At 40.8% G+C, this 144,179-nt stretch overlaps 3 protein-coding genes across 6 annotated transcripts; 1 reads left to right on the top strand and 2 right to left on the bottom strand.

Annotated features, from left to right (window-relative positions):
* Positions 1-8,031: 8,031 nt before the first annotated feature.
* mafaa (MAF bZIP transcription factor Aa) lies at positions 8,032-11,966 on the bottom strand. Its single transcript, XM_005468270.3, is given in 2 exon segments — positions 8,032-10,605; positions 10,608-11,966. Coding segments are annotated over 2 exon segments (933 nt in total). The 5' UTR covers positions 10,948-11,966; the 3' UTR covers positions 8,032-10,012.
* A 13,053-nt stretch (positions 11,967-25,019) lies between these two features.
* zc3h3 (zinc finger CCCH-type containing 3) lies at positions 25,020-95,678 on the bottom strand. 4 transcript variants are annotated; one of them, XM_025899487.1, is made up of 14 exons: positions 95,577-95,678; positions 92,949-93,171; positions 91,803-92,918; positions 90,862-91,031; positions 58,377-58,527; positions 50,238-50,401; positions 46,846-46,924; positions 46,308-46,463; positions 45,695-45,764; positions 43,612-43,743; positions 38,993-39,040; positions 34,347-34,510; positions 34,088-34,245; positions 25,020-25,266 (listed from the first exon to the last, which is right to left on the bottom strand). In XM_025899487.1, exons 1-14 carry the CDS (start codon positions 95,620-95,622, stop codon positions 25,235-25,237), a joined length of 2,709 nt encoding a protein of 902 aa, XP_025755272.1. In that variant the 5' UTR covers positions 95,623-95,678; the 3' UTR covers positions 25,020-25,234. The 4 variants fall into 4 exon arrangements, with proteins under 4 accessions (XP_025755272.1, XP_025755270.1, XP_025755271.1 ...); XM_025899485.1 differs by having other exon boundaries at positions 91,803-93,171; XM_025899486.1 differs by having other exon boundaries at positions 46,849-46,924; positions 91,803-93,171.
* Positions 95,679-98,107: 2,429 nt separating this feature from the next.
* cyldl (cylindromatosis (turban tumor syndrome), like) lies at positions 98,108-111,854 on the top strand. Its single transcript, XM_003454002.5, has 15 exons — positions 98,108-98,460; positions 98,736-99,210; positions 100,355-100,612; positions 104,779-104,857; positions 104,962-105,137; positions 105,254-105,416; positions 106,259-106,397; positions 107,069-107,179; positions 107,259-107,350; positions 107,441-107,504; positions 107,611-107,743; positions 108,114-108,222; positions 108,299-108,417; positions 110,604-110,817; positions 110,894-111,854. The coding sequence occupies exons 2-15, from the start codon at positions 98,770-98,772 to the stop codon at positions 111,076-111,078; spliced, it is 2,283 nt and encodes a 760-aa protein (XP_003454050.2). The 5' UTR covers positions 98,108-98,460; positions 98,736-98,769; the 3' UTR covers positions 111,079-111,854.
* Positions 111,855-144,179: the final 32,325 nt, after the last annotated feature.

Here is a 144,179-nt window from a genome sequence, read left to right as displayed (position 1 = left end):
TTTTTCAAGCAAAGCAAAGCTGCAAAGCATCAGTTTGCTAAAAGAAAAAAAACCTTGTTATTTTAATTGCGTACTAAATGAGGTAATGACATTACGTTGACAAGTAGGTAATGTCATTTAAATGACTGACCAGCAGTTTCAAAGGCAGGATCTCCACTGCTCTGGGTTTACCAAATGTACCCATAACTAAGAATTGACTGCAGGGACTGAATCTGAGAGGTTTTTAATGTAAATTAGGATACGTCTTTATTAACTATTAGCCAAGTTCATATAAACTGAACATGTGTATTCTTCAGTCACTACAGGTAACAAGTCATGTTACATCATAATGCAGAAATGTGTGGGTTAAATTTGAACTGAAGACCAAAGGAATGTAAGTACATTGTCTGTGTGTGTGTGTGTGTGCATGTGTGTGTGTGTGTGTGTGTGTGTGTGTGTGTGTGTGTGTGTGTGTGCGTGCGCATGCATGCACACTTTCAGTGTAGGAAGTGAATCTGTGGTGTGGCAGCAGTCCAGTCTGAGTGGAATAATTGATTGCCGATTGACCCTCCACTGCCACTGAGGACAGTCCTCTCCACTGCATTACTGCACAGACTCATCTGGTCAACAGCATGTGTGCATCTTTACAGTATTGTGTGTGTGTGTATGCATATGGCACAGCATGCGTGTAATCCCTCTGGCCGCAAACCGCAGTACAAACCAGCGGCTACTATCAAAGCTACAAAAGGCCTGAGTGACCTGTGACATACGAAAAATGAAGTCTGAGAGAGAGAGAGAAAAATGCTGAATCACACACCCACACAGACACACACAGAGGTGAGGAAGTGAGGCATGAAGGGAAGTGATAGTGGTGGTTTGAGGGATTCAGCAGGAACTCGACCCCTCGTTAAAAGGTTGACTCAGTAAATCGCCTCGTGACCAGCGTCAACAGGAAATAAAATAGCGTGAAGGAAATTCTCCTTAAGTAAATTCCTGGCATCAAATTGTGAGCTGCTGGCCATAAATGCATGAAATAAAAGGCACAGAAACAATACATAAACATAGAATTCGAGCTTATTTGTGATACTGCAAATGACTTTGATAACAGTTATTCTGTGAGAGTATCTGGAGGTAATTTTGCCTTTGTGGCACATTTTAAAGTCTGTATTTTCCACTTTCAGGTAAAAAAGCAGCTTATTTTCTGCTACTGACACGCTACCCCCACCACTACCCTGTTAGACATCAGCACATCATCGCAGCCCTCTCATTTATTTGTTTGTTTGTTTGCCAGTTAGTTTATTACTGTATTTTCAAAGCCTAGGACAAGGTTAGATTTGCTGTTTGGGCATATTTTCTCCTGTGATAGCATGTTTGAATTTGTCTACTCAGCATGCAGCATGTCAGTGTGTGTGTGTGTGCGTGTCTCAGTGTGTGTGTTTGTGTGACAGCGTGGAGCCGGTGGAGGCAGGGCACACGCTCAGTCAGGGGTCGCAGCAGAAGCACAGCGCCAACAGTGCCAAATTGCTTTTCCTGGCTGTGTTGGGTGGAGACCACTACCACCACCTCCACCCCTCATTCACCCATGCTCTGTAGACGCTCCTGGCCCCAGGTCACTAACTCCATCACCAGATCAGGAGTAATAATTATTAATACCCCATGAGTGTTAACAGTGTGCAGGTGATTTATCAAAAATGTCGATTACATTTTGTGCAGGGTGACAACTTTTTAAAGCTGAACACCTCCCTGGGGAGCACGTCCAAGTGGAGCGTGAGCTTGATGGAGGTCGTTTCTGCTAAATGAAAAGAAAGACACACAGGCAGAGATTTTTAATACAAGAGAACTTATTTTTAGACTGTTTTAATTTGTCACTAGTTTAGATGTTATTGTTATACAGACAAGAACATATCAGCAGTCATGGTTTGGTTAAAGTTACTGATCTCTGCACCCAAAAAATGCTGTTAGGACCACGCAAAAAACAACAAAGAGTTCATGTAGACGTAAGGTTGGCACAATCAGCATTTGTTAAACATGTAAGAGCTGTAAATAACACCACATTTATCCAAAGGAATGATGTTTTACCTGTTAGGTGTTATCTGTTGGTTTTTACATGTTTGGAAACACTTAATTGACTTGGCCTAATTAAATTGACTTTGTAAAATGTGAATAAAATGATAGTAAAAGTTTCTCTTGCTTAATGTAGTATTTAAGCAGTTTGTTTTACCAGTTTCAAGTTTCCGTAAGACAGTTTGCCAGTTTAAAACCCAGACTCTCACTAGACATCCATGTTTGGCACTGTTTAAAACAGTCTGAAATAAATTAAAATGACCTTGAAGAAGAGTTTGTTTGGATGACCTGTGTATTTTTTTTTAATTAGTCTTTTATTTATCCAGGTAAAAAATCTCATTGAGATTAAAAATCTCATTTCCAAGAGAGACTTTGCAAGGTCAGGTATAGTCAGAGATGTTATATAAGGAGGAGATCTGGCACAATGACTGAAAAGCAAAGACTCAGTTAACAGTAGAAACAGAAAAGTGTTGTCCAGTCATGGTATTGTGTTGATGCATGTACTCAGTAAAGATGCCCATTTGTGAAACTGGTAGTTCTAGCAGTACTTTCAGAAGGAATCAGCTTTTTGAACCTTATTTTGATGTAAAATCACTGGGACTGTATACGTGCAGTTTTCATGTCCTGTGAACATTGAAAGCTGTGACTCTGTTCAGTTAGATAAGGGCTTCGAAATTGTTAAGTTTTGGGAATTGATACTAGATATCTTTCAGCATTAATGGGGCCTCCACAAATATGAAGGGTTAATGATTTGTAATGACCTTGTAACACTTTTTGTACTCCTACAAACTCAAAGGACTACGGGCTACGAGCCACATTTTAACCATACATTGCGCTCTTCTATAGGTTATTGCCCCACATTTACAACTAATTTAGAATCAGAAGTTAAGCTAACATGTCTTTAGACTGTGGGAGAAAGCTGAAGTAACTGGAAGAAAGCCACACAGGGAGAACCTGGAAACTCTACACAAAAGAGTCCCAGCTGGGTTTTGAACCAGGAACCTACTTGCTGTGAGATGATAGAAAATGCAGAGAGGCAGCATTTGGTTTATTCTGCTTTCTTTATTTCTTTGCAGGGTGAAGTTTTAATTTGCGGTTGTGGACACAGAGACAACCCGTATTCACTGACTGTGGTTTTTCAGAAAAGCCCTGCGACAGACTGGCAACCTGTCCAGGGTTTTTCCTCCACCCCTTACCCAGTGACAACTGAGACAGAGGCAGGGGGCGGGGTACTCGTGTCTGAATCGGATAAATGATTCATCAAACGGATAGATAGTTTTCACTACAGGATGCTAAACAGTGTTTCCTGAGAACCACTGTCTTTGTGTAAAGAGGTTTTTTTGTTTGTTTTGCTTTAATGAAACACACAAATTCTACTCTTAAATCACTGAACTGTACACACACGCGCACACAGAGTCTCTTACAGAGTGGCAGGCTTCACAGTGGTGACTCGATGGTCTGGTGGTAGCACTGTTGTCGTACATCAAGGTCTTTACATGCCTTCCCCATGTCTGTGTGGGTATTCTAGCTGCATGCCTGCTGGGGTAGGCTCTCGCCCCCCCCACAATTGCCTAAGTGGAAGAAAATGAATGGGTGGAATACTCAGCCTCTTTGGGATGTTCCCGTTTGTTGCTCTAATGCTACTGACCTGTTACCAAATAATCTTATTAGCCACAGCACACTCCACACGGTGTTTTACACAACATCCTTTTGCTGACCCTTTTTCAACTTCTTTGAAACATGCTCCTGGCATCATATTTGCAATTATATGTTTCTAATAATGCTTCAGTTTCTCAGTTTCAACATTTGGCAAGTTGTCTTTGGACTGCCTGGCTCTATAACTGGAGAATTATTCCAGTCTCTTTTCTATTTATGCTTTACACAGCATCTCTTACATTGTGAATTCAGTGATATCTCTGAAGATTCAACAACCAAAATTAGAATCTGGTATATCCTCATCCTTTCATTCTCAATGAAAAATCCACAAACTGTGGACTTGTTTTTGTCCCCTAACTGCCAGCAAGTACAGTGGAAACAGCAGAAGCCAGCTTCATTATGTGTATTCCATGCTTTAGCCCAACCTGGCTGCAGGTTTCTGTGTGTCAGTTATCAAATCTGTGAGCCATCAGTTTGTACAGTGTGATCAAAGTCTGTCTTAAAACAATGATAAAGTGCTCCTGTAAACAATATGGGACAAATTCTGCAGCTCCAAAGAACATTAATCTCAGTCTCTCCTCATGCCTGGAAAGTGAAGGCAAAACTTTGAAGACTTCAACGAAGAAACTCTAAGAACCTTTCTTGAGCAGAAGAAATGCACATTTAAATTTTTATTACATAGTCTGGTAATTTGACAAATAACTAAATGGCTTTGAGGGTTTCTCCAAACTCTTTAATTAGGACAACAAAAACAAGAGAAATAAATCCTACAAATTCTAACATTTTAAGACTGTTCAAATTGAGGAAGAAGAGACACTAAATCCCTGAGTTATAAAAATCTAACCTGGAGTTTTCATGGACGTCAAGCAGCGATGCTCCAAACATGCAGCCTTTCGCTGTAAAATTCCCTCCCTGTGTTTCCACTTTGAGCAGCAGTGCAAGAAAAAGAGAAAGAGTTTTTATACCAATAAAGTCTTTAAATATAGAAGAGGTCCATCTGATTTGTATGACAAAGACTGAGGTTACCTCCAACAAAACCACATAAGGAAAAACATCTCAGGCTATGTTCACATTACCACCTCAATGATCACTTACGATTTTTGTGTATTGGTGGTTCACATTCATGTTTTGTGACACGTATCTGGCTTCACAGAAGCTCTAATTTGTAAAATCTGAGCATCATGCATGCAGCAACAACAACAGCGATGTGATTTGTGCATCCTGCATATCCAGGATTTAGCTTGTTCCACTTCAGCTGGAGTAGGAATTCAGATCTGTTTTGTTTTGTTTACTTGATTTGTTTTTGTGGCAACAGCATGAATCACACAGAATCAGATCTTTTTCAGCTATAATTTGTGATATTTACGTCACTTACCTGGCCTGAGTGTCTCGCCTTAAGAGTGTTAAAATGAGATGCCAACAAATGTAGTTAAAATCCACCTGTTTAAGTGGAGCTTTACAAACACTCCCGTCTTCAGCTACAATAAAAGCTGTCATTCAGGCACTGATTCTGTGTAGATTCATCTTCTTTGTCATCTGCTTATAAATTCCCTGACTTAAACAACCTATGGAAGAAAGTGGCTATGCAGACTTCAATTTTTTTGTAATTGTGTGACAAGCCAACCAAACAAAAAGCAAGACATAAACTAAACTCAAACTGAGCATGAAAGTGTTGCGGTATGCACACAGCCAAGTGGCTTCGATCTTTTTTCAGACTTCTTTGAAAAAAAAAATCAGATTTAGGCCACTTTGAGTGTGTAATAAGAAGGCAGACTTAATGTCCATTAAGAACAGCAGGAATGCCTGTCTACGATGATGCTCTGAGGTCCAAGGTCTCTTCCAGGTTTAATAAAAGAATGAAAGTGAGAGTGTCACAGGCCACAACACCATGGTAAAGCTAGTGGAGGCTGCAGCTTTCAGTGTGTTGTCTGGACTTTCTGTTTATGGTGTGTGTGTGTGTGTGTGTGTGTGTGTGTGTGTGTGTGTGTGTGTGTGTAGGTGGGTATACTGTAGGTAAGCTGAGCCGAAGAGACGCTGACTGTGTTGAATCTCGGCAGCAGAGCAGCTCCAGACGCCAGAGACACACTGCACCTCTCTCTCCCTCTCTCTCTCAATTCACTCGCTTTGTTTCTCAGATGCAGCTCAGATGGACTCTGCCTTGATTTATGGAAAGAAAAGCCCACTGAGTAGTCATGGTGATATCTCTCTCTTCCTCATACACACACACACAGAAAGCACGCCTTCATTCCTCTGCACACCCCCACAATCCCACTAAGTGTGTGTGCGTGTGCGTGTTATAAGCACAAATACACTCTGACTCTCGGTGAGGTGACGGCTGTCACGCTGCTCCCTGTTTTCCCTGACTCAGCAAAAACAGGAAGGAGGAGGAGAGTGATGGAGAGGCTGAAAGGTGGCAGAGGATAGGGAGCGAAAAAGGAAAGATGTTAAGAGAAACGCTGGGTTTGAACTGAGGTGAGAGTTGAGAAAAGACCGTAAATGAATTCGTTTCTGAATTGGGGAGGCGGAGAAATGATAGACTCTGACATGAGGAACACACTATATGACAGAGAGAGCATATATGAGAGCACGTGTTCAGGTGGAATTTGCAGAAATGACTGTTAAGAATAATTAACTGACAAGTTAGTGTATGAGCGTGCGACAAAATGAGAGCAAGAAGGTTAAATGCTCGTAATTCTATTCATGACGCAAGGTTAAAGTCCTGCGCTGCAAAGAACGGAACAAGTGAAAATAGATTTTAAGCAGTGAAACTCTTAAGAAAGAAAAACAATGGAAAAATTAGAAGCGCTCCATGTCTCTGTTGAGTCGTTTTACTCACGTGCAAAAACAAGGACTGGGTAACGACTGCTTTCAGGTGTCGTTCTGAGCTACAGTGAGATGTGTAGCTATTAGATTTTTACTGTTTTAGGTGTTTGAAATCCAAAAATGGCAAAGTGTCACACCTTAAGGTGGATGTGGTCTTGACAGTGCAGTAAAAAAAAAAAAAAAAAAACCACTTTAAAATTCAATAAATCATAAAGTGTGCGTCCATGCGAACAGGTACAACCGAATGTTTAAAGATGAAGCTGCAGATTCAGATGGGAGATTTTTTATGCCTCCAACAATCTACAGGTCTTTACTGTGTGGACCCCCCACAACCACAACCACACACACACACACACACACACGAGAGAGAGAGAGAGAGAGTTATGATATGTGTTTGAAGTGAGCCGATAACCAGCGGGCCTGACGGCCGTGTCGCATCAGCACCAACGCGGGCTGGCATGTGTCTAAACCCACGCTGATTCCACCCTGAGAGGAGAAAAGACCACTTAATGCTGCTTAGTGCGCGCGCAAACGTACGCACGCGCAGGCACACACACGTACATCCCGGGTATCTGGGAAAGCTGCCCCGTGGACGCGCACAAAACACCATGAGTGAGAAAAAGTCGTTGGCGAGGATCAGAGACCCCGGCTTCATCCATCCGTCACCGGCTGAGCAGGAGCGCGGAGGCCCGCTGACAGGCGACCAGAGCCGGTGCAGCAGAGCGGTGGAAAGGAAGAGGGTGGCCTCTCTCAGCCAGCCACTCTCTCTCTCTCTCTCTCTCTCGCTCTCTCTCTCTCTCTCCCTCTCACACACACACACACACACACACAAATCTGGAAATCTGGACCCTGATGCAGGAGATAAGAGCAGCTTTCTGCGTCCACCAGGCTCTGCGTGATCGGACAAACCAGAGCCGAGCGGCGCTCCTGAAAAACACCGAAGTGCAATTATGGAACGATGCATAAAAGTTACATGACTCAAATTGTGTAAAACGTTTGCGACTTTACCCTTTAAAATATAAGTAGGTAATAATAATAATAATAATAGTAATAATAATAATAATAATAATAATAGTTCCAGCACGAATATAGAGCCAACTTTGCTTTAATATTATGAGTTTTTCTCTTTATTTCATTTTTTTGATTTTTTAAAAATATTTTCATTTATTGTATTTATTTTTCTTTCTTAATTTCCATTTAATTTTTTAATATTTAATTGTTCAATATTTAATTATCTAACATTTTTCTATTATAGTTTAAGCGGCTATAAATATTTCGACATTGCTATTAAATCGTTCAGCTTTTTTGCTGCTCTTTCGCTAATTAGTTCGGTCACATTTAATAACCTGCAATCGAACATTATTATTTTACAAACACGAAAAAGTGTGACCTGAGAAAAATAAAAACTTGCTAGACTTCTGACCGTTTTATAAATAATTCATAAATCTCTTTTTTCTTATAGGAAATAAAAGCTGTTGTTAGAGAATGATGGCAGCGGCAGTCACTGGCACGGATTTGGGACAGAACTTTTTATTAAACATTATGAAAACAAGATTCTCAACAACGTTCCACTTTGTATGGTTTTCACTTGTTGACAGTCAGGACACGTTCATTGAATAAATATAGAAATCATATGTACAGATATAAATTTACAGCACTGTGCAGAAGTTGGTTTGCATTTATTCCCCGCGCTCTTTAACTTCACATTTTTTTGAAGCTCTTGTTGCTTTCGGTAAATATGAGAAAATTTGAGATTTACACAAAAGACAAAAAAAATCTAATTAAATAAGAAAGACAGGTGAATAGAATCTGATGTTTGTCTACATAATGGAAATGCTTAATTTGTTAATAATTCGCAAGAATCGACTTGTATTTTATATCTCCCCCATTTTTGGTTCCCATAAAAAGATAAAAATTGGAGGAATCACATTGTTCTCAGTTTTCTCTTCAGCTTGTTGTTTTCCTCTGACATCCTGATCAAACACTTCCAGCCTCTCTCCCTGCACGGTTCGCCCTCCAACAGGTAGTCTGTGCATCGGGCACTTCTGCACAATATTGCACATATATCTATGCAGCAGAAAACACACGAACCAGGGGTTTCTTGTTGACAGAATAATGCATGGAGTTACTCCAAGAACAGGAAGCTCTACCATCAGACGTTTCTATTAGCGCTCATTAAGACTGCAGTTTAAACCCACAGCCCCTGCAAGACGTTTGACTACAAATATTAAACGTAAAAAAGGAAAGAAAAGAAACAAAAAAGAAACTCTAAGTCTTTTTTAATCGTCGGGTTGGTGCATAGAATTTTAGCAGCGAATGCAGTCCAGGTAATAACTGAGGGCTTCCCCCTCATAGAATTTCCATCCAGGTTTTTTTTTTTAACAGATCAAAAGGTCCTATGAGTAGAAAACAAAATGTCCAGTTTGATCTCTTCTTAGTGCAGTTTAACATTACACATGTTCAGTAGAAGGAGGAGGAGGATATCATAGACGATTTGCATGCTGTTACATACAAACATTTGTATTTAAGACATTTCGAAGAATCCAAGCAACAAAAAGCAAGTTGTTGTTTTAAAAAGAGAGAGAGAGAGAGAGAGAGAGAGAGTAAAATAACACAGGTTACTGCTTTTCTCTACACAGTATGTACAGGTGGAAATAAATACAGTCTAAAATCTGGCTCAGTTAATCTCTTTTTGTCATGTTTTTTTTTCCTTTTTCTTTTTTAAAACAATAGAAAAATTGATTGAAAATAGCAGTTAAAGACGCATCCAGTTTTTACGCACTACAGCAGATTGTTCTCCATTTTTTTCTCTCCTTGTACCTCTCGGGGTGTAAGATGGAAGAGGGGGTCATTTTTGTGGCTTTTATTTTTCCGCATACCCAGGCCTTACTGATGGCAGAGAAAAAGGAGGAAGAGGAGATGCGAACCGTGGGCCATGCTTTCCATACACGTGGAAGATTCGGGGAGAGGTTACCATACATGTCCTGCATGCAGGGTTGCAAATAGGGATGAGGGGAGTTGGGATGGGGGGGGTTATTAGACTTGCATTATTGAAAAGTCTCTGCATTACAGGCTCATAAACAGTCTTTCTTCGCGGGTGGTGCATTGCTTCTTCTTTTCAGTTCATTCAGACTTTTTCCCCTTTAAACAGAACATATTTGCCTCGTTTTTAAGACCAACCCCGCTGCTCTCTCTGAGTTAAGACAGTCACGTGTCATATTAGTTCAGTAAGACTCGTGATTAGCTTCTGTTGCACCGGAGGAAACACAAATAAAAGTCTACAGGCTAACAGTGATCCCAAGTGCCCACCTGACAGGCTGCGGCATTCTTACAGAAATTTCGCCTAAACATGTTTAAGACTGAAAATCGCGTCCGTGCACGGCTACTGCTTAAGTCTTGTGAGTGAAGGAAAAAAGTGTAAACAAAATAGAAACGAAAAAACAAACGTGAATGAATGTCTGCGTGAGGCGCTACAGGTCAGCAGTCCCTCTCACATGAAGAACTCGGCGTTAGCTTGTTTCCCGGACGGATCTCTCGTGTTCGCGGGTCCGCCGGCATTGTAGGTCCGGCTGGCCAGCTTCTCGTACTTCTCCTTGTATAGATCCCTCTCCTTGACCAGGCGCGCCACGTCCTGCTTCAGCTGTTCCACCTGGTTCTGCAGGGTGCACTTTTCGGTCTCCAGCATGTGCCTCTGCTGCACGCGCTTGAAGCGGCAGGACTGCGCGTAACCGCGGTTCTTGAGCGTGCGCCTCTTCTGCTTCAGACGGATCACCTCCTCCTTGCTGAAGCCTCGGAGCTGCCGGTTCAACTCCCGCACCGTCATGCTGACCAGCTGCTCGTCCGAAAAGCGATCTTCGAGGCGGGCGTGGTGGCCGTGGTGATGGTGGTGGTGGTGGTGATGCGCTTGGTGATGGTGGGCCGCCGAGGCCGCGGAGAGGTCCTCGCCAACGTACTGCTGCCCGCGGAAGCCCTCGTAGGCCTGGTGGTGGTGGTGGTGGTGGTGCGCGTTGCCGATGAGGGCCTCCACCGCGTCCTCCGGCGTCAGGTTGAGCGCCTCCGGATTGATGTGGTGCTGGTAGCTGGGATCCAGTACAGGTCCTCCAGCTGGGGCTTCCCCCCGGTGCTGTGATTGTTGTTGCCGCCGCTGTTGTTGCTGCTGCCGTTGCTGCTGACGCCGCTGGCGAGGCCCTGGTTCGGCTGCGCGCCCGGGCTCGGGGCGCAGAAGCTGGGCGAAGAAGGCACGGAGGAACAGGGGGTGCTAATCGGGGTGGAGGAGAGTGAGCCCGACGGGAGGCGGTGGCAGTAGCGGTCGGCCTCCGGCGGCTCCTTCTTGACCTCGAACTTCATCAGGTCAAAGTCGTTGACATACTCGATGGCCAGAGGGCTGTTGGGCAGCTCTGCGCTCATGGCGAGGTCGGTGGCCATGTCAGTCCATGCGACGACTCCTGCCCTCACAGCCAAACCGACGGTGGGCAGTCCTCTCGGATACAGATTGTGGAGAGGGATAAAAGCTTGTGTATATATAGACACACGCACACGCCCGGTGCGTGGGGCTACTGCAGGGCCAGCAAGCGGGTAGAAAACTTATTAAGGTTGTTTGTCCCTAAGATAACTTCTATATATAGTGGCGTGAATATACCTCTGCATGTAAATGAACTTGTACACCTGCCAGTTCGCCTCCGTTCCCTGCTCTTGTTGACAACTTATCCCAGGTCAAATGCACGCTTTAATACCAGGAGCCCCCCCAGGGTGCTTGAAACTCGAGCCCAGTGAATTTGGAACCACCAACCTGTCCTGTCCTCGCTTTACCTCTGCAGCCCACTTGCCTCCCTGTGATTTACAGTCCTCGGTTCTGCTCGATCGAGTGACACGAACAGATCTCTTCTCCTCCGCTCTCCGGCCGTGTTAGAAATATTTTCCAAGCATCCCTCCGTGCCTCCCGCTGTTTACAAGTTGATCGCGAGCTCCTATAGGCTGCTGGCTCGAGTCACTGCAGCATGGCCCGGACTGAAAGTTTTTTCTTATACAGTCACATCGAGCAGCGTGGCGCTGGAGCTGCTCGGGGTTGCGTGTAAAACAAAAGAAAAAGAAAAAAATAAAGATTTACCAAAAGGTCCCAGGAATCCACAAACCGGTATGGCACGCGTGCGGATGGTTACAGAGCCCGTGGGCTTCAGATGAAGTTGCAAACAGTTCTCTTACTTGCAGGGACAGGAGGAGGCTTGTCCCTGGTTCTTGTGGTCAGTCCATTTATGAATTCAAGCAGCCTACTTACAGGCTCGGTCCCCTCGGTGCTGCCCCCCCTCCTCTCTCTCTCTCGCCGGGTCGCACTGTTGACCTTTCGTGTGGAATTTTATACAAGAGGTGATAAATTCCAGCTGTTTTGTGTCTGACGGCCCTCACAGAGCTCCTCACAGCAACAACGCAGTGTAACTAAGGCGCTGGAAGGCACTCTGCACTTATAAAGACAGCGTGGCCCCCACGACCCTCCCACACGGAGGTGCGACGGGCCAATGAGGAGGAGCTAGCAGCCGCGCATTTGCATTCTCCTATAGGGGGAGAGCCTCCCAATTGTCTAGCAGCGGCCGGCCGAGGAGTGCCGAAAGCAGCCGAAGGGCGGTGGGTGGGGTGGGGGGGGGGGGGACACGAAGGGGAGAACAGGTGCAGCAGATCCCCCCCTCTAGTGACCGAGCAAACGCTACTGCACGGAAAAGCGCACGGAGTAAGAGGAGAACTACGGGAGTTTCTCGGAGGGAAAAATGTTTACTCAGAACGGAGAAAGACTTGTGAGCGAAGCGGTCTGTGATGTAAAGAGGCTGCTGAGAATCCCGGCAAGGAGAACGACCTCCACCTCTTTCATTCCTGTTATCAACATCCTGCAAACATGCAGCAACTTTATGGAGGTCTGTTTCACCCCTTTATAGGCGGGGAGCTCATGTAATGATACCCGTTTTACACTTTTTACATTTGAGCTTCATGAATGTAAGAAGGTGTGTGTGTTACTGTTTCCCCGGAATCACTGCATCATCTTTTATAGAATTTGACAGCCAGTACTTTTACAGAGTTCATAAATCCAGTACGAATCGATTACAATTCGTGACTATTTCACGAACTGCCTTAAGACCGTGAACATACCCGGTAAAAATTAAAAAAATTAAAAAAAATATGGGCCACTTGGAACAACATAGTTCTTAAAAAGGTAGTAAAAGAAAAGACAGGCAGGAGAAATCCAGCTAAGTATGGATTAAGTAGTAATACAAATAAAAATAAAAAAAGCAAAGAGAGAATTTCAAACTGCTGCTGGAAAAATTTAAAAAAAAGTCCAGGTTTAAGTGTGGGAGCGCACATCAAACGCATAAAACAATGGGAAGAATGTATCAGACCCACTGTCCATTTCCAGACCCCGGACACACACCACACACACCCAAATCTATCAATCACCGATCGATTTAAGGCCGCGCGCCCCTTTGCCAAAAAGAGAAATCAATCCGCGTTTCCGCAGGTCCACGAGGAGGCCACGGAGTATCTGCGCGCGGGGTTAAGTATGATTGGACAGGCTCTGTTTTCATTCGCAATTAAGCACAAATTGCATCATCTCAGCTCATCTCCGCAGATCCACGGATAATTAAACCCTGCGCGCGTCTCCATCTGGGACGCATAAGTCTTTTTTGTATTATTAATTCGGCGGGGGTATAACAGCGCAAGGCTGAGCAGGATGGGATGTCGATAAGCATCATGGGAATAGGACTTAAACTGGGCATCGCTGCACCTGACCCGCTTAGCCTCCTCAGCAGTGGCCGCATCCCGGAGGACCATCTCACCGACACTTGAGTGATACATGTGCGGGAGAAAGTGCCGATCTGCGGGAAAAACAGGTGGCAGTAAGTTTAACTTGGTCAGATGTGAAAAGCAAAACCTTGCACAGCTGCTGAGCTTAACTTCCAGTCCGAAGCGGCCATGAAATACGCGCCCCCTCTGCCTCAAATCTGCTGGCAACGATGAAAAGAAGAGTGTGAGATGAAGGGACGGAAATCATATCAAGGTATTTCAAGTTTAGGTGGGCTAAGTCATTATTAGGGGTTTTTAAAAAAAAATCTAATAAGCAGGAGCTGGCCCTCAAACGCCAAGCTAAGCAGTCTGCATAGAAATAGCGCATTTAAGAAGATCTGCTGTGTCCATTCATTGTCAGGGGAAGGGGAGTGTCTGCGGCCGAGGGCTTGAGACATAAATTTTTGAAGTCAGGGTTTTCATTGTGTCTTTGCATACTGGGACTTCGCTGCAAGTGCAGTTCTACCGATTTAAGCAAAACGGACATCAGCAAGGTGGAGGATCTACGAGGATCACTTTGAGCCAAGGTAGCCAGCATCCAGACCAGCTCCGGGAGGTGGCTGAGGGTTATCTGAGGCCTTTGGGGGTTTTGTCACTAATGCCGCTGCAGAGGAATCAGATTTAATTGTGCAAGGAAAGGATGTGACACACACACACGCATGCTTGAGCATTAAGAGTGAAGTTGATAGGGGGGCTTACTTTAGACAGCAAGTTTTGCCACATTTCCGAGGCCTGACATGTATAGAAATCAGGTTTGTTCCCCATGGCGATGAAAAGGTCTCAAAGAAGCAGAACATGTGACATCACCAAACAACAATTAGTAACACACGTCTGTTTTGCTCTGAATTTCAGCTCAGTGCGAGACTTGACACGGTGGCATCACTGAGTCCAGAGACACTCGTAGAAAGACCAAACCGCACAGCACAACTGTTCCCACCAGCATGCACATTCTTATGGCTGCTGTCAGAACAAGTGACTGAACGCAGCACACTAAGAAATCCATAGGCGATGATCACTGAAACTTTGAGATTCGAGAAACTCTAGTTTTCCTGTGGAAAAAATTCAGAAACATTCAGCTTGCTAAATGTATTGTGTGAAAAATGGAAAGACACCAAGGAAAGGAAAGCTAAATTAGGATGAGGTGCTGGATGGAGAGATGAAGGTGACAGAGTGTCAACTTCAGAGGGAGCTCAGTGCCAGCAAACTGCATTTACTTAAGTATTTTTTTAATCAGTTTGGCTTTTTGTTGTTAAAGTTTAATTATTATACCTAAGAAAATGTAAAAGTATTTGAGAGTTAAAGGGGTAAAAGGAGTGGAAATTTACTTTATATATTTATACTTTATATAGTTTTCTTATATTGAGTTATATTTACTTTTGTCTAAACACAGTAAAATTCTGCTCTTGCTTCATTTATAATTTCTACTTTAATATTTAAAGTGAAAAAACCCCCAAACATTTCTCCTGTGGCAAATCCAAACACTCATTAGAGTGTGTGACAGAGAACAAGCGTACCATATCTTGTCTGGTTTTCTTTTGTTTTGATGAGTCAACTTCTTAAATTCTATAGTGATGTTTTTTTGGGGGCGGACACAGGTGACTGTAAAAACCTTCAGCAAAAATAACTTGAAGTAGTTTTTTTCTGTTTGACTTTATGAGTCTCTCACATCAGTGTGCAGGAATTTTGAAGTGTTTTTGCGGATGTGCTGTGCTATGGTTTGATTTTTGCCAAACCTCTAACGAGGTACTGTGTATTATGGTCAAACATCTCCACTTTGGTCTGCATTTTGTTCAGGTGCAACTTTGCAATGTAAAGCTGTGCTGCCATGACCTTTTTATCCTGGCAACTTTTCCAAACAAGAGCTCCTCGGAAGAGTGGACATCCCAGCATCCCAGCAAATGATTGTAGCAAGATGTTGACTGCATGCAATTCAATTAAGTTTTATTTATATAGCCCCAAATCACAACAACAGCTGCCTCAACGTGCTTTATTGTAAGGTAAAAACCCTACAATAATACAGAGAAAATCCCAACAATCAGATGATGCCCTATGAGCAAGCGCTTGGCAACAGTGGGAAGGAAAAACTGCCTTTTAACAGGAAGAAACCTCTAGCAGAACCATGTTAATGGTTGTGCCATGTTCATGCATGCTCAATAATCCTCTGTCTAATCTGACTGCAGGTTTCCCCAAACGAATAAGCAGTACAGATGCATAACGATAAATGACAATGATAAATCTCGCTAACTTTGATGTAAAGAAATGGAAGCTTTGTTACAAAAGATACAAAAACATTTTTGGACTCTATACATAGTTACTCCCTTCATAAAAAATGTACAGCAGGTGATTTGGGATTTGCAATAGGGGCAAAGATACTTTGATTGACAGGCGTGCCAGTTGCTCTCTGCTAGTCACTCCATCTGCCAGTTTGAGGATGAAGTTTGCTACTATTAGCTAGTAATTAGAGCTCCACCCCTTATCTAAATATGGTTAATTCTGTCTCCAAGAAAACAAACACAGCAGAGGCCAAAAAATAGTTTGATGTCACAATGATTACATCCATCTTTTATACAGTTTATGGCATTGAAACAAGCAACATCTCTGCTCATCCCACCAGAGCTAACACCATTCTAATTCCTGTTATGGATATAGCAAATGGACTGATTCTTATATAGCGCTTTTGTAAACCCAACAAATGACAAACAAGTACATTTACTTTTGCTTACCACACAGTTGTCATATCAGTATGTGTATGTGACATTTCACTTTTAATGTCCAGTTTGACTGGATCAGGCACGCCTTTAGCGTACTGTTAGCGTACTGTTCAGGCTGCAGTGCATGTGTTACTGTAGCTCAGGATTCCATGTCTGTCTAAACTCATGTATACAACTGCAATATATTTTAATCCATATATTTGTCCATGTCTCATGATCTATCTGGCTTGTTCCTGTAATTGTACAAGAACAGCCACGCAGCTTTCCTTTTTGACAGCTCAACCTATCGGTCCATCCAGTGATGATGTTGTTATAGTCAGGGGTGCACATAAGTGGTCCGCAGGTGCGCATTCGCTGTCAAAATAAAAGACGCGCACCAGATAAGAAGTTGCAACGCGCGTTTGCGTACATATAAAAGGGACTGTTTTTGTCCGCTAGAGTGGGATTTTCACGGCATATTCTGCACGACATCTGTGTGTTCATCATTTGTTTGAAGCCAGCTCACCTCCTGCAACCACTTTTCTGAGAATACGCGCTTCTTTTGCGGTTCGGACTCCTGACATTTCTTTGGAGGTGGAGGAACACCAAAGTCTTATGTACAGAAAATCTTATGTATGCAAACGCGCGTTGCAACTTCTTATCTGGTGCGCGTCTTTTATTTTGACAGCGAATGCGCACCTGCGGACCACTTATGTGCACCCCTGGTTATAGTAACAGGGCATACAAACTTAAACTAAACAGCAAAACCCCAGAAGAAAAATAAATAGGATTTTTAGAACCCTTGAACACTTTCTCACAAGCCAGTTCTGTCAAATCTCCAACACACACGCTCACACAAACACACACCCGATGAAGGATCACAGTTGACCTTTCTTTTTGTCTCTTCGAGTCTCCGTGGACAGATGATTTCTCTCCCTGTCTTCTCTCCATCTCGTGCGCTTTTACTAAAAATTGAAATATTGATCTTAATTAGAGTTTGCCGAGCTCAGCAGCTCATGTTGAGGGTTTTAGACAAGAAGCAGCAGACATCTGTCTAAGGCACTTACATCTTCAGCGTAAGAGAGCAGCGTGGGTGAGGAGGGGGAGGAAGTGGGGGGGGGGGGGGGGGGATGTGTGGTGAGAAGAGAAGAGTGATGGCTCCCTCTCTTCTGCTTTTTCTGAGAAACATGTTAAGCTCTCCATCTCCTCTCGCTGCTGTCAATACCACTGAGAGAGAAGTCAAGTGAAAAGTGACATGCACACACACAACTCAAATACCTATCCTGGCAAAATGTATTCATCACAGTGTGACTGGCAGTTTGTGGCAATCTGTACATGAGCTAAAGTTTTTAACTTGGTCACATTCATCATCTGAAGGATCTCAACTCCTAGTACGTCCTTGATGAAACAAACTGTCCTAAAGAATGCAGTTCTCTTGTCTATTTGAATAGAAATACTTTTAACCAGTGTTGGGTCAAGTTACTTGAAAAAAGTAATCAGTAACTAATTACTGATTACTTGCCCAAAGAAGTAATCCCGTTACTTTACTGATTACTTATTTTCAAAAGTAATTAATTACTTAGTTACTTTTTAAAAACACGATTTACAACCTGAATAGGTGATAAAGCGATAGATCTTTCAGCCCAACTCTACTTTTTCTGCCTAATCCATCATATAAAATGTAATCAAATGGAAAAGTCTCTTTTTAAAACTTGTTTTATTAGTTTTAATCTTTTAACTTTATGCATCAAGCAAAAATTAAACTATATGCAACATTCTCTGACTGGAAGAAATTTGTTTAACATTTAAACCTATTTTCTGCACATTCCAGCACATAAAATAAAATATGTTTTTGTGTTTACACTCACTGTTTCAAATAGATGGAAGTGAAACCCAGCAGAAAATAAATAAAATCAAAGACTCAGCGGTCCTGTTGCTCTATTTTCACCTGTATAGCAGGCGGATGTTTGCCCTGGTGCAGGTGTGCCGCAGCGGTCAGTGGAAGATTCCGCGAGTTTGTCTGTGAATTTCCCGTTCCGTGGTAGCGTACTCGGTGCTTGCTCGGAAGTTGAGGGTTTTTTTCGCTGTAAAAAGAAGTTTTCTTCCCACGCAGTGAACAGCAGACGCTAGTGTTTTTGTCACTTTTTACGGAATCAAACTCAAAGTAAGGTCAGTACTTCCACGCTTTAAACGCTGCACGCTCATACTCTCTCCGCACTCGATATATTATCCATTGTTGATCTGTACACAGCTGTTGCCACGAACATCGCACTCACTTACGTCACTGTCATGAGACACTCTCGCAAAAAAATCACGGTTTTAGTAACGCAGTAACGCACCGTGCTTACGGGAAAGTAACAGTAATCTAATTACCGTTTTTGCAATAGTAATCCCTTTACTAGTTACTTGAAAAAAGTAATCGGATTACTAACGCGTTACTGCCCATCTCTGCTTTTAACTGGGCTCAACATCCACTCTCAGTGTCCACTAGTGCTGTAAATTTGAAAGTGAGGACCTTTCCAGAGTAGTAAACAACAGACTCGCGTTATCATGTGGATCAAAATAAGTGGTTCTTAAACTGATGGGCTTAGAGACACTGCAGGCGAGGTAAGTTGGATGGCAAGTAGCAAAATGCATAAAATGAAAACAACTGGAATAAAAATGTTGTATTTTAAAATTTGCAGTTTCACTACTGACCACTTGAGGCTGGCTCTGAAAGGGAGTTGATCTCTGTGGATTTTCATGATGGATGAAACGAATGTTTCAAATGTGTTTCTACAACTAATTTCCCCCCTTCATAACAACTTTATGGGGATGAATTCACTGGTTTGGGAGTTGTTAAAGTTAAGTTGTAAGTTAAAGGGGCATGGACACTTTGATTGATAGATGCACCTTTTAATGCATTTAGTGGTCCGTTGCTTCGCAATAATTAACAGGTATTTGTGTTTGTGTGATACCCTCGTATAATAGATACTGCTTGGTAGCTTTACTACATTTAGCAAACAGTTCACCCTCTTAAACGAATATGGTAATTTTTGGTCCCAGATAACAAGCACAGCTGCAGCAAAAACACTACAGCTAACATCGAGGCTTCAAAATACAGAGTGCAGAAACCAGCGGTCGTCTTCATGGGGGATACATCCATCATTTATATACAGTCAATCACAGTTGGGACTGTGAAGTCATTCAAAGTGATTGGAGTCAGTCTGGCAACATGCTCATGAGGACAGTTGTAACTTGCTAATGATAAGCAGGTGTTACATTTAAGATTGCCATCTGCACTGCAATCTGAACACAACCTGATGGTCCAATTTTATCGTGAAGAATTATATGGAGGAATAAAAAACAACCCCCCCCCCCCCAAAAAAAAAAAAACCCAACCAATTAAATCAAGAAAACCAAACTAGAGCTGTTGGCTGCTGCCATTGGTGGGAAGAGGATTTTAGCACTGTCTACTTTCTATAGTGTAATCTCTGGTTATGCAGCATGAAGTACGAAGAGAGAATGTATACAGTGTATAGTGAACACCAAATTACATAGTCTACCTTGACTGGGTAAGATAGTATTGACTTAATACTGTTGTGGATTCTTTAAAAAATTCATTAAAAAAACAAAAAAACATTGTTACAGTTTTTTTCACCTATTTTTGTACGATTAAAAATAGTTATTGTAAGGTACTGACATTATTAAGTGATGGGGACGAAGCAAAACTAGCTTTGATGCACAGATTTTTCCAATAGCCTGTTTTGTCCAACACATCTCACAATATCAGATTTTTAATACAGGAGTTACTGAGTGATTCTTTTATTTTTTTTATAAAAGATATAGATATCAAAGTCTATAGAAAATGTGAAATAATGGTATCAATAAAAAGTTTTTTTTAACTAGTATAAACAACTGCCAACAATATGTGCTGTACTTAAATTGCACATAAAAATGATGACAGTACAGCAGAGCACCAAACTGTAGAGCCACCTGTGAGTCAAGGTGGAGGGAAGAGCTTGACTCAAGCCAGCAACCTGGCTGCAAACCTGTGAGTGACTTGTTGTGGGAAGTGAGAGAAGTTGCCACAGCAACAGAAACATACAATAAGGCTATAGGAAAGTATAGTAACTAAAAGATATTCAAGCTAAACTGGAAGTTGTCCATAACCCTAACTACACATAAGCATATTTTAATGAATTATTAATTTTTCAGATTGAATTAGTATCAGTATATTGTCACACCCTATGATACAATATAGCCTACTAATTTCCAAAGTTGTTGTCACATCACAAAACTATCAGTGAGTTGAACATATACACAGGTGTGTTTATGGAGCCCACAGAACTCCAGTCCTCCACTCAAAAACTCAGAAATGAGCCACACTGTCACACTTAGGTGATATGTTCCCTCGCTGCCATCAACACAGCCACAGGGGCTTAATCCCTTATTAGTTTGTCAAATTAGCAAAGCAGTGTAAACATAGACGTGCGTCATCAAGCCCAGTGGCATTCTGTCATGTAGATACTCTCCCAGGATAGAAATCCAGTTAGAGGCTTGTTTCATAATAAACTCCATTGTGTTCATCATAACCGGGGAGAGCAGTGAGTACCTGCGCAGTAAACACTTGTTAAAAGGAAAAGCTGACTTTCAGAGGAGCTGCTGTTGAGAATAAAAAAGTTAAAAGTAACACAGTTATAATAGGATCATGTGAAAAGACACCTAGTCTGTATTTGTGCTGATCAATGCAACTCAATCTGAAAAAAGAAGTGCTCAGACATACAATAAAACACTCTTCAGTGCCTCCATGTGATTCGTTTCATGTGCTGGATGGAGGCTGTTAGGGCACAAGACATGTATAAACATATGTTTGTGATTGTATAGTCACTATCTAGCTGTGTATCAAAGTTGTATTAAGTGTCAAACTACTTTTTTTGTTGCCATCACACCTGCAAGGTTAAATAGCATGTTTATGTTGTAAAGAACACACACACACACACAGTCAACCAGAGTGTAATAGTATGGTAGGCAGTAAAGTAAAAGTCCACAACTCACAATATGTTTTTTTAAAATATGAGATATTTCTGCACTTTATGTTAGAGAATTTGAACTGGCTCAAGAGGTACATGGTCTTCAAAAGTTTTGATTCAATTACAGTAGGACTTTAAATGGGATTGTCAGAATTATAATACTGTTGGCTCAAAAATGATATGCTTTCATATTTAGAGTCGTGGTGAGAAGTTTACATACAGTCATCATTGGCATGAATATCATGGTAATTTGGGGCTTATAATGATTCCTTTAAACCTTTTCCATAGCCAAATGAGCTTTAATGACCTTAAAAACAAGTATTGGGTGCACAAGTTTCAACTATCATTTTAAAAGGCTTTAAAATATACATACTACCCCTTAAATTTTTTAATAAGTGGTGTTAAAGGTTTTATAATTAATTTTAAGTTGAAAAGGCCAAGGCCCGATAACTTGTCATTAGTGATCAGGACTGACCAATATTTAAAACAATAGGGAAGTCCAAAGAACTCCATGAAGATTTAAAAGGGTAGATTTACACGAGCTGGAATGGTCTCTGTTAGAGCCATTTCTAATTAACTGCTGATTCCAAGATCATCAGTTCAAACAATTCCAGATTAAGTACGTTAAGTAAGTTATTATAATGTGTCACCACTTTGACAAGGTCTGTAAGAAGACCCAAACTCTCACCCTGAGATGAGAGGAAATGTTCAGGAACAACCCAGGAACCACCAATGCTGAAGCCTGCCAAGGAGCCAACCAAGAAAGAAGGCCCTGTTCCAAAACTGACAAATTAATGCTGGACTTAAATTTCAATTCAGTTTTATTTATATAGCGCCAAATCACAACAACAGTTGCCTCAAGGTGCCTTATATTGTAAGGTAAAGACCCTAGAGTAATTCACAGAAATGGGGAACTATGTAGAAAAATGGCTGTAATTCCTAAACAGTTAAGCAGGTGGATGCCCCTCCCTGAGCCTGGTTCTGCCAGAGGTTTCTTCCTGTTAAAAGGAAGTTTTTCTTTCCCACTGTCGCCAAGCGCTTGCTCATAGAGGGGTCACCTGTTGGGGTTTTGTTACAATCTAAAGCACATTGAGGCAGCTATCGTTGTCAATTACTCTAGCACTATATATATAAAATTGTATGTAATTGTTATTAGATTTATTCATGATTCACAATTTAAAACAATCCTTACTTACTGTACTCATCCTCTGAAAGAAGTTGCTTCAGCTCATATCTCTGTAAGTCAGCTTTCTTCTGATTGGTTGTATTTCATAAACAAAAGGTCTGAACAACATGTAGGTAGGTGTGGCTACTGCGCTTACAGAGTTGTGTACCTGGGATAAACATAATAGGGTATCTGGTCTTAGTGACCTCATAATAGCTACTTTGACTCAGGTGTTCCAAATAAAGATGGAAATGCAGACTCTTGTTATTTTTCCTTAGTAGTGGGTGTCCAGCAAAGATCACCCAGGAGCTCAGAGTGAAATCTGGACAGAGATAAAAAAAAGAACCCAGAAAAACACCAGCAGAAATCTCTGTAACTTTCTAAAATCTGGTTAGAAAAAATAAATAAATCTATTAAATTAAATCTACAAAAAAGACTAAAGCATGTTTGCTTTGCCCGTTTTGAAACACCGATGGGAAGTGTTTTGTATTAGGGATACTACAGAAATCCTCCCCAGTCCTGTGCAAGTCTCATAAGCAGCTGCAAGCAATGTCTGATGGAGCTTGTTGCTGCTATGCTTACTAGTTACTGAAAATTCAAAAAATAAATTTAGAAATAGTGTTTGTAATTAGTGCAGAACCGGTCCGTGGCCCGGGGCTTGGGGACTGCTGAAGTAGTACATGTGTCACACTGATTGTTGCCATCACAATGCTTTGGTTAAATTGCAGGTTTGCCTCATAAACCAGAGGATAAGGTGCCACACTTGTCACACTCACACACAAAAAATGTGTGTATTACAGATTCAATGCAACTGAGTTTTATTACAAAAATGGAGAAGGCTGGAAGGTAAATGCTGAAGGTTGTTTCAGTGTCAGAGGAAACTATTAACACTTAAACATGAAAACATACGTGGACCTTGAGTTAATAATTTTTTGCCATATTTAGTAAACTTGACAAAATAGGTGTGGTCAGGTTTAATATAATTATTATATTTATATAATTATACTTTAGAGTGTGCCTAACTGTGTGTTAGGCGGCATCCTATACTACATGAGAGCAGTGCTTGTGTTACACAATGTCAGTGCTGAGGCTTCAGACTGTAGGTGGGGTGATTTCAACATTACAGGAATATTCTGAGTACAGTTAACATGGATATTAACCATGTTACCTTTTTAAGAAAACTGAGGTGATGGTGTACCTTTAAAAACCAAATAAATACATACATAAAATAAAAATGATTGCAACAGCTCTTTGGCACAGAGTGCACAATCACTGTAACAAAGAGGAACATATGTGTAACAAAACACAAGTGCAAGATAAGATACTGGACAAGTGGAATATCTTAGCTCTGTACAGTGTGTGAGAGATTGTGTGTTGTACGGAGGGTAAGCTAGAAGTTTGGCCCATATTGACATGATAGCATTACACAGTTACTGCAGATTTGTTGGCTGCACATCTACGATGCTGACATAGTCCTGAGTCTTTAATCCAGTGTTTTAACATTTGTATCCTACGTTTATTTTATTTTTTTTTAAATCTTTAGTTCTGGTTCCTTTTATATTCTGGCTGCTGTTTAAATTTTAAGTATTCATTTGTATTTACTTCTTTAATTGTTTGAGTTTAATCTATCTTCTCTTCTGTTCCATTGTATTTTCTTTTATACATCTTTGCATTTCCTTTTTAGTTGCTTACTGTTTTATTTTGAAAGTCATGCGTCTTTGGGGCTTTGTAATTAGTTTTACTTCTTGTGTATATATTGTCCAAGTCTGCCCTTGGACAACGCAAAGTTGTCCACATTGCTGTGTGTCCCCCTTGCTCTGCTTTCCCCGAGTTTCCAATGCATTTTCTGGATGTTTGGATTCCTTGATGTGGTACCCGGTTATCATCTGGATTTTCTGGACCAAGAAGCATTAAAGCTTGTTTGAAGGGTATTCCTCTCTCAAGAGTCCTGCATTAGGGTCCATAAAGCTTTTCCTCCACACAGTGTTTCATGACAGATGTGAAGCGGTAATACCGCAACAAAATGTTTTACTTTCTTCCCCTTTCTGATGCTTCATTCGAACTTAAACAGGTCCATTCCTACAAGCCTAAATGCACTGAGTCACAGCCATGTGATTGGCTGATTAGAGATGAGGTCGAACAGGTTTACCTAACAAAGTGGTCTATAAGAGTGTGCATGTATACTTCAGTCAAGACCACTGTAGTCAAAAGATCATTTGAAATGGAAATATTATATATTTGGCAGCTCAGCGCATACACTGAATTTAAATGTAGGAAAAGGAGCAGCGTGACCAGCACAGAACAGAGGAGCTGTCAGTGACATCAGATATGACATAAGTCAGGCACGGCATGAAAGGAGGAGCTGGGGTGGAGATGAGCTGCAAAGTGGCTTGCAGATGTGCAGCCACTGTAGGAGCTGAGCATGACTTTATTGACTGTGTGTATGGACACTTTCTCAAAGAGGCTGAGCGTCCATGCTCAGCCTCTTTGAGAAAGTGTCTCTTCTGCTTTATGTGTTAAAGCTATAGTGGCTAGGAGCCAAACACAGGCGCACACAATGTGGCGAAGGTGTGCTTATGTTTCTCATCTCCAGGCTTTAAACCGTTTTTGTTGCCACCACCTGCCAAGCTCCCACAAACCCTCTAGGGTCATTTCACAACACCACAAGTCCAAATCAATTCAGTTTTATTTCTGTCTTGTCAATTCACAACAACAGTCATCCCAAAGTGCTTTAGATTGTAAGGCAAAGATCTAGATTCAGATTAAAAAAAAACTAATCAAAAAACCAACTGACAACACACATTCAGAGTTAATACTTTATTTCTTTCCAAAACTGGCATTGTAAACATCTAACTGATATGTAAAACATGTTCATAGACAAAAAGCATAAAACTTTCAGGCCCTGAGTGAACTCATTCAGAGGGATACATGTGCCAGGACGAACCTGAGCTCAGAACTCATATAACACTAAACCTGATAAAATCCTTTCGTGTCCAGTCCCACTGGTTTCTGTGATCTTACAGACGAGGCTTGATCTGCAGTTTTTTCTCTGTGAAAGAACAAAAAAACCAAAAAAACACCTTGAAGATTAGGAGGAAAAAAAAGAGAGTATTTGCAAAAATTAAATGACAAAGAGGTCCAGTTAGAAAATGACAAATTGTGTGTTTGCTCATGTGCAACTGACTCTGTTGAATCCTGCTCAAACATTGAGTGATGACATCTCAGTTGATGAGCAAATGAGGAAGAGGATAGGAACAGTACAACAGCAATGAATGAAGGTAGGTGGGGATATGTGTGTGTGTCTGTGTGTGTGTGTGTAGCCTGGCAGTGATACATTGCATCTGAGCTAATTTATGCAAAGTGAAGAGGAACTTGTTTGGCTCAGTTCCACCTTTAATGAGGCTCTGGGCGGTGCAGTGTGTTAGTGAGAGACCAGTGTGTCATTAGTATTACTTAAAAGCACAAACCAACTGGACAGCGGGGGTGGACGGATGAGCCAGTGATGGTGTGTGTGTGTGTGTGTTTTCCTGGCACCCACAGGACAAAGCTCTAGTCTAAAATGTTCTTCACAGCGCAAAACAAAACAGCACCTTCTTTGATTTCTAGTTTCCAGGTGTTTCTGAGGCGTTTCTTACGATGTAAGGGAACTCTGTAAGGAGAAACTTCCAGCTGATAACACTATCTTCCATACTCACCAAAGTCCTTCGAAAATCATGTCTTGACAGCCATCTTAAAACATCTTACACCATCATTTTGAAGATTCACCTAAACTACCTTTATTGTAATTAATCACCGGGAAATATAAAACGCTTGTATATAAAGGCAGTAATCAAAAAGTTTTTAAAGGCCCCTTTAAAAACAAAACCTTTACATAACTTGTAAATCTTCAGTTCATACTCAACTTGCCTGTGCACTTTGTCGTTGTGACTTCTTTAGTTATTTTGAGATCTCAAAATTGCAGCCGTGCTGAAACCTGTCAGTGACTATTGCAAGATTATTATTCAAAACTATTTGGACTGGGACTATGTATTAATGGATAGAGTGAGAGGTCAAGATGACTCAGGTCAGCCAAAGGTGCTGCTTGATTCCAAGTAAGATGAGGCTGGGGCCTTTCTGTGTGGCAACTCTATGTTATTTGAGGGGCTGTCACAGGGCAAGACGCAGGGTACACCTTGGACAGGTGATTCACACTCAAATCTGGGGTAAAACTAGAACTGCCAGGTAACCTAAGATGCATGTCTGTGGACTGTGGGAGAAAGTCAGAGTACACAGACACGTTAGTGTACTCTGACTTTGTTAGTCCAAGGTATACACCCTACGTCTTGCCCTATGACATCCCCCTCCCCTCTGTAATCCTATATTATTTTAAAAAATGGATGGATGGTTATGAGAAACAGACTCTCTCAGGTGAAAAACACCAGCTTTATGAATATGCAGCAGGAATAGGACCAAACTGCTGTGCAAGTTAATGACATAAGTTGACATATCATTAGAATCCCAAAAAGCAGGATTCTTCTCCTTTTATCGGCCCTTTAGTCAATGAAATGATGAACAGCTAATCAAAACTGGCAGCAAAAGCAGTCTGAGACGGCGTACCTGTGCCAAGGCTTAAAATGGCCTCCACATTATGCATGAACTGGGTTGCTTGATTAGATTTGATTAAAGGAGTATGCAGTACCTTTCTTAGGCTTTCTTAAACGCCTTACTGACGGAAACATCATTTTGTAGTAGTAGTAATTAAAAAAATCAAGACATAAATTTCTAAACATACTGGACTAAGTAAAGTCTATATGTGGCAGACTACATATTTTTTCCACAAACACTTTGCTTAGCTAACTTTTTTCAGTTTTTTCACACTGTGAAAGTGACAAAGTTTTTCATGCCTTCAGTCAGAATAGCTGAGTTAGAATCGCAGTGAGTGACATTAAAATTATATATACCGTAAATCCCGGACTACAGAGCGCACCTGATTAAAAGCCGCATGCTCTAATTGTAGAAAGAAAATCAATTTTGTACTTGTACAGGCCGCACCGGATTTTAAGCCGTATGTGTTTCACTTGTAATATGAGATATTTACACAGAAATATTACGTGTGAGGGTTTTTAACGTTTAATTTAATCCATAAGGTAACATAAACATGGTAATATAAACATTATGGTAACATACAAAAATACATACTGCAAATGCTTTTTTTCCCCGAACAGCGCCTGTAACACGGCTACCTTTAAGTATACGTACGTATCGGTAACACACAAATTACGTTGCTTATGGTTTTTTTACGGAACAGTGCACAAACAACATTACAACGTCTCTTAACAACCGGTAAAAATATATACCGTATATATACTACTTATCAATTTTATTGGTCTACTGTTACCAGGCAAAATGTTTTTGGCCGCGTGAAAAAAAATATGCATTAGCCGCACGTCAGTATAAGCCGCAGTGTTCACAGTGTGGGGAAAAAGTAGCGGCTTATGACCCGAAAACTACGGTAGTAGAAAACCACCATTTTAAGGCAGTTTTCTACTGTTTAGTAGATATTCAGTGTCTTGACTGGTCCTGTATGACTTGAACTACTCTTTAGCATAATGACTGTATCAAGGAGAAAATGTTATTTTTAAATGGATACTTAGAGCAAGGGGACTATCTAACTGTCCAGTTTTGCTGTCACTCTTATTGATCCATTGCCTTTTACTTGTTTGAATCATCAGATAAAATTAGTGAAATCATAACACAAACTGTGTGAAAAGATAGAATGTGTGGAATGTGTGGTCAAACAGGTTGAACACAGATGTCAGATGCAAACAAATGCTGCACTGGAAGTGACAACCAGTTGGTGAGTATGTGTATGTTTAGCAGGCAGGGGCAGGTGGATGGGTGAAGCCTGGTGAAAGCAAGGGAGGGGGATGGGATGGCCTCTGTCCTAATCCTCTATCTTTCAAGTCTGTCAACAGAGAGCTCAGCTGTGCCATCCAGCCATAAACTGAAATATTATTACCTCTGTCCTCTGAGCATTATTACTCCTCCACTGAGCGTCACCAGACACACTCTAAAGCTCACCTCCTGATCATTATTATCTGTCTACAGCTCAGACAGACCACCACTCCCCAATCCCACGAATTAAGCAATGATGTATTCATGACAAAAAAGAACCTCCTAGAAAGCATCTGTGGACAATACACCTCTGTGTCAGCACTTTTACACCAAATGAATCCCAGTTAGTCATCTTAAGGAATATTCTATGACAGCTTACCTTTTGTCATGACTGTTAATAATTTAAACATTCTACCACATTTGGAGATATGAAGTAAGTAACAAGGACTCTCAGAATCTATGGTTGTAAAAAGGTTGTAAAAAAATCTAGAAGTACCAGAATATCTTGCAAAAAGGAAAAAAGTTGATCCCCACAACATTGAATGAAACATTATTGTGTGCACATCACTGTAGCAGAACATGACTGGACAACTATTAATTAAAGACAATTCAGGACACCAGTGTGTAGAAGCTTTGAGTTCAGATAGTTCACAAAGATGGGTTCAGAAGTATTTGGACGATGGCACATTTTGCAGTTTTGCCTCTGTACACCACCTGGCTTTTTAAACGAAATGTGACTGAACTTTGTTCACCTGTGGAACTCCAGAAGCAACTAATAGGTACTGGCAGCATAAGGGGGCTGCTGCTCTGGAAGTACCTTAAACAAAAACTTGGGTGTGGGAGGAGTTCAGCAAGACTTTCAATGGAACAAGGATTTCGATTGATTCTGATTCTGGCAAACTGTCAGACGAGTCAGGAGTGAAAAGCAGCACTCTAATCACACTGTATACAGTGGGGTTGGGATGCTGCTGACTTCAACTGAAGGTATATGAGATTCACCCTCAATTCCCTAAGACTCTGGATGTTGTGAGGCTGACTTGTATGACACGTCTCTGCAACATTGCATACAAATCTAGAGTGGTGCCTCTGGATTAGCAGATTTGAATGGTGGCTTCCTTGTTCAAGAGGACAGTCCATTCTTTAGTTGAACCTCAGATATAGGAGGAACAATGAGGTTTTTTTTGGTCCTGGTCACAGAACATTGGACCAGCTCTTTATCCTTGTGAGGAGACTTTGCACAGCCTACATATGTCTTACTGACTTGGACATCGCAGTGTCCGGTGGAGGCACTTCGACAGTATGGTGTATCTGGCTTGTTATAAAGCACCATTTGGCCCCTGTACAACCGCAGTGACAGTTTGGTCCGTGTTGCTGGCATCAAGTCGGACTCCTTTCCAGTGGGTTTTGGACTCCATTAAGGCTGCCCCTTTTCATTGAATCTGTTCATAATTTTTAACTGGCAGAATGTCTAGGCATAGCAGGGCTCTAGTGCAACCAAAGTTTTCAATGGTGCGACTAAAAAAAATCCGAGGTCACACCGGTACGACCAACAGCTGTTCGAGTCTCCGTGTGGTCAACAACATACACACATTATGCCCCTATCTTGGTCTAAACCAATGAGAGTCTGGGGCGGGACCTCTATGATTGGCCGTGGTCCAAATATTTCTGTAGTCCTTCGTGTGTACGTTCGAAAGTGCAGGTGGATAGAGAGAGGTGAGTAGCTTGAATAAAGCGATATCGATTCATTAAATCCTGAATCGACTTTTAAATATAAATGTATTTTCCCAGAAACGCCAGAATCTCAGGTTAAAGATCACAAAACTATTTCAACAACTACCAAACAGTAAATCACAGCAGGTAAACGGATTCCACACAAAGACGTAAACACAGAGTGGACCCGACACATCAGAATCAGCTTTCTTTTTCTTGGCTTTCTCACCCAACGGCACGTGCACGGACAGCTCACTGATTCTGATGCGTCGGCGGGTCCGCGCTTTTACGTCTTTTTTGCGCTGCAGGTTTTGTCTCTCTCCAACCAAAATTCACTGAACCAGCAGCAAAAGAAGATCTAAACTACGCTTCACATTTGATAAATGTCGTCATTAATTCCCTCTGACTTCTGCTGTTTTGCTTCCACCACGAAGCAAAACAGAATTATTCATTCGCTTATTACACACCAGTCTACTGTTGTTTACAGCACTGTCGGCCGCTGTCTATATATATATATTTTTTTTATAACTCAAATAACCTCGGACAAGAGAGCCTAATTTCTGCTGTTCAATACTGAAGAAATTTATACTTTTTAAAATTATGCAAAATTGCTGAATATTTTTAAGGTTATCTGCTATAAAAAGCCAGGCCAGGAAAATCTCCTTCATGTTTTTCTTTTTTATCCTCAGTTACTTTGACACAAAGGCATCTGCTGTGATGCTCACACCTCTGATGAAGTCTCACAGTGTCAGTACTGATAGATGATCAGAATTATAATGTTTCTCACTGTCTGAGGCAAAATTGAATCGAATCAGCAAACAGGTCGTCAGAGTAGGCCGATGTGATGATTAACCTCCTAGGACCTGCCGTCCACATATGTGGACATCACATTTTGGGTTATTTAGACCAAAATACTCAATTTTGCTCTACATGGGCCTGATATCCACTTACGAGGACATTATACTGCTACTGTTCCATCAAAATTTTAAACGAATATCCTCATATGTGGCTCTTATATTTCTTAAAAACAAAAATAAGGTAAAAAAACATATCTGGTAATTCTTTGTTTTTACATTCATTGGGCCCCAATGTGACCAAATATAAAAGAGAAATTAAAAATGCATGTCGTGGAAGAGTTCGGGTCTTAGGAGGTTAAGTTTAACATTGTCTACAATATTGCCAGAGTGCCAAAGCACTTTAAGCACAAGCACTTTTTCAGTAACTTATCTTTCTTGTAGAACTGTGCTCCAAATAAAGAACTTTGTCTTGACAAGATTGTTAGTTAATCATTTACAAATCAATATTGTCTGTACGGACAACAATTTCCCCCCCAAAAAGTGCACATATAAAACTGTGGCGTTAAGCGATGCGGTTGAAAAATTTGGGTGCGCCTAACTTTTGTGCTGGTGCAACCGTGGCAAAAAGTTAGTCTAGAGCCCTGCATAGCCAGGTGGTAGACTTTACCTCTGATGGCCTTTGCTTTTTATAGTTGATATGGTTCTTTGTAACCCAAATAATTTCCTTAGGGATTAATAAAGTATACTGATTCTGATTAGCTTCATGAGGTGGTGACCTATAGCTTGCACTGCAGCAGTTTACAGCTGAGTGGCGGGAATGAGAATAAGCACCTCCAAGACCAAGACCATGGTTCTTAGTCAGAAAAGGCTTGAGTGCCCTCTTTAAATCCAGCACAGGTTTTTACCGTAAGTGGAGGAGCTTATGTATCTTCGGGTCTTTTTCATGAGTGAGGGAGAGTGAAGCAGGAGATTAAAAGATCAGGGTTTTCTTAATTATAGGAATATACAGTGATAATCTACTTTATTTGTCTCCAATTCTTATTCAGGCCACATTTCCAAGGGTCAGTACATTACTTGTTTTTATGATTGTACCGTATTGTTGATTTAGCCACTCCCAAAGTTTGGCTCTCTCTCTCTTTGATATGGTTATTTTGGTTTTCCAGTGTAGTGAACTGCCTCCCTCACATCTAAATACCTATGTACTTGATAGTGAAAGCTCCAGTGAAAAGTGACCAAAACAAATGCAACACTTGGAATAAATTCCAGATATTTAATCTGCTCAGTTTGCCACGAAATAATGACAGAATAGGACTCCATGAAACTGTTTGTCCATCAGTTATTCAGTTACAATTGAACCTCTGAAAATAGGGACTGCAATTCAACTGCATCTTAATTATTTGACGAAAAACAATCAAGGTGGTATACAGAGACAAAATTCCAAAAATTGTGTCCAACTGTCCAAAAAAAACTTACCTTAAGTGCTTACTTAGACCTTTGCACCTTTACTCATCACTGTATAGTGCAAAATCTTTGCTACTGTATAAAGCAAAAAAGCAAAAATAATGCAGCAATGACTGCATTATTAGAGCCAGAAGGTTATTCTTGTCCCTTCTGGCTCCTCAGTAATCATCAGTCAGATTGTATGTGTTTCTATATCAAACCTCTTAATGTTTGAATTCAGGTGTTCATTGAATTGAGTCCCATTGCCACAGGTGTATAACCAGGGGTGCACATAAGTGGTCCGCAGGTGCGCATTCGCTGTCTAAATAAAAGACGCGCACCAGATAAGTTGCAACACGCGTTTGCGTACATAAGATTTTCTGGAGGAGGACAGACATTTGTTTAGAACTCTTAAAGATGTCGAAGAAGCAAGCTCCTTTAAGCAATTACTTTGGTGTTCCTCCACCTCCAAAGAAATGTCAGAAGGAGTCCAAACCGCAAAAGAAGCGCGTATTCTCGGAAAAGTGGTTGCAGGAGGTGAGCTGGCTTCAAACAAATGATGAACGCACAGAGATGTGGTGCAGAATATGCCGTGAAAATCCCACTCTAGTGGACAAATACAGTGCCTTTTATATGTACGCAAACGCGCGTTGCAACTTCTTATCTGGTGCGCGTCTTTTATTTTGACAGCGAATGCGCACCTCCGGACCACTTATGTGCACCCCTGTGTATATCTCCAAAAGTTGAATCTGTTCATCTGGATGTAGCGTTTTGTGGGATAAACGTTTCGTCACTCATCCAAGTGACTTCTTCAGTCTCAGCTGACTGCAGGTTTCCCCAAACCTTATAAACAGTACATTTGCATAATGACTGAAACCAGCCCACTGAAGGAACAATGGGCTGTGAGGTTAGTTCCTTAATCATAATTATGCAAATTCCCATGACCATTGATCAACAATCACTGACCAAAACCCACTGATCAAAGAACACTGATCAATGTCCATGAGTACCATTCACAGAGAGTTGGGGAATGGCTGCAATCACAGCATTGTAAGATGGCGAAAGATGTACCCTTAGGCCCCCTCCTCGATTCAGAGATGGTCTTTCCCTCTTCACGTAAATGGCCTCCTTGACTCCGCGCTCAAACCAGCGTTCTTCCCTGTCCAGGATGTGTATATCCTCATCGTTGAAAGAGTGTCCACTGGCCTGTAGGTGTAAATAAACTGCAGAGGGTACATCTTTCGCCATCTTACAATGCTGTGATTGCAGCCATTCCCCAACTCTCTGTGAATGGTACTCATGGCCATTGATCAGTGTTCTTTGATTAGTGGGTTTTGGTCAGTGATTGTTGATCAATGGTCATGGGAATTTGCATAATTATGATTAAGGAACTGACCTCACAGCCCATTGTTCCTTCAGTGGGCTGGTTTCAGTCATTATGCAAATGTACTGTTTATAAGATTGGGGAAACCTGCAGTCAGCTGAGACTGAAGAAGTCACTTGGATGAGTGACGAAACGTTTCTCCCACAAAACGCTACGTCCAGATGAACAGAATCAACTTTTGGAGATTTACTTTCCTGGATGATTGAGAATGCATCAAGACACCCCTGTGTATAAAATCAAGCACCTGGCCACGCAGCCTGCCCTTACAAACATTTGTGAAAGAACAGTGTTCTGTTCTGATACTGTAATAGGATGCCACCATTGCAACAAGTCAGGTCATGACATGTCTTCTCTCCAAGATATCTCACAATCAGCTGTAAGTAGTTTAATAGTGAAGTGTTAATGAACCACAGGAAGTCTAACACTACGTAAAGTTACAGAGCAGGGTTTCAGAGTGCTGAGTTGTAAAGGTCACTGACTCTCTGATGATTTAATAACTACAAATGACAAAAACTGAACTGAGAGATTCATGACATGGGTTTCTTTGGCTGAGCAGCTCCTGTAGTTGTAATATGAAGGTGACCCGGTATTTTTTGTCCATACAGTGCACTATGTTAACTTATGTGACCATTGCTCTCTCTGGGTTTTGTTGTTGATGCTTATACCTTTGATTTGCACTGCATCAGTAGGAAGCATGTCTGGTGCATCTGCCTCCTCTGGAGAGCTGGAGAGGGAGATAAATGAGGGCAGCACCAACGAACCTGTGGAGGGCATCCCCAGTGATGCTTGAGAATCCTGTGGCATCACAACAGACAGATGGGGTCTGACAGAAGGGGGGAAAAAGGGGAAAAATAAAAAAATAAATAATTAGTCACATGACCAAAGTTTTACAAGTCATGATAAAGGTTCATTTAAATTTTAGACCTCTTCAGAGGCTCCTTGGAGCGTGCTTTCTTAGCTGGAGGGGTCACAGTGTTGCTGGCGCGGCGTTTGACTCGTTGGCGGTGCTGCAACTTACAGCGTGAGCCATGTGGGCAGGAGCCCGTCTTAGAGAAGTCTGGACACACTAGAGTGTGTTTCTTCTTACACTGGTGATAATAAAACACACACACAATCAGTTTTGTAGTTTCACTGCAGACATGAAGAAAGTGACAACTTGTGTGATCACAAATATGGACAATATGAGTGGATTAATGTCTAAAATCTATAAAACATGTGACCTAGTGTACCTTTATTTGTTCAAGTCTGTCTGTCCACATAAGAGACATGTTAAATATGATTATTACACTGACTACTGTCATGTTTGTCACTACAGTCATCAAGCTTGAGATTGCACTGCATAATGCAACCACTTATTTAAGGGGGTGGTTTTGTTTTGAGTTTGTCTGGGATGGTCCACATGTTCTAGCTCCTCAGGTTCAAGTCTCTTAGAGAAACACTCGACACCCCAAACATCTCAAATCCAGGAACCACACACACCACCCAGTCCTCCCAAAGATCTGCTCCTATGTTACTGGTGCCAGAAACCACAGGACCCCTCCCAGATTTCAGGCGTCAATTCCCAACAAGTCAGTTTGCTTTCTGGCAGCATGAGAGGGACTTGCACAATATCAGGCAGGTGGCATAAATAAAGAGGCAGACTGGTACAGTTTAAGTATCAAAGACTTTCACTTATTGGGGGATGGTAATGAATTTCTGACCATAGTTTATTTTTCTTCCTGATGTGATTCAAAATTTTACTAATCTAGAACACTATGAAACATGGTTTTGGCTGTGATTGTACAGGGAGTGCAGAATTATTAGGCAAGTTGTATTTTTGAGGAATAATTTTATTATTGAACAACAACCATGTTCTCAATGAACCCAAAAAACTCATTAATATCAAAGCTGAATGTTTTTGGAAGTAGTTTTTAGTTTGTTTTTAGTTTTAGCTATTTTAGGGGGATATCTGTGTGTGCAGGTGACTATTACTGTGCATAATTATTAGGCAACTTAACAAAAAACAAATATATACCCATTTCAATTATTTATTTTTACCAGTGAAACCAATATAACATCTCCACATTCACAAATATACATTTCTGACATTCAAAAACAAAACAAAAACAAATCAGCGACCAATATAGCCACCTTTCTTTGCAAGGACACTCAAAAGCCTGCCATCCATGGATTCTGTCAGTGTTTTGATCTGTTCACCATCAACATTGCGTGCAGCAGCAACCACAGCCTCCCAGACACTGTTCAGAGAGGTGTACTGTTTTCCCTCCTTGTAAATCTCACATTTGATGATGGACCACAGGTTCTCAATGGGGTTCAGATCAGGTGAACAAGGAGGCCATGTCATTAGTTTTTCTTCTTTTATACCCTTTCTTGCCAGCCACGCTGTGGAGTACTTGGACACGTGTGATAGAGCATTGTCCTGCATGAAAATCATGTTTTTCTTGAAGGATGCAGACTTCTTCCTGTACCACTGCTTGAAGAAGGTGTCTTCCAGAAACTGGCAGTAGGACTGGGAGTTGAGCTTGACTCCATCCTCAACCCGAAAAGGCCCCACAAGCTCATCTTTGATGATACCAGCCCAAACCAGTACTCCACCTCCACCTTGCTGGCGTCTGAGTCGGACTGGAGCTCTCTGCCCTTTACCAATCCAGCCACGGGCCCATCCATCTGGCCCATCAAGACTCACTCTCATTTCATCAGTCCATAAAACCTTAGAAAAATCAGTCTTGAGATATTTCTTGGCCCAGTCTTGACGTTTCAGCTTGTGTGTCTTGTTCAGTGGTGGTCGTCTTTCAGCCTTTCTTACCTTGGCCATGTCTCTGAGTATTGCACACCTTGTGCTTTTGGGCACTCCAGTGATGTTGCAGCTCTGAAATATGGCCAAACTGGTGGCAAGTGGCATCTTGGCAGCTGCACGCTTGACTTTTCTCAGTTCATGGGCAGTTCTTTTGCGCCTTGGTTTTTCCACACGCTTCTTGCGACCCTGTTGACTATTAACGCTTGATTGTTCAATGATCACGCTTCAGAAGCTTTGCGATTTTAAGACTGCTGCATCCCTCTGCAAGATATCTCACTATTTTTTACTTTTCTGAGCCTGTCAAGTCCTTCTTTTGACCCATTTTGCCAAAGGAAAGGAAGTTGCCTAATAATTATGCACACCTGATATAGGGTGTTGATGTCATTAGACCACACCCCTTCTCATTACAGAGATGCACATCACCTAATATGCTTAATTGGTAGTAGGCTTTCGAGCCTATACAGCTTGGAGTAAGACAACATGCATGAAGAGGATGATGTGGACAAAATACTCATTTGCCTAATAATTCTGCACTCCCTGTACAGCTTGGAATGTTAAACAACACTGTTCTGTATTTGTAGTAGTATTGAAGTTACTATCAGCACCAGTATAAAAACACAGTAAGAGATGACACTTTACTTGAGATGTAATAAAGGACTGCTTCATGAAGACCTGTACAGCATTTTAGTCATTTTAATGGCTCAATCTTAAGATCTGAGAGGAAACCATAAAAGACAGAAATCCATTTCTGAGTAGTCAGCTGATTTCACATATACTGAATAGGCTTATGACAGGATTTTAAGTGGTAAAAGTAAGGCCCACCTCCTGATTAGGTGCTTTATATGACCCTCCTTTGTAAGTTACTTCTTTTAAAGAGACTATGTCTGTGCCACCCGTCTCTTTTTACATGCAAGCTGAGAAAGTGGGTCAGAGTCATTCTGGGGAGTAGTGTGCATGAGAGAGCGATGCATGTTTGCAAGTGAGTGTGTATGACAGTGTAATACGGGTGTAAATTGGTAGCTTCATTCTCCACGAGATCCGATCCCTCCCACCTGTCAGAAAAGCTAATTATATTCACTCTAGGGTACAGGCTGCAGGGAGCGCGTGCATGTGTATGTGCGCGTCTGTGGAGGGGTGACGAGTGCAGGATTGGGAAGCACACTGGTCCAGAAATAGCGTGTACCAAGGTTTGTGTGTGTCTGTGTGTGTGTAGGGGTGAGGGATCTTGGGATCGATTTTCCAAGAACACTGTGGACTCTTGGTCAACTCTCTCTGGAGGCCAGTGGCCCTGACTTGCTGCCATCAGAGCTCCTCTCACCATCCTCACACTCATGTTCCTGCACCCCTTGGTGCCAGGACGGCCCAGGATCAGCTTGCTGTCAAATGTTTCCCTGGATCATCTTATAGGGCTGTGGTTTTGTCACATTTCTCTAAACAAATGAGGTCCTCTACTGGTGCCCATAATGACGATTCCCATTTGGTGCATGACGTCACCATGAAACCTAACAGGTCTCCTGTTATGATGTACCACAAGGCATCATTTTAATAGATTCAGCTCATTTTCACTGGTACTAAAACAATTCTGCAATCATAAAGAGACTGAAGTAATACTACTATAAAATACAAATCACTAGATTTTCAGACTTTGACAGATTTTGTTTTGCATTTTCACTTGACATAAATTACCAAAATGGACAGAAACAACTCAGGAAACCTTGGCAAGTCTTCACAAGCCTTGCAAAACCACAATTTTCTCTTACACTTCCACAGTTAGTTTGCATTGATGCTTTGCATTAAGCTGAGTATTCACTGAGCAGATAAACTGCCTGACTAATCACAGACTTGCTTTAATGCTCTCCAAATTTAACAAGTTTCTGCTTTATAAAAACGTAAAACAGATGGTAGCTGGAAAAAGCACATTGTTATGCATTTTTTTTTAAGCACACTATTTGTATTTTTAAAAGACTTCTTTAGTCCCAAAACAAATATATTTGTCACCATTTGGCAAACAGTTGGTTTATAAGAGACTAAAGTTACCTAACACATATAAACGTCATGTTTTCAGTTCAACATTGTCTGATGTAACATTGGGTGGCATCAAATTTGAGCAAATATTTTAGCTATAATAAGAGTTTCCAAATTTTTCATAAAGTTTGGTAGCGGATAAAGTGCTCAGTGCTGTTTCTGTACTAACACTGTTTAAAACATAAAAAACCCCAAAATGAAATGATTTGCATTTACAGAAAGAACAAATCTAATGCCAAAACTATAAATTGTATTTTTTTTTTTTAAATCAATGCGCTCCATTTGTTTTAGATGCCAAAAGGGGTTTGAAAAAATAGTTGAGACATGGAGCTATTTACTACTGCGCTGCATCTCCGCTTTTATAGACTACAGCGGCTCAACATTTCAGAGCTCACTTCATGATGTTTTTAATCTGGCGAGTTACTAAATGTTTTCAGTGGGTAACAGTTCAAAGCTTTGAACTGTCACCCACTAACCTGAATTAGCTTTGATATTTTCCTTTTAATAATTACACAGGGTGGCACCGTGGTTAGCACTGTTGCCTAACAAACAGAGGGTCCTGGGCAGGACAAGGGTCTCCCTGTGCCAGCGTGGGTTCTCTCCAAGTACTCCGGTTTCCTCCCATAGTCTGAAGACATGCATGTTAGGTTGAATGGTGATTCTAAATTGGCTGTAGGTGTGAGTGTGAATGCTTGTCTGTCTCAATACTCTAGCCCTGCCACAGACTAGTGACCTCTCAAGGATGTACCCTGCTTCTTGCCCTGTGACAGCTGGGATGGCTCCAGCACCACTGCGACTGCAGGGAATAAGAGGGAGAAAAATGGATGGATGGACAGATAATAATTATACAACAACCAGTTTTGCAAAGGGACAACCAATCTTTTGTTTTCCCTTTGCTCGCATGTTTTTTTTTAAAAGTGTGTTGCTGGTCTCATATTTGAAATATATTATATTTTTCAAAAATAATTCAATTTTTGATCAAATTGATGTATTGTTTTTTTCATCAGTTAAAATTAATGATGAATGATAAACTTTAATGATTTCTGGATTATAGCATTGTATTGTCATTTACATTTTACACTGCCTTCTAACTTTCTTTCATATTGCTTATATAAAACAATTTGGAAGAAAGCTAGGATCAGTCCTGACAACTGACAGACAGCTATGCAGAGACAGGGAACTCTGCACATCTAAACACACAATGTATGTGATAAAAGGATCATGTCTCTTGTCACATACATCAACTTCTCCCAGCATGTGCTCGCAAGCCTATTATCAAAATTCTTAAAACTGCCACATATCTATCAATTAGAAAGAGGACGGAGTCCTCAGGACTAGACTGTGTTAAAACTGAAGAGTTAAAACAGGGAGGTAGTTGTATTGAAACAAAGTGTCAGAGAAATGGACTGTAAAAGCTCACTCGTCTTTCCTGAAGCTCCATACATCCTCATTTTCATAAAAAGACAGAAAGAGCGAGAAAGAAAGAGAGAGAGAGTAAGAGACGAAATGGGAGAAAAGAGCTAAAGTGGACAGAACATCTTTATCCCACACCAAGTTAACAATTTTCCACTTGATTTAAGGAATGCTGGGATGTCTCTGGGGCCTATTAGAGAGCTCTCTGCTGGGCCAAAACCAGGAAGAGTCAGCACATTTACCAAGAGACTGAAAGAAGGCGCAAAAGAAGCAAGAAAGAGAACAAGGGAGGGAGGGTGGGAGATGGAAAAGACAGTAAAATGAAAAAAGAGGATATCATATGCATTTACAACTCAGGCATCAAGCCAACAATCGTTGAGAGCAACTTACAGTGAATGGAAGAGAACAATAATTGAGCAGAGGTTGACATATTACTAAGATTACAAACTGAAAAAGGGAGAAAAAGGAGGAATTTACCATGTCGCTACACTTTAGGCTGTGATCAGATCGACATTATTATCCTCCTAATTTATTTCAATAAGACGAGTGTTAATGCAGTGCGAGCGCCAATGCAGAAGGCTTAGGCCAAAGAAAGAGCAGAGCCCTCCTGTTGCATCGAATTGTAGCAATAAAAAGGGAATCTGGCTTCTCTTGTTGGGCAGAGTTCGTTTTGCCTGTGATTAGTTTATCTTTTACGTACAGCAAACATTCTTGATGCTAACTAATTTACAAATGATCATTTAGATAGGATGAAATAAAAGCTGCTCCGACATCTTTAGGAATATCTGGCCACTTGCTGTCAGGATTTGGCAAGGATGTGAAATTAAAGCGAGTTTCCAAGACCAGAACTTATCTCCGTATAAACTATATAAGCAGCACAATTGCATCAAGAAAAACATTCAGGATATCATAATAATCCTTTAATCCTTTAATAATCCTTCATTTGAATAGAATAATCCTTTAATTGTCCCACAAGGGGAAATTTGGTTACAGTACAAAAAAGGAGTGGGTTGTTAAAGCTTGGAGTGTGGCCCAACTTCAAAGACCAACACAACATCACCACTAGAAGCCCAAGACAGACAACGCACAGTGAGAGAGGCTGTGCTCGCTGAAGCAGCTGCATAGGACCCAAATACACACACTAAACCAACTTTCTCTCAGGCTGTGCATCAAGGAGCTCAAACCAAAGTGTTGACCCTGGATATGCTTACCTCTGTAAGATGGACTTGGTTCTGTGCAGCAGATTAGTAAGAAAGCACATGAAATCTTCCAGCAAACAACAAAAAAAACCTGAATCTCAAGCAGTTTTTGAGCAAAGTCTGTGTTGCAATAGCCAAATAACGATAGAGATTAGTGTTTTCACTGGGCTCTGTCCTGGCCCATACCCAGGTGTGCTGACACACAGCACACTTCAAAATGTTTTATCATTGAACAGAGGAACTCTGTATCAACAATCTCCCCCTGAACGATGAATTCAGTGAGGACAGACAGAACATGATCCTGAATGGTAACTGAAGTCAAATCAGTTACGTTCTTTCATCTTTATGGGCTTTTTCCCTCAACTCTGTCATAATTTTCTACATTTCATGTGATCGTCCATCTTACATTTTATCTTCACTTGAACGGGAAAGGGAAAGGGAAGACTGAAGCTGAGAGCACACCAATAGCACACATGCAGTTTTTCCCCTGCTGGTAGGACATGCCTTTAAGTAGTGATGTGCATAAGCAACTACAAGGCTACATACTAAACTGTGAATTTCTTTGAAGCGTCTTCATAATGTTTCTGAAAATCTTTTGCTTTGCACTATTTAATTTTTTAATTTCCCACAAACAAAAATATTTTTTTTTAAATTCTTTCTTTTTGTTAGTGGGAGCAAATGAGAGGCCGTCGTGAAGTATTGGAAGAAGGTGCATATAAAAATGCTCAATTCACTTTCCTTATCATGAGGCCAAACAGCAGCTCAGACAGCTCTCTGCTGCACACTGGCTCAGATGCTGTTTCAACCAGCTGAAGCGGAGAAGAGCCTATGAAAGCCAACTATTCAACTAATCTTCCAAAAACTACGGATGACTGGCCACGGCCATGCAACAATCACAGGTGACTGTGAGTTTCATGTGTTAAGAAACCTGGAAGAAGATAGACCTCATGAAGGAGCTACAGCCAACTAAAAATTAAATCCAGGGAGTAAGATGCAGTGGAGAAATTTAGGAAAGCAGAGAAAGAGCTGCAAGGGGGGTGCACATGAGACAACACTGGGATGATACAGGATGGTAGTGGGTCTACGAGGAGAAGGATGAGGAAGGGGGAGGAGGATGGAGGATGGAGGACAGGAGCAGACTTAACCCATGAAATGCTGAAGTGTCTGCCTGCCTGGCCCATAGTGCCATCCTCAGCAGTTTTCCCATCTATAATTACTGCCTGCTATCCATCATAGAGCCGCCAGAGCATCGCAGCGCACCGCTCTATAAACACACACACACGCACTCAGGCACAAACACACACAGGGGAAAATCACAGACCTAAGCACTTCAGCTAATAGAATAAATATTAATATCCCTTTTGTTTTCTATATCCTCATTTCCCCATGCACTATTTAAATGAGGTCTGACAGTGTGAAAAAGCATCTGTTTCACACTCAAAAATAAGCACAACGAAGAGAACGGAGCCAGAGATGGATGCAAAAACACAAGGGTGGGGTGGGGACAGGAGTGGAGGGTGTGTTTGAGGTTGACACGAGGGCAGCGAGTGCGTGTGGTGACTTAAGGATCGTGAGTTCTGTGGAAGTGGTTTTCTTACCCATCAGACCCTCAATGTGTCACTCAGACACTACAGTTATGCCATTATGGACGACCACCCCCTGCAGCTGTTCCTGCCTGTGTGTCACTGTGTACATGTGCGTTTGTGTGTGTGTGTGTGTGTGTTCGGGGGGTGGAACCACTTGTTTACCTAAGCCTTAAGTTCAGGGAAACTTTATACATGTTATACAATCCGTATGCTCAAAATGAGGAGCACAGCTTAAAGAAAGAACTCTGAAATCAGATAACAGCATCAGTGCAGGACTGAAACCAAATTTAGAGCCAAACAACATCAAGTTCAAATAAAACCAAGAACATATACTTGCCATCTATTGTTTCCATCATTTCATTTAGACTTACCCTGTGATCCACGTTAAACCTGTGAGTTTCAACTGATCATTGCACATGTCTCTAATTTCACCTGCACTGATGTCCGGCCAAAAGGTGTCCCTACAACATCCAGCTGACTCAATGAAGAGAGAGAAAGTACAAAAGTGACAGGCAATAACCCCCCAAGCACCGGACATTCATGGATGTTGTTTTCTTAGCTAAATCTGGTCAGGCAGTCATGGCTTTAAAACAGACGTCACCTTCACATCTAAATTTGAGAAGTTAACTCAGCATGAATCCATGTTTACCCACTGAGCAAATTCTGTCAGTGTAGTCTAAATGCAGAAAGCAGTATGATGGCAGTAATGTCAAATTCAGACTCAATTCTGATTAATTACTTCAAAAATTGGCTTAAACAGAAAAAGGAAACAGCAAAGTTCATCATGAAGAGGGGGACACATGAACAAAAAAACATCAGAGATCCAAAAAAAGCATAGATGGTGGCTGCAGTGGGGAGTTTTTAAACACTCATTTTTACTCCGGCAGAAAGAAGCTTTGTCTATTGTGACTTCTGTCTTCTCAGCAACAGCACAAGTGCAAATTACGCTGTTTCACACATTTGTGACGCTGCTCCATGTGCAGTGTGCAGCAGATACCTACACCATGTGGACATGGGTTTACAAAGCTCTGTGTAAAACCTATAGATTACCAACACACCACCATGATAGAACCTGCTGCGATCATAAGCAAACTGTGGCATAGAGTCTGTATCTAATCGAATGCCCTCACAGATTCAAAATGTTTTTGTGCATTTCTTTGAGTTTTTACCTTCTCTCCCTCAGGACAGTAACCTTTTACAAAGTCTTGGCACACTTCAGCTTTGCGGGACACGTAGACATGACTGTAGGGACAGTCACTGTTGTTACAGATGCCCTTCAGGAAGTAAGAACACACCGGCATCTGGGAAGAGACAGACATGTGCGTGTAAACCATGTGAACCTGACAAATGTTCACAGTGCTTAGTACATACAAGCAGAAAGTAAAGTGTGGAGATGGTTTATGAATTAGAGAACCCAATGACAATACATAATTTCACAGCAGTGTTTTATGTAAAACCATCATCACAGAGGAAGATTGCAGGGGTGATGAGGTGACACGAGATTATACAACTTTATAAACAGACATGCAGTTCTAAAAACCACCACCAGACGTGTCCCGTGTGCCAAGTGATCTGTCACACCGAGCAGCTAAATGACCTTAATTGCAGTTGACAGCAGCGGCGCAAGAGTGAATGTGTGTCTTGACAGCATGTGTGCGCGTGTGCAGAGAGATCGACTGATTTGGGTGCAGGGGTGAGCCTGGTGGTGACCGGTCTAAATATACCTCTGAGGGGGATTTGGTGAAGAAAGATGAGGGAGGAGGCGGATTGTGAGAGGGACTCCACCTCGTTGAGACAGGATCAGTTCTACCTAATTAACTGCTACAGAAATATTTATCCAGGCTGAAGCTCGTCCAGCTCTCATGATGTGTTTATGTGAACTGGATGTGTGCTCAGACTGAGCCAAGGGTGGAGAGCAAGTGGTAAGCGAGATGGTTGTTGGGGGGCTATGCCAGGGGGAGTTGGTTCAGGGGTATTTGGTTTCGAAGTATTTGTGGTAATGGGGAGACTGGACGGTGGGGTGCAGGGATTGGGATTCTACACTAGTGCCTGGATCAAGTTTGGAGGGGTGCTAGCTGCATAAGCCTGCACCCCCTTTCTGTCCACATACAATCCTGCTTAAGGAAACTGCATGAAATTGGAGCGGGTGTATCCCATGAAGGGAGGGGCCAACGGTTTGGGGTGGAGGTGTGGGTGTGGGGGAAGCTGGCATTACAAACAGACAGCTGGGCTCTCGGCACTTACAGGCAGCGGTGTGACAACACACACAGGCGCAGAGCATTGTGTGTGTGAAGGGTGAGGCAGCAGAGCACCTGTTGGAGGGCTACCTCTCTCAAAGAGAGAGAGAGAAAAAAAAGCTTTCCCTTTTTTAGTTTCAACACTTTCCCTGTTTGGTGTTGGTGAACAAATAAAATTATCTATTTTTCTTTTAAACTGGCTACAAGAACATTCATATACTGCACATCTTGGCCATGGTGACAATATCCTCCAAACGACAGATGAATTGTGTTTGTGGATCCAGATTGGTGTGTAATATTTTCAAGAGAAAATCAAGATAATGTCTCCATTTTTTTTCCCGCAATTTTAGATGTACTTTTATCTGTTCACAGTAGTTAGTAGATAAAATTGCTGTTTTTCCTTCTAAAAGATCCAGATAAGACAAAAAAAAAGCACCAAATTTGGCCAAACTCAACCTGTGGAAAAAAAATATTTCAAATGCATTTATCACTTTAATCAGTCTAGCTAATACCCCGCAAACCACTCACATAACCCCAATGGCAGGGTAGTTATGTTTTTCTCTGCAAAAACCTGGAGATATGAGGCGTTCAGGTTCCATGTTGCTGTTACAAACTGCAATTCACTCTCACATTAGAGAAAACCAATAATCCAACTAAAGCCATGACAGCCCCTCACAGATTTCCAAGATAGGAGCTGGTTTGCAGATGGAACAGTTGAACAGGTTGTACGTCTAACATTTAAGCTGCTGTTTAGTCATAACCCCGCACCCCCACCCCTACTCCGCCCCATAATCAGGTCAGGTTTTCCTCACTCCTGTCAGTGCCATGGAAACAGGAGGCATGCCAAGAGTGTAAATACGATCCATGATGACTGTAACCAATAGTGTGTCATCGTATAGTTTCACACTGTACCCAACCCTTAGCAGTGAAATCCTATAAATTATGTTGTCCAGTATGAGTCAGAGTGTGTGTGTGTGTGTGTTGGTGTGTGCATGTGTCTGTGTGCGTGCGTTACCTTCTCCTTTGCCACCTTGTGGGAGAACGGACAGGTACCATCTGCCTGCTTGCATGTCCCTCTCAGAAACCTGCAGATAATGCAAAAACAATGTTGTTTGAAATTATTGGTGAATTGGTGAACAAGCTTGTTTTTATTGTTGACTACAGTTTTGATCAGAACAAATTTATTTCTACCATGAGATCCCTGGTTGCTTTTGTCCCACTGCTGACAGTCGAGTTAACCAGTAATAACAAAGGAAATAATTTGTTAGGGAATAATTTGATGGACCTCTCAGAATCCAACCAAAAGTCTCTTATTTCTACTGCAATGTCCATGTAAAAGATGCAGATATGAGCACATACGAGCAAACAGCATCATCTCTATGTGAGATGATGCAGTGTCTCTACAGAGTATATTTAGTAAACTTGTCCAGTGAAATGCTCAGAAGATGGTGCAGAGAGAAAGATACTCTATGTACACAGCTAAAAGCTGAAAAATAGATGCCAATTACAGTAGGGACTCATTCATTTTTAAAAAAAGACACATGATCCACAGTATACGTGATTGCAAAACAATAAACTCTACAAGCTTTCATTTCCATAGCCTAGATGTCAGTGTGTGTTTAAGTCACCTGGTGCAGACCGCCACTTTGTCTGGGTCGTGTATGAAGGGGCAACTTGTTCCACGGTTACATTTGCCGAAGCGGTTGTAGTACATGCAGTACTGCTTTTGCCGCTGCTTCTGACGAGCGTGGCGAATGATGGCAAGACTCCGCTGGACTGCACGGCTGAATTTATGAAACACACACAAACCACAGTAAGTAATTAGCAGCTGATAGTAACTAAATAACAAACTAGGTTAGGATTAAACTTGCAGCTAACACTCTGCGAGGATTTCTGGGTAAAGGTACTTATATACCAATTTTAATATTACAAGATTACTTCTGGCTTTCCATTTCTTAGTTGACAGTCATGAAAAGCAATTAATATTAGTGCAGAGAGTGCAGAGGCTCAAATGCAACAGCCCTAGCTGGATAAGATTTCGAGTAAACAGGATGGTCTACATTCAATTTGGAGGACTTCTTACTTTGTTTGGTCATTTTTGCATACATGCCCTTGGACATTTCTGTATATGTGTGTCTGATGATTAGAGATAGGAGCTGTCAGCACTACCTGGCTAAGTGACGAGTGCTGGAGGGTTTGGCCATGACGGGAACCATGTGGGAGACCTGGAAGCTTGAGGACCTTCCTAGATGTGGAGGAAAGAGACGAATGAGTGATTTAAAGAAAGCCTACAGCGCTGTGAAAAAGCATTTGCCCCACCCTGATTTCTTACTTATTTGCATGTTTGTCACACTTTAATTTTTAACATTAGACAAACAAAAAACATGAAATGACAAAATGCAGTTTTTAAATGATGATTTATGATTTATTTATTAAGAGGATAAAAGCTACCTGGACCAATGTGAAAAAGTAACTGTTAGAGAAAGCCAGAGTGCCTGGAGAGAACTCACGTGGGGACAGGCAGAACATGCAAACTACACACACAAAATCAGTGGATTCAAACACAGGACCTTCTTGCAATGAGGTGATAATTCAATTAACCAATTCTTCACTGGTTTTATTATATTTGTCAGATGCAGGAATTGCTTATATATGAATAATATATAAATCCCTGCCATTATTTGAATCTAAAAATGTATAGATTCAACCACACTTACCCACCTAAAATAACTGAATTCAGCATCAAAACATTTTCATAAAAATATAATGTAAAATCCAAAAATATCAGTCTAGTTTTACAAAATGCTTTTACACAAACTGATTTGAAGCTGAAAAAAGGGGTAAACATCACTTTTATCGAAAAGAAATCTATTGTCATCATTATCTTCTTTCAACTGCTCCCTTTAGGGGTCACCGCAGTGAATCATCTCACCCCATCCCTAGCATTCTATTTGGTCACACCAACACCTTCCACCTGCTCCCTAATCTCACTACAGACCACAGTGTCATCTGTAATTATCATAGTCCACAGAGACTCCTGCCTGATCGCAGTGGTTGACCTGTCCATCACCCCAACAATCAAGAAGGGACTCGGAACATGATATAATCAAACCCCACTTTGAACCCATCTGTCACTCCTAATCACTGTCTCACTGTCCTCATACATGTCCTGCATTAGCCTCACATACATCGCTGCTACTCCCAACTTCTTCATCCAGTACGACAGTTCCTGTCTGGGTACCCTATCATATCTCGAGAGCCACAAAGACATAATGCAACCGCCCTTGTTGTTGAAAAGCCATCCTCCTCGCTTTCATTTTAGTCATGCATCAGCTCCTCAAAGCATTCCTTCCATCTTCTCAATAACCTCTCTTCGCTTGTTAACACATTTCCATCTCTTTCTATCTGGTAAGACTTCCCTACTATCCAGAGTCAGTTTCAACTCCTTCCTGAACCTTTATGTCCAATAAAGTCTGCTCCAATCACCAGTCACCCCCACTTCATCCAACTTACTCTAGGATTCCTTTCTCTCTTCTGACTGACATCTAATCTGTGGGGCCAAAGCACTGGCAACATTCAACATTACCCTTTCAAACTCATGATCCTGTCTGACATGCTTCACCTCCACAACAATATTCACATATTCGTCCTTCAAGATTCTCCCTAATCCATTTCTCTTCATGTCTACCATCTACAAGCAATTAGTCTTCCTAGTAATAAATACATCAGCACATATATAAATGAAGAGATAAGGGTAGCTTTTGGTTTTTGTTTACCACAATTCTATAAAATGCTTTGTTCTGATGTTAAGTCTTGCATTAAATATAACAATTTTAAAGTAATTTTAAAGTATTCAAAGTATCTACATTAGATATGACAAAAAGGAAGCTATCTGTATGTGCTCTTGCATAGCCAGAAGCAATAAAAACTAAATATGTGACTGGTTATTTATACTGGGGTGGTTTGACGCATTAGTGCCAAATCCAAATGCGTCATCCAGCTCTGTCTGAGAATATTACAAACACTATGTACCCAATGCACGCCACAAACAGTGTAGGAAAATGAGGAATGAATAAGACGACAAGGAGATGGGGAGGGTGTGGTTACAAACGGCAGTTAATCTTACTCAGACCTCTAAATTTGGCACTTTTCTGGCTGTTAAGTCTCTTGTCAAGCGTGTGTTCTGGATTACAGTCCAGTGGCACAAGAACAAATATGAAGCTTGCTACAAAGATGTGAAATCACAACTCCTACTCGGAAGACACCCGAGACGTCTCTAGATGCAGGAATTTGTGTTGTGATGCTGGTCACGAGCTGAACTGATTGGAGCTTCTCAATTTCACCTGCAGCTTTAGTCACAGCAGAATGTGTAAAAGAGAGGTAGAGAAGTATGAAGGAAGTGGAGGCAGATCCAGGCTTTAATCTCCCCCATTCACTTCTCCAGGCCCTCCCCCTCACCTCTCTGACAGATGACAACTTTATTATTTCAGATGGCAAATCCAGCCAGTTCCCCTAAGTCTATTAGAGGATATGTGAACAGAGCTACAGCCACAAATGTGAATATACACTCTTGTGTGTACACTTACTGCCCTGTTCTTGGACCAAATGTCTTAAATACTGCTGGGTATCTAGTCTGTATAATTTTATGTCAACTGAAATATGTCCAAATAGCAGTGAGAGGTGTTGGACTTTTAGAACTGAATTTTCTGCTGCTAGAAAAAAAAAGAAGAGGAGAGGAGAGTTGAGTGTGGAAACACAGCTGTCTATTTACCAGCCAATCTACGTTCCTACCCTCACCTATGGCCACATCTTTGGGCAGGGACTGAAAGAATGAGATAGGCAGACAAAATGAGCATCCCCAGACACTGAAGGGTGTCTGGTTTCTGTCATAGAAATCAGGTGAAGAGCTTGGTTCTTTGGGAGGGACTCCTACACTGAAAGAAGCTAGATGAGGTGGATCGGGCAGCTCATGAGGATGCCTCCTAGACTCCCCCTACGTGAAGCATTTTGGGATGTCCAACTGGGAGAAGACCCGAGGAAAGACACAGAATATGCTGAGGAGATTATATCTCTTGGGTGGGTGGGAGTGCCTCCATGTCTCTCTAGGAGAAGTGGCTGAGGAGAGGACCACTCTCTCAGACAACAGCAGCTTTACCCACCTCCTGTTATAACCTTATAACCTTCTTGCAAGTGGCAGCCAATCAAAAAAAAACAAGGAAACAGTGTCATTCAGTATAGGATGAACTGAGGGGCAAATGTAAACATAGAGCCTAATACTGCCCCAGCCATTTTTTGGTCATTTAACTGCAATGTGAAGCAAGCGGTCACTTTTGTGTGCTTGTTATTATCGGATTAGAATGGTGGAAATTAAGTTTCTTTTAAATATATCTTAATTAGGAAAATGTATTTTACATCCGTTTGTGAGAGGAAACACTGAGGCAGGCTCATTCAGGCACATTTTAAATTTCCACAGTGGTTGTGTGAATTGTTAGTCCTCTTTGAACTTCACCTTTAAGTCTGCCAACGATCAGAAGTTATTGAACACACAACACATATACCTGTTCGATTGATGGACATGTTCGCTGCTACGGTGCGGGACAGCTTATTGGCTGACACACGGTATAAGGAGCCACGAATCCAGCACATGCTGCTTCCTCTCCACTGCTGGGTGGATGATGGGTGTCTGTCGTGGGGAGCTCGAAGACGGCTCTGAAGGAAACTCCTTAGAGAAAGAGGGATTCAAATAAAAGAAGAATAGATGGTATAAGGAAACATCTGAGGAAATCAAATTACTTCCAATTCTGGTTTATTGCTACTTGGAATTATCCACTCAGCCCAGTTAATACACTGTAAAATTTTCATTCATGCATTGCTTTGAGAGAATACCATCTGCTAGAAGACTTTCCGCTCACCCTCTTTCTTTTACCCATCCTTTTCCCTCAGCTCTCTCACCATAACCCCTCTCTTCACTTTATGTTTCCCATCCTGTAGTCCCCCCTCTCTTGCTCTCTCTCTCTCATGTCACAGCACTCTGTTAAATTGCTCCTCTAATGGAAAGGACGGTAGTGTGGAAATGGAGAGAATTGAAAAGAGGAGAGGAGGAAATCAATGAGATAATAGGCAGGGCAGGGGGCCAGAGCAGCACGGTTGGCCCCTACACTTGAGTGTAGAGACCACACACACACATATACACACACAGAATTACAACACATTCCTACTATGGTATGTACAGTACACAAAATCACAGGCCTCTGCACACAGGTTCAAGATTCAGGAGTCCCTCAGTTGGCCTGTGTATGTGTGCGGCATCTGTACGTGCGAGTCCACAGTGTGTGTGGAGCTTCTGGGTGGTGGTGGGGCGGTGCAGGGGTTATGGCGATAAATTGCGCTGTCCTGTCACTTCTATTTGGGGCGGATTGGGCTAGTGTGCAGGGCGCCGCTGGAGGTAATTTGCTGCCGTATTTCAGATGGGCTGGAAATGGGTTTAGAGCGAGAGTTCATGCCTCCCATTACAGAAAAGAGAGAGAGGGTTACCCCAAACGCATGGCGCACACAAAACAACTGACATGGATGCTTAACACGTGCAGAGCTGCTGCACTGCTGCAAATAATATCAGCCATCAGCTGTGTTCACATGCACGCTCTATCAGACTGTGTGCCATAACTCAGCAGCACAGACACTCAGTTTCACTGATACAAGATCAGTGGACGCCCTACACAGGGCAACTGCAGCCAGGGGAGCTGTAATGGAGGCTAATGTTGGAGCACTGACTGCCACCCAGGGAGGCTTAAACAAGGACTGGGTGGCCTAGGGAGCCACAATGGAGGTTAATGGGGATATGACATGAACAGTTAACACAGACAGCAGTTAACCCTGACACAGGGCTGCAGTCAAGGGGTGACGTTAGGATGTTTTCTCACTGGGTTCATATGTTCATACAAGTCTAAGTGTCAGAGCAATCGTCCCAGTGATTTCACATGTCTGTGCATGATTGCTTTAATGTGTGCCATCCCCATCACAGAGCAGTTGTTCCCTTTGTCACCAAAATTATAACTATTTGATGTACACACCTCCAATTTTGCAAACTAAGATCTGTTCAAGCTTTGTTCAATCCTCATGTTCATCATAATAACAGTCATGTCTATAAATTTTAAAGGGCCTACAGTAATAAAGAGAGAACCCCAACAATCAATCAGAACCAGACTCCCACTGAGCACCACTTGTGGACAGTGGGAAGGAAAAACTCCTTTTTAACAGTAAGAGACCTATGGCAGAACTCAGCCAGGCTCAGGTAGTGGTGGCCATTTGCCGTCACCAACTGGGGGTGAGAGGAGGGAGATGGATGCAACTCTGCAAAGCTAAGCCGTGTTTCCATGTTGTCTTTAGAAAGAAGAGGTTGTGTTTGAGAAACACTTCCAAACAAGCCATACGTATTCAGTCTTGTTCTAATTGTTATGAACAGTTGTGAACTTTAACTCTTAACGTGCTAACTGAGTCAGAGATTTAGATATTGGGTTTTTCTGCAATTTATTTGAGCACTGCATGGTCTGAACTTGGGGTGAAGACACTGGGATGCCCACTCCAGGGAATATTGTGTCATTGTGTTAACACACACCTGAATATTCCATATAAGAAAACTACAAAAACTCTTTCCTTTTTAGATAAAGGTGGCCATATTTACTGATACTTGACACACATGCCGCCTTTGATAACACAGCATAGGGCTGCTATTTACCCTCTTTTTCTTTTTTTTTTTTGCTTTTTACCTTGTTAATTCGCATGAAAGCAGTAAGGCTATGCATATAGGATAGTTGCTACTGTAATAAAGTGTTTTTTGAATTTGAATAGTTTTTTCACAGGAGTCCATTTAAAAAGATTCAATTTATCTACAACATCGGATGAGGAAAATGTTGCTGGTGCTGAAGGTCTGAAAAGCAACACACTTTTCTTGTGATGAAAATGTTAACCAATGAATTACATTTTTCGGTAGGCAGCACTGTGATGTAACAGATTCATTTTTGATGAGCGTAATCTTGTGTGGGTTTGATAAACTATTGTTAAAGGGCCCTCATTCATCTTTAAGGACACTTAACTTGGGGGTAATGTAGTCCATTCTCAAAGCTGAAGGCTGGACTGGTAAACCATCTGGCAACACCACGACAAAACATCTCGAAAGAATGTCTTTTCTTAGACAAAATGAGTGCGCCTCTGAACTGCATGCACACACGGAGGTGTACATAATGAGTCACACTGGTTCACACATGGCTTGTTTATAACAAATAACATAACAGTAAGCTCCAGAGAACACAAAAAATGAAGCCAGCATTTAAATGCAGTTCTTTAAATGGGCACTTGAGGCTCTCAAGGCTTTGTCACAGGGCTGTCACTGGGAATGTTGCCAGTCCAGCACAGGGCTTGCTAGGTCTCACCTCTGGTAATCTGTGTTTGTGCTGTTGGTGCTTCTTGGAACATTTTAATGAAATGATCTGACAAATAATATGACTTGCTATAGTAAGGCGATAAAAATAAGTTATGCTTCAGTTTTGGTGAGTGAAATTGTTTCTATTGGTCCATCCTTTATAATAATTAGCAGGTATCTCCATCTGTACAATGCACTTATACAGCCAATTGATGCAGCTCACAGATCTGATGACAGCTTACAAGGTGGCTCAGATACTGTGACAATGAAATAATCCATGCCCGTCTGTGTTCACTTCACCATGTGTCAGCAGCAGCGCCCCTTTGTTAGTGGGAGAGCTTAGATAGAGGAAGGAGGAAGTTAAAAAAAAACTGTAGTTTGCAATTTTTTCCTGCCTGCAACACCAACAGATTTTTTTTGTGATTAAGTAAAAATGATTTCAAACTGTGGTTTGAGTTTACATTTCTTTTTCATCTCTCTCTCTACACAGAACTGCTAAAATCTCAAAATATCATTTTCCTGGGTGCGTAAAAATGCAATTATCAATTTCTCAAACCAAGTGAAAATAAAATTTTCTTTAAATATCTTATAACTAGCAGAACAATACCAGTCAAAACCACAAACAAATTAAAATTAATTTATATTAATGTCTACTTAGATTAATTAGATTAATTTATAGGAAAATTAAATTTACTTTTAGATTAAAGTTCTACAAATTAACAAAGTTGTTTAGCCCTGAAGCACAGTTTATGTAATCTTCACACTTTTAAGTGTGCTAGAAAGTATAAAATAAAGACTGGAGGTCACAGACAGTAAAAGATCTTAAACTCATCAAAAAACAACTGTAAAAAATATGGTGTGGAAAAACGAGAGAACTAGAGGACAGAGCAAGGCTACAAAGAAACTCTCTTGAGACCATCCTGTATGTCTGACTCTGTATGTGTGTATGCAGGTGTGTGTATGTGCAGTGCTCTGACCATGCAATGCACAGATAAAGGAGAGCGCGATTCAGCACTACCGGTGCCGTTGATGAATGATCCGACTTTTGTTTTAGTGACAAGGAAGAATTTGGAGGGTCGCGCAACTGCTCAGAATAATGCTGCCCTTGTCTTATTTGTCTGCAACCCCAGCATTAGTAAGCTCATATTGGGAAACAGTTACCCTTGAAACAGAGCACAGCAAAAACAGTTGTCTGGCTAATTCTAACTGAGAGCATTGCTGCTCTTCTTCACACTTTTAAAGGAAACCAAAGCAGCCGAGTTACGCATCAGGATCCTTTCAAATCCAACGTAAGGGGAACTGACTGTAGTGTAGGAAGTAACAATAAAACATATTTATTGAGAACTCAGCATTAAAAAGCAGCAGAAGAGAATCTTAACACACAACTGTATGGTGGGAGGTGGATGACTAATGTGATAAGTAATGAGCAAAGGAATGAATTGCAGTATAAAGTGGAATGAATGGGGTGGTGAATGCAGGAAAAGAAGAGAGAAGTGAAGAAGAGGGAGCGCTGCTTCACTTTATTGCCCAGTCTCTTACATCCTGTACTGATCAATACTGAAGCACTAAAGGAGATGAGCGCCTGGACCAAGTGTGTGTGTACATATTAAATATATACACAAAAGTATGTATGTATATGCATGAGGGCCTTAACATTTATGCCAGAAATAAAGCAGAGAAAGATGGAGGCATTTGCAAGACTGACATGAAATTTTATCAAACAGAAAGACATAAAACACAAGAAAGAACAGCAACAGAGCAAACATGGGGGACAGAAAATTAAAGAGTGGTTCGCCGGGAGAAAAATAGCAAGGGAGATGAAAGGAGGGTTGGGCTGTAATTTATCCTCCAGAGTGCATGCTTTACGGCTTTCTTAATTCAACTCCTGATACTATTAATGGAGTTAATGTTGAGATTATATCTATTTTCTGGTGGTGGGGCCTGAAATACTGCAGCCGATTCCCCCGCCCCTTCAAACTGTCACCCAGCGCTAAATCACACACCATGCCTGTTATGGCTAAAACTAGGGGAGAGAACGGTATGTTGGGCAGAGGCAACCTCACTTCCTGTGGGCCTGGGAGCAAGACATCTGTGCAACTAAATGGATGAAAAGGATAAGTTAAAAAAACACAAAAATCAGTTTTACCAGTCACATATTTACAGATAAACTGTTGCGTTTTAAAACCAAAAAACTAAGTAAAACTAGGGTTGCACCTATTTTAAAAACTGGTCCTTTTGATTAAACTTCTTAAGCACACACAAAAAAACCCCCCAACCTTCTCAATAGAGGCACCATCATCAGCCTCAAAAAATCCTTAGGGGATGCAAGATGCCCATAAAGCAGAATATTCTCAGTGTTGCAGGTGCATGTTTCAGTTTTACCATTCTTAGTACCCATTCTAAAATGTGTCACCAAGAACAATTTTCAAAGGTTTAAACTGACATACCCAAAAAGCAAGTCAATGCTGTCAAGTAGGATGGGTGATTGGAACAATATATTGGCAATCAGTGATTGGCCAAGTATGTATCTGGTTGGTTTTATTTTTTTCAGTTAGTGGACTGACTCCACTAGATTTTAATGAAATAGTTAACACGTAAAGTACAACTGTTTCCTCTCATCCTTTCATCCTTTTGGTTGTGGTAAGATTTCCAAGTCAGATTAATTTGAGAGTTAAAAATCTATCCCAGAGCCTCTTCCAGGTATGCTAGCTGTGTGAAAATAGCCAAAATCTATCTGTAGTCACCAGCTGTTTGTGCAACCCTACTATCCACAGCACAGAGTGAAGTAATTAAAACTAGCTGTAACAAAGGCCAATAGGAACAATAATATTATCCAGGACATCCCCGTGCTTCTAATTAAGGCAACCAAAACATTGCTCAGAAAACTCGGCCTGGACCTCAGTGACACTTTGACTTTGTATGATACACAAAGCTCAACTATTTTGTTTTCTGGACAGCAGCAGAACTACAAGATAACAAGAAATAATGTTTCTCAATGAGTTTTACCAACCCACAGATAAACATGCCTACAGAGTGCATGCTATTTAGGCAAACTTTATGTTCAGTCTTTGAAATCATATTTGTTGAATGCAATCAGAACTTTAGGGGAAAATGTGTTTTGATTTTTTTGTTTTTTCTTTAAAAACAAACCAAAAACATAAAATGTTTGATATATGCATATCCTTGAATAAATTCTTAACAGGAAAGTCAAAAATGAATTCAATGGTACCACACCACTTCTAAATATCTAATCAATGGCTTTTCTCTACAGGTTATCTGAACACATTGGGATCCTCTGGACTACTGAGCGGCCAGGTACATGTATGGTTTTCTAAGATGCGGTTGTGGCAGGCAGAGATAAGAGTTGAGAACATATGAAGCGAGACCAGCGGGTCTGATAGGCCAAAGATGAAGAGGAGTACTCAGTAGTTAAGAGCAGAGAATATGAGCTCATGCTCCACTCAATAGCTTCAAATTGATAAAAGTGGTGGTGGTCTTTGGAATTAAACAGATAGATAAAGCATAAAAAAGGAGCAGGTATGAGGGTGGGGTGGGGGTACGAGTCTCCCTGGGGACCCAATGTGTCCCCCTCCCTCCCTATCTCTTTACTCACTTCTACACATGTGGTGATATTTCACAGGATGTCAGGGGGCTCAAATTGAAAATCCCTTGATGAATCAATATTTACTGCAGCAGCTAAATGAATAGTAATAAGTCACCAGACGCTGAGTCCAGCCACAGTCCAGGGTCTTCTGTCTCACCAAATCTGGATTGCACAAATTAACTCTGCTCATCATCAACACACAAAACAAATACACAAAAGTATTTCATTACAAGTGGCTACGCTAACAACTTACAAGATCACACAATCTAAATGACAAAGACAGCACTGTTGAACTTACCAACAGTGACAGCTGTAGACAGCTGGAACTCCTTTCTAGCACTTCATAGCAGCATGAAATCTGTTCACTAACGTCTGTGACACACTATGTAATTCGGAGGCATAAAGTTGAACTTGATTCTTTCTAAACTTTGTTATGTTAAACTGAAACTTTTTGCATGGGCCAAATGTTTATTCTTTCCATGTGTACAAAACAAGTTAATCTCATATACTGCAACAAAGAAATGAAGCAGACATGTCATCTCGCTTTCAAAACACCCATAATCTAACTCTTAGGCAACCAGAGAATTGAATTATGGTTTATATTTAAACTGTTCTTCCAAGTCTTGGCAAACAAGAAACATAGAACATAATCTTACACACACACACAAAAAATTCACATTCTTTCCAAAAAGACAGTTTTGCTTCTCTTCAAAAAACAGGTTTAGATCTCAGTGTTAGGCGTCTTAAACATGCATTCTTTAAACTGACCAGCAGGGGGGGAATCCACTATTTTTAAAACAAGGTCTGACTGTGAAGAAGTCTATGAGAAAATGTTTCTTGATTTTTTTTTCTTAACTGCTAGTTTCACTTGTTCTTTAACATAATATGTTAATTTTGTAAATCACAGCCGAATTTAGAATAAAATACACAACCTCACCCAACCACCATCGCCCTGGGAACCAAGGCAGCAACATAACTGTAACAAAAAGACACAAAATAACCTCCATTCTCTATGTTACAGGGCTTACAATATGGGTGCTGCAATGACTAGCTGATTACCTGACATAGCTTTCTGGCTCCAACTTTTCAAATGTGGTATACAATGAATTTATTTGAATTAAGGAGAATTTCCCCAAACAAAACAACCAACCAAACAAACACACACAAAAAAACACCAATAAAGAGATCTCTTTGTGACTCTGGAAATGAAACAGTTTGGATTTTTAATGACATTTTTGATGGACAAAAAAAGATGAATAATAAAACCAGTGAGTCCAATTAACATGCATTCACTGTGAACTCAGAAGTACTGAGACAAAGATGAAAGATTGATGGATGAAGATAAAGAAAAAGTGAGAGATGAGGGCTGCAATGACATTAAAAAAATAAATAAATAAATAAATAAAAACACCCAACCACCCAGCTCCCTCTCTCTCTCTCTGTATCCCGGATTTGATGTGTTCCCTGCTGGTATAAATTAATGTGAGGAGCACACTATTGTAAATGGTTTATTCTCTGGGTTATCTACTCTGTAAAAATGAACACCATAAATTTTCGACCTCTTCCATTCATGCTACACATGACTGTAACATAAAAGACAGGAATTTGCTCTGCACTGAAAGACTGAATCACATTAAAGCCAGACCTAAGGAAGTATCTGTTAACGTGGATTACCTGGCAGACTGGATCCTCTTGGCACGCCAGGAGAGGGCTGGGTTGTAAGGGAGGGTCTGCATGGCACTGGAGCCCAGATGGGTCACCATCTTGTAGCGTGTCCTGAACACCCTTTGGGAAGCGGGGTTACGATGGGAGGAAGAGCTGGCATCTATGGGCAGGGATGATTAAGAAACAGAAGCCAGAGTTAAACATTCAGGCAGTGAGTGTGAACAAATGCACATTTACATCATTCTGAATGCATAATGTGTGCATACACACACATAAGTTTGTCTGAGAACTATGGCAGGTGTGCTCTTTAATAAGCTTCACATATAAAAATGAGAGGGAATAACAAAGGCAGAATTTTTATGAGTCTAATAAATCATATGCTCTGTCTCCTTCCTCGCTGCCATCATTCCTCCTACCCAGCCTCCCTCCTTCCTTCTCACTTTAAGTCTCATTCGTTATATCATTTTACAAATCCATCAGAGAAGAGCAGTGAGATCGGAAAGGGGGGTAGGGGGGGCCTCTAGTGTTGTTATTTATTTATTTATTTATTTTGACTGTTTATCCATCAAGTTATTTTATGATGGCCTAAGCTGGCTGACGCACAGAGAACAGAATTTGCATTGAGGATCGCTGGAGTCCCTGTTCATATCAACATCAGCCACTACAAAGGCCTGTGCACTGAAGTTAAATTGTAATGACATTGTGAATACCTCTAAAAGTTTTACTTTTTTTTTTGTTGGTCACACTTCTGTATTCTGTAGTTACTGGTAGTCATCACTAATATTTCAGATAAAATGTGTTTTTCTGAAAAACTACCTACTTTTTACTTTCCTTTCATTATGATAACCTAATAATTAATAATAACACCAGGGAATAGTGTCGAAAATGCAGTAGTGTACTCTTATTCATGGTTGTGCTGTAGTTGGTTCTTCATTTTAGCCTCTTCCACTGAGAAGAGAGAAAATACTACATAAAGAACGTCTTTGCAGAAACCTGAAGCTGTGTTAAAACTAATGCCATCTGCAGACTGCAAGCACTGTCCGGGTTACTCATCTGTACATTATGAGTGAGTCTTTGACGTAGTCAACATGCTGGTCTTTACGTTCCTTTTCAAGCCAACTTTTCAACCAGTCAGCATTGTCAGTGGTCTCATCACAGTCTGCAGCATAGTCTAACCCTAACCCTACACTTTTATTTTATGACCACATCCACTGGATATGCTGGTAAAACTCAGTTACCTACACCCATTTTCTTTACGTTTGAATCACTGAGTGCAGCCATGACTGCCTGTAGAAAATGAGGATTTTCTAACTTTAACGTTTTTTCATCTGTTTCTTCTTCACAAATTATGTCAAGTAATGTGACAGCAGGCATGGATTTAATGGTATTAATGTTAAAGATATTTGAAGAAAAAGCAAAAATCTCCCACTACTACAGACAAGAAAAAAAGAAAAGATTTAATGCAATGTGAATCAGTTGCTCAGTGTATTCACTCAAACTATTAAAGAAAAAAAGAAGTCATTATCTGCACTCTCTTCTCCCTTCTACCAATCATTCAATGCAGTGGTCAGCGACAGCACTCAGTCTTCCTAATGAGTAAAGAAAAGAGTGAAGAGAGGTGTTAGAGGGGGGAATTAGGAATGAGTTTATGCACTCAGTGCAGAACTCATTTCCCATCACCTCTTTTACAAGTCTTTAACTGCCAGTTGTTAGGATTGTTGCGGTTTTAATTAGCGCCCAATAACAAACCGTGACCGTCACAAGGTCTGTGGTGAAGAATAATGAAATGATTCCATTTCCACTTCTACTCATTCAACCTTCCCTCTCTCCCTCACGCCACACCTCCCCCCCATTCGTCGTCCTGTTCAGAGATGCTGGTTTCATTTGTCAGCCATGATGCAGCTCTGGATCAGCTGGAGAATTTATCTCAGACACACATTTACTGTTCAACAAATCACAGGAAGGGGGGAGGCAGGGGGCTGAAATACTGACAACAGGTTTACAACACGATCATAGACACAAGCACACACCCTACATTAGCACCCACGCAGTTTAAGTTTGTTTTTTCTTTGTTTGTTTTTTTAAGGTAGCATTTTTTCACCATCCTTTTTCTTGCTAGAAGGTTCAACAGGACAGGACTGGTGTGTTAAAAGGAAAAAAGAAAAGAAAAAGCTTTCACACTGTATCAACAATTAAATTATATCAATAATCCATGTAAAGAACTCGAAAAAAGCTGATTCTGTTCAACTGGATGCAGGGTTTTCAGTGGGAAAAATATTTCATTACTCTGTGTCAGCTGACTGCAGATTTCCCCAATCTCATATAGAGTACCGTTGCGTAATACAAGCAAACAGTTCTTACCACTGATCAAAAGCTATGAGTACTGTGAACAGAGAGTTGGGGAATGGAGCTCGATTTTACTTTTAAGCTCAGACTTAAATGTTTCCTTTTTGGTAATGCTTATGGGTTAGTTACGGATGGCTGCTGCCTAGGGATGGGTACCGATATCGGTTCTGACATAAACGGTAGTAACCAGACCGAAAAGCAGCGCACATTTCGGTGCTTTTTTTTTTCTTGAGATGTCATACATTTTGGATTCTAGCCAATCATTTTACCTTTCCAAGGATAGTAGGTGGGCCCAGGTACGTACGTTCTTTTAGAGCAGAGCTACAGATTAAAAATGCCCAAGGCGAAGCGGTCAAAAGTCTGGCTGTACTTCACAGCAAAAGATGCAAACTCAGCAGCCTGCAACAAGTGCTTTAAGGTGATACTGTGCAAAGGAGGCAACTCCTCGAATCTGATGAAACACCTGGCGACACATAGCGTTTTTTTTTAAAGCCGAGAAATGCACCGTATTTGATAGCTTGCTGCCAGACCTCACACCGAGCACATCTACTGCGGGTGTGGTGCCTGTTATCGGACCCGGAGTTAGCAACATCCCCCAAAAACCCGAAGAGTAGAGTCCTGGCCCCTAGCCCTGCCAGTGTAGCAGAAATGATGACGGATGATGATGGCAGCAGCAGCCGTTCTTCTCTGGGTTTAGTAGCTTAATGTTGTTCGTGTGTAATTTACGTTGAGTACGCTAACCACATTATTAAATTAATGCACGTAAGGTGAACTAGCAAACACCGTCGTAGTTACATGCGGCTGTCTTCTTGTTTGATAGCGTGATACCATATATGCCCTATAGCTGCAGAAAAGGCTAACACTGTTATCTTTTTACAAAAAAAAAACAGCTAAACATGAGAGGTTTAAGGACAAAGTTTGTGTTTTCCATTGTTTAAGCACCGATTCCAACCAAGGGAGGTATGTTGTATCAACAGAAAAGGCTAACTTGGTTATCATTTTGCAGAAAAAAAGAGACTGCTAAAAATGAAAACATAAAAAAACAACCAAAAAAAAAGCTAAATATGAGAGGTTTTTGGACAAAGTTTGTGTTCTCCATTCTTTAAGCACCGGTTCGAGCACCGTTTAAGCACCGGCACCGTTTCAAGAGTACCAGTTTGGCACCGGTATCGGATAAAACCTAAACGATACCCATCCCCACTGCTGGGGGCTTCCCCTGATGCACTGGGTGTGATTTTTTTGTCTTAAACCAGTATCATTAATTATTAAACTCTGTGTCTCTACTACAGTGTGTATTTTACTCATCTCCTTTTGCTCTCTCGCCTCTTTTCCTTTTTCACTCCCTATCAGTTGCAGCAGATGGCTGCCACAGCTCTCTTGGGGCTTTCTTCATGTTAACAGGGAGTTTGTCCTTCCCACCATCACCAAGTGGTTGCTCATAGGCTTTTTTCCTCTCCAATACTGTAGGGTCTTTACCTTTCAATATAAAGGGTCTTGACTGTTGTGAATTGGCTTTATATAAAACAATTAACTGAATTGAGTAGTTTCTGAAAAGGGGTTTAAAGTCATTAAATTATGGGTATTATTGTACTGTTAGCAATGCAATAAAAACATTCTTTTAACAGGTTTTCAACCATAATACATATAATTTTTTATTAAATAATTCAAGACGTTCAATAATAAAACAACACAGACCGATCATCCATGTGTGTATAGTTTGTGTGTAGTGTGTATAATTTCTCAGAGACCCATTCTGATTAGTGAATGCCATGTTGTTAATTAAATTTACTTCAGTTTTGTCATGTCACAAGTCATGACAAAACTGAAATAAATTAAGTCAGTTTGAAATAATATTGGCCTAACAGTATTTGGGATTTTGTTGTGACATGTAGCATTTTATAAATAGAAAGATATACACTGCGGTAACAATTTTAACTGTACTTTTGTTCTCTGAGAGAAATGGTATGTGTGTGTGTGTGTGTGTGTGTGTGTGTGTGTGTGTGTGTGTGTGTGTGTGTGAGAGAGTGTGTGAGAGAGAGAAAGACCTAGCTTAAAAATAAGAGTACAAAAGGTGGCCTTAGAGGGAGAATATGGGTGGGGGTAGTCATTTGTACAGGATTAGTTGCCTGGCTTCTAGTCACTTTTTCTCCCACAATCCATCTGTACTCCAGTCTGAGCTATTTGGGCATCCTGGGAGATGACAAATAGGGCTTGTCAAAGGTGCTGCCACGATTCCCACCCTGCAACCTCATACACCCGCTTTCACCTACGTTCCCTCCCAACTAACACCTCAATGTGTCTCTAGGCACTCATTGCAAACATCATGACATCAACTGTGTCCAAGATGCTGTCGCACAGCTGCTCCACTCCTGCCGTTGTTTAATGACATCTATACTGAGTTGTGCTGTTGGTGTTTTCGTTTGTGTGCGTGTCAGCAGGGATGGATGGATGGTGTTGCTCTGATTGTAAACCACTGCAGGTTGTGTTGGTTGAGTGGCTCTTGGAGCAATGGGGTTTCAATCTTCCACTACAGGACCATGACCAATGAGCATGTGAACACATACACGCACACACAAACACACACTTACTCACATACATACACCTGGGGTCTCCATCTTCCCTTAATAGACCTCTGACAGTGGCCTGCCTTGCAAGTGGCGCCCTACACTGTGAAGCCACCATTTGCAGACACACGCAGCTCGTATCCGTTCATCCATCTCTTACTGACTCGCTGCTGTGAATCTACAGATAATCTACTCTCGTCGCCTCACGCTGCACTCATCGCTCCTTTTGCAAGTGGTCTGCCTTTCTGTCACAGAGCCACATTTAACTACATGGCTTCAACATAGTTTTCCACTGACCCCTTAAGATACTCTTGTTTAGTGCTTCTGGCCCAGTACAGAGGTGAAAGGAATTTTGTTTAATGTCTACCTGGTATAATAAAAAAAAATGCTACTATATGTGCAAAATGCTATCCCTATTAAGTAGACCGATGACATGACCAATTACTGTATTATTTTTTTTCTGTCAATCAGTTAAAGCAACCAAACAAACTGTATCACAATTACAGTTTTAGTTTTAGCTGAGTTTTAGCTGAAATCTATTTGTGAGAGTAATTGGTACATGAGACTAGAGTATGGTGTTGAAGTCTGTGGTTTTCAAGCAGTTTTAGTTGTGGTTTTTAGTCTATTACATTGAATTTGTCCTCAAATATGTTAATAAGTTTAAATGTGGTTTTGTGCATTTCAGACATTAAGGTCTTTTACAACCCTTTGACAACCCTGATAACTGATTAAGACATGTCTCAAAACAGATAATTGAAATGCTCGTAGTTGATTTATAAACCATATTGAAAAAACTAAGAGTAAAGGCAGCCATCTTAGAGGAGGGCCAGTATTCAATATTAGATTAACACTGAAACCTTGCAAAACAGACCGACTTTTAATTTTAAAAGCTCTTGCTTAGGTTTTTTGTGTTTCTTGCTCCTTTGCCATTTGGCTATTTTTTGCAAGCCGGTCATAAGAGAAATGGGGTATATCTCAAATAGACCCATAACAATTTGCATATCTACAGCATTAAAAATGTAATTTGAGTGAACCAACACCTGAAAACAAAAATCGAGGGGTTTTTTTCCCATCCCTCTACGATTATAACAGACCAGCAGACAAATTCACTTTTTTCATTTTAGGTCCCGCTTCATCAACATGAAGAGACAGATCACTTAAGTGGATCTGAAAGTGTTGAGCTCAAGTTCTATCCCTAAGATGACTGAGCCCCATATCATAGACTAGACTTCAAGAAAACTTGTCTTCCATGCTCTCTACCCTAAGCTCAGGATCCCGACAGGGCACCACTCTGAACCTCCAATCCTGCATCCTCTTAGGGATCACCCAGCAGTCTGCCTCTCCATACCTGACGGTTAATTCCAGAGAACAGCAGTCTCCTTCTGCCCCCTCCCTGGAACAAACCGATGGATAATAAATCTTATTATTGACAGTGCCTGTTCCCCTTGCCATCACATGTTCCCGTCCCCTGGGGCTCATCCTCTGACTCCCACAGTTCCATCTCTCTCAAAGAAGACAGCAGTGCCATGCTAACATCAGACTTAACAAGCAAGTTACCACAATTTAATAACCCACTGGAAGTCAACGCAGTTATGATAATATGATCTCTGCGTTTTTGACACCCAGCGACACTTTCTGACAGATGAGCCAGAGACGTCAGAGTTTGATGTCCCACCCTGCCAAGAGAACTGCATTCCGTGGTCTTGGAATTACAGCATCTCGTAACTCCCAAGACAGCAGTATCATCCGCTCACAAAGTACGAGCAGAATGTGAGCCTTGGAGGTTATGTTGCATGTGAACAAGTTTAGCATCTTGTTTTAGGAAAATTAAGAAGGATAGGGAAATGTGCCAACAGATGATAAAAAGTTCACATTTTTCCATGTAACACTTAATACTTGAAGCCTTCTCTATCATTATAGGCAGAGTGTATCTTTATCCGTTTTTAAACCAAAATTATAAACAGGGTCTATTATGTCCACTGTTTCAGGACACGGGATCTGTGTAATTCCTGATCTCTTATCAGGGATCAGATGTTTGTTTGAGTCTGTTTAATGCTTTATATGGATTGAGTAGGCACACCATTAAAATCACTTACTGCTGAAGCAAGTAACACTGATCACCTTGGAGCAGCAAACTGCTAAGAAACCTCTGTTTTTGGCATTCATGTGCATGGACACCCCTTAGAGGAACAGTACTTGGTCTATAGCAGCAGCACAAAACATTTAGCAGGTTTACTTTACCACGACCTTTGAATTGGGCAGATTTCTTTTAAACCTTGCTAACAGGAGCTGTTTCACTCTGCTGTGGGAACACCACCTTATTCATAAACTTTTTTTAAAATTAAATTCGAAGATCAAAAAATATTTTAGGAACTCATGAGGATATGTGTGTATTTTTAATTATGTAAAGTTCTTCTCTGTATGACCCCTGATTCATTCCCATAGATTAAAAAAAGAAGCTTTTTTTAAATTGGCAAAATAAAAAAAATAAATAAAAAAACTAGATGAAGAACTAGTTCTACAATAAATGTGATGACAGACTGATAGTGTTAACCAATTGCTCTTCAGTTCATGACCAAATTAACACTTGGATACAAGTGGTACAATGATATATCTACCAAAGTATTTCTATATGATGGACCTACGATCTTTTTAAATGAATACTCATGGGCTCCATTAGTGGTGAGTGTCATTAGCAGATGCTGTCAACCAGCGTGTTGGTGATATCACCACAAAGAGGGGTGTTCAAGGGGGAGAATGTGGTCTGGGGAGTAGGGACTGTGGTGGGAGAGAGAAAGGGGAAGGCTACTGGCTTGTGGCCTCGTCCATCATCATAGTGGTGCTATCAGCTGTAACATATCCAGCTGACCTGGGAAACAGGCTGCCCAGAGGAAGGGCAATCCTGACATTCAAATGCAAGCACAAATGCATGCTGAGATGGTATAAAACAAGAACAGCAACATTATACTGTTTCTGATACTGTTTTTGAAAGTGAATGTAAAAGTTTAAGTTATCTAGCCCCAACATGTTAGTACAGTTCTGGAAACAGTCATAATACCTAACTCAACAGAAAGGTACAAAGTGATATTTTTACACTTCTACTTCTGTACATGCTAAACACAACCACAGAGGGTTTAGCATCGTGAAAGGGAACTGCAGCCAGAAGCATTGAAGAATGTTGGGAAGGATGTAGCTAGTCAGCATTGAATGATAATGGTGATTAAGTGCTAGAAGCTGAAGAAGGAGGACTTATTGCAAAGAGTTCAGGAAGGAGTTGAGACAAGCTATGGATGGTAGGGAGGAGTTACCAAATGACTGGAAAACTATAGCTGTAGTTCTGAGGAAAAATCCAAAGAATGTGTTTGGTTGTCCTTTGGATAGAAGAATAGGATAAGGAGACTTGGTTATTGAATGAGAAGCAACATGAAAATATTCAGTATTCAAAGGAAGAAGTTAGCAAAGAAAAAGTGGGAGGTGAAGAAACCAGACAGGAGTACTGGGAGGCTAAGCATACAGCAACGCGGGAGGTGGCAAAGACAAAGGAAAAAGCTTACGGTATAAGTTGTATGTGAGGCTGGGGAGTAAAGAAGGAGAAAAGAACTAGGGGCTGATGAATGCATAAAATGAGAGAGAGAGAGAGAGAGAGAGAGAGAGAGAGAGAGAGAGAGAGAGAGAGAGAGAGAGATGAAGACAGAGGACAGTTAGTATATAAGCAGAAAATTTGTAAAGAGCAAGTGAAGGCAGCTATGAAGAGCATAAAGTGTGGAAAGGCAGCTGCTCTAGATCACATACAAGTGAAGGTATGTCTAGGAGAGAGGACAGTGGAATTTTTAACAAGATTGTTTAAGACAACCTTGAAGAGGGAGAAAGTTCCTAAGGAATGAAGAAGATGTGTGAATGAAAGGAAGACTGTTGGAAAAGTAAATATGTAAGGAACAGACATATTGAAAATGAATGTAGTGAAAGATCAGGGGGTTGGTGTGAAAGAGAGGATGCTAGGGACAGAGTGGCAGATGATCTGCTGTGGCGAAAACACAGCACAGTTCTTAAGTATTTTTTGAAATGCTGAATAATATTTAAGTAGGCTTGACAACATCCTTGATGAATAATTAAATGTTAATAGCACCTGTGTGTGTTTTTCCAGTGTACATGTATGCCCTTGTAGTCATAAAGAACATCAATAATGTAAACACGACATGGTGAGAACATACATTTCCTGTGAACTCAACCTTGACCCTGACCCCAAACCCATAAGCTGCCAAAATCTTTAGTGGTGATTGGGACTTGGTCAGGTTCACCTCAGACACTTCATATGTGTCCCGAGGTACCCACACCATGTTACGTTTGGTCAAAGGGATGGGTCTGGCTGTCAGTCAGCATATCCCATTAGACACATCAAGAGGAAGTGCCTGGGGCTTAGTCCACTTAAGGACTGCCATTATTCCATAACTTATATGTGCATGTGTTTGTGAGTATAGAGTAGGTGTGTTTGTGTGGGTACTTGTCAGAGAGTGAGGTTAGAATGTATCTTATAAAACCCCTTTTCAAGTGCAAACAGAACACTTGACCTCTAAAGGGCAACCTAAGATTCAACAAGGCATGTGAACAACACACATCAACAGCTCAAAAAGCCCACGGCACCGGAAGAAGAAAAAAAAGGGGGGGGGGATAACTGAGTTAGAGAAAAGAATGACAATGGAGAAGCAAATGGGCATTTAATCAAATGTTCTTCTGTTTTGGATTTTTATATTGAAGCATTAACCAAGATGTGGCCACCTTCATGTATCTGGAAATGAAATCTTTTAAAGCAGTAATACTGAGCTGTCAACATGGTGACAAGATTATATGGTAAGATGACCCCAGGTTCTTCCTCCTGAAGTGTGAGGAGTTGGATCCTGGATGTACAGAGAATGACCCCCAGGACAAAACCACTGTTAAGGTCCTGAAAGGTGAACCAAGGCACCTTGGCATTGGACAGGGACCCTGCAAAACATTCCATACAAATCGATGGACAAGTTTCTATAATATTTGAATTTTTATTAGATTACTTTAAAATAGTTTACTGAACCTGTTTCTCTGCATTTTACATTATTATGCTTTTCGATTTTTATTTTTTTTTTGGTTGTTTGTTGGTTCTTTTAAACCAGACTGGCAGTGTTTCTCAGTCAATATCTAACAGCATTCTTGCTTTAAATCCTAATCCCTAACATCAAGTCTGTTAGCTCCTGAAGGAGACTACCGGGAGTGTATCCCTTGGTGACACAAACTAATGGGTGTTTTTGACCATGAAGGTCATCTGGCACAGGCAGGCACTCTTTCCTGCCAACCTCAGACTCCATGAGGGGGGCTCTGCACCTCCCTGGTGTCTAAAAAGCCTGAAAGGTCTTGCTGTTGTGCCCACAAATACCTTGTGCCTCTCATGATATTGCATCTGGAGAAGGACTGGCACTTGAATATTAAGAGAGACGAGCTTGTGTATGTTGGTTTGACTTGGTTGATTCGTCTTACTGAGTGATGGGTTGAAGACACATGCAGGGTCTTGCAGTTTGTCAGTCACTGCACACACAAAAAGCAGAGGTGACTCACTGGTAGAGATTTAAAGCAGGACTGAGGTTCTGGTTGCAGATGCCAGCGTGACGCACATCCATCATGCTGCCGATTCTTTTGGGCCAGTGAGTGATGGACCCCAGTCAGCCGGTTGGACACCGGCCCTCAACTTATGTTTCAGCCACAGAATGAGAGACAAGGAGGTGATGTACAAGCCCACAGGGAGACACACAAGCATCATGAATGTGTTAGAGTTAAAAGAGAAGGGTAGAGAGCTGAGGCTGAGGAAAAAGGTGGTCAGGGTGTCGAAAGGGACCCGGATAGGACAGATAATGCCACTGCAATAAGGAGCATTTACAGTAGATGTGCTTTACACCTTTCACACTCATTCAAAGTCAGCGAACATCAATGCTGGCTAACAATCACTGACACTTATGAAAGAACTAAATGATGCCTTTCTGCATGTTCCATGTATGGCTAAAAGAAAAAAGACACAATTGTAGAGGTACTTAACTTTAAAATTTTGGGCTCTTTAGTAAAAATATTTTACCTTAACATACACTTTTGCCGTTTGTGATTATTAGTTGGAAATTATATTTAGTCCTTAGCTAAACTTCAGATATTTGTAATACAGTTTGATTTTGTAATTAATGTATATGCATTTTCTAAGGATGCCAATTACATTAACATCTGTAAGCCCTATATTAAAATCATACCGCTCTTTTATGAATTCTTCTCCCTCTATAATAATCAAAGTTCTTTATTTATTTATTTTTACTAAGGATGCTACATACATGAACAGAAAGTGTCCTTGTGTTACTGTAAAGTTTTAAGTACCCAGTAATATATAGATTTACAGATGGCCCTGAGCAATAACAGTGATATTCAACCTCTGACTGTCAAAGTCCTGAAGACTGCCTGCTGGGATACTATGCAACTTGCATTTGATAGTACAGTCTGGCCCCGTGCCATGATCAGCTCAGTAAAGTAAAGGCCCTGCATTACCAGGATGCAAACTGAGGGTTTGTGGGGGTGGGTGATGAGCCACAGCCAAGTCTGTTATTGGCTTGAGTGCCAATTTGGTGAGGGAGGAGTCCGAGAGGATTCCACTGCCCCATCGTATAGAGAAAACAACCATGTGTTCTAAGGAAGACCCCCCCCCCAAAAAAAAAACAAAAAACAAAAATAAAAAATTGGCCCTCCTGAATGCTTTCCACCTTTAATCATCACCTCCTCGCATTGCACTCACACTAAACTTTCCTTTCCTTAGTTTTAATGGATCATACCTAGCCATGTCTGCGTAGGTGTCCGCAGCTCTATCTGTCCTTCTTGTGTGCAGCATCCTAACCCACCCATAGCCCCTGCTTCATTCCATGGTGGCATTCTGGGTGCAGCTGCCAGAGTCTAATTGGTCCCTCTGGGCCAAGGGAGAGCTGGCATCAGCCTGCTAAAATGCTGATCACAACCAGAAGAAGTTGGCATCTGGTAGAAGCAGAGATCGCCACCAAACCTCTAGCATGGTCCACTCACAAAAAACAACACAGCAGCAAAAACATCGCTAAAGGTCCTTCAAAGTCACAGATAAATGCTTCAATTCTTGCTTTATGTTAAAATTGTTTACTGAGCACAGCAAAGCACAGCAGAAAAATAAACTACTTTATCCATGAGACATGCTTCATACCAAAAACATTTAAAAATAAATACTACAACCATCACTATTTAGCAGGTTCTATAGAAATAGATTCCAGTCACTTGATCAGATTTTTAAGTTGTCATTAAGTATTAATAATATCAGTAAATCCCAAGACAACCTCAGGCAGTTATGTCTTTTATACTTTAACTAAAAAAAGAGAAAAAAATAATAATAATTCAGTCTTTTTCTGATGTACAAGTCATGAAACCAAGACTAGAAAAGTTCTCTGCAAACAGCATGTATTGTTACTGATGATGCCTGCAGCAATTAGGTTAACTGTACTCATCAGAATGCTGTATAAGCACTCTGTTGCTCACATTCGGTGTGCGAGGTAGCATCAGCAAAAGCAGTGCCAAGACTTACATGACTGTCGATTATGTTGCACTACAGCATTGTCCTGATTATTTGCCACCTGCCTGGTACAACTGGGATCAGTATACCATATTATGTACTCTATATTCTACCATATATCTGAATACCAGTGCCAAGAAAGTTACAACATTATCATACAAAAGTTACTGCTAGCTGGCAAACCATTCCCATCTTCCTTTTGTCCATTTTTCCATTACACAAAATTCAATTCACTTTTATTTATATAGCACCAAGTCACAACAACAGTCACCTCAAGGTGCTTTTTTATTGTAAGGTAGACCCTACAATAATACATACAGAAAAAACCCAACAATCATATCACCCCCTATGATCAAACACTTTGACAGTGGGAAGGAAAAACTCCCTTTTAACAGGAAGAAACCTCCGGCAGAACCAGGCTCAGGGAGGGGCAGCTGCTGTGACCGATTGGGGTGAGAGAAGGAAGACAGGATAAAACCCATGCTGTGGAAGAGAGCCAGAAATTAGCAACAAGTGTGGTTCAATGCAGAGAGGTCTATTAACACATGTTGAGTGAGAAAGGTGACAGAAAAGGAAATACTCAATGCATCAGCAAAAAGAAAGTTTTAAGCCTAATCTTAAAAGTAGAGATAGTGTCTCTCTCCCGAGTCCAAACTGGAAGCTGGTTCCATAGAAGAGGGGCCTGAAAACTGAAGGCTCCCCCTCCCATTCTACTTTTAAATATTGCTTAGTTATACACTTTTATGTTGTACTGCTAATTTATTGTTGGCTAAAGTCGATGTATGACATTATACACAAGTTAGAAATACAGATGACTACGTGGTGAGATAATCACAATGATTAGGCTTTGGCTGTAATATAAGGGCATCCACACAGAAAGCAATATGCTCACTGCACACCACTTTGTCGCAGACAGTTCGTTGCTAGAGGACATTCCAGGTTTCACTGGCCTGAAGCCTTGTGTCATGAAGCATCATGCTGTTATAGCAAGTCAGCATTAAAAAAAAGGTGCAATTGTGGGATTTTTTTTTTTTTTAGTAAACATCATTACTGGGGTATCTCAACACAGGTTATTCCAAACTCTTCATTACATATACACCACATAAAAACGGAAATGCAAAAAAGACATATTCCAATGTGAGACAGACAAGTGGAGGAACAGCAGTAGAATAACGGTCTCTAAAATAGATGTGTTGTCATGAAATTTAAGTATACAAGCCTAACTGTAGGAGAGCAGCTATGCTATTATGTATCACATGCACAGAAGCATGTGATACATGGACAACACAACTGATGGTCCCGACCCCATTAAGAAAGCAAGAAATTCCACAAATGAACCCTGACAAGGCACATCTGTGAGGTGAAAACCATTTCAGGTGACTACATGAAACTCATTGAGAGAAGGCCAAGGGTTTGCAGCACTGTCACCAAAGCAAAGGCTGGCTACTTTCAGGAATCTAAAATACAAGACATATTTAGAGTTACTTATCTTTTTTTTTCTTTGCTGCAGAATTCCATATATCTTGCTTCATATATTTGATATATATTGTGCCGATGATTCTCAAATCTACTTTCCTCTTCAAAAGAATTCTATAGTGTCAATGGAAAATTGTACTTAGTAGTCAGTATAAGCTTTTAATGATATAAGTTTGCATATGATAGAATACTGTATGTTGACCTTTTGATGACTTAGACTGTTGTCCACTACAAGACTGTTTTATAAATTCTTTCTCACAGCGATAATAGCTGAACAAGCAGGAAGAGGAGAGCTGGACACTTTTATCTGCGCTCTCTAACAAGAAGAGGGGCCGCGTCCTTCTGAATCTCACAACACACACACATACACCTGAACCACTCTTATCTTCACTCCCTACGCACTAACATTCCGGAACGGAACGTTCCAGTAAGATAGCCACATACTGTTGTATAGTCATTTTTCTTAGAAGAGCGAAAATACGCCGCCCTGTTGTGTGGGCACCAGTGACTATAAATGCACGAATAAAGAAGTACACTGTGTGACTGTCACTTGAGACGTTCACCCATGTACATGTGATTCATTACGCTGTCTCATTGTTTTTCTGTTTATATTTGCAGTTTGCCATTTGGGATTTTCCCTTAACATATAGCCTCTTTAAAAGTTTTGCTATACTGGCTTGACGACATTAAATCATGGTTGGCATTAAAATTTTTCAATGTAAATGATCAAAAAACGGTTTGGACCTTCTGGCCCTCGTTCTTCTCTTAAGGGTGAGAAGAACTGGACTTCTGGAAAAGTCTAGAACTCCCTTTGTAAAAAATCTGGGGGTGTTCTTTGATTTATTCAAAATTTAAGGCACAATAAACCAGCATGGCTACAACAGCATTCTGCAGCAACATGCCGTCCCATCCAGTTTGTGTTTAGTTGGACCATCATTTCTTTTTCAACAGGACAATGACCCCAAACACACCTCCAGTCTGTGTAAGGGAAATTTGACCAAGAAAGAGAGTGATGGAGTGCTGCACCAGATGGCCTGGCCTCCACAGTCACCTGACCTAAACCCAGTCGAGATGGTTTGGGATGAGATGGACTGCAGAGTGAAGGCAAAATGGCCATCAAGTGCTCAGCATCTCTGGGAACTCCTTCAAGACTGTTGAAAAACCATTTCAGGGGACTCAGGCCTAGAGAACATATTGTGACCTCCTGGAAACCTCTGGTTGTTAGGGAAAACTGTCTATTTCCTGACTGACTGCTGGGTGTTGTCAGGTTAACTGGTCACAATAAGAATTTTGAGCTGAAATTTCCTTGTGATTGTTTTGGTTACTAGCAGACTGAAAACAGTCGTCCATACCTGAATGAGTTTTACAATCCTTAGATAATAGTGCAAGTATTTGCAGATAAGTCCGCATCTTCCTTGCTAACTATTCTGGACTGAACCTCCAGCAACCATTAGCCAACCAGTTAGGGAATTTCCCTAGCGATCTGTGGATGTCAGGGGCACCGACAAGTCTCTGTGTCTGCATGACTGCAGTTTTAGCAACTAACTTAACAGCAACTGCATTCAACATCCAACAACCAACTCAACTGGTCAGGGTAAACAGATTTTCTCCTATCAACTGGTGGCTGCCAGCTGGTTGCTAGGTTTATGGTGGCAACTGGGAGTTCTGCACTGCAAGTCATTTCTGCACTTTGTGATTTTAAGGACAGTCATCAGAGAGATTCATCTTTCTTACAGACAACTTGGGAATAATTCTTTCTTTACTTGGGTCTTTCTTTACTTTTATTGGGTGAGACTTCAACTTTCAGTGTTTATGTCGGGGTTTATATTATTAATGGAGGCCATTTGGCAATCAGTCCAGGATTATTGTCATTGAACAAGATGATCAATGATATCTGTGTGTTCTTCTGCAGAGACAGAGTGAGGTATTTAACACCTAAGCCACCCAAAGACTGGACACAAATTAACCACACACACAGCACAGGCACGCACACACACACACACACACACACACACACACACACACACACACACACAGAAGAAGCCCTCTGGACACAAGGTAAATTAACCACTTCCCACAGAGCAATTCACAAGGGAGCAGGGGACAGTTAACGGTAAACGATCAATACTGCCTTCTTCAGGAGAGCCCACGCAATATTACCCCCACATCTAGATACATATACCATGTATCTACACAAAGTTTCTAGGACATAATCCATATTTTCTCTGTGTAAACACAACATTTTAAGGCTCAAATGAGGGAAGTTTGATTTGTCTTTGGCAACGCAGGTATATGAGGTCGTGATGCTTGTCTCTCTTTTAGTCAAGTGGCTTTCTATCCCCAACTCCCCCTTTTTTTTCTTCTTCACTCCTCTTTAACTCTGAAGCTATAATGACAGGAGACAAACTAGCCATTTCCCCCAGAGCAACTCACCAGGGACAGCAGAAAATGAACTGCCCCAGATCAATACTGCACTCTTTCACACAGTCACGCTTCTCTCCTCCACAGACATTCAGCAAAGTGTCCCACTGTGAAAAAGACACTGTTTTAATTTGATTTCAGAACTGAAAATAAAATGACTCTCTTTGCATGCACTGACTAGAATAAGCCTAAGCCAACAAAAAAAAAGAAAGAAGAAAAGACTGCATGTCTTTTCTATTGTGACTTTCACAACAAGTGAATTGCATTATCTAATAAATGTACAAATGTTTCTCTCTGTTAACATTCATGATCCAGCCTGGTAATTTATCATGCTCTGGGTAAGGTCAGTCTGCTTTCATGCAGCTTCAATACACTGAAACTCAATACCTGCTTTCATAAATAAAACTATTTACTTGGATCATAAGGCCTGCAAATGAAATAGACCCACAGTAATACAGAATTACTTGAAATAAAGCCATCTTTGACCCAGCTGAATTTACAATGCAACATCCTCCTGCACATTTTTTCTTCACACAGATGATCCTTAATAGTTGATTTCATCTCACATGCCCATTTCTGTTTGTTCAGACTAAAATGATTAACAGTTTGTCACACTTTGGATCTAATCTTGATGGCATAAAGGGAAATCATGATTGAAAAGTTAACCTCCACCAACTGCATCATTCTGAAAAATCCTAAAAAGTTTAAGAGGTAGAGACAAAGAGGAGGTCATGTGGATATGGGATGGATGTGTCTCAATAATGCTCTTTTGAAAACATGTTTCCTGAAACACACTTTAGTGTAGTAGCTAGAGGATTACGATGGTCACAAGTTGAATTAATTTAAGCCATTAGCTCGAGCCCGGTAATATCCAAAGGCAAAGCAAGAGCATCAATGGCCATGTCTTCCATGTGATGCCATTTGTGGGTGTGATAGGAAATTATTAAACAGTAAGTTAGAAAAAAAACAAGTCTCAAACATTTATAAAAATGAGAAGTTTCACAGAATTCCACTGGAAGAAAGGACTGGAGATTATTTCAGAATTCGACAATCTTGGAACACATGATCTAGTGTACTAACTTAGCCTCTTGGGGGCAATGGATAATTTCTGGGCCACTTTCAGAGTACCCAGTGGATATTTGGACAGGACCTTTGCTGATAATTTAGTCTTCTAAAGACAGAGTTTACATGGGCAGGTTTCCAGAGCATATTCTAGGAACTTATTTTAACATTCATTCATTGAAATCATTCTGGGAGAACGATTTTATTGAAATCATTCTGGGAGAACAACTGCAATGAAATTAACTTATACAAACAATGCCCCTGCTCTCATTTAGTCTCTTCAACTAGCCAGCCACAACTGGCTTACATCTCCTCTGTAGTGGACTCCAGCCGGAGCCAGCAGACCTCCTCCTGCTGTGCAATGCAGAGCAACTCAAATCAGACACTGCATGAAAGAACAGTTGCAGGTTTGTGTGCCAGATTCTCACTTGAGAGGCAACTGATAATATTGCTCAGTTATTACTCACAATAGACATGATAAGTCATGTTTGCAGAAGAAAAAGCAATAAGCAGCAAAGGCCCTTTACAGAGCTCAGAAACATTTGCACAAATACATGCAAGCGATGCAAGTGCGATAAATGTACTTCCTCCGCCTATTACAAATGGAATGTACATCTGTGGGAAATACCATCATTGTTCAAGTGTGTCCTTAAAATAAAGGTAATAAAATGACATGTTAACTGGTTCGCTTTGGGATTTTATTTCAGGAAAAAAGCAATGCCTCTTGTTCTCCAGGTGATTGTTTACCTGCATTCAATTAAATTATGCTCAAATGTGATCACTCAATAGCACACGGTCCTAAATAATAAGCCAGGAAAGCTTTGAGTATCAACAATTTTGTCCCACACCATTGAAAAAGACTTGATATGAAGTTCAGATCTTAGCCTTTTATACAATGGCTCTGTGTTAATTCTACACCGCTATGATATTTTCCACATCTTTCCACAACACCCTAATGTTTACTAGCAGCAGTCATTTTTACCCGCATTCTGGCATGGAAGAGAACTGATACAGAACTGAAAGAGACTACTCTCTGGATTCTCATCTGCCAGTGAGAAACAAATGAGAGTGAGACAAATCTGTGACTAAATCATTACTGCTGGAAGCTGAACCAGAAGTATTTTGAGAATGAGTTTTAAGTGCTGGCAAAAAAGTTTTAAAATTATTAAGAAATAATACTTTTGGTCATGATCTTCCAAAAATTAATAAAGTTGAGTGTCAAGTTGGATCCTGATAATAGTTGCCATAGTTGCCAGTGATTTTAGGTGCCAAACCGTAAGCACATTTGCTGTGAGGTTAGAGTTTGTAGGTTTAGCTTGAGTGAGGCACAAGTTCATCAGCCGCTCAACATGCTGAGGCAGCAGCACACATGCGCAGAGCCCCCTCTGCAGCTCATTGGCAGCAGTGCAGAAGGAGGACGCTCTGTTGAGCATATGGGTGGTGCGTACGAGTGAATCCTGAATCTGGCTGTACACTCTGATCCACTCACAGGTGAGTATAAATAGTATTGACCCCAAATTCTGCAGGTCCCAGCCAATTCTGTGCTGGCCCAAAAAGACATGAGAACCCACGCCAGCTGCCTTCCACTGACCAGTCAAACCAGCATCACTGCCAGCAGACTACAGCTGATAACCCACCGCCAGCCAGGTTTTATATTTGGAGCAGACCAACTAATCATCAACACGTCATCAGATTATTATATTTACAGAGAATTTTATTTTTGTTCTGCCATACAACAGTGAAATTAATTTATTAAACTACAAGTGCAACATCAGACACTATGTAACAACTAAATAAAAGATTGAATTAAAGAAATGATTAAAAAAATCTATAAACTTGAAAATGTTATAAAGATATACTAGAAATTGTACTGTAAAACTGAATGAGGCATTTTATAGCATTTACCCATGATAGTCCTGGGAACTAATTTGGTAACCAGTTTAACATGAGGAAAACATAAAATAAAAACCAAATGTCTGACTAGTTGACAAGTAAGAAATTAGACTGTTAAACTGTTAAAATTGACCACATCCTTAACCACAACCTTAAGTTAAACACTGTCTGTACAAACACTGTGTTAATTACATTGTTCAGTGGTCAAAATAAAATACCACATATATCCTGTGTTGGTGTGTTATTTGCAGCATAATACCTTCAACAACATCCCCTATTAAAGGTGACAATTCATCGCTAATGCATATTCCAGGCTTTGGTTGGCTAGGTAACCCTAAAATGCATTTACAGTGCACACCTATGTCAGTGGATTGTCTCAGTGCTACTTTCTTCAATTTGCAAAAGGTTTACCTTAAGACCTGCCCAGCTTTCACTGTCAGAGATTGTTTTACTGGTGACATTTGAAGTCTCTGTGAATGACAGAGTCTGTAATCATGGTCACCATGTCACTGTCATTTCCTTCCTATTAGGATGCCCCCCTTTGACCCAAGAGTTTACTGGCATTTTCCAATTATAAAATATGAATACTGGGTTTAAATGAGCAGTATTTTTAGTAATTTAGTGGGTGTCTAATCACCTAGGTGCACACACGCCTACATTTTACATACAAATAAATAAATAATAATAACTATAAAAGTGATGAAGACTCGGTTAAACATGTGCCCTACAGGGAAATAAAACATATACAAGTAAAATTTTGCAAAAGCATGTTTCTGAACTACATTTGACTATGGCTTTGTTGTCAGGATAGATGCGCTCAATTTTACTGCAAATTTAAATCATAAGCGTGCAGAGAAGGAAAACATGCATGGTGAATAATGAAACATTTAGCATCAGAATGCAGGGTCAAAGTGCTGCCATTACTACACTAATGATGATTAACAAGTCTTTCATCATTGTTCTGGCGTGTAGCGCCGGTTATTAATATCACACTCAGAGCTCATAGTCTCTCCACCCATTACAGCTACCAGAGTTGCCATACCAGAGCAGTTGCACGTTCACTACCACAAAAGCCAACTCAATGAGAGTCAAACCAAAGCTGGACACATACTGGAAATCATCTGAGCCATTTCAACAAGCAGGACATGATAATTTATATTTTATGGTGTCTTCAGTTTGTATAGGGCAAGAAAAACAAATAAAAACAAATACATTTTCTCCCCAACCACACATAGAATTGAAGACTTAATTACATTGCATCTGTTCAGAGCAAATCTCCCTAATTAAAGAGTTTAAGCATTAATTATTCAAACACACAGAGAGTAGGGGACTCTTGATGAGTTACTGAAGAAGTATGTGAAGGTGGTGATGGAGGGGAATGCAGTGTCTTCTCAGGCTATAAAAACAACAGCCATGGCTAATCAATACATGCCTAGCAATTATCTTTAAGGCCTTTAACAAGAGTGTAGCAACTGACAAACACAAAACAATCATCTATTATTAAATACCAAACCACATCCCAGACTGTGGGAGGAGGACGGGAACAGCAATAGGTACACAGAAATTGATAGTACTGGTACCACAGACCATTGATCTCTTCCCTATCAATCCTGACTGATTTTTCTCTAGTTTTGGTTTAGTCTGGTAACATGAGATGGTACTGGAGCCCCTTCAGCTTGCACAGGTACTTCAACTTCTCAAACTCCTCACATGTTTGCAGTTTCTCCCAGCACACTCGCAAGAGTAAGGAGGAGATACCAGGAAGCAGGCTGTTAAACGAGCAGAGCTCAAGACCACAGAAGGACCTCAACCCAGCAGCAGGACCTGTGTCTGCTACTTTATACAAGGAGGACAAGGCGGAGCACTGCCAGGAATTCAGTAGACTACTTCTGACCAACTGATAGAATCAGACTCCATGATGGTGGCACAGAACCCAACGCCCTTCAATTGGACCAGTGCTCAAGACTCAGCATCATGCACATTGATTGGCCCCTGCCAGAAAAAGAAAAACGAACAAACCTGCCAGGTCCACCACTGGCACCCTATTCTATCGAGACAGCAGGTTCACACTGACAGATGTGAAAGAATGTTAGCTACATTGCCCTGACTGTTGTTAAGTATATGGCCAATATCCTCAAACCCATTGTCAGAACATATGTTGGTGCACTGGACCTTGGGTGCTCCAGGTGCAGGATGATAAGTATGTAAATTGTTCCAGGATGACAGGCATTGATGCAACTGAGTGGCCATCACTTTCTCCAGAGTTGAAATCAATTCAGAACCTCTGTAACATTGTGTATGAGTGCACAGCTAAACAGTGTTTAAGTCCCCTGAGGTAACTGTTGTGATTTGGTCCTATATATTACAAATAAAACTGAACTGAATTACATCAAGACTAACACTGAGAAATAGCACCACAGGCTGCCTATGAGCCTATTGATGCCCTGATAGGAGATCTCCTAGGACACCATCTGCCATCTCATCAGGAGCATACCCAGCTGCATGAAGGAATGCATGAGCCACATTATGATTCAAGTTGGATCAGCCTGTGAGTTTAATGTTACATTTTGACTTGCAGTGCTACTTTGAATCTAGCCATCAAAAGGGTTGATGTTTTTGGTGTGTAATGGCCATTAAGTAATTTTGTTCTCTACACAAAGTTTATCAACATTTTCAACTTTTATGATTCAATTATTACTATCTGATGTGTGTTCAAATGTTTCCCTAATTGTTTGAGCAGGGTTAGGGTTACATTTGGCAGATTACATCATTAGAATTGAGTTTCAGTTCAGCCCCTCATTCTAGAGAGTAAAGTGGATATTTAAAGGGACAGAAAAAGAGCATTAGGGACTGGTGGGGTAGACGGTAGAGGGCCAGTGAATACCTCACTCAGACCAGAATAGATTTGCAGGGGTTCAGATGTCCAGGGCGGTAGGTGGATGGAAACTCCACACAGACATACTCCAGCCTTAATTAGGATTACCTCAGTTTTCATGTAGAAAACTTTATGGGCTGAGGCATCAAAGATTTGTAACTTAGAATGATACTATTGCACAGAACAACATTGCTGATTCACACAGTGTGGGAATCATGCATCTAGTTGGTAGTGAAAAGACTGGGTCCCGAACCAGAACTGGGTGAAACATGACAATAAGAACAAAACTGGACTTTCCTCAGGCATCTAAACAATACTACCAATCAACCATCATTTGACATGTAGTACATGTCAAATGATTCTTGTGCCTGCTTACACCTCCCTCAGCACAAAAACAAGGCTGACCTTCAAGACCTTGTAGGGTCTTTACCTTACAATATAGAGCACCTTGAGGCGACTGTTGTTGTCATCTGGCGCTATATTAAAAAAAATGTAAATGAATTGAATTGACTATTAAAACCTGGGCCAAGGGAGCTCTCACCACACTACAACACTGCTTTGCACAAAATAATTAGATTTATTTGCACATTGGGACTTAAAGGAAGCCACACAGACAGCCTTGTGCTACATCTTGACCTGTGCTGGTAATGTCACTGTGAGTAAATGGATCTGAGTCTCTTCTAATAAGAAAACCTGGGTGGCGAAAGAAGTTAACACAGTCCCCAGAACTTGTGCCCCTGCTTCAAATCAGGGGACAAGGCCCTAACTAGTTGATTGGATTTCAAAGCATCTTTTATGTTGTTTTTATCCAGTGGAAACCTCATTTTAAGCCATCTACCCTGAGTAAATGAAAGGTTCTGCTGAGTACAAGATAAAATATAACTGCCAAGTTTGATCCAGTAGAGAATATCATGATAAAACAATGCATAAAGTCTAAAATTAGCGACATAATATTTGTTTAACATTGTGGGGTTTTTTTGCTGTTTTGTGCGTTTACACCTGCTAATACTGTGTCTGAGTTTGTGGACATAGCACACTTCAGAATCTTTTCTCGCCCTCCCAAGCAAACCTCCTGCACTTACTGAGGCAATGTGTCAGTCTGTGCAGACATATGGAGGGGAGCTGGGCCGGATAATGTTACTGTCATAGGGTCAGGGTACAGCAGGGCGAGTGGCTGGCCAATTTACCAACTAACAAAAGGTGAAGATTTATGGAGCAGCTCTTAAGGGCCCCAGACTTTCCCCTCTCTGTTACGATGACAAACACATCTTTATGTAACACAACAGCACTCCTAACTGCACAGGAATAACACGGACTGATTAATCAGTTTAAGTAAAAAAATGAATAGAGATTTATTTATTTCTGTCAATTTATTTTATTTAGTGTTTGTTATATGAGTCTGCAAACTATGTTGCAGTATTTCAGTATTTTGATAATGAATGGATTTTTCTTGCTGGAGTGCTAACTTCACTCTTTATTTTTGTTTTTGTTTTTGTTTTTAAGAATGGCATGAACAATTCAGATATTTTAAAGCATGAAAGTGAGAAGTACATCCAAATACTTATTTGTAATGATAGCTGTGAAACAATTAGCAGCCAGAACACAAACCCCTGAATAGTGGAGGAAATAACATTGATCTTTTCAATGTAAAGTTCTCCTGTAAAGGGCTCAAGGATTCTGATGCAGCGTCCACAGGATGCGCTGGAACAAGTCTGATCCAAAGAATCTCTAACCTGCAACAAGCAGGAGTCAAAGCATTTGCTGCCAACATCCATATAGCAGACACTAAACGATCTTCTCAGAGTCCCGTGTCCATGGCAGGATGGGAACCTACACAATATTTGAATGGCGGTTTAAAGTTGTGGTTGGGAAATAAATACAGTTTTCCGGGCCATTAATTTGAACAAAATGCACCCATGTGGGCCAATCAGGCCTCTTAGGTTTGTAGCATACTGGCTGAAACCCTCAAGTAGTCCCTTAAAAATTTTAAATGGTAAATAGTAAAGAAAGAAAAATACTGCCAGCTCCAATTTCTGAAGTTTCACCAGTGCTGAAATTTTCCCTCTAAACCATCCAAGAAGAATATTTAGATTAGTTTGTGATATTTTTTTGACAGCATCGAGATGTTATCTCCTTATTTTTCTCATTTGAGTGTCAAATGTATTTGTGAAAATATGATGACAAATGTCTAATTTTAATCCTTCCAAAAGTACATAGATCCAGATCTATACACAGGACAATTTCAGAAATCATTTGTTTCTATTTTGGCAAATTCTCACATCGGGTAAAGTTTTCCTGAAAATCTGTCCTTACATTTAAATATTCCTGCTAATGTATAGACTATTTAGTTACTGCCACCATTGTTATAATTACATCATTAATATTATCATTATCACAATGAATATTACTAGTACACATTACTATTGGCAGGATTTTAAGTCTATACTGTCATAGCTAAATATGGCAACACCCATTGGTCCAGCCAACCCATTTACCAATAAGCGACACCCATATAGCCTGCCATGTGTTCTCAAATAATTAGCAGGGCGCTGCGTGCCTCCTGTTGGGTTTGTGATTTATTCAGACAGCCCAGCACATGGGCCACTCCTCTGGATACCAAGAAAACATTTACCTCCTTAACTGGAAAGGAGTCACAATCATCTCAGGATAAAGTTTCTCGACTTGGTAGCATTGATGACGCGTTTCAACTCCCGTTGCGCCCCCACCACCCCACCCGACAAAAAGAAGACACCCCTTCACAAAACCACACAAATAATCTTAGAACTTGTTATAAAAAATATAAATAATAACAGAGTACTGATTAAAAGGTTGGATTATCTGCAGCGCGCCTTAAGCAATCTTAAGAATCTGTCGTCATTTAGCAGGTTTAGCAAAGACCAAGTATTCTCAACCCTGTGAGTGTCCTCAAGAAGGCCAGAGAGGCATGTTAAACTCAAATGAGTGAAAATTTTAATTATTGCCAGCTGACAGTTTGATGAGAGTCCAAGAGAGGGGAGAAGGAGGGGCCTTGCAGCACAGTTAGGGTGAAGTTACTCATGTGGGCATACCGTACGTTCAGTGGTCAGATCATTGGCATGTACAGCTCTCTGGGCCCTGAGAGGTTAATCAAAATGCCAAATGTTACAGTGCACTATGGCACAGAGCTATACTAAGCCAGTAATGCGCAGGATGCCATCTTACACGAGAAACTGAACCATTCATGCAATCGAATAGCTATACTACTTATACGAACATATATATATATATACACACACACACACACACACATACATATATATATATATATATATATATATATATATATATATATATATATATATATATATATATATATATATATATATATATATGAATGCAAGCAGACGCAGATGTCAATTCTGTCTTGTATATGTATGCAAAGAAAAGCGTGAAGATTACAAAAGTCCTCAAAGAGGTCACATGGCACCACTTCTCTTTAGCCAGATGTAAAAAGTGGAAGTAACACTGACATTCTAGTTGGTTTATTCTTCTTTTCTGTCTGCAACAACTGCATGAGCCTGTGTCTAAATCATTAAGGCAACATTATAGTTGTGCATATGTGTTTTGTTTGTGTGTGTCGGCACACATGTCTTACAGAGAATGTGTGAGTGAGACAAATGGTGACAGGCATTAAGAGAGAGGGAGAAGGCCACAGACAGTTCAGCTCAGACAGAAAGAGGACAGAGGTCCACCTGTTTGACACAGAGAGCCTGAGAAAGTGAAGAGGAATGAGCAGAATGAGCATGTGTGTGTATGTGCACACATTAGTTTAATGTCCATACTTTGGACCAACTGATAATACTACGGGAGCACAGGGAAATGGCATTTAGAGAACGGTATGTTGGCAGCTGTTTGGAGGGACCTACACAGCAATGCACACACAAACTATTAAAATCATTTAAATAATAAAGTTCAGAGATACATCAGTGTGCAAAACATAAGTTACTTTACATGTTCTATGGAGTGACAGTGAGCACATAGCTTTGAGTTCCAAACAAGCGGTGATCTCTTGCCCTCTATAAGCTGCTGCTGTGTGTGCAAATGCAGGAAAGTGAGTCAGTGTGAGAAGACCGCAGGACAAGTGGCCATGGTGTGAAGGAAAAGTGGGAGAAACTGGAGCACGTGTGAACCAGAGAGTGATGCAAATAAACAAGCAAAAATAAACAAGGTTAAAAAAAAAAAGGACAGGCAGATAGCATGTACATGTGTCAGGACCCAAAAAGGTTTCTATACTTGTGTGATTACTGTGCAGTTTTAATCCAAAAGAAGTGGAGTACTTCAGCAACAGAAGATGGAGGGCTTGGTGATCATTAAATTTATTCTCTGCATATATTTTATTTGCTAATTACTTTGCAAAGTACATTATAAATAACTAAGCAGTACAATCAGTCCCTGTATTGAATCTCCCAACTCACCCATGAACCACATCTCTACCTGGTTAGGGTGGCCTTCTACCACAGCAAGAAAAACACCAGACCAAACAGTCTGGTGTTTTCCTTGCAGACTAGTCAGTTTTAGCTCAGTTGGAATACATCAGACAGACAGAAGAACCAATGTCATGTATATAAATAACAGACAATTCTAAAAACAGAAGGAACAGAAAATGTCAAAGATAACGTATTTTAATAGCTATAAAATAGGAATTTTGCACCACCAAGGGGAATTTCAAAGACATATTAACTGAAAATATGGTACATGGACAAACGCGAACAAGTGGAGGCCTAAAGAACTATCTACAACATATTAACAGTATCTGGAAGTCATGTCCTTAAGAAGAGAGACAGCCCTTTGACATAATGTTAAGAAAGGGAAACGGGGAAAAATGGCAGAGGTGTGTCAAATTACACAAGAACTACACTAAAGCTCAGTGGCAACAGGTCTTATGGAGCAATGAGTTCAAATTTGATATTGTTGGTTCAAATCATTGTCAGTATGTACAGAACAGATCTGGAGAGAAGCACAACAGTGACCATCTACAGCCACCTGCAAAACATGGTGGAGGCTCTGTCATGGTCTGGGACTGTATTTTAGCTAGCGAACTAACTGATGGAGTTATGAATACAGATATGTAGCATCAGATTTTTTATCCACCATGCAATACCACCTGGAAAGCATTTCCCACCCACATTTCCCCAAAAACACTGCCAATGAAGAGATTATACCTGGATAGAAAAAAAAACACAAAAAAACAGACAACAGAAGACTTGTCACTTGTCATGGACTGGGGAGCATTGCTGTGTTATATTGGCTTAAAGAGCATGCCCTTAAAATACAAGTGTCATCCTATGTTTACAAAGAAAAGAAAAGAAACAAGACTTCAAACTCCATGCACCATAATCCCCAAAAGCTAAGAACTGCAGAGTGCTTCCTAATATATCAATGTGGTTAAAAAATGATGATGTTTTATTGTATCAACAAGTGTTGGATTAGTGGTTTAAATTCTGCCAAGAGAGAAATTTTAGCCTTCCCTCTGGTGGACCAACTAAGCAATATCAATACTCCTAACATCTCTTCCATCTCTTCTTCTTTTTTTTAAAACATTTTTATTTATAGGACATTACAAACAGAAAATGGCTGATATCAGATATCAGCTAATATATCAGTCGTGCTCTGCTCTTCAAGGGCTGAGCATCTCTGTGAGGAACCTTAATACTTTCTGTTTGCAATTGTCCACATAAAGTAAATGGAATGAGATGTATGCATAAGGTAGAAAAGGTCCAAGAAAGCAGGGCCTCGATGCAGAGCTGTGCATGTTATTTATGGACAAAATAAATAGTATCAGTGTTGGCACAGTAACTGGATCCCTGCAGGAGCAGGGGGTGTTGAAGGAGGATTCTTTTGCTGTGGTAATGGCCTCTATGTTGTGTGAGAGAGCAAAAGAGGCATGTAAGAGAGACATTCCAATTACAACACACAAACAGGTCAACAATCTGACAGCATGGGTCTGGAAATACTTAAGATTTAGTCCAAGTGGCACAAACCAAGAAGAAATCATATGTTAAGAGAACTGTGGAATTCTGTCTGTATCATGAAACAACAACTAACTTGTTCAACCACTTGCAAATGCAGGAAAACCATGAAGGCTAAGAAGAACAGTGTAATGTGAATCATCAAAAAAATCCAGCTTAGTCATCCATGAGATCGAGGCTGGACAGCATGGCTGTATATCCATCCACTCACAAAGAAACACAAAATCATTAACACAATCACATTCTGTTTGGCCAACGTGTCCAATAAATACAGTGAGTAGGGAATGCTTCAGGAAAATAGTTGAGCATTTTAATAAGAAAGCAGCAAAACCCGCTCTGTACACAAAAGCATGTAATTACTACATACAACAAAAACATTTGTGTCACTATATGCACAGAGGTTAGAAGCACACAATTTCACTGGATGTGGCAGATTGCAACATTTTGGGAAGCGCTCACAGTGATATAGAATATTGTTTATTTTCTCATTAGAACTGAAGCAGTTTCTACTTAGTTTGTAACAGGGTGAACAACTAAAATGAACATTAATGAACCTGCCCAAAAGTTAATGGCCCGTTTTGGAACAACAAAAAAAAAAAGTGAGATCACACTAGATCAGGCAAACCTCCGTTCAAACCTTCCACAAGGACAAATACCATTGAACATTTTGTATTTATGAAGATTTCTTTATGTGTTTGCTTGAAGTGAATTGTGTATGGACTGGGAGGTCACAGTCATTTTGTTTTTTGTTTTAAAAAAGTATAAGTACAAATATTATGTCAAAAATAGTTTCTATGCCAAATTGTTGATCTATAAGCTTCATTTTATTTTTGGAAAATTTAAGTTCAAAAGTTTCATTTACTCAAGGCTTTATTGGACAGTTCAGACCTAAAATGCCTGTAGTCTGCAAAAATGATGCACTGCGCTGGGATTTAAAAAAAGAAAAAAAAATCACATGGTATTTTAAAAGAGCAGTGAAGACAGCCAAAACGAGGGAAACGACTGAGCAAGACTGGATGAGAGATGGTGAGGGAGGGAAGAAACTGGAGTGAGATAGAGACCTAAAGCGCTCCAGAAGCCTGTCACATGGGGCCTGAAGACGCACGCCTCAGCACTCTTCCTCTCTGTGTTCTGTCCGCTCCTGACATTTATCTGCTTTATTAGATTATCTGGGCTACATGGCTGTCTCTGGCTGCATGCAAGCACACACACACACACCTCTCAATTCATTACAGTCCTAACTGCTTACTTAGGTTTATGCCCTCTTTAAATTAAACCTCAGATAACCAAGCACCTCAGAAAACACGGTCCCCTGAACGTGGACAGGAAGCTGAAACTACCACGCCGAGGAGGAAATTAAGAAACATTGTGAGTGTATTATCATGCATGTGTGAGTGGTCATGAGGTCGGTTTTAAACAGGCTCATCTATAGGGAATGTGCTTCCCATCATTAGTAATTCAATTTGCGCTTTATTAGCAGCTCTTATCAGAAGCACAGACGGCTAAGAGCAGCATTCCTCACTCCATCTTCTTCCACACTATCCACATTCCACCTTTCCTCTGTCTCCAATTCTAAATGTCCATCTTTAATTAGAGATGCATGTGTTCCTGTTGTTGTGTTACATGACATAAAAAAACTGAGGGAAAAGATGAAGATAAGGAAAAGACGAAATGATTTAGGAGATGTGGGAATGAGAGCATAAAGTTGTGTTAAAGCATCAGAAAAAGAGGAACAGAGTTTAAGATGCAGAGCCATGGGGACGAATAAAGCCTAATGTTAATAGTGATGGTTTTTCTAATGTCTTCTGACTCCATTGAGTATGGGAGATTACACTAAGATGGCCATGAGCCGTGTAGGGTACACACAAAATGACCGGAGGGTTCGAGGGGCAAGTGGAAGCAGGAAGGGGGGAATGGAGGGAGAGCGGGGTTGGGGCTGTAAAAACAATGATTGCTTTCCATCAGGTTAGGCCTATATTCTACAGTTCGTTAAAACAATCCAATTTGCAAAAGGATAATTATGCATTAGCTCCTTTTTATCTACTGGAAGGAGAGTGGTGCCAGGGCTTGATAGCAGTGGTGCTGCCTGCCTCCACCTCTGCAAATTACCCGCTATCGGCACTTGTTCACCATCACCGCTGAATTGGGCAATCAATTAACCCACCCCCCTCCTCTTATAGTCTGCCTGTACACCTCCCTGTGACAGCTTGCAACACAAAGCCCCTACAAGGATGACATGGATGGAAACTGCTGCCCTCTGCTGGACATGGCTTCAATTAACTAGCAGCTTTGTGCCAGTTCTAAATTACAAAGCAGACACTGGCTGGTAGAGTATGCATTGTGTTTACACTGGATCAATTAGAAGAATACAGCACGCTAAACAAAAACTAAAACAGCAAGCAGAAAGAAGCTTGGTTTTGCCCATTTTTTTCTATTATCCTACATATGATCGATGCAAACATGATAAACTGATGTTTTCCTCCTACTGTTAGAACCTCTGGAGCACCTGCTCTGTGGTTAGCTACTGACAGGTTCTCAAAATGAACCATGGAAAGACTGGCTAATAACAATAAATGCCACATAATATATACAATTTATAGATGTAGCCACCACCATGTTGTTGTGTTTTCGTAGACAGCAGTGACAAAGTTTAGACAGGAACATGGATTGCCAAGGGGACGACCTAAGTCATAAAGTGCACTGGTGCGATGCACAGACACCTATCTTGATTGACTGATTAATCAGCCAATCAGTGGTGCTGCCTGCCTCCACCTCTGCAAATTACCGCTGCTATTACTGCTATCAAGCCCTGGCTGATTAATCAGTCAATCAACATAGAGCCTTAACAAAATGCTCCTCCCTGCTTCACAGGGGGTCACTACACCAAGTGTCTCTGCATATTTGATTTAGCAGATTTTTGAACCCGACACCCTTCCTGGCTCAGGCACTACTACATTGTAGAGTCACGAAGAGGTGAGTTGTAAGAAAAATAAATAAATAAGTCACCCTCTATATAACAGAAGGGCAAATTAGCTGTAGAGACCACAAACTTTTTTTCCTATCTTTTTCTTTTTGCAGCAGCAGCAGGGTGTAAACATGCTAATTTCACCTCACATGCTGTCCTTCAAGCATGGATGTCTGGGGACTGTCTGCAGTTTTTGGCACTTCTATGTTGATCATAATGTTGATTTTGTATCTCTGTGTATCATTAATGGGTGGAAGGGTGGATGCGTGGATGGCTGGGCCTGGGTCTGGGGCTTGCTGATCCTTGGCCTTGTAGGACATGGTCATAGAGGGGATCAGCTCCCCCTTCCTGGGATGAGAGTACTAGTTGGTTCCAGGATGCCTGAATGGATGTTCTTGTTGGTCTGGGGTGGCTTGGACCTCTTCCCTGTCCGAGGGGAGGTCTGCCGTGTCCTGTGTGAGAATTCTAGCGGGGTCGACTGCCCATCGCCTCTTGTCCTCTGGGACTCCCACCCCTTGGCCGTGGGCACCCCATCTAGGGCCACCCTCCTTCTCTGGCTGGGATGTGTGGTCTTAGGTCTTCAGCACTCTCGAGGGGGCAAATAGCCCAGTTCTCCAGGATCCATCTCTGCCTGCCTCTGACTCCTGGGAGTCGTTATTGTGGCTTCCCACCCTCATTTTTAAGTACATTTTGTGGCCAAGACACATACACATTCACACTTAACACTCTCTTTCTCTCTCTCTCACATTCACACACCCCACAGGAAGATTGCACAGATATTGCACATATATAAATCAACATTTTCAAATTTTTTTGTTCGAGGTCCTCTATGTTTGTTTTTCTTTGTGTGGTAGACGGCAGTACATAATGCATTTCTATTTGTACTCTATCCTTTTATTATATCTTCATATAAATTACATCTTTCCCTATTTTTCCATGTTTTTCTAAAACTAAGCATATGCCTAACCATGACCAAAGTCCACACAAAACATAAGCATAATAAAGAATTCTAGGAAGCAAAACAGGTATGCTTGCTTGATATGCAGCTGGTGACTTTGCAGCTTAGAGTTGTTACAGCACCACCAAATGGCTGTAGAATATTACTGCTCTCAACCAAATAACGGATCAGGACATGCAAGTGTTTAAAAGAAGATTTATCACCCACAACTATAGGATTTTCTGCGTAAACGTCCATGTATGGTTGACACATCATTAGAGCAATTAGTCATAGCAAACTCTACAGCAGAGCAAAATAACAACTGTCTACTTTGGTCTGTAGTGTGTGCTTCTTACTTGTCTTTGATGAGACAGGGGAAAGCCGCCTCAACTTGTGTCTACCAAACGACACGAGTTCCCTGGTGGGTGTCCTCCTAACTCCTGTGGGAGTCCTGGCCGAAGTATAGATTCTGCCCTGGGGAGAGTGCTTCACAGCTGGTGGGCTCACTTTCTCTGATCCACTGCCACTGTGGTCACAATGCAGCAGGCAGACACACAGCACAGTCAGAAGGAGTAAAAAACTATTAAATGTAACTCTGAGATGGGAAACTGAGTTTTTAGTTCCAAAAAAAGCTGTTCAAAGTTCCTTGTATCAACTCTGAGTATGTTCACTCAGAGAAAAGCATGTGCCCATTTACTGGGAACAGGAAAATCATCAGTGGAATATACCTTGCAGATCTAGATTCATATATTTAAACAGTGATTACTACAGTAACACCAAGTTTACCACAGCACCACCTCTTACTGGGGCACATCACCACGGTCACTTCTAACAGCACAAAATCAATAAGAGTTTTATGCCCTGCAACTCCCGAGGCATAAAGTGAGGTCTTTCTGCATCTACATCTGATACCCACCTTCAAGTAGGATGGGCCAGTGTTAAGGTAAGCGAAGCTTTCTAAAGATATCCGAGTAACCATGAATCTGCTTCTTAATAAGATCAATGTCAGTTACCGCAATAACTGAACCAGAGTTTAAATTAATGCTCTGTCTAGAACAGAAACCTCATGTTGGACTTAACAAATCCAGAGCTTTCACTAAACCCTCCTTCTCAAACAGAACCCAGAGGTTAGTATCAGGTAAATCATTTTCACCTTATCGGTGTAAACATCCTCCAAACATGAGCAAGGACACACTGAATACTTGGCTGATCCCTTCTGACAAGGATGCAGTATATATTAGGGGGTAGGGCAGTAAAAAGCCTTAACAAGAGCCATCATGTCATGTGCATTATTCACCTGCTAGTAGACCTTCTAATAATCTTCATCCTGCTGCGGAGCTTGAACCCTCCAGGTGAGGAGGATGACAACATGGAGGTGCGCTGAGGTAAACTTAGGGGCACAGAAATCCCTCCTTTCAATCCTTTGTTACTTTTCTCAGCTGTCCAGTGGAAAGCAGATCTACGGCGGTTTGCTGTTGCTCCTGCTGTCCCTGCCAAAGATGTACTCTGGCCCCCTGCTTTCCAGCGATAGCGGCTACTCTGTGAGGTGCCAGCAGAGGACGCTGCAATACCTTTTTTCAATTTTACAGAAGGAGAAGAGCCTGATTTAAGTTTCCTTGTGCCCTCTCCTTTGTCCAGACTTCTCTGAGTGAGAGTCAAGGGTTTGGGAGATGGAGGCTTACGAGATGTCTTAGCTTGGGCTCCTGCAGAGGACACCCAGCAGTACTTTGAGGTCTTCGCAGCTCCAGTGGGCTGGCTAAGCTTTCGAGGTACCTTCTTAGCAGGGGTTCTCTTAGCAACTATAAATGAAGGGGGGCTTTCAATGGTAACTCCAGATTTCAAGACAGATGTTGGGGCAACAACTGCTGATGGTGTGGAAACAGAGCTCAGTGGTTTGAGCGCTGCTCCTACAGCGCTCTGACCCTTTACCCAAGTGAACTTTGATTTATTTGAATATGAAGTATTGACCTGGGCTTTGCTGCTTCGTAAAGATGAGTTAGAGGAAGGTTGTTGTGATGCAGTAGAGAGACCAGCTGTGAGAGTTACCTGAGATGTATTAGCAACAATCTGTTGAGTGTCCGTACTGGTTCTGCTTTTATGGGAAGGTCCGATCTTTACTTGGGAGCTGCTCTGCTGAATGGCTGAGGCACTGGCTGTGGCTGAAGAGGCCACTTCAAAAGAAACACCAATTTTCTTTCCCTGCAGGCCTGTGTTCCTGCTGTCAACCCTCTGCCTAAACTCTGCTGCTGACCCCATTTTTCCAAGAGCATCACTGTTTTTTCTTTCTGTTGCTACATCTCTTCTCTCCTTTATGCTGCTTATATGTTCCTTTTTCTTCAGCTGAGATGTCCCTGATTCTAAAGTGGCAGTCCTGCTTCCCATGCTGAGGCTGGGGAGTGACACGCTGTGAGAGTGATGGACAGCGGAGGAGGCAGAAGCTGAGGGATGTCCAGCAGAGGACTCAGGGTTCTTGTTTCTCAGAGAGTACGTTTTCCTCCAACTTCCACAGCTCTGAGGAGCATAGAGTCTTCCTCTGGAGCTGGGAGGGTAGATCATAGATGCACTTTGACCTCGGCCCCTGGCTGGCACTGAAGATTGTGTGTGGCTCTGCTCAGTTCCTGTAAATGGTGTATCGCCATGGGTACTTTTATGTTTGTTGATGAGATCTGGAAATTTTAAAACAGGCAAAAGTATTTTTAAAAAGTCCAACAAAAACATGCAAACAAATAATCCTTAAAATTAGCTGTACAACACAATGTATGCCCCATTTCTCAATTCTAAGTTATGTTTTTAAGAATTTAATTTGAATTTGATTTGTAGTTTTCACCATTTACTGTATAGGGCTTCCATCAGGCTGCTTAGCCCTACAGTGGCCAACATCTGAAAATGTAACACCTAAAGAAAATCTCTGAAAAATAAAACACATTTTATGGCCTTAATATTCTTGATTTCATTGTTAAATGTTTGCCAACTTTGTAAGAACCTGTTGGAACTCAGGTACACTTAATTTAACCTGATATAATGTATTACTTGTTCTTTTTCAAACTAAATCAAAAAGAAAAGAAAAAAAGAAGTGACGATGGTTGTTATAGTTATCTTATGGTTATGAGATGGAGAGAGATAAAAGATTAAAGGAAAAACCTCCCCGCTATCGTCATTTTAATGACTATGTGTACTATGAAGGTCACTCTTAGAATATGTAGAACGCCACAAATTGTGAAATACTGGGCTGTTATCAGTATTAAAGTTTAAAAGAAGAACTTGACACCCAATACCTGTATGTTTTTACATTAATGTATTTTGTAAGGTATATTTATTCCTTCATCTTTTTCTATCAGGTGAAAAAAGAAACAAACAATTAAATAAATAAATAACCTGTTTTAAATGTTTTTCAAAGTTGTTAGTTTTGATTATTTGGTCAGTTGAAAACTGACATGAGACAACAGCTAAATATCGACAACTGACACACTTAATCAGGCCAATACCAATCAACTGGATCAATAACGGCAGATACTGATAATCCACCAACACAGCAGCAGCTATGGAGCACCACAACTGTCACAGACATCAAAACAAAGCATTTTGTGATTTAATAATTAATTGTACAATCAAATATGAATTAGCAAATTAAAGAAAAAACTTGAACTTCTATTATGTAATTAGACATTAATAAAGTTTATGTTATTGTTAATTTAATAGAATAAAATAGAAGGAGGAATTATAAATTAGTATTTCTGAATTAATTATCAATCCATTGATAAACACTTTAAATGGAAAAAAATAATTCTCTATAAAAATCTCATTAAAAACATTTTTGAATTCAAAACAAATATAAAAAATGACTTTCAAATAAAGTAAATGGATTAAAAAAAGCAAATTAGGAATACAAATGTGTTTTTTCTGACATTTAAATGGTGACTCTGCTCCTCAATTTATTTCCATTTCTTATTAGCTGCTTAACTTATTAGCTGCTTAACATTAACTACTTGATTAGCTTCTTCAGTTACCATTTCCACAACTCTTTTGGTCTCTGGTGAAAAGGCAATGTAAGTAAGCAACGCTGTGTAATGTAAGGAGCTCTCTGACTGGTTAGAGAGACACAGGCACTGATAAGGAGAAAGTATTTTTTATTTGCTTTTATACCTTTAAAAAACATTTCCTCACTTTATTAGTGTTTAGAACAATCACATATTAGTGACACTGAAGAAAAAAAATTATGTGTGAGAGGCGGGTTAATATTCTGAGAAATAGGGGGGTTAGGGTTTTTTCAAAACGTAATTTAAGGAAATATCATAACACTTTTTACTCATTTAAGCTAAATATGACTGATGACTGGAAACATGCAGTTTTTAGGTCCTGGTGACCGTTTACTTCCCCAGTTAATTGTAATATAACAGTGGAACCCTATGACAGTGTAAATCAGCATCAGAGCATACTGACAATGGAACAGGCTCATAATACTCCATCCTTTACTCCCTGAGTTTACTCTACAGATCCCTATAGGAAAGACTGACCAGTGTCAGGAAGGAAAGAACATCTTTCAAATAACTCTGATTCCTTCCTTCGAGTAAGAGACTTGAAAAATCTGTAGCAGTGAGTTTTTTATGCTTTTCTGGAGGATTATACACATGTTTTCCGCTCTATCCATATGCTATCTAGCAAATGCTTAATAACTATTTTAATACTTTATGTAAATTAATGTACGACTATGCCTTAAAGTTAAGTAATTAAAACCAGGTTCGTTATTGCGCTGTGCTGTCATCACTAGTGCGGGGGACAGGACTGAAGCCTTATGCTGTTACAGGGAGCTGACACCGACATAAACAGCCATTTACTTGTTTCCAAAGGCAAACAGGAAGCATTCTTCAAACGCTAACGGCTCTGTTAAGACACGTGAATACCGTTTAAAAGTATGTTACTGCGTAGAGGTGGCACAACGCTAACTGTTAACCTTCAACAAAAATCGTACGACCGACAAGCTTCAAGCAGCTGTGAATTTAAAGTGCATAACAACCTTTGTTAACCCGCCTGTAACAACTACAATTGTCAACATTTACCGGAAGAGACTTACTTTGTAAAAGTTCAATTTGTCTCTTAAGTGCTTCTCTCTCCTCCATGTTTACGACTACAACCTTTCGTCATTAAATGGCGACGCCCTTAAGAATGACGTATTTCATGTTGACCAATCACAGTCTGAAGAATGCCGTACGCTGTTTATCCTCAGTATTGACTTACAGGCTTGACTTTTAACTCAAAATGGGGCGTAAGAATGTGGCAGTAGAATTTTCTTATTTATTTATTTATTTAATTTACTGCTGTGGTGAGCAGAGTTAATTTTATTGGAGACTTAAAATGTTACTAAAACACAATAAACAAAGATAAATGTCTTCAGTTTTATCAAGGCTGTGGTTTCTCTTTGCATGTATGTGTAGCAGTGAAAGGCTAATAACCATAGGTCTAAATGACTTTTCTGGAAACAGTAACCTGGTTAAAGCAATGCATGATGCGTGCTTTGAGCCAGAAGAACCAGCTGCCTGTTTTCCAGAAACTACTTTCTGCACGTTAATTGTAATGTATTTTTTAAAATACAATACAACTAAGAGATCGCTTTTCTGAATTGATTCTTGTATGGAAATCACAGTGAGAACAAACACAATGACTGAACAAACTATGAACCGACTTTCAGCTACAAAAACCACAACAATAAAATGAAGCTCCAAAGGCAGATCACACACCACAAGATAATTAATTGCCCCGAATGTTAATCTGATATGCACGCATGTATAACAAAAACAAGCTTGAATTTTCATGTACTAATAGGCAGTCAGCATTCTTGAGGCTGGATTTCAGTTGATAAGACTAAGACAATGTTTTTTTACAAAGAAAAGGTTTAGTGAGGAAATTAAGCTGAAGCTATATGGCGTAGAATTAGAAAGAGTGAGGAAGTTTAAGTTTCTGGGTTTGTGGTTTGATGAGAGGTTAACTTGGGGTGCACACGTTCAGGAATTGGTGGGTAAGTGTAAAAAAGTTTTGAATATTTTGAGGTGTTTGGTTGGGAAGGAGTGGGGAGCGGATAGGCAATCCTTGAGGGCTATATACACTGGCTTGGTGAGGTCAACTTTAGTTATGGTTGTGTGGCATATAATTTGGCAGCAGACACTTCTCTTGGGAAGTTAGATTTGATTCGGTATCAGGTGTTGAGACTTTGTACAGGGCCATTTAAGCCAACTCCTACTGTAGCCTTGCAGATGGAGATGGGGGAAATGCCACTAGGGTTGAGGAGGGAACAGCTTAGATTGACATATTGGGCAAACTTACAGGGTCAGGGGAGGAACACCCTACACTAGAAGTACTTAGACCTTGCTGGGAGAAGGGCAGGAGGGAGTTAAAGAGCTTTGGATGGGTGGTGGGGGGAAGAGCTAGAGAACTTAAATTGGATCAGTTAGACATATGTCAGTGAGTGCCAAGGCCTGCAATCCCTCCATGGATACTTCCTGAAGCAGCTGTAGATTTTGCTTTATTGCAACGGAAGAGTAAGGATAGGGCAGGCGGTCTAGACTCAAATTCAGTTCGGGGTTACATTGAACAGTATTGTGGGTATGTGCAAGTATTTACGGATGCTTCAAAGAATCCAGCTAGTCAAGTGGGGGTAGCAGTAGTAATTCCGGACTTTATGGTAGAAACTGGGAGGAGGATTAACGATGGATTGTCTGTATTTACAGGAGAAATGATAGCAATTCTATTAGCAGTACAGTGGGTGGAAGATTTGAGGCCACTGAAAGCAATTATTTGTTCAGATTCAAGAGCAGCCTTGGTCAGTCTACAGAACGGTCATTCGAAAGGTAGGTCAGATATTTTAATAGAGGTTCAGCAAACTCTTTTCAGGATTCATATGATGGGTCTGTCAGTAGTGTATATGGGTCCCAGCTCACTATGGGGTAAGGGGGAATGAAGCAGCGGATAGGTTAGCAAAGGAAGCCACTAATCATAGGATAGTTGATCTGGCGGTGAATTTTGGTCAGGCGGAAGTAAAGAGTATTATTAAGCTAGAAATGAGGGGTAGATGACAGAAACAGTGGGAAGAAGAAAGGAGGGGAAGGTGGTTATATAAAATTCAAAGGGGGGTGGGAGTAAGGAGAGCCACAGGAAGGAGTAGGCGAGAGGAGGTGGTGGTGTCAAGAATGAGATTTGGACATACGGGATTGAATTCTACACTATTCTTGATAAGGAAACATAATTCGGGGAAATGTGATTATTGTGGAGAGGAGGAAACTTTGGAGCATGTTATTTTGCAGTGTTGGAAGTATACGGTAGAGAGAAGACAACTGGTCCAAAGTCTCAGTAACATTAATATGAAATTAGATCTTGTTGCATTGTTACACAAGGAGAAGGGGAATGAAAGTTATCAGGCTTTGTTTCAGTTTTCGAGAGAAGGAAGATTGTTTGGAAGGATATGAAGTTTTTTTTTGTTTGTTTGTTTTGTTTTTTGAGCGTGATTCCTGTCCACACTCCATACCAGTGGTGGCGGTAATGCACCATGCAGTTGTCTGCCAACCGCCAATAATTCTTACAAGAAGAAGAAGAAGAGGCTGGATTTTCAGATTCAACTGACAAAGCCATTAGCTGTCTGTAAGACTGTGCTGAGGGCTTCAATTCATAACACCGCTATCGTTGATGCGCAGCTGGCTGATAACCGATTTGAAAACATTACCGTCATTTCGGAAGCATCTCTGTATTTGCGCTTTAGAAAGTTTAGAATTTCCTTCAGAGAATTAGTTTTGGGCCAAAAGTTTGTTCGTCTGGTCCAAAAATGTTTCTATGAACTGTCATGAACAAAGTACCAGTGACGCTGCTGCGAAATGAAATGAAAGAGGAAGTGAAAGTTAAGGCAGCTGATTGGACGTAAAACAAAAAGAGAGAAGACAGAAAGCAACCTCTAAAGAATTGAATTGAAGGTAAAGCTAACTAACACGCAGGTTTCTTTTTAAATAAATACTCGCTGGAGAGACTGATGCAGACGGTCTGAAGGTTTAGAATTATAAACAATGTTGGCTCTGTTTTCAGTTTGAACTCTGCTTATTTGTACAGTTGACATTGTAGCTCGTTAGCCAGCTAGCTTGAGTGCTGGTGTCAAAATTGATAATAGGTATATTGTTTTTTTTGTTTTGTGTTCACATCTGTCTGAACAACACATGTGTGCTGTGTGTGTTTTCTGTGTGTCTCTGTACAGTAGGTACCCCTTTACATCTCCTGGGCTCGGCAACATGGCATCAACAGATAATGTGTACTTCATCTTAACAAAAAAGGACGAATGGATCGCTTTTCCAAAAGCTGGAAGTATTTTTTTCATGCCTGAAAATAAGTTCATTTCAGAAATGAAGAAATCTTCTCCTCCATTAAAGCTGCGAATGAGGTTAATGAAACACCACTCTGGAAGGGAGTATGACTTGGAGACCAACGACATGGAGCAGCTGTGTGTAGAGGAAGTTGAGCTGCTGCAGGCACTGCCTGATGATGCTGAGAGGCTGAGGTGTTTCAGAGAGCGACATGATCTGCAAGCAGCAATGCAACTTGTTATAGGTACTGAAGTGACTGTGGAGGAAGCTGGAAAGAAGTTCAGAGGCGTCATTCAATACACTGGACCAATAACAAGTGCATCTATTTCTTGTCCCATACCAGGATCCTTTTTTGGAATTGAACTACAGGTTTGATGGGGTTTTTTTCTTACTCCTTCTGGCATATCCACAAGACATACACATATTTTAGGTTTCATTTTGGTTTGAGATTTCTGCCTCCAAACAAAGCACAGTGGTAGTGTTTTGAACTGGGTTTGTTAAGATACACACAATACTAATTCCACAATTAAATGGCAAGAGCATTTTTTTGAAGTGATTTGAACATTTCTAAACATAAATAAAAAAGACTGAATCATTACCAGATCCATAAATTCAGACCCATTGCTCAGGACTGGATTAAAGTTCGTTTGAAAGCAGTGAGTCTTTTTGAGAATAATCTTACAAGCTTGGCACATCTTCCTTAACTCTCCCTTGTAATTTTTCTTTCAAGCTCAGCCCAGTTGTTCAGAAAGTATGGCTGCACAGTCATTTAAAAAAACATTATTTTCTAAGAACCTCGATTGGATCTTGAGAAGTTTTCTTGGCAATGTGCATCAAGATCCTGAGCACCTAATGGGTGTTAACTCAAACGTACTATGGGTCAAGGTAATGATTGTCATCTCATGGGCAATAACCTGAATTGTGATAGATCATGAGCTGGATGAGCTATTACATTATTGATGTCCCGGTTTAGCTTGGCTGGTCAAGCAGAGCTACACTACAATCTTTGTAGCATCTTTTTGGGCACTTAAATTGACACAGAGATTTTCAGATACAATCCTGTCTCACAGACAAATTTAAGTTGTGGAAACATATCAAGAACAACTGACAGAGCCAGTATGAACCATAAAAATGTCTGTATTGTAAAAAAAAAAGTCTCTAAAGATGATACTTCAACCATTTATTTTTTAATAAATCATCAAAATACCCTCAATTTTTGGGGGGAGTATTTTGACTTGCTTTGTCATTGTGGAGTGGTGTATGGAGACAACACAAGCAATCAAAGCAATCAAAAGTTAAAGTTAAAAAGCATGCATTTCTTTGTCTTGTAAAACAGTACACTAATTGAAATTGTATAAATGTAAAAACCTCACAAGCTGAAGCCTAGTGGAGCAATTCAACTCCACAACTGCACAGCACGATTGCAGTTTGCAAAGCAGAACAACTGGTGGAGAAATTTAACTGAGGTCTTGTGTGACATCAGTTTTAATGTGCTCTGCTTCTTTTTCTCCAGGGGCCAGACCGAGGAAAGGGCCACTGTGATGGGACCTATAGGAATGTAAGATATTTCACGTGTGACAAAAACTGTGGCATTTTTGCCCCATTCAATAGAGTCAGCTCCTTATTACCCTCTGTCCAAGAGCCATCCTTTCAGTCAGAAAGGCTAGAGTTGGGAGACAGAGTCACTTACTTCATCGATGATAAATGTCGCCATGGAATGGTGCTGGATTTACTGGAAATAGGTGGACGATGTTTTGTTCAGATCTCCACAGTAAGTAATATTCCATTTTTTAATTCCAAAATCATATCAAATGTAATTTTGTGCCATAAATCTACAAAGCTTATTCTACAAAATATGATTTTTATATGTTTTCTAAGAAATAATAACAAATAATAGGGAATAAATTATTACCTATTTAAATTGTAAGCAGACTCTTCGTTGTGAAACACACCCGAGCTTTACTGCATCATCATTTCTTCAAGTAAAATAAATCACTTAATTACATTTCTATTGACAATTTAGAGGAGCTAAAGCATTTACCTCTCTGTCCTTGCATCAGCAGCTGTGTGTCTGAACATAAACCAGCATGAGCTACATGTATACAGGGAGTGCAGAATTATTAGGCAAGTTGTATTTTTGAGGAATAATTTTATTATTGAACAACAACCATGTTCTCAATGAACCCAAAAAACACATTAATATCAAAGCTGAATGTTTTTGGAAGTAGTTTTTAGTTTGTTTTTAGTTTTAGCTATTTTAGGGGGATATCTGTGTGCGCAGGTGACTATTACTGTGCATAATTATTAGGCAACTTAACAAAAAACAAATATATACCCATTTCAATTATTTATTTTTACCAGTGAAACCAATATAACATCTCCACATTCACAAATATACATTTCTGACATTCAAAAACAAAACAAAAACAAATCAGCGACCAATATAGGCACCTTTCTTTGCAAGGACACTCAAAAGCCTGCCATCCATGGATTCTGTCAGTGTTTTGATCTGTTCACCATCAACATTGCGTGCAGCAGCAACCACAGCCTCCCAGACACTGTTCAGAGAGGTGTACTGTTTTCCCTCCTTGTAAATCTCACATTTGATGATGGACCACAGGTTCTCAATGGGGTTCAGATCAGGTGCACAAGGAGGCCATGTCATTAGTTTTTCTTCTTTTATACCCTTTCTTGCCAGCCACGCTGTGGAGTACTTGGACACGTGTGATGGAGCATTGTCCTGCATGAAAATCATGTTTTTCTTGAAGGATGCAGACTTCTTCCTGTACCACTGCTTGAAGAAGGTGTCTTCCAGAAACTGGCAGTAGGACTGGGAGTTGAGCTTGACTCCATCCTCAACCCGAAAAGGCCCCACAAGCTCATCTTTGATGATACCAGCCCAAACCAGTACTCCACCTCCACCTTGCTGGCGTCTGAGTCGGACTGGAGCTCTCTGCCCTTTACCAATCCAGCCACGGGCCCATCCATCTGGCCCATCAAGACTCACTCTCATTTCATCAGTCCATAAAACCTTAGAAAAATCAGTCTTGAGATATTTCTTGGCCCAGTCTTGACGTTTCAGCTTGTGTGTCTTGTTCAGTGGTGGTCGTCTTTCAGCCTTTCTTACCTTGGCCATGTCTCTGAGTATTGCACACCTTGTGCTTTTGGGCACTCCAGTGATGCTGCAGCTCTGAAATATGGCCAAACTGGTGGCAAGTGGCATCTTGGCAGCTGCACGCTTGACTTTTCTCAGTTCATGGGCAGTTATTTTGCGCCTTGGTTTTTCCACACGCTTCTTGCGACCCTGTTGACTATTTTGAATGAAACGCTTGATTGTTCGATGATCACGCTTCAGAAGCTTTGCAATTTTAAGACTGCTGCATCCCTCTGCAAGATATCTCACTATTTTTGACTTTTCTGAGCCTGTCAAGTCCTTCTTTTGACCCATTTGGCCAAAGGAAAGGAAGTTGCCTAATAATTATGCACACCTGATATAGGGTGTTGATGTCATTAGACCGCACCCCTTCTCATTACAGAGATGCACATCACCTAATATGCTTAATTGGTTGTAGGCTTTTGAGCCTATACAGCTTGGAGTAAGACAACATGCATGAAGAGGATGATGTGGACAAAATACTCATTTGCCTAATAATTCTGCACTCCCTGTATGACTTTACTGCTTCAGCTGTGCCATACAGTATGATGTACTACTGGATTGGTGGATTTTGTTTTGTTTACAGATCCCACTGTAAACTGGGTCTAACTGGCTGAAACCCAGCTTCACATTCTGTGCAGGTCACAAGACTGACAGCTGCTCTGTGTGTGAAAATTACTTTTATAAAAGAATGCCTTATTTTTTATAATGATTAATAATAAAAAATCAAATTTAGGATATTCATTCTACAAAACACATCCATGTGGCAGAACACAGATACAAAGACCACAGTCTTAAGTCAGACTGACTAGTGTTTATTAAATGCTAATGCTAACATTTTCATAGCTTTGTAATAGCTTCATAATAGCTTAATGTTTGATAGGAGATGGGGATTCAGAACTCACTGGAGTAAGTAATCTAAATCATGCCACCAAGAAAACACAGGTCCCGGAATGGTCCTGTAAAAGTCTGGATCTGAATCCAATTGAAAATAGCAGTGCACTCAGTAGCGGTTTTTGATAGGGGCGACATGGGCGGTTGCCCAGGGTGGCATCGTGGTGGGGGCGGCATCACGGGCATCTCCCCCCAAAAAAGTTGCTCGTACTCGTGCTGCCCCGACATCAGCCAGTACATTTTGGAGATGGCATAGGCACCGATCGGTTTTCTGCCACCCATTTGCTGGGAGTAAGGGCGCCCTCCGTTTGCGAGGTGCGCCTGCTGCTTGCGGCACAGGGAGGAGAGGGCGGGGCGGCGGGGATTCTCTGGCTGGCTGGAGCAGCATCTAATAACCAACTCGCAAAATAAAACAAAATAAAAAGAAACCAACAAACATGAACCCCAGACTGCTCGCTGCTGAAGTCAAAGTAAACTTTTTTGTCATCTCCGCTACATACAGTCCAGTATATAGAGAGACGAGACGATGAGGCTTCAGTTACAGCAGTGCCAGTAAACAAACAATAAATATAAGAAGAGTAAGAAAATAAATATACACTTTAGGACCAGGGGTAAAGGGATCAATAACAATTTAAAATTTATAATTTACAGTTTGATGATTTAAAGTCTCACACACAACCTGTCGACAGGGGAGGGAGACATGCTGCTTCCAAATAGAGCAGATTTCATTCATAATGTTGTAAATCCAAGCCCATTATGTATTCCTGATATGAATCCTGGGTTGTGCGAAATCCCAGAAATACACCCTAGACAAAGTGAATCTGTGAACTAAGGTGTAGGTCTGTTAGGTAATGTTGTGGTGATCCTCGGGTTGGGGGATTTGTGTTCATAATGGAGTGCAAAATTAAAACCAGTGGAAGATGGACAAGAAAAGTTCAAAACCATCATGTGCTCAGTTTAGAAAAAAGAGAAAAGAATAGGAGGAGAAACGAGCGAAAGATCCAGGTAAGCAGATGTGTCATTGGATAATGGCAGGTCATCCTGAAACAATCAGAATCATATTAAGAATACTTTATTAATCCCTGTGGAAATTATGTGGGTTACATTTGGTCCAAGAAGAATTTCTAAAAATAGTAACAGCAACAGACTAAACTCCAAATAATACATTATGTTACAGATTTTGCACATTTAGGGAATAGCACTAATATATACAGATCACTCAATTATAAATATCAAGAATTAACAGAGGTGATTATAAATAAATATCAAGAAAATTGACAAGAATGTTCCAGAGTAGAAAAGAGCGTGTGTAAAAAGGGTGTAACTATTGCTGTCATGGTGCTGGGTTATTGACCCAGCGTTTTGTGTTTGGCATTATGTTTATTATTATTAGCTGATTTGATGTTTAATTTCTTCATGATTATCTTTATTAGTATGTAGGTTTCATTCTTAGGGTTTCCAGTTCTAGGTTCATTTCCTGTGTCGTTCCCCTGGTGCTTTGTTCGTGTTCCTGAGTTTGTGAATCTCCTGTTTTACTTTGAAGGTCTGTGTCTGTTATCACTGTGTTAGCTTGTGTCTTCCTGTCGTCTTGTAAATTAGGATCAGCTGTGCTTCCTCCTGTGTGTCATTACCAGTGTGTAATGACACACAGGAGAACACACCCTCCCCCGGTGTTCGCCCAGGGCACCAAACAGGCTAGGACCGCCACTGAGTGCACTGATAATTATCCTGTCCGATGATATTCTATCATTTATGTGCTCCTGCTTATCTTTGAGTTTACAGTTACAACCAAACTTTCTTAAGAATCTGTAATAAAATTTGAGGCTTTCTTCAGCAGAAGTAGTGGAGTATAGGAGAGTAATATTTCCTTTGTTTGTTGGTGTTTTCAGGACAAAGATGAATCTGGGAAGACAGGGGGTGAAGTTAGAGTTCCATTAGAAGCGGTTGTCAAAGGAGAGCTGCCTGCAGGTTTGAGGTCTTTTTACACGAAGAAGAGTAGCCTTTTTTTTTTGTTTGTTTGTTTGTTTTTTACATTTGCATCATGCCTCAGCCAAACACATTTTTCATTGCAGAGGGAGAGAGCATGGATGTCGACACACCCCCAGAGGCTGATACAGATTATCTCTATATGGGTCTGAGTTTGAACTCTATGGTAGAAGTGACTCTGGGTGAAGGCAACACATATGGAATTATTCGCTGGATAGGCAAGCTGCCTGATCGAAGCGAAACTATGGTTGGCTTGGAACTGGTAAGTCTTTACTCATCATCATTTAAAATTGTTTTGCGTATTTATGTTTTAGTTTGCGTCTAATGTTGGGTTAAATTTCAGACATTGCTATAATCAGTCTGTATTCTGATCTGCAGGACGACAACAAAGGAGTGAGTGATGGTACTTTTAAAGGTCAGCGTTATTTCAATTGTCCTATGAAGAGAGCCCTGTTTGTGAAGCTGAGCTCATGCCGGCCTGACTCACGCTTTCAGAGCACATCATCCAATCACAATGAGAAAATGCAGCCTGAGGACACTGGTTAGTACAGGATGGACAAACCTACACTCTATGGAAAAATGTATTAGGCCACACCTCTTAATCTTTGAATTCAAGAGGCCACAGGTATATAAAACTTGAGCACCGAGCCACGCAGTCTGCTTTTCCAAACATTTGTGAAATAATTTGTTGGTCTAAAGCACTCACTGAACTTGAGTGTAGCACTGTAATAGGATGCCACCACTCCAGCAAGTTTGTGAACTTCTTCCTCTCTTAGATGTTCCATGATCAACTACAGGTGTTATTGTTGCAAAGTGCATGTGTTTAGGAACCACAGCAATGAAGTGGCTCTGTTGTTTCAAAGTTCTTCTGGCATTAACATCAGCACAAAAACTGTGCCAGGAGCTCCACAGCTGAGCTCCTGTAGATGTAATTAGTACCCCGGTGCTTTCTTCAATGTAGTTTACATCCGACTGGCCGTGAGTGACCCCTTGTTCACAAGGGATTATTTTATACTGAAAACTGAAAAAACAAACAAACCCCAAAACAAAACGAATTATATTTTGGTCGAGTTTGTACTTTTCTGGCAGGGAGAATTAGTTTGCAAAAATTAAGCTTTGTTTCCTTTTTCTTACTTGAAACATGCATTTCTATTTTGTCTTTCTCTATACTTGTCTTTTTTTTTATAAAGTATCAGTAACATTTACTATTTGTATTTTTGAAGCATTTTTAGCAGCATCATCAAATGCTGTCCTCCAGTTGCAAGTTTGTCCAACAGCTGAGCGTAGCACACACTTTACAACAACCATTTGGACATCTATTATATCTGTTATCTGTTTATATACATAACCGCATATTTGGTGTTTATGTTTTTTTTTTTTTAGATCAAACAGACCACAGTACAGCTGAGTTGCAGACTGTTCCGCCTATGAGCACAGAGCAGGTTGAGCAGCTTCTGACTGGACGAATGAAGGGGATTCAAGGACACTGTAACTCTTGCTACATGGATGCTGCCCTCTTCAGGTCAGGATAATAAATTATTATCCTGTGGTTTAACAGTTTTAAATAATGCACAGCTTCCCCAACAAACGATTTTACTTGTAATGGCTATTAGCTAACTAGCTAGCTAGCATTGACATCATCATCAGTGCAGATGCCTTGTCCTCCTTCTACTGGTTAGAAATTGTCTGATGGTGCCTCCATTTCTACTATATTCTATACTATACTGTTCTTACAATACTGACACTTTATTCACTTTTAGTCATTTACAGTTATTTATTCACCTTCAGTCACTTTAATTTTAAAACTGTGTAATTTTAAAACTGTATATACTGTATATTCTGTGTATTTATTATTTCACTCTTATTGCCTGTTCTTATTGTCCTTATCTTCAACCTATGCTGCTCGGTTGTTTGTTAATTGCCCCTTGGGGATAAATAAAGTCTTCTGATTCTGATTCTGATATTGTTGGTATACCAGCTACTGCAATTGAATAGTGTACTGTACATTCAACGTGTGGGTAACAGTTGTGCATTTAACATAGCAAATCTAAGTATGAAAGCAGTTTCTTTAACTACATTTTCAAAGCATACTGAAAGGATTCTAGTCTGACTTTTTATTATATTTTTAAAAATCCATTATGTTAGGGAATGTGCACTTCTTTATGTTAACTTAGTTTCTTTCATTGCTTTCAGTTTGTTTTCCTGCTCTTCCGTGTTGGACTCCATGTTGTTCAAATCAACACCACCTCAAGATGCCCCAATTCAGAGAACACTGCTCAATGACATAGTCAACCCCCTTCGCAGGTCTGTGTTTTGATCAAATCATCACATGGATTGCATTTTATTTTTGCTGTTATTAAAGTTCTGTGTGTGCCATTTGCAGTAACGGCTTTGTGGAAGGAAAACACATCATGAAGCTCCGACAGCAGCTGCAGAAACACGGCTACAGCCAATCATTCACCACAGATGAGAAGGGTCTGTTTATTTGGGAAAGCTTTTCTGGAAGGCATTTGTTTTGTCTTAAGTGGTTGAGTTTGAAGTATTCATGTTACTTTTGTCTTTCAGATCCAGAGGAGTTCCTCAGTGTCATCATGCACCACATTCTTGCCCTGGACCCTCTGCTAAAACTGTACACTTACCATAGCTAAATTACTGGCTCCTGCTGTACTGTATAGTATGCATTTTGAGACTCATACCTGGAATGCACACTCTTCTTGTGTCTTCTCCCATTTTAGATCAGCTGCGGGTAAAGTGCAGGAGAGTTACTGCTATCAGATTTTCCTGGACCAGAACCACAGACTAGTTCTGCCGACAGTGCAGCAGCTACTAGAACATTCCTTCCACAGTGCAGGTCTTAAGCTGGCAGAGGTGAGAGCACTTCATTGTTAGGCATACACTTGAAATTAAAGTTCCACTTTCACTCTTTTTTCACTTAACAATTAAAAATATAACAATATTTATCAAAATAGAGGGACAACCCTGTATATAAATATTTCAGTTACAGAAAAAGTGGAAACTGTTTTTTTGTTTTGTTTTGGATTAATGTTTTTTCACACATTAATCCAAAAATGATTTAGCTGTTTTCTCACAGACATGTAATAGACAGACTGGTAATGGTTGGTTCTCCAGTAGATGGCTCTGTGGGAAAGCTTTCTGAGCAGACCACCTGGAATCTGATCACTTGAGTGTATTCAGTCTGTGTGGTCTTTCATCTTATTTCATCGTGCCATCACTCCAGGTGCCGTCCTGCCTCATCCTCCAGATGCCTCGCTTTGGGAAGAAATTCAAGATGTTTGACAAAATCATTCCCTCTCTGGAGCTGGATGTCACTGACCTCCTCTCTGAAGGTCTGATTAGGCATACAAACCCACAGGGACTGGAGTAATTTAACACAGTGAATACAACACACGGTGTATTTTTCAGGTCCCCAGCAGTGCATGGTGTGTGGAACCCTGGCACAGATTGAGTGCATCGACTGTTTTAAAGATCCACTTTTCAGCCCGACAGGATTCAAAGTCTTCTGCAGGAACTGTTCAGAACAGGTTTGTCCCATTGTTTCAACACCTGAGTCATTTTGTTTGTCTTTGGCTTAATTTGTCACTGTAGAGGGAATGTATTGACGTCATTTCTCCATGTGAAACATCCCACCTCACCACAGTTTCATCTGATTTAGCTGCTATTAGGAGGTAGGACTCAGATATAGAGAGGAAACAAATAAAATCACAATCAAGGCTGATCTGTACTGCAAACAAGTGGTCTGTCAGTGTTGAATATGCACTAGAATTGAGAATTTTGACTTAATATAGGTCATCAAATTTTAGACCAAAATCGCAGTTGGTTTGAGAGATATTTGTTAGCTACATGTTTTGATTTTTTTTTATTATTACTGTATAATTATTGTGTATATTATTGTGTATTTATCTGGCTTTGCAACACATGGCGTTGTTTCGCTTGTCTGTGTATAAAGATCTATGGTTGGCTGCTTTCTGAATCAGTTTGTGCACTGGATTGGACAGCAGCTAATTAACTCTGCTCTTGGTGCATTACATCACCTGCTCACCATCTGCTGTTTAACTGTTGGTTCTAGTAAGTACTGCTGAAACACTATATCCGTTCAGTGGCATACTATCAAGCCTCTAAATGAAACACTGTGCATATTTGAATATTTTATGAAATATTTAAATTCATTTTTGTCAGACATCAACTAGTGTAGGCTAGTGTGTGTTAAGTCTCCTCTCTTCTTATACATACAGATAGCAGATGAAGGACGTGCACAGGTCATCCACTCAAGTGATGATGTACTGACTAGAGCTGTGCCTTGTCATGTTGTTGAATATATACATTTTTACATGATATTAAAATGTCACATCACAATAACTGTGACTTTTTACAGTTATCTGTGCGTCATGGTCTTGTTGTCATGAGCAAGACCATGACAACAACGACTGAAGCCCAAACATATCTAACAGTGAGAGCTGAGTGTGAGGCTCTGATGATGATTTAGTAAAAAGTCAAAATCTCCAATAAAGCACAATGCTTTGCAAAATGTGCAAGAAAGCTCTTCTGGAGCACCTGCTAGCACTCCATTCAGGAAGAGCAAACTGGATGGTGGTAAAGGAGGGCCGTAAGCAGCTGATTAAGAAAAAATATTTTTCAATTTCAATTTAATTATTGAATTTGTTTGTTGTATTTCCAATTAGATCTGTAACATCAAGTGGATGATATTTGGTAAATGAGTTTTTGTGACTTCTGCAACATCGGTGTCATTTTTTTTGCCAGAAAAACCTAAATACATCTAACAATACACTTTTAAGCAATAAATTGCAAACATGCCGTTTGAATCAAATTTGATACAAATCTCATAAATAAAAAACGATATATACATATATATTTTATTTGTTAGATGTTTCAATAAACGCACCATTTTCAAAAATTTAGAATTTTTCGGCATATATTTGAAGGTTCAGGCTTTACAGTCTTTCTGGGTTCATGTTTTATCCATTTTCGCCGTCTTCTTCTTCCCAAATGTTCTTATTTGTCTCTGCCAATAAACCAACATGTATTTTTATTGAGACCAATTTAGCCCTCATGCTACATTTTTGCTGGGCTGATGTGCTTTGGGACCTGTAATGCGTGTTTTTTCTCCAGTTGTTGTTAGTGATCTCTCCAGTGTTTCTCTATTCTGTCTTCTCTTTCCCCTGATCCTCCAGCCTAGGAAAATGTCCCACTGGGTATTTTATTGGAATTGAAAGACTCTGGGGCTTTTTAAAAAACTTTTAATGGTGCCCCAGTGCTTGTTTGCTTTTGGGAACTAAAGGAGCATTTGGATGCAGAGATAGCTAACAATGTCATACTTTAGCTAGGCTAAAGCTGTTTGGGGAGATGTATTTTGTGTTTTGTCCTGTTTGGTGTTGGCGGTCTCTCTGTGCTCTTCTTTTCTCTCTTCTCGTTCCTTCCATCATTCACCCTGGTTCTGGTGGAGGTCTCTTCCTTTCATGTGCCACCAAGCCACCAAATGCTTGCTCATCGGTGATTGATTGTAGGGATTGTGTCTATACTATTATAGGATCTTTATGTACAACATTATAGAGCTGTCTCAAATATCTCCTTTGGTTTAGGGATCATTTATAGACAATGAACTAAACTGACTAATGTGAAATTTAACAGTGGCTACATAGGTATAAAATAGTAACTGTTTACAGGTCTAATAGTGTGTATGTGTTTTCAGGTGCACTCCCATCCTCAGCGTCTCAGCCATAAACCAGAATCTCTGGAAATCCCCAAGGGTTATGTTGAACGTAAAAACCCTCACACTATGATCAGAGACAAAATGGAGCTGTTCGCTGTGCTCTGCATCGAAACAAGCCACTATGTCTCCTTCGTCAAATATGGACCAAACACTGAGGACTGGATCTTCTTTGACAGCATGGCAGACAGACAAGGTAAGCAGGATGTTTAATATGTATACACAAGTTAGCTCTGAGTGCATTTTGACTCACTTGTGTGTATTGCGTTCAGGAGAGACAGATGGCTTCAACATCCCAGAGGTGCATCCCTGCCCCGAGGTTGGTGAATACCTGAAAATGTCCCCCTCCGAGCTGGCCCATCAGGCGCCTCGAGATATGAAAGGTGTAGCAAAGCGTCTCTTCTGTGATGCCTACATGTGCCTGTACCAAAGCACCACTATGTGCCTCTATCGCTGATGGAACGTGAGCACACTGGACGTTTTGCTATTTGTGTAATTTCTTTTTGCTGCATTGTTTTTTGTTTTTTGTTTTGTTAACATGCAAATATTTTAAATGTGTGTGGTGCTTGGGTGCTGGAAAAAAATGATAGCAACAACAATTTTCTAATTTGGCATGAAGAAGAGGATAAACTGACATTGCTTTCTAAGTAATTTGCACGATAATCTGAAGAAAATAATTACTGGCTTGCAGCATATGTTGGACATAAATTACATATTGCACTGTAAAAATAGTTTTGCAGTTTACTGCTGATGTTTGTAATTACCCTGTAATTTTATTTACAGCTTGTATAGTGAAAGTAAATGAGTTTTGCTGATGAAAAACCCTTCAAAGTAGACAGTAGTGATGATTCAGTATGGTTCATTAAGAATCCCATCTAACCAGCTCTCTATTTTAAAAGCTTATGTTATATGCTGCTGTTATTTTGGTATCAGATTTGGATGTTGGCTGGATTTCTTTATATATTTAGATACATTTTTTTTTATCTTCTGGTATTTAAATTTCACACCTAAAAATGAAACGATGATTTTATTCTTGACAAAAAATGTTTCTGTTAGCAACCTAAGAGACGAAAAGATGTTTCGAATAATATCACAGTGGAAAACTGTACTTGACTAGCTGCTTGGGAGTCCTGGTTGAACTTGTGACCTTTTTCTATTTTTTACTACTACTACTTCTGATATTCAGTAAAATAGATGTCATAAAAAAATAAATGCAATCAATAAAACCTGTCATCATCTGTCTTTACTAAAAGAGTAGGACATACAGTGTGCGGATACACGTACAGCTTCACAACTATATGCAACCTCCACCAACCATCATCCATGATGCATCAACCATTTTACCCAAGTGACCGGTGATTTCCAGCCATTTGCTGACCAGTGTCTAGGCCTGTTCAACTGACACCTTATTCAGGAATTTTAACATGTGAGTCTGTGAGGATTGACTTCCTTTTGGAACCAGCCTCAACTATCCATTAGAGGAGATTCACTTTTTGGTACTTTTACACTGGCTTCATTTTAAGCTTCAGTTGTTGCCACTTCATGTATTTTCTCTTGTCATGTTTTGGTTTACAAGAGTGCAGGGAAGTGTGTTCTTCCTTGATGGAAGAACAAACTGCTATGCTCAAGTTAAAAACATTTCCACCTCTGTTTCTTTCTCCCAAAGGTAAGCTTGCATGCATAAATCTTGACAAGTTTTTTTTTTCTTTTTTCCCACCTTGAGTCTGAACATAGTCTCATAGGATGTACAATATTTTTTTAATATCACACAGCATGTTCAAAAGGCTAACTTGTGTTGTCTCTTTAAATTATTCCTTTCAAATTATTCTTTTCACACAGTAAATAGCCATACTGTTATTCACGTTTCCTTCACTTTCAGTGCTCTCATTAACCATGCTTTTCTTTCTGACTTCAGTGCTGTTAGTGTTTCTTTTAGTAAAAAAAAAAATAGTGGAACGCAGAACAAGCAGGGAAGTAACACCTCCGAGTCTTACAGTTAGATCCTAGCTGGAATCTAAAATGTCTGTTTTAAATACGTGGACAACAAAATACTGCTATTGTTGACCTTGAAGTGTACTTGGTAGTCCAACAACCGCCGCTTCATCAGTCAGTCCGACTCTGTGCGTACTACTACTTGCTGTGATGTGAATACACGCAAGTTTTTCTTCCATTAAAGTGCAAGCGTCTCCTCAGCTCTGACTCCTTCTGTCTCATCTTTCTTTCAGTCGATGCCTAACTGGATATTTGTCTTCATTCCGGATGCTTTTGATCCTGCTGCCTACCGTGCTTCCCCTTCATCTTGCTGTGATCAGCTCTCTGAATGACCTCTACATTAGTTAGGAGTGCTGCGTTGAGCTGTGCTTTGTGATGAGTCGGATTCTTTGGTATACTCGAGGGCACGGATGGCTGCAGCAGTTAGGGCAGCCTTGAGTCCTAATACATGGCCCTGCAACTCAACAACACAGGCTCCTTATAGTCCAACATGCTCAGCATATTCAAGCATATTTGCTATTATGCAAAAAAGTATAGATTCTGCAAGTGTGTGTTTACATAAAGGAGACAGTTGTGCTTGTCTGAGCAGCATAGTTGAACTGTTCCTAGGCTTTTTGAAAGAAGATATTAACTGCATAATAAAACACACAGAACTTAAAGCAGCAGACCTTTTTCCTATCAAAGCCAGCATAACATTTCTAGTCAGGCTATGCTGGAGAAAAACAATGATCAGACAATCTGGAGTTATGCACTAGCCAGGGATGGTAATTGATAGGGGTTTAATGATACTAATGCCATTATCGAATATGCTTATTGATTCAGTTCTTTTTTTTTTTTTTTTGTCAATTGCCATATGGTTTCTTGACCAAGTTTTATTTGAGAAAACAAGTAAACACAGCTACTGGTAGACAGAGCAGTCGTCCGAGACTGCAAGACTAGTCTAACCAAGCTGTGCACTGCCTGGATTGATTACAAGAAGGCCTATGACTCTATGCCCCATACCTGGATCCTGGAATGCCTAGAATTGTACAAGGACCCAACATCAACAGGACCCTAAGAGCCTTCATCAGGAACTCAATGGGGATGTGGCGTACAACACTAGAGGCCAACTTCAAGCCCATAGCACAAGTCAGCATCAAGTGTAGGATCTACCAAGGAGCTTTCTCACTGATGTTCTGCATAGACCTGAAGCCCCTCAGTGAGATCATTGACAAGGCTGGCTATGGATACCTACTGCAGAAAAGAGTAATTGTCCTGAGGTCACAATGGGACACACTCCCCTATAGGGTTGTCGAGAATGACCAAGCTAAGATCCTGTGGGACTTCCAGATACAGGCAGACAAAATGGTGATGCTAATGAACCAGACATAGTAGTGGTGGACAAGAAGAGGAAAATTGCTGTAATGATACCGAATGACAGCAACATCAAGAAAAAAGAACACGAGAAGCTAGAGAAAACCAAGGGCTCAGAGAAGAGCTCGAGAAGTTGTGGAGGGTGAAGATAAGTGTTCCAAGTTGTAATTGGAGCCATCGGCGTAACGTTGTGCTGAACATTGGGGGGGGGGGTCAAGATCACTGTCTAAATAAATACATAAATCTGGGTAACTCTGGGTCTGATATTTGGGGGGTTGGGGGTTGGGGGGGGTTGGGGGTTGGGGGGGGTCATAACTCCCCAAACCTCCCTGAAAATTACGCCCCTGATTGGAGCGCTTGGTATAGTGACCCTCAAGGTAGGCGAGTGGCTCCAGCAGATCTTATAGGTGGTGTGAATTATTAAGGGGGAGGGGGTCCCACATACTAGGTTTAAAACACGTGGGGATCGGGCTTTCCAGGCACTGGCACCAAGGCTGTGGAACTCCCTGCCATTGTCTTTACGCTGTCTAGACTCCATTGGCTCCTTTAAAAAGCAGCTGAAGACATTTTTATACAAATGAGCTTTTAATTAATTTGTTCACTGTTTTATATCATTTTATTTGTTACTCTGATTTTATTGTGAAGCACCTTGTGATTTTTATCTGTGAAATGTGCTGTATAAATAAATTTTACTTACTTACTTACTTACTAAAAACCACAGCCCAGCAAAAGGAACATAAAGGCTCCTCTCAGTTTTGCCAGAAATTATCTTGCTGATCCCCAGGATGTTTGGGAAAATACTCTGTGGAGTGATGAGGCAAAAGTTGGACTTTTTGGAAAGTGTGTGTCCAAGAACAACATTAAAATGTATTCCACTACAGATTACAGAATAATGCCCCAAAATGTAGTTTGTAACGTATTCCAAAACATTACTCAATGAGAGTAACGTAGTCTGAATACTTTGGATTACTTAATATATTGTCACGCTCTACAACTACATGAATGTACTATTGCTGTGTGATTTATTACTATTACTAAAGGCTACTCGCCATACCAATACCAACTAGATTTTTAAATCTTAATATAAAATGAGTAACAGTAGGGTGGACATTAGGTAAGGCTGCACTTTTAGCAGCGATCTCGTATAGAAAACTATTCCGTGCGTATATAAAACAGGTCAGCGACCAAACTGTAGTAAAGGGACCTCTGGCTAATATGCCGGGTTCTGTGTCGGGCTCGTAGCTGAAAACTACCTTTACTTTGTTGTCTGTGTCAACTTTGCTAGCGAGAGACAGAGAGAGGCGTTGAAAGGCTGTTCCAACGGAACTTATTGTTTCGGAGGAAAACAAGAACACAGTGTACAGTCGAGTCTTAATAGCTTATTTACAACAGGGCTCGTCAGGCACTCTATTTGGCTGTAGTGGTTATTATTATATTTACATGCTTCCATCTCCCGTTTCTGGTTAGTGACAACTCGTACTTCTCGACTCTCCTTTTTCTCCCTCCCTCGCGCTCACAGACACATAACGGGTATGACAGTCCATTCTCCCTGCAGCACGGAATACACCATGAGGCTACATTCTTTAGGGCTATGCCTGTAACACTCTGCCTATTGCCTTCATCCATCGATCCATCGATCCATCCATTTTTTCCCACTTGTCCGGGGCCGGGTCGCGGGGGCAGCAGCCCAAGCAGAGAAGCCCAGACCTCCCTCTACCCAGCCACCTCCTCCAGCTTGTCCGGGGGAACACCAAGGCCCAAGCCAGCCAAGAGATATAATCTCTCCAGCATGTCCTGGGTCTGCCCCGGGGCCTCCTCCCGGTGGGCCATGCCCGGAAAACCTCACCCAGGAGGCACCCAGGAGGCATCCTTGTTAGATGCTCAAACCACCTCAGCTGGCTCCTTCAATGTGGAGGAGCAGCAGCTCTACTCTGAGCCCCTCCCGAATGACCGAACTTCTCACCCTATCTCTAAGGGAGAGGCCAGCCACCCTTCGGAGGAAGCCCATTTCCGCCGCTTGTATTCGCGATCTCGTTCTTTCGGTCACTACCCACAGCTCATGACCATAGGTGAGGGTAGGGACGTAGATCGACCGGTAAATTGAGAGCTTCACTTTTACACTCGGCTCTCTCTTCACCACAACAGACTAGTTGCGTTCATATTAAATAATTTTTTGAATAATAACTTTTACAAATATTTCTTCACGTCATTATGCAGCCGCAACTAGGGGTGACATGGGGTGCGAGATTGAGACACAGGCATGAGAGCCTCTTAATGCGTGCTTTGTTTGGGTTTCCACCCGTGGAATTACAAAAAATAGAGAGGGCATAGCCTAACATATGAAACAGGAAAAGACCACCATGTAATACATTTATTTCAACCAGGGGCGATTCTAGGATCAGAGCTTTGGGGGTGCTGAGCACCCAGAGAGCTGCCCAGCCAGGCAAGATAAACTTTACACGTCACGATGAGACTTCTTCCCTGTCTCTGTCAGTCCCTGCATCCTTAAATGTCTCCAGTTGTCCCGAGTTCTCTCTGACTGTCTCCTTGGTGCATTTAAACCCCTGTTCCTCCCTGTCCTCATCGTCTGTTGTCTTCATCTCCGTTATCAGTCATCATAATTTACCATCTCTGTGCAAGTCTGCAAATTTCTTTCTTAAATCATAAGATTCTTAAATTCATCAAGTCTCTCTGTGCCTGGGTCCTCGTCTCAAAACATGACATCACTGTTTTGTACATTTTAACACAATTTAATCCCACATTTGAGAAAGAAAGGCAAAACACTTTTTTTGAAAAGTCTGTAACAAAACCATCAAATCTGATCAAGGTTATTTAAATGCTGCAAAAGAAGAATGGATTGGGATAAAAAAAAATACATATCCTAACCTTAATTACTGGGGGAGAATAATGAATGATGCTCATAGTGAGTAAGAAGTAAACTGAGTGCATTTGGACAGAGATTCACTTTTAATGTGTATGTATAATATAATACAGATACATAAAAAACACTCCCAAAACAGAATAAATTATTACAAATAAAAATCTTTACTGCAGATACTAATTTTACTAATTTAATAATACTAATTTTGTGTTGTAAGATTTATGAGTTTCATGCTTTCATAGTGGTACTTGGGAGAGCTTGACATTTTTCTCAGGTGGTGCACACTGTAAAAAGTTTGAGAAACACTGATAAGTGTATGTGTGCTTTTGGAAAACATTTAAAGCTGCTGTACAGAATCTTTGAAACAAGCTTAAAACACTTTTAGAATATAAACAGAGCATCTGCTTCTCTTTACAGCTCCTCACTCCACCAGGGCTGTTTGGCACTTTCTGATACTGTACTGCGACAGTCATACAGACAACTGGACAGTCCAAAAGTTGGCCCACCTATTACTGGCTGAGGTTTTAGTAGAGTTGTGGCTGAACCACATAAAAATATATCATTAATTTTAATCTCCCCAATCAATGATAATGTTGGAATGTTGTTAAAGAGGGTCAAAAATGTTTCAACCCAGTTTGTTTTGCAGCTTCTGTATAGCAGCTTTAATATAGGGAGGACACAACTTCCTGACTGTGTGAGTAAAATCAGGTTTTTTCTCTTTGTCAGTTTAATAGTTTCTGTTTTGCCTGTCACTGTTCCCTGTCTGTTTTCTTACCTGCTTCTTCCTGACCTTGTACTTTCTCCTGACGTTCCCTCTTTTCTCTCTCCCTCTTTGGACTGACAATCATACACAAATAGATTGGATTCAATTAGATGAAAAATTACATTAATATGAAAAAATACTATTAAGATCACTAACAAAAAGTCCTCTCTCAGTGTACTTTCAACCAAAAGGCAAATAACCAAACCACATGAACATCTAATAAAAGATATAAATATTGAAACACTGATCCAACATTATCCTTTATTGATGGATCATTTGTTTTTACACTTTTACCTGAATGTTGCTCCTTTTTTTGAAAAAACTTCCTTATATCCCTTATGAACCTGGCTGTCTCTCTGTACACAAACACATACACACACACACACACACACACACACAACCGTAGTTTTAAGGTTAATGGGCATCCAGTCAGTTAGCTAGTTAGTATCCATTTCAAACAGGACAGTGGTAACAACAGTAGGCTACGGACAATTTTTAGTTTTAGATTTTAAATATGCTATATAAATTTCAATGGGAGCAACAGGACGGTCAAATGTCGCTGATTTTACTACAGAGTAGGACGGATTGTAGGGCAGCAAACATTGTCGGAAAACATGTTTTCAACACTGCAGGTTACCTGGTGTAATGTTTTTCAGCTAAAAAGAAACATGGCCTGACTGCTACCTAACTATATAAAGAGTAACTGAAGGTTAAATGCAGCTAATATGTCCTGTTTTAAGCCAGGCACTTACACCTCCCCTCCGCTGCGTCTGCTGCCGCTCTGGCAGCAACAGAGCTAGAGCCAGAGTAAGGGAGAGCCGAGCTGGAACAAACCATTTTGGGAGGGGGGGTGTTATCTATACTTTTGTTGTTAAAATGTTATGTTTCAACCAAGTACTGTATGGTTTTTATATTTTTAGCAGTGTGTCACACAGACAGCAAATATTGTCCAAAAAAAGTAAGAAATCTTTGGGGGTGCTTTGATTCATTTTGGGGGTGCTGAAGCACCCCCAAAAATGGGCTAAAATCGCCCCTGATTTCAACAAAGTAACTGTATTCTGAATATCACCTTTTTAAGCGATAACTGTAATGGAATGCAGTTACTCATATTTTTTATTTTAAATGCGAAACGCCGGTACATGTATTCCATTACTCCCAACACTGGTTATTAGGTTTAGGGCTCAATCAATTTTTCACACGGAGTCATGTGGGTTTGGATATTCTTTTCCCCTCTTAATAATAAACACTTTGATTTCGAAGTTGCATTTTGTGTTTATTTGTGCTATCTTTGTGTAATATTTACATTTGTTTGATGATCAAGTTTCAGATCATCAAACAAAGTGTAAGTGTGACAAACATACAAGAATTAGAAAATCAGGAACGGGGCAAACACTTTTTTCACACCACTGGACAAACAAGGACTGCTGAATTTGATGTGTTCTTTTTGTTTTATTTTAATAAATGGTTTAACTTTATTAGCTGGATGACATTCACTTCTTTGCTGATACCTAGAAAAGACAGGGCCAGCTCTTTGCTCACTCTACATTCAGTGGTGGTTAAATGAGATTCTTCTTCAGTGGCTGCCATGCAAACATGAGTAGACAAACACCGTCCACCATTACTAATATAGCACTACAGTCTGTAAAACATGGTGTTTACTGGTTATCCTTTTCCGATCTGAACACATTCATCTTCTCTGTGTTCAGTCAGGAAGCTTCCAACAGGAAGAACACCAAATATCCTTCTTAATTGACTGGAAATCGCTGTGATGTCTTTCTCCTGAGCCTCTTGACAGCAGGATATGACGAATCAGCGAGAGTCACATCATGAAGAACTTACTGTGTCATTTCAACTTCATTCTGTCTTAATGTATTTTATTCATCTATTGTGGCTGATTCTTTTTTTTAATTGAACTGTAAATATTTTTTTGTTATTTTATACATCAGAGCTTTTCAAATTCTGATTATGCCAGTTTTTTGGCCACTTTTCTTTAAATAAATCACTTACTTAACACATGCATTAAAGGCTTTTATATACATCTGCATTCGGCTGCGAGTCCCACTTTTAATACAAAAAGTTCCTCTTCACCCATGAGAAAAAGGCTTTTATTGCTCCCTGTCTCCATGGTACGTCAGTTATGGCTTTCATACCCATATGCTCTTCCAATTACTTATCAGTATTAACATTCATAAATGTGTCATTAAAACACACATGCTGGCCTAATACAGTGTTCTTTATGGGTTGGGAAGGTTTTGGCTATCATCCCAGCCTGACATTCATTCACACCAGTGGATGTGATGATCTTTAGATATTTTTTTAAATTTGTATGTCAGCTCCTCTGGGACTCTGATCTGCATTCATCATGATGAGCATATAAACACTATTGGCTGGCCAATGTTACATCTGCATAATTTAATGATGGAAAGGTTAGCTCTAACTCTCTAATATGCAGCTTCAAATTTTCTTTCCCCTGAGTGGTTTATATGTCTCTGTTCTCCTTTAGTCTTCAGCAAACACCCATGACAGCTGAGATTTGTGAGGAGAGTGAACTGTGTGTGATGTGGAAGATTGAAAACAGGCTATAGAAAGTTGGTGCGTGAAATCTGATAAAGGAAGCATGTTGTGTGTTTATCATACTCAGGGAGAACCTTCCCAGTGGGGCTGTAGCTGATTTATCCATCACAATAAACCCAGAGATGAGTTTAACCATAATGGGACAAAGTGATGTGGCTTTTAGTGAGACACCACACATCGATCCCCCACAGACTGCAGGTCCTCGATGCAACTGGTGGCTTACTGGTAATTTCCTACTTAATGTGTCATGCGAATAACGCAGCCACTGATTTGCAACCTTAATATTGCTGCTTTGAGGGGCATGTATTTAGTCAAAGGTGCATTCTTGTTTCAAAGGCGGAACCATGAAAATCTCGTTGAATTAGGTCTGGAATGAAAAAGACTCTCCTGACTGATCTGTGACATCTGCCAAATGAAGAAATAAAAATAAAGAAACCAACCAGAGAGCACTTACCTCTACCAACACTGTAGAATCATCTCAAAATGTTATTGTACTTGAGTACATTTTGGAAGGCTTTTAGTCATTCTAGTGACATTAATTTGCCCGTGGTAATGTTAGCTGGTGCACCGTTGTGGTGCAGGTGTATACACAATCTTCTGCTTTGCATTAAGGATCACCACCTCAGAACATTTGACTCTTTCTCTTATGTTTTCCTTGTACTCTGGTGCGATCGTGGCTCAAGAGTTGGGAGTTTGCCTTGTAATTGCAAGGTTGCCGGTTTGAGCCCCGGCTTGGACAGTCTCGGTCGTTGTGTCCTTGGGCAAGACACTTCACCCGTTGCCTACTGGTGGTGGTCAGAGGGCCCGGTGGCGCCAGTGTCCAGCAGCCTCGCCTCTGTCAGTGCGCCCCAGGGTGGCTGTGGCTACAATGTAGCTTGCCATCATCAGTGTGTGGATGGGTGGATGACTGGTTGTGTAAAGCGCTTTGGGGTCCTTAGGGACTAGAAAAGCGCTATACAAATACAGGCCATTTACCATTTTACCCTCCAAACGATCATGGCCTTCCTGTATGCTCATTTCTAATTCGGTCCAGGCTTGCCACTCACAACACTAATCTCGGCATCTTTAACTGAGATACGTCCAGCTCTCACAAATCTTTCCTTTCACCTATAATTTTTTTCTTTTTCTTTTGTTTTCAATTTTCTAATAAAATATTGACCAGAAATAAACTTTTCCCTAAATCTGGATTAATTTGCTAGATCCTTTCGAAAGTACTTCAGGCAACTTTTAAGAATAAAGTGTATTATTGCTTTCTTAAAACCAACACATCAAATTATTGCAAAAGCAAATGAACCCTCTGAGAGCTAAACTATCATAGGTGATAACTCAAACCCTAGCACCTATGTATTTAAAAAAAAAATTGTTTCAGTTAGAATTATTACTTTCTATGTTGCTAAGACTAAGAAAAACATACATCCTTCCATTTTCTTTAGCTTATCCAATTTAGGGTCGCATGGGGGCCGGAGCCAATCCCAGCTTACATGGGGCGAGGGGCAGGGTGTGCCCTGGACTGGTCACCAGTCTGTTGCAGGAATAACACAGAGAGACAGACATCAATTTACACTCACATTCATTATGGGGTCTATAGAATCACCAGTTAACCTAACCTCAATAATCTCCTGCCTTTAGACTCTGGGAGGAAGCCTGGAGAGAACCCACACAGACATAGGGAGAACATGTCAACCCCACACTGAAAGGCCTTGGCCAGATGGTGGATTCAAATGAAAGAGTTCTTGCTGTAAGGCAAATTCAATAGGACCCCCCCCCCCCGCCAAAAAAAGCCCAATATTGTGTGTTTGTCTAGAGTTTGGTGTGGAGTGATCAATTTTGGTTTTGAACTCTAAGGTATATACAAGGCTGATGGGCTGGTTACATCTGAATCAAGTCACTGGCTGATTGAAAAGTGCATCTTTAATTGAAACTAATCCACATTCACATGCTCACCATTCCTGTTCCCTGCTCTCTCTACAGAGCAAAATGTCATCTGCAATCATCGTCCACAGAGACACTTGCCTGATCTTTTCAGTCAGCTTGCCAATCACCAATGCAGACAGAAAAAGGGAAAGTTTCCTGCCAACTTCCTCATGCGATACTACTCCTCATCTCTAAGTACTAAGGATGGACAGCCATTGTGACATCAGTCACTGGACTCTGCAATGTGAAATTGATTCAAAAAAACTTAAAGAAGTCCAGCTGCTGCTACCATGGCCTGAATCACTGAAAACCTACAAAGATATTTTTAAAGTTGTGGGATTTTGTTGTTGTTGTTGTTGTTTTTAACTACAAGTGGTCATATTTGCATGAAAGGGTAGATTGCAAGCAGCATCTACACATGCAGTAGCGTACAACAGTCTCGAAACATGTCCAAACATATATGAAAAAACAGTGTATTATTAAAAATAAACAGTTTGTAGAATTTAATTGTGCATGAAAGTCAATATTTACTATGACATTATTCTGAACTGTATTATGAAAACTTTCTTGCCTAAGAAACAGTTCCTGCTTCAAGAAGAGTTCTTCAGGCTTCTTGCACAAATTGGACCAATACCTCAATGAAAAATGCTCCAAATAGTATCAACAACACCAACAGGGATGAGGGGTATAGTGCAGTGACTGGACTTAGCTGAGATGAAGCTGTAGTTTTCAGAGTCAGCCTGAAGTGGGCACATATGAAACTGCAATGTTTACTGTTACTTTTTTATCAGCACTGCCGAAACAAACATTGCTTATTTTTGGACAGAACCCGTACTCAGCTCACTAATCTTTACCTCTCCTTATAACCTCTTTCAACAACGTCACTGTAGTTCATCAGCTTATTGCTCTATTGTTAATGCAGATGCTGTGAGCTTGTATGCACATGACAGACAATTCCAGGTAATGCTGCACCTTAAAGCAGTGGTAATGAATGGCAGCCATTCTAATGGAATGAATGTGTTTATCTCCTTCAGAGATAATGATGATGAATGCATGGCTTTGAGTGTTCAATTAAGAGACACCATTAGAAAGGGAGGAAATGTGTACGGTTTGACTCATTCATTTGATTAAACCAAGACCTCTGAAACTCTATAGCAACAGTGACAAAACAGAAAGCTCAATTCTTTAGAGAAACAACATGTAAACAGAGGAGCTCAGTGGATCCTCTCTAAAAGGTATATGAGTCAGACTTTGGATGAGACCACAATTAGGAGCCAACCTGATATCCTCATTAAGCCCAAAGAGGAGATGTAATGAGGTTTCTGAACTGTAACACGGTAGTGCCAAAAGGTACAACAAAGCAGAAAGGTTTATGTTTATGACATGAGTCAGTCTGTGTTTATAAAAAGAAACTGGCTTAAAATAAACTTTTTTATGGACAGTAGTGAAGTTTTGAGAACTTTTTGTAAACCTACTTTCAGAAACTGAACCTGTCATTTGTTTTGAAAATAATATTACAATTTAAAATAGCTCTTCTACTTTCAGAAAGATCACAATACACTTCCTGCTTAGCTGAGGTGGAAATAAATCCAAAATACACATAAGAACAGACCTAGTAAAATGACAGTGAAGGGACTTTAAACATCCTCAAAATATCATGTAAAAAATGCACAAACAAACATACTCAATTACTCATTTTTTACGGTCAACTCAATTACTGCAAGGTGTCCAGGTCCTCTGGCTGCAAAACAAAACAGAATCACCATAAAAAATCTAAGCTGTGCTGCCATGTTTCTTTCTTTCTTTCGTTCGTTCTTTTTATTTATTTATTTAATTTTTAATAGAAGGAGCTTTATCCTGGAAACCCATCTAAACAAGTAGGGGTGATAAATTAATTTTCCAGAGCTTGTCATTTTTAGTTTATTTTGAGCGCTGCACAGTGTGACCTTGGGGTGAATTTGCAGAAATGTCCACTCCTGAGAAGATTGTGGCCTTGTGTTCACACACAGCTGAATGGTCCAGACCAGAAAAATGACAGAATTTGTGTTTTTTATAGAGGCAGTCACACTTGCTGACATAGCTTAATCAAGTACATTTGATCAGCAACACCTGGCTGTGTCATTGTCCTCTGAGCCCTCCTGTGGTGGCACCTGCTTTCTCTCGCTATCTCTCTCTCTCTCTCTCTCCCTCTCCTTTTTGCTACTCCATCCTTTTCTCCCCATCTGAGCAAGTGTGGCCATGAATGGTCATTAACCAATTTCTTCTACCAGTGGCCGTGGTCTTTGGAAACCCTTGGTAGGCCCATCTGTCATCTATCAACAATCAAGCTCAGTTTTTGAATCTTGGCTTTACCACTGTACATTGCCAGATTGTTAATCTGCTCCTGCGGTAGTGTTGTTCAGGTCTTTAGTTACAAACTGTTTGTTTTCAGTTTTTTCTGTGAATAACTCATTCACCTTTAAAGTCCTGTTCAGTTCTGTTCACAACAATTCTGGGGAACCCTCCTGGAACCCATCTACTTACACTCACCCCTTTTCTTGAGGGAAAATCCTCTGGCTTATGGAAGCCAAGTCCTGTCACAGTAATCCTGCAAATAGACAGGAATGTAGAGAGAACTTGAGCCTAAAGCTATAATGAGCCCTGATCAGAGAATGTGAGCCTTTGTCACTTAGGCCCCTGCAGGCACAGGACGGACATGTAAACTACATATAACACACAGTAACATAGGGACAGATGGACATCTTCATGTCCTTTATTTATGAAACACCCCAAACAATCAGTTAAAGAGCAGGACAGTGGACAATTGCCTTTGCTTTAACTCCTTTTATCACTAACAACTCATATTAGATGTTTCCTATAGTTGTTTATAAGACAATGTAACAACAGGGTGACATTTTGGCTGGTTTCATGCACAAATCTCTTTCAGATAAGTAATGTTTCTTGGATGTAAATCTGAAGAAATTTCCTCTATGAATTCCTGTAATACAGTCATTTGAAAAAGACTATGCACAGGACTACACAAAGTCCTGTGGAAAACAGTACACCCTATGATTTAATAGGTTGTAAAATCACCTTTAGCAGCATTAACTTAAAGTAATGTTTTTCTATAGACTTTATTAGTTTTTCACATTCTTATGACGAAACTTTCTCCCACTCTTCTCTGCCACATTTCTTCTGTTCATTGAGATTTTTTCATGTACAGCTTTCTTTAAGTCCCATCACAGCAATTTACTTGGGTTGAGGTTTAGACTTTGATGTGGCCATTGCAGTACCAAGACTTTTTCCTTTTCACCTTTGACTCTAGAATACTTTTGTACAAAGTGGAGTTCACGGTCAACTCAATGACTGCAAGGTGTCCAAGTCCCGTGGCAGCAAAACAAGGCAGAATCATCACACCTCTGTTTGTCCCCAAACATGGTGCTGTGTATTTTGGCCAAACACTTGGCTCTTGTCTGGGTGTCAGTACCCTAAAAGTCTTGTGATTTCTTCATATTGAACTTACAAGCCTAAGCTGTGCTGCCATGTTTCTTTCGTTCTTTCTTTTTTTATTTATTTATTTTTTAATTGAACAAGCTTTATCCTGGCAACCCATATAAACAAGTAGGGGTGATAAATTAATTTTCCAGAGCTTGTCTTTGTTAGTTTATTTTGAGCACTGCACAGTGTGACCTTGGGGTGAATTTGCAGAAAAATCCACTCCTGAGAAGATTGTGGCCTTGTGTTCACACACAGCTGAATGGTCCAGACCAGAAAAATGCCAGAATTTGTGTTTTTTATAGAGGTAGCCACACTTGCTGACATAACTTAATCTAGTACATTTGATCAGCCCTCCTGTGGTGGCACCTGCTTTCTCTCTCTATTGCTCTCTCTCTCTCTCCCTCTCCTTTTTGCTACTCCATCCTTTTCTCCCCTGTCTGAGCAAGTGTGGCCATGAATTTCTTCTACCAGTGGGCATGGTCTTGGTAGAAGGTAGGCCCATTTGTTGTCTATCAACAATCAAGCTCAGTATTTGAACTTTGGCTTTACCACTGTACACTGCCAGATTGTTATCCTGCTCTTGTGGTAGTGTTGTTCAGGTTTTCTGTGTTCAGTTCAGGTTCAGTTTTCTGTGAATAACTCACTCACCTTTAAAGTCCTGTTCAGTTCTGTTCACAACAATTCTGGAGAACCCTCCTGGAACCCATCTACTTACCTGCCTTGTCCACTCTCCCTTTTTCTTAAGGGAAAATCCTCTGGCATATGGAAGCCAAGTCCTGTCACAGTAATCCTGCAAATAGATAGGAATGTAGAGAGAACTTGAGCTGAGTAAACCTGCTTTCTAATCAGGAAATGGACCTAAAGCTATAATAAGCCCAGATCAGAGATTTTGAACCTTTTCCACTAAGTTCCCTACAGGCACAGGGAGAACATGCAAACTCTACATATAACACACAGCAACATAGGGACAGATGGACGTCTTCATGTCTTTTATTTATGAAACACCCCAAACAATCAGTTAAAGAGCAGGACAGTGGACAATTGCCTTTACTTTAACATCCTTTATCACTAACAAGTCATATCAGATGTTTCCTATAGTTGTGTATAGGACTGATGTATTCATTCTTATTAGATATATTCATTCATTCATCAAAGTTTTTAAAGTTTCCCTTAACCCTCACCCTCATGCCATGTATCATCTAAACTAAGTTCATGTCAAAAATCTGACTTGGCATTTACAAGTCAGAACTACAACTTTCTCTCACCTCTCTGTGTCCCTCACTCTCTCACCCTCTCCATCTTCTCAGTCTTTTTGTCCCCATGTCTGTTCTCAGCCCCGTTCCATGTGTCTTTTTCCTGTTTTATTTTGACAGTCTCTCCTCCTGTGTTTAGTTTTGCTTCCCCTGTGTCATTATACCAATTCATTCCAGCTGTGTTCCCCATGTGTTCCCACTTCCCTCGTCATCTCTCTGTGTATACATTGGCTGTGTCCGAATTCAGGGGAAGGATGCTTAAAATGCCATATTTGGATGCAATGACGTCACAGCTACACGATGAGGACTGTCCGAATTCAAAGAGCACTCAAATTGTGGCGACAAATGCGTCCTACTTTTCTGCGAATTTGAGGCTTAGCTGTGTCCGAATTCAGAGGAAGGATGCTTCGATGCCATATTTGGAGGCAATGACGTCACGGCGATGCGACGAAGGGTGTCCGAATTCAAAGAGTACTCAAAATGTGGCGACAAATGCGTCCTACTTTGCCCTGAATTCTAAGGATGGTCTGATGTATCCTTCATGTCCTACTATATCCCAGGATTCATTGCGGGTCATAGAGGAGATTTGTTTCTGATAACGATGGTGGTCGAAGCAGGAGAGGAAAACACTTTCATATGTAAGTATATGAAAATCTGGTTGTACAAAAGTTAAATTGTTATAGCGGTCGTTTTGTTAAGCTTTGGGCATCTGCATAGACATGTTTCTTTTATTTAAAATAACCATAAACCAGCTTGTATCGGGGGTCCCGCGATTATTCATGTATTGCCGCTTACATACAGCTAATTTTGATTTTTTCGAATTGGTGATATGTTGTGGGGAACAAAGACCAAACGGCTTAATTTATTAAAATGAGGAGAAAACGATCACCTCTTCACTGGGGTGAGGAATTGGGCCGCTACGGCGTGGATGTACAAGAATAAATCAATGTACACATCATATTCATATGAGTGCGGTCCCCAACCTTTTTTGCGCCACAGACCGGTTTCTGTCAGACACGGAGCGGCCTTTAAGGTATCGCGGATAAATACAACCACATAAAATGATCCGACCAAGACAAAAACTGTGGTATTTTGTAAATATAATAATAAATGTGAATGTACTGTGTAACTGTGTAACTTTATTAGAAGCGTCCTCCTGAAAATGCGCCAATATTGACAGTAACATCCTCATCTCTGCCACTTAATGCTCTCTGGTCGCTATGGTAACGTGTAAATATTTCTTTCAAAATAAGACACACAACTACAACAAGGGAAAGACTCAGGGAAACCGAGTTAACGATAAAACCCCTGAAAACCATAAATTTCACACCGGAGCCTTAACTCTGTGGCCCGGTACCAAACGACTCACGGACCGCTGCTGTACAGAACCTGTGATGTCCAGACGGTGTTCCTCTGGTGTTCTGCTGTGAAAACCTTTGGGCTTAGGGATTAACATAGTTGCCATGGTTTCCTTTCTTCTCTTATTTGTTGTGTGTGATCAGGACAATTCTGGAGAGGATGGGCCTGCAGGGGAAAGTCACCCCCTTGCAGGCCAGAAGACATGAGATAACTTTAAAGAATACAAAGTACGTATGTGTGTTATCAAGAAGATAATTCTCAAGAACACAAGTTAATAAATGTGCAGTTACTAAGACTTGTTGTGGTGTTTTTATTTGCCTGCTGTCATTTTTGATTTCCTCTGCCTTTAGGATTGCAAGTATCCAGGCTCAGGAGAGGGGGTCAGTGGGAAGCCCACTGCTGCTACTTGGCCCTGGTTTGCCCTCATGGATGAGGTGATAGGACAGATGCCTTCCATTACGCCTCCTGTCCTAATTTCCTCTCTCCCTGAGGACACTCCAGGGCCAAGCGCAGCAGTGGGTCAACAAAACGACAGCGATGACGAAGCGGCTCAGCCACCTACGACAGGGAGAAAGAGGAAAAGAGACAGGGATGATGAGCTGCTAGACCTCATCAGAGAGGACATGAGGCAGCAAGGAGAGGCTGAGGAGAGGAGAGCAGGGAGAGGACGGACAGATTGTTTTCACTTCTAGAAAGATTAGTTCCCAAATGAGTTATGTATTGAGAAATTTATTTATTTGAATATATTTGTTACATTGTTATATGTGTTGCATTAGTTTAAAGGTTTTATGTTATTAATAAATTGATTCAAACAAACAGTAATTGTCACTGAACTCAATTTGATTTACAGGCATTTGTAACACGTGTGAACATAACGCTAACTTTGAACAATATTACTTGGATATTTATTTGATAGCAATAAAGTAAATAACAATAACAATTAAACAAGAATATTTCAAATACACAGTATGTAAAGATGGAAAAACAATATTTACAGTTGTTCACACAGGATTAACCTGAGTGACCTGTTCCTGGACCGTTTCTTGAACAACTGTAATAGATTACAGGAAGTCTCTGGCAGTGTTGCTGAAGCTGCCCAAGCAAGATCAGACATGGATGGATGGGCTGCTGCAACTGAGACCTGCGGTTTGTCTTTTCTGGTCGGCGAGTGGAGAATCACACAGGGTGGTCTGCAAAGAGAGCTTTAGGATGCTTCCTCCCACTGTCCACTGCATCCTCCATCCACAGGGTTTGCAGGGCCGGCTCACTCGTGGCTGCCACACCACTAAGATATTTACAGAAATATGCAAGCAGGAGATGGTGGATGCTATATTATTAGTATAATACTTGTAACTCTGTAGCAGACAACAGTTTGATAAAGTGCTATGTAAAAAAACAAACAAACAAAAGATTAGATTCTATACGTTTCAAAGATATTTAGTTTATATATTTTATATGATACAGTACATGTGTGAGAATGACCGATGTTGTGCCAAAAAATGATCGTCTGCAAAAAATCCTGGCACAACTTCACCTGCTTCCAAGGTGCATGGAGAAGATGAAAGAATTAAAAAAGCAGGAACTCCAGCAACACTTGAGAAACGAAGAACAGGTTTAATAATTGACCAACGCGTTTCGGCTTGTGGCCTATGACCCTGATGAAGGCCACAAGCCGAAACGCGTTGGTCAATTATTAAACCTGTTCTTCGTTTCTCAAGTGTTGCTGGAGTTCCTGCTTTTTAAAAAAATGATCGTCTGCCAAAAACTGATTTCCGGTTTTTGCCCTAAACTGACTGCTCGTATTTAACCTGCTATGAATAACTTGTTGGTCTATAATACGTGAAACATGTCAAATGTGTCCCTCATTAGTGATATCACGTCACTCTGAGCCACCAGCAACATTCCTGTAACAAGGTAGAAGCTGCAATCAGTTTTTGGCAGTGACCTTTATATATCCTTTATTCATCCAGTTGAAAAAAAAAATCTTATTGACATTAGAAATTTATTTTTTAAGAGTAATCTGGCCAAGAGGACAGCAGACAGTGCAACAAATATGTCAATTGTACCTACATTATAACCAGAGTTATAAAGATACTTGAACAACAGGTAATTATTGTATATATAAAACCCCTTAGTAAACCATGTTCATCGAAGTCTATTTACCAATATACATTACACATATTACACATATTACACTCGGAAACATTGGAAATCAGTTTTGGCAGGCGAACACTTTTTTGGCACAACGCCGGCAATATTTCAATTATCCGTGTAATTAGCTAAGTAATTCCTAAATGCGTGTAGATTAAAGGAAATTATTTTACCTGGATATGATTGTCTCTGATGAGCCTAAGGTACAAAACGTGCGGGCAGCGACGATAAGGTTTTTCTAGCTCCTAGAGAAATAAAATTGTCCAAACAACGGAGCAACATTTCTGGGTCCATTTTAAAGTTTTCGCGCTGTGGCGCTAGCGATCGGGAAAAACACGCAAGTAAGGGCGGAGTTGAAGGCTAGGAGGCTGTCCACAGCCCATCTGTTATGTTGGATACTCATTGTTTGTTCAATAAAGTTTCTATGGAGAAAAAAAGGGGGCTGTCCAAGCCGCTCACTTCCTGACTACCCGTCCGTCTAAGGACACTACCTTGTGACGTAGGTAGTTAGTGTCCTTATGAGCATCCTTCCCCTGAATTCGGACACAGCCATTGTGTCAGTTTTCCTTTGTTTTTTGTCAGGTATTCTGTTCACCATGCACCATGTTCCTGTTCTCCACACGTCACGTTTTGATATTCATGTTTCAGGTTTATTCCATGTCCAGACATCATGTTCTGTGTTCTCTGTTTAATTTAGTGTAGTTTAATAATAATGATAATAATGGATTGCATTTATATAGCGCTTTTGTAGGCACCCAAAGCGCTTTACAATTCATTCACTCACTGGTGAAGTCAAGCTACAGTTGTAGCCACAGCTGCCCTGGGGCAGACTGACAGAAGCGAGGCTGCCATATTGTGTCATCGGCCCCTCTGGCCAACACCAGGGTAGGGTAAAGTGTCTTGCCCAAGGACACAACGACCAGGACAGAGAGAGCAGGGGTATCGAACTGGCAACCTTCCGGTTATAGATGAGCTTCCCAATCCCCTGAGCCGCCGTCTAGTTTAGTTTAGCTTTTCCCCCTCACTCCCCGTTATTGTTCATTGTAGCCTAAATAAATGGCCAACTCTTTTGGTTATTCACGTTTCACGCCTCATTTTATGTCTGTGTTCTGGGTTTCTGGCCTGGCAGTACGACCTGACCATGATGGAGCCAGCAGTTTACAACCCCTTGGATGATCTCTGTGAAGACATGATCCAGGCTGTGGAAGTTTTGTGCAGCAAGTGGTTGCAGTTTCCCAATAAGGGATATCGAGAAGCAATAACTTTTCAACTTCAAAGACTCATTTCCAATCAACCTTGGTTATTGGCTTCCCTGCGTCCCTTGGTTCAGGATTTCCTCATTACCACCTTGTACGTGCGCCCACAGCAGCAGCTGCCCAGCCCACCAGAAGATCCACGGCCCGGCTCACCAGCTCCCTTGTCCTAGAGGAAGCCGTTCCCCCGTAATCGGCATTCCAAGCCTGAGCCTGAGGAGATTTCCCAGCCTATGTTCACTAAGGCTTTACTACCCATGAACCATCTAGTCATGAGTAAAACTGATTCTTTTCCAGATGTTTTCTCCAGGCCAAAAAATGTTGTACCTGTATCAGAGGAGAATAATTCTGTGAATCTAGTTCCTGTGTTGGCAGAGAGTAAAACTCTCATTTTGGCTGTTTCTCCTTAGCCTGGCATCTGGCTTAACTGACCTATTAACTTATTGCGGGATAATCTGTTACACCTAATGTTGCATCCGAATGTCCTGCTAGTACTCCATTAACTGTTCCTGTGCCAGCCTATCTTGTCTCCATGCCTTGTCCTGCTGAATCCACTGTGTTAAATACCTGCTTTTTGTGGGGCTCTATCTGAGGGCGTCTATGAATGGCTGTTTCGAAACTCATTCGAGAATCAATTGTGTTTTTCAGCTAGCAGAATCTAAGGACACGCTAGTGCTATCTAAGACTGTTTATTCTAAAAAAAATTTGTGTGGCCAACCAGACCATCCCAGAGACTGAAACTGTCTGTGCTCCATTCAGGGATTGAACAGTAGGCCTCTGCTGAGGGCTTAGGCGAGCTGTCTCAGCTGGAGACTCAGAAGAACCCATCCTGCCACCTCCTTCGACACCTGGGTCCTCAGGACAGCCCATCCAGCAGCCTGCTTTGTCAGCTGGGGACTCAGTGAAACCCGTCCAACCACCTGCAGCCTTCATGCCGCCACCTGCTATGGAGGTCAAGGCAGGGGGGTGCTCGCCGCCTGACCCTGAGGGACACCCATCACCAGAGCCTGTTGCAAGCCCTGTGCAGTTGGCTGCAGGTCCTGTGTAGCCTCAGCATGCTCTGCCCCAGCCAGAGGGTGCAACTGCATCACTCATCTTAGTTTCAGATCAAGAGCTGCAGCCCTGATATTTCATTTCTAAACTCTTTTGATATAATTTTTAATTTGTGAATGCAAGGCTTCCATTCCATGTCTCCCCTTTCTGTCATGTGCATGCATATGTGTTTTCCCCCTTTGCTTCTCACCCCTCTGTATCCCTCACCCTCTCGCCCTCTCCATCTCCTCACTCTCTTTGTCCCCATCTCTGTTCTCAACCAGTCCCAGTGCCAAGCTCATGTGTCTTAGTGTGTGTCCTGTTTTTTTTGACAGTCTCTCATCCTGTGTTCAGTGCATTTAGTTTTGCTTCCCCTGTGTCATTATGTCTCTTCACCCCAGCTGTGTTCCCCATGTGCTTCCACTTCCCTTGTCATCCCTCTGTGTTTATATTGTGTCAGGTCATCTGTTCACCATGTGCCATGTTTTGATATTCATGTTTCAGGTTTTCTCTATTTCCAGGCATTATGTTCTGTGTTCTCTGTGTTTAGTGTTTCGTTTAGTTTAGGTTTTCCCAGTTTAGTTATTGTTTAGCTCCCTCCCGATTTTTCTGTACTGTTCATTGCAGTCTAAATAAAACACCATCCCTTTTGGTTTCATGCCTCGTTTTGTATCTGCATTTGGGTCCACACCCCGCACCAGCCTTCCAGCCCTGACAAGAAAAAAGAAAAGTTTGAATTTCTTTTTTAAAAATTTTCTCTAAAAACCAAAATGTGCAATTTTTTAAAGACAGAACTCTGACTTGAGTGCCCTAAATTTTCATATTTCCATTCATATTTCTTGAGGCCAACAACCCTTGTCTTCAGTGTTAGTATATAGATGGATTTTCATATATTTTCTCTTTTTATTCTTCTTCTGTCCTTTTTCTTTTTTTACCTGCACTGCAGTTTTTGTGATTCATTGTGATTGCTGACCTCAGTCTAATGAAAAACAAGAAAACAGAGTTTTCATTCTGAAGGGTTCCTCTCAGTCAGTAGGGACAGCTGCTGTTGTTGCTGTCGGTCCTTGTGAAAATAATGCTGATCATGTTTCTTTTTAATGATGTTTTTGTTGTGAGAGCAGTTCCAATGTGGTTAGGGTTAGGGCTTTGAGAAGGGGTACTGATACTGGAGAGTGCTGCAGTTCTTATCAGTGAAACAGAAAAGTATTAAGCTTTTCATTGTTACTGAGACAAGTGATCCTGACCAAATCAAAGTAATATGTTTTTTTAGTTTGCTGTCTTAAACAGCTTTGTAACCAGTTAAAAAAAATACTGGGTGTGTTATTACACCACATTAAGGGTCACAGCTGGTACCTTTTTAATCTGATGTTTGGATTAACTGTGAGATGTTGTGATTGAGACCACAGTGTGAGTCACTACACCCTCAGGTGTGGCTGCTCAGGCAGAAAAACGCTAAAGCAGTGAGTTTATCTTCTCATTCACTGGCAGCTGCAGAAGCTGATTGAGACAGACTGTAGTGGTGATTATGACTGAGGCCAGGGGATCTCGCTGTACCAGTTAATGTGGCTAGAACACATTAGTTTAAAATGAAACTACATGCAGCAGCTGTGTGAGTGCACTGATGCTAATGTGTTGGCAGAGAGTTTTATTGGAGCTTTAATACTCATGAACTTCTGTGACATGTTGTTAATTCATCTGTAACATGATAGGTACACAACTCATATTAACACAATGAGATTTGTTAATGCTAACACACACGACTTTAGCCAAGGAAATATATGTAATACAATATATCAGAAATAAACTCATTGGCCACTTCATTAGGCAAAAGTTCAAGTGCTTGTTAACCATCTCTATGGTTTACATGGAATGATTTGAAAAAGAAAAGCTATCCATTGAGCTGCAGTTCTCTGAGCGAGCAAAAATGGTTTGTTGCTGTGGCCATCTTATGCTAGAGGTCAGAGGAGAATGATCAGTAAAGCGCTAACAAGCTAAGTCAAATATATACAGGGTGGGCCATTTATATGGATACACCGTAATAAAATGGGAATGGTTGGTGATATTAAAGTCCTGTTTGTGGCACATTAGTATATGTGAGGGGGCAAACTCCTCAAGATGGGTGGTGACCATGGTGCCCATTTAGAAGTCGGCCATCTTGGATACAACTTTTGTTTTTTCAATAGGAAGAGGGAGGACTCATCAAACTTATTGGTAATGTCACAAGAAAAACAATGGTGTACTTGGTTTCAACGTAACTTTATTCTTTCATGAGGTATTTACAAGTTTCTCTTTGTTCACAGCCATTGACATGTTGAAGAGGTTAACACATGAGGAGCGGATCGAAATTGTGTTGATATCTGGTGAACGCAGTAACCGGGTCATTGCAGCAGATTTCAATGCAAGACACCCTACGAGACCACCCATCTCCCATGCTACAGTTAGCAAACTGCTTGCTAAATGGCCCACCCTGTATATCTATTTACAGAATTTCCCTCTCACCCCTGTGGGCGGTCTATCTTTCAAGGTCAGGTCCTCTACCAGAGGCCTGGAAGCTTGAGGGTCCTGCGCAGTATCTTAGCTGTTCCTAGGACTGCGTTCTGGACAGAAATTTTGGATGTTGTCCCAGGGATATGCTGGAACCACTCGCCTAGCTTGGGAGTCACTGCACCTACTGCTTCGATTACCACTGGGCAGTAGCGGTTTTTGATATGGGCGACACGGGCAGTTGCCCAGGGCGGCATCGTGGTGGGGGGTGGCATCACGGGCATCATCAAAAAAAAAAGATGCCAGCGCATATTGGGAATGGCATAGGCACCGATCGGTTCTCTATCGCCCGGGAGTAAGGGCGCCCTCCGTTTGCGAGGTGCGCCTGCTGCTTGCGGCACACGGAGGAGAGGGCGGGGCGGCGGGGGATTCACTGGCTAGCTGGAGCAGCGTCTAATAACCAACTCGCAAAATAAAACTAAATAAAAAACCCCCAACAAACATGAAAACATCAGACATTATGGTACAGACTTATAAATTGCACGTATGTTTTTTCGAAATTCTATACGCGAAAAGTGAGCGCGAGAGCCCTCGGTGCGCCTGCTCGCTGCTGAAGTCAAAGTAAACTTTATTGTCATCTCCGCTACATACAGTACAGTATATAGAGAGACGAGACGACGAGGCTCCAGTTACAGCAGTGCCAGTAAACAAACAATAAATATGAGAAGAGTAAGAAAATAAATATACACTTTAGGACTCGGGGTAAAGGGATCAATAACAATTTAAAATGTATAATTTACAGTTTGATGATTTAAAGTCTCGCACACAACTCATCAAAAGGAAAGGGGGGCCGGCTGCTTCCAAATAAAGCAGATTTCATTCATAATGTTGTAAATCCAAGCCCATTATGTATTCATGATTTGAATCCTGGGTTGTGCAAAATCCCAGAAATAAACCCTAGACAAAGTGAATCTGTGAACTAAGGTGTAGGTCTGTTAGGTAATGTTGTGGTGATCCTCGGGTTGGGGGATGGGTGTTCATACTGGAGTGCAAAATTAAAACCAAGATGGACAAGAAAAGTTCAAAGCCATCAGGTGCTCAGTTTAGAAAAAAGAGAAAAGAAGAGAAGGAGAAACGAGCAAAAGATACAGGTAAACAGATGTGTCATTGGATAATGGCAGGTCATCCTGAAACAATCAGAATCAGAATACTTTATTAATCCCTAAGGAAATTATGTGGGTTACAGTTGCTCCAAGAAGAAATGGTAAAAATATTAACAGTAACAGACTAAACTCCAAACAATACATTATGTTACAGATTTTAATATTAATTAGTCATTGTCAATTGTTGATTTGTCCTGTTGTCATTGCATGACGAATTATGATGGCTGTTTGGTAGCCGTTTGCATACTATGCATACTCTCTCTCTCTTCGTGTGTGTGTGTGTGTGTGTGTGTTTTGTGTGTGTGTGTGTGTGTGTGAGTGTGTGTGTGTGTGGGGGGGGGGGGGGGGGGGGGGGGGGGGGGGGGGGGGGCAGAGGGAGTGTTCGCCCAGGGCGCCAAACAGGCTAGGACCGCTACTGCCACTGGGACCACTGTTACCTTCACCCTCCACATTTCCACATTTTCTCGAGCTCTTCTCTGAACCCTTGGTATTTCTCAAGTTTCTCGTGTTCCTTCTTCCTGATGTTGCTGTCATTTGGTACCACTACAGCTATCACTATGGCCGCCTTCTACTGTTTGTCTACCGCCACTATGTCTGGTTGGTTAGCCACCACCATTTTGTCCATATGTATCTGGAAGTCCCACAGGAACTTAGCTTGGTCATTCTCCACCACCCTAGGAGGCATCTCCCATTTTGACCTTGGGACTTCCAGCCCCCATATATATACATATATAAATGCAAAAATAATCAATTGAGCCAAAAAGGCACTCAACTCAAGGCACGAACCAGTGTTGTGTCACATAAAAGGGTGAAAGGGAAACGTGCGCCTGGATAGAAGCACCCAACAGAGCACTATCAGTCATGGAATGGCCTGCCCAAGCTTAGTCAAACAGTGTGGGATCATCTTGACAGAGAACGGAACAAAAAAGTAAGACAAGATCTGAAGGAGAGCTTTGGAATGTCCTTAAAGTAGTCTGACAAACTATTCCTGACTACTTAAAGGAATTCCAAGAAATCTTTCCTAAGAGAGTACAGACTGTGAAGAATAAAAGTAGTCCTGCTAAATAATGACTTTCAAGCTCATTGGAATAATAAAGAAAATCAGTTTATATATTCTCTATATTGTATTAACATGTATGCTTCTACATGTTTGAATAAATTGCTGCCCTCCTTCCCCATTTCATAAAAATATGAAGGGCATCCCAAATCTTTTGCACAGTACTGTTTAAAGTAGCAGAAAATGGTCAATTTTTAGCCTTCAGTTCAATTTCTGGCGACAAATAACACGCCAAACTAATAGAGAATAATGGGATTTTCAGATAAAGCATTATTATTCATCTGGTGTAGATGTGTTGCAGCTCTCTTCCTGCAAATCAGCCTTGCAACCACTTTACCCTCTTTAACATCTTTAAATGTGTTTCTAGCTGGACACCTCTCTCAGCAGTACAATTAAATCCAGCCTTCAAATAACTCTGTGTAATCATTTGTAAAACACTCCACATATCAGTTGAACATCCAAACCCCAACTCAGTTTAACACAAATTTGGAGTGAGCACACTCCTCCACATTGACTGTGCCTTCCTATGTTCAGGGCGAGCCTTACTCACATGTGTGCACACTCACACATGCACAACTGTTAAACGTGGGGGGAAATGTCAGTAGCTGTCTTTATTTTTGTCAATATCTGTTCATTTACAACATATTTTTATTTGATATTAATAACAGTGCTTCAGAACTCTTTGGAAGCACTTTTAACTCATTAGGAGGCATCAGTGGAGTAAAACAGTAAAACAGGAATCAAATATCAGGCAACATAAGGATGAAGAGGGAAAAATTAGAGTAGTGCCTTCCAGGAAAGCCAGTCTGGTCTAACAGCAATATTAAAATAAATATTTTGTCTCTGTGTCATCTTTCAAATCACCTTGCTTTACCTTCATAAAATGTTCCCTCGCATATGGGTCAACATCATTCTGAGGTTTTTATTTTGAACTTTAGGAGGAAGTAAGTGTCACATATGGGCGATGATGAGGTCCCGAGGTGATGAGCGGATACGTGACACATCTGAATGAGCTAGTCCCATCAGTTTCCGTTCAGGGTTCACAGCCTTCTAGTGTGTCTCTGAGCTGCATGCCCCCATGCAGCTGCAAACAGCGTGTGTCTAGCAATGAAAACACACACTGTACACAGGAAGGTTGTTTGAAAGTCACCACCAGCACACAAAGGAACAAATCTGGACAAACAGAAAAGAGGTCAGCTCTAAGCTAAAGGTTAAAGAACATTTTTTTGTACACACCAAATGAACTGCTGAAATCTGGCAGCAATATAAGCACTAACTATCTGGGTGGGATTCACACACACAGTTCAGATCCTAGCTAACATTCATTAGTAATCCAAAATGTAATTATGGTAATTTTTGTCACATGGATGTTGTTTTTCACATACCGTTGATATAGCTATTACTTTAACAGGCAGGGCAGACTGAGAAAACTACAGAAAATGACTCATCTGTACTTCAGAATGAGTGCATTAGAAAAATGTGTGTGCACACATGTGTGTATGTGTTTGAGCTACATATATGTGCTTCTTATATACAAACAGCCCCTGGTGGTTTATTGTTAAAAAATGAACTTTGTGTGTTTTACAGAGATGAACTGGGACATCATATGTCAAACATAACTGAAACAAACTCTTTCTAATCAGTGCCTCGTTATATCCAACGAGACATACATTTCTGTACTTACAAGAACACCTTATTGATTTGTATTCATAATGACTCTGGGGGTCATCGGGGCTCTGTTTTCTGCTTGTCCCGGCATCTTCAAGAGGACACAGTGGATTTGGTGAAATTTTAGAAATTTGGTGACAGACACTTGTGGGTTGCGAGGAGAATAAAATGGGTTGTGGCTAATGTTTTTCGTGGCAAAATATAACAAATGGGAATGACATTGAAGACAGCCACAAGTACCTGGGAATGATAGACCAGCGATACCGAATGACAGCAACATCAGGAAGAGGGAACACGAGAAGCTGGAGAAGTACCAAGGGCTCAGAGAAGAGCTCAAGAAGATGTGGAGGGTGAAGGTAACAGTGGTCCCAGTGGTAATCGGAGCACTAGGTGCACTGACCCCCAAGCTAGGCGAGTGGTTCCTGCAGATCCCAGGAACAACATCCGAGATCCCTGTTCAGAAGAGCGCAGTCCTAGGAACAGCTAAGATACTGCACAGGACCCTCAAGCTCCCAGGCCTCTGGTAGAGGACCCGAGCTTGAAGGATGCACTGCCCATATGGGCGAGAGGGGAATTTTTTTTTAGATATTACATATATATAATAATATAATATTATATTATAATAAACGGGATTGTATCAAATATATAAATTTGTAAAGTCTTCACAGTCTATGTATGAATGTTGATGCTCGTGCATTAAAGAAAGATTTTTGGTCCCGTGACTTCCAAAAGTCTTGACTTTATCCATAATTTTAGATCTGAAGATCCTCATTTCAAAATCAAGCCTACTTGATGTTCTCTTGTCAACATTTCTGTAGCAGTTTGGGTTTTATGGTTTTATGTGTAGTTGCTAGCCCTGTGCACACCCTGGCTCCTTTCTTATCAGGGCTTGGGATCACCCACAGCAGAGTCTTGATCACAGATACCCAGGTATTTTTTTTTTTATTTTAAGATCAGTTCATTCAAGTACTTTCTGGTCAGATTTTTGTCTTGACAACACATCAAAGACATAGCACACATCTACTAAAAAACAGTACAAAATCACAATACCTTGAGCTTTGTTCTGGATCCATGACATACCCCGTTGAATGTACACTTAACAATTGTTCTCCTACTGTACTGTGAACTCATATGTACAGCCTAATCCCTGTATAAGAACCCTCAGGCACTCCTCTCCTTGTCACAGATGCCACAGACAGCAGCACCTGTGAGAAGGTGGTCTGGTCACAAAGCCAAAAGCACTGTCTGTCACCCGCCGACCTATATGCAAGGTGCCTCCAACTCACACACTCGCGCGCATACAAACACACACACACAGCGCTGCTGTCAACCTGCACTGTTTAACTTTACTAGAATTGTTTATATAAAGTTTCCAGAGCAGCAAAACATTTGAAAAGGCACTCTTACTGTGCTCCTGGAACACAGCATGTATAGACACTGCCGGGAACGTCAAATCTATCATAAACCACTTCCTGTTATAAGTAAATGTACAGTGTACACGAGAAACAGATACTATCTGTTGTATTATATTATTTTTTCACAAGCATTTCATGTGACTGCTCAAAAGTAAACAAAAAGCACTGAATATAACCTGACAGTTAAAACAAGGCTTTTAGATTTGCTAAACAATCTGGTCTTTGCAGCAGCCTTAGGCCTATGGCTGTAGTGGCACCTTACTGTGTATACCTACAGAGAAGACACAGAGAAGAGACATTTGTGGATTGATTTTTGTGTCAGGTGACCTTGAATCTTTTCTTAGTTATGCTGCAATAATCCTAGCCTGCTAGGGGCTTCCCAGGATACCCATGTTTCATTTCACTCACTTTTTTTCACTCATTATTTGTTCTTTTCCACTAGTGCCTACTCAGCTTGACTCAATGCGACTCAACTCTGTGAGTGTAGGGTCGTTATAGCAATGTGACCGAAAGTCCTGAGGCTTCATTTGTATGTGACATGAACACTACAACAATGGTGGACACCGAGACGATGGTGTAACTGCTGCATGGTTTATTGCTTTTTGTCAGACTCTGGGATCATGGTGTCGATTTTTATGTAGCCATTTCCCTTGTTGCTGGGTTTGACAGTGACAGTGATTGACAGTAGTTTTTATTTTCGTCAAGCAGTGTCTCATCACTCATCGAGTGATACCACTGATTAGCCAATCGGTGGCATGCAATCTGTTGTTGTCCAATTTTCAGATCACTTAGATCACTTGGAACCCTGGCCGAGTAGGCACTAAAAAAGTAGCTGGTATCGGGTACTACCACCTAATTGAAAACCCGAAAAACAGAGACCTGAGTAGGTACTAGTGGAAAAGGGCTATGTGTGTTTATGCCACACTGCATTTAATCATATTCATTAAACTGCTTGAGCTTTCATTCAGTCACTGCTTTGAATACACAATGACGGTCCACATGAGAAGTACACATTAACATGCTGTGGGAGCAATTTGCACACTAATTTGCTTTCAAACTGTATTTTGAAAATTCGACATGAAAATTCACTTTTAAATTTTCAGTTTTTTACTTTGGAATTGCGAGAATATTTTGACCAAAATGAATAAGACTTAAGTTTATTTCTCCCATATTTCGGAACTGATTTTGTCACAGTCCTGGTTCTTTGACGCAGGGTTTTTAGTTTTGTTCTGGAGTTGTGTTACTCTACCAACTGGATTCATTGTGCAGTGATGAAGGATAACATAAGACTCCATTACAACATGTAGAAACCAAAATACAATTTAAAAACAAGTATATAAAACACAAATAGTGACTCAGTCAAGTGTTGGGCCATGAGAGATTCAGTCCTCCTTGATTCTCTGAGTGTCCATCCCAGTGAGTTGAAAACCATTCTTCCAATGATGTTGGAGACGACAGTCTAACCAGTCCCTTTTTAGATTTTTTTAGCTGTGTTGAGATCTAGATCTAGATTCTGAAGGCTACTATATATGATTTGCATTATGTTTGCACTCATCAAACCACTGAGTTGCCGCATGTGCTCTCCACATCAGTGCAGACCCATGCCTGTTCTTTTTACATCGCTGAACTCTCAAATGTGCATTCATCTTTGCAAAGAAGGCTTTATGCACTGGAACTCTGCTAAAATTTCCTTTCAGTTGACATTCTGAGTCAACTAAGAACGAGTTGTTCTTCTCTTTTTCTTTCATTGTCTTATTCACACGTTTATCAAAAGCCATTTAGACTGTGGTAGTTCAACAAAAAGTCACTAAGAAACCTGCAGAAAAAGATCACATTACCCTGCTCCTTAAGACATCACCCAGTCTACTCACATCTCAGAATGAATTTTAACACTCTTTGATTTGCATATAGAGCTTTAAATTGCTTTGCTTTTTTTTTTTTTTTTTTTAACCAGTGAGACTCTTATTTTATGCTGCTGTCAGATCACTGAAGTCCTTCAGAGCTTTTGTTTTCTGTATCTGTTCCACTGGCGTTCCAGGAAGGTGGGTTTCATTTTTAAGCCCTTAAACATGGGGAAAATAGGCCTTAAAGCAAAACAAAACAACACCCAAATTAAATAAAAGGCAACATTCATTTAGGTAATGACTGCAGGTAAATGACTGTAATCGGTCTGTGCTGCTGGTTAACTTGATTCCAAAAGAGGCCACACCTCTTATGGCTGTCATGGCTGACAAAAACTTTGGCCCAGTCATTTTTTCATTTAGTAATGCAGGTCTATATGACAGATATTATAATTTACTGTAAAAAGGTCTGCCTTGACTCTCTATAGAACTCAGGAGTTGATGTATTCTGCATGGGTGCCAACATTTTGTTGTTTATGACAGTCAAAATAAAGATGGACATGCAAAAGGTAATCAGGAGGAAAACAACAAAAATTAACAAAATTGTTGTTCCACATAAATGCGTCATATTTAAACATTTCAAGATCTGCAGTCACAGCAGGGAAAAAAAGCGAAGTACTTCTATAGGAAGTGATCTGATGAAGAAGATGGATATGGATAAGACAAGGCAAGAAACAAGGCAACAACATTACCAGACAAGTCCTACAATAGAGCCTAAAAGAGAGGAGTAAAAGAGAAAGGAAATGGTGAAGATGCCCCCAAAAGGGATACCGAGCAATTGTGATACACCTTGCATGAGACTGAATGGCTCAAGACAGAGGCTTTGGGAGGGCCCTTGTTGACAGCCTGTACCCCAGGAGGCATAAATAAGTAAGCTTCTAAATAGGTCCCCGCCATTTTCTCAATCTGCTGAGCTCTGCTGAGCAATCAAACCTGAGTCTACTGCAGGAAAAAGTACCAGCGCTATGTAAGACATCATGTTTAGTGCCGGTACCAAAGAAAGCCACCCCTTTTGGCCTTAATGACTTCAGACCAGTTGTTTTGAAGTCACATGTCATGAAGGTGCTGAGGAGACTGTTTATTTCCTGACTTAGCTTGCAAGTGAAGCCTTCAATTTGCCTACCAGTCTCTTTTGGGGGTAGGTGATACTGTTATCTACCTGTTGCAGCACGCTCACTCTTCACCTGGATGGTATTGGTGGCATTGTGAGAATCATGTTCTTTGATTTTTTTCCAGTACCTTTGATACCATTTAGAATGCATGTCACCACTTCTATTGTTTCCTGGATGACTAAATATCTGTCAGAGAGGCCTCAGTTTGTGTGGCTGGGGGCACCCTGTCTAATGTGGTGGCTAGTAATGCTGGGGCACCACAGGGGATGGACCTATCTCCATTCCTGTTTACCTTGTACACCTCAGATTTCCAGTACAACAATAAAACACGCCACACTGTTGCTACCATGCCACTTTGCCTTACAGGTGAACACACCTGTCAGGTACTAGATCCTAAACAGATTTTTGTATTATACCTTCATGCAGGTGTTGTTATGTACTAGTAGATTGTACAATTTTTTCTCTTTATCATGCTGCTGTAACACATGTTCGCTTGTGGGATCAATAAAGTATCTAGCTATCTAGCTGTCTATGAATTATACAACTCACAATGCAAGCTGGACAGGAAGCCAGGACTAAGAAACTAGGAAACTACAGGAAAAAAATCAGAACTTAGAAACAAAACAGGAAAAAAACCCAAGATATAGGAACACACAGGATGTAGGTATGAGGGAAAACACAAAAAAAGGACAAAGAGAGACTGAGACACAAGATGCACACATACAGGTAACGAGGGAGGAGGAAACAGGTGGGAGC

The sequence above is a fragment of the Oreochromis niloticus genome, linkage group LG17 (assembly GCF_001858045.2).
Source record: "Oreochromis niloticus isolate F11D_XX linkage group LG17, O_niloticus_UMD_NMBU, whole genome shotgun sequence".
NCBI classification, from domain to species: Eukaryota; Metazoa; Chordata; class Actinopteri; order Cichliformes; family Cichlidae; genus Oreochromis; species Oreochromis niloticus.
The sequence above is the reverse complement of the archived record's forward strand: the minus strand, read 5'-3'. Positions and strand labels throughout refer to the sequence as shown.

What these genes read in the sequence shown, in the direction of transcription:
- cyldl (XM_003454002.5), top strand. Translation starts at nt 98,770, where the DNA reads ATGGCATCAACAGATAATGTGTACTTCATCTTAACAAAAAAGGACGAA. An exon ending in ATGGATGCTGCCCTCTTCAG is followed by an intron (nt 106,398 to 107,068) that starts GTCAGGATAATA and finishes CATTGCTTTCAG; the next exon opens with TTTGTTTTCCTGCTCTTCCG. An exon ending in CAGGTCTTAAGCTGGCAGAG is followed by an intron (nt 107,744 to 108,113) that starts GTGAGAGCACTT and finishes CCATCACTCCAG; the next exon opens with GTGCCGTCCTGCCTCATCCT.
- zc3h3 (XM_025899485.1), bottom strand. Translation starts at nt 95,622, where the DNA reads ATGGAGGAGAGAGAAGCACTTAAGAGACAAATTGAACTTTTACAAA. An exon ending in AAAGTGGCGGTCTGCACCAG is followed by an intron (nt 45,765 to 46,307) that starts GTGACTTAAACA and finishes CATTATCTGCAG; the next exon opens with GTTTCTGAGAGGGACATGCA. An exon ending in TGATGCAGTGCAAATCAAAG is followed by an intron (nt 25,267 to 34,087) that starts GTATAAGCATCA and finishes GTTCTTTCACAG; the next exon opens with AGAAAAAACTGCAGATCAAG.